The sequence below is a fragment of the Ranitomeya variabilis genome, chromosome 8, assembly GCF_051348905.1.
Source record: "Ranitomeya variabilis isolate aRanVar5 chromosome 8, aRanVar5.hap1, whole genome shotgun sequence".
NCBI classification, from domain to species: Eukaryota; Metazoa; Chordata; class Amphibia; order Anura; family Dendrobatidae; genus Ranitomeya; species Ranitomeya variabilis.
Genome location: NC_135239.1, coordinates 28,165,908 through 28,287,803, shown reverse-complemented (window position 1 = coordinate 28,287,803; position 121,896 = coordinate 28,165,908). Strand labels below are relative to the sequence as shown.

The 121,896-nt window shown below is 43.3% G+C and overlaps 3 protein-coding genes across 4 annotated transcripts; all 3 read left to right on the top strand.

The window, feature by feature from the left end:
- Positions 1-9,857: 9,857 nt before the first annotated feature.
- Positions 9,858-73,585, top strand: DDAH1 (dimethylarginine dimethylaminohydrolase 1). 2 transcript variants are annotated; one of them, XM_077276317.1, is made up of 6 exons: positions 9,858-11,014; positions 61,240-61,339; positions 62,288-62,361; positions 63,032-63,151; positions 66,800-66,943; positions 68,516-73,585. In XM_077276317.1, the coding sequence occupies exons 1-6, from the start codon at positions 10,613-10,615 to the stop codon at positions 68,630-68,632; spliced, it is 957 nt and encodes a 318-aa protein (XP_077132432.1). In that variant the 5' UTR covers positions 9,858-10,612; the 3' UTR covers positions 68,633-73,585. The 2 variants fall into 2 exon arrangements, with proteins under 2 accessions (XP_077132432.1, XP_077132433.1); XM_077276318.1 differs by lacking the exon at positions 9,858-11,014 and adding an exon at positions 14,162-14,647.
- Positions 73,586-80,006: 6,421 nt separating this feature from the next.
- On the top strand, positions 80,007-84,114 carry BCL10 (BCL10 immune signaling adaptor). Its single transcript, XM_077278423.1, has 3 exons — positions 80,007-80,260; positions 81,788-82,076; positions 83,503-84,114. Exons 1-3 carry the CDS (start codon positions 80,213-80,215, stop codon positions 83,850-83,852), a joined length of 687 nt encoding a protein of 228 aa, XP_077134538.1. The 5' UTR covers positions 80,007-80,212; the 3' UTR covers positions 83,853-84,114.
- A 2,932-nt stretch (positions 84,115-87,046) lies between these two features.
- Positions 87,047-90,432, top strand: C8H1orf52 (chromosome 8 C1orf52 homolog). Its single transcript, XM_077278335.1, has 3 exons — positions 87,047-87,417; positions 88,579-88,786; positions 89,885-90,432. The coding sequence occupies exons 1-3, from the start codon at positions 87,169-87,171 to the stop codon at positions 89,929-89,931; spliced, it is 504 nt and encodes a 167-aa protein (XP_077134450.1). The 5' UTR covers positions 87,047-87,168; the 3' UTR covers positions 89,932-90,432.
- The last annotated feature ends 31,464 nt before the right edge of the window (positions 90,433-121,896 follow it).

Below are 121,896 nucleotides of genomic sequence, written 5' to 3'. Positions count from 1 at the left end.
AACAAGGCGAAGAGGAAGACCAGCAACCCCATGGCTTGGTACTATCAAGATAACGGCATAGAAGACCCTGGTGGACCTATATAGGTTTGCACAAGATTCATCTTCCTACAGATCATTCATCCATCAAGTTACCATGGTGCCTGATGAAGATGAAGGCTGTTAAAAAAGAAAAATGTTTGTGAGGCCATCTAACTCTCCTCAACAGACGATGGAAGAGTTCAGGTGTTGGAATTTCCTTCTTTTGGTGAAGAATCTGACTGCAGCTGTGTCATTGAGAATACAGGAGCACTGGACCAAGCATTCTTGGTTCTGGCAAAGATAGAATAGATTGTACAGTCCGGCCAACAGCTTGACATCCCTTTCCCCATGGAGCAAGCGTGTGGGGGACTTGGGAAAAAGAGATGTCGGCCAAACAAGCATACGGCCAACAGTTTTTAATGTTGCACGGACAACCTTGGCCTTGAACACCATTCATTGTCATTACCCATGTAGAAACAAGCTATCACGGGAACAGAGAGGGGCCAGAAGATCACAGTGTCTGGTCACACAAAATCCTGTACTGATTTAAGCAGGCTTCACCATCCTATTAAACAGTGAAGGTTTTTCCCTTGCTCTGTCATGTCAGTGGTTAATCAGTTCAGTGGGTCTCCTGGAATTGTCCATCCTGAATTGCCTCAGCTGTTCTGTGTTAGCCACTCCCCTCTGGTATATATGCTCTGGGAATTGCCAGTGATAGTTCTACTTCCTGGTTAGGTGTTGGAGGAGATAGTCAGTGTTTGGAGTAGGCGGTTGGGGAGTTATTCAGGATATTTCTGCTTGGAGTTGGTTTGCATGCATATCCTCATCCTCTCCTATTTGGTTTCTCCTACCTATCCATCCTCTGTGTTCTACTCTGTTGTTTTGTGAGTATATTTGTATAATTCTAGTTTTCACTCATCCCTGTCTGTCTACCCTTGTCTGTCTGTTTAGCGTAATATTATAGGCTTCAGCCTTACACCTCACTGGGTGGGGGAGGGAACAAATAAGGTTTATGATAGGAGCATAGCAAGGTACTTGACCCCAGAATCTCCACCTTCCAGGGTAATCTGGGCGACAAGGACAGACTAGGATGCCACATAGTTCGAGGGATCAGGTAGACGCCCACTGTCCCTAGTCACTACATGGCACAAACCCGTTCTCGTGTATGGACATTCTCATTCTTCATTTCTTCTTGCATGCGATTGCATGGGAATACACAACAGGGCGCTCCACAGTCACAGATGTCACAATCTTTTCTTGATATATTGAGGTTCTCTGCTGTATTTTTAGAAGCATCTGGTTAATAATGCAGGAATACTTGGCTGCAGCGTATTTGCTTTTTTGCTCCTTTGCTGGCAGCGCAGTGCTAGTCCAGATCCGAGCGGATACAGACTCAACCGCTGCAGCCTTTTTATTTATTTAGGTTTTTTTTCCGGAAAGTACTTATATTAATCCTATTAAACCGCTGACTCGGATTGCTACATTATGCAATCTCTGCTGTACTTGATGGAGATGTGTTGCTCTACGACGGGGGTGGATGAGATTGTGGATTGCAGCCTGGGATCTGTAGTACAGGGATGTTTGTAGGATTTTTGGTATCTCCCAAGGATAGACGTGCTAAAGTACAAACAGCTCCCTCTAGTGGCAGTGCCAGACTGCCATAGTGTTATCATATCACCCTAAGTCTAGGCAAGGAAATTTGGAAATTTTACAGAAAATCAGAACTGATATAAAAAAAATTAAAGAGGTTTTCCAGGTTTACGATACTGATGATCTGACATTATGATACGTCCTTACTATCAGGTGTGATGTCTGACACCCAACATCCCCAGGATCGGGTGTTTTTGGCTTCAGTAAATGGAGCCAAACAGCCCAGCTGCATTCACTGTGTGGTGACCAGGGGTGGACATATCATTGATGCAAACTGTGCAGCTGCCATATGAGCCCAAGGCATAAGGTGGGCCGTTTCCACCTCTAAAACAGGTGGAACTGTGCATTATGATAAGCTATTGGCCTACAAAGGGCCCATATATTGTTCTTGCACAGGGGCTTCATCTGTCTATGTTAGCCAGTGGCAGTGTCCATTCCTGGGTATCAACTATTCCTTTCAATAAGAGCTGAACTGCAGTACCCAGAAGTGGCCACTACTCCGTGATAGCGCTGTGCTGTTCAGCTCCATTCACTGTTTACATCAGACACCATCAGAGCTGATAACAGCTGACCAGTTGGAGGGTCGGGTGTCAGCCCCCCATATATTTAAGTTCCATTAAAAACAAACAAATTCATGAAACACATGCAAAATTCTGACACATTTTCGCCAGAAACGCGTCAGAATTTTAAATATTTTCCATGGTTTCGTTTATTTTTAATGGAACTTAAATAAAAAAAGGACTTACGGTATATTTTTTATACTTACCGGATGGATGTGTTGAAATCCCATTTACTCCATCCTTCAGATTGCAGCTGTAAATGCGACAGCAGGAAGATATTTTAGGACATTAGAATGAATGGATCATTTAATTTCCGTTTTTGTGATCCATGACTACTGGACATAGGGACAGAGGTTAAGCCTGCGAAGGTGGAAGTTTCTTTTGTAACGCTCTGTTATTGGCTAGCTATGATGGTATAACTGACCGTACTTTACCGGCTAGGTCAGAAGTCTTCTCCATTGTTACGATGCAAGTGACCGAAATGTTCTCTGTGTTTATTAGCAGACGCTGATGGCAGCTGTGAGGCTGCAGGTATTTCGTGGCGCCCGCTGTGTTTGCCTATTGTTGTGCACGCTCTTGTTGGATGAGCTCACTTCTTCTGAAGGTATGTGCCGTTGGGGATATATAGTTTACTTTGGATGGAAGTCATTGGTTTGTTGAGCACCTGCAATCCTGACAGATATTTGCACCAGGACCTATTCCTCTATGTAGTCAAATGGTTTTAATCCAGCAGGCATGGTATATTAAAGACCAATGGTTAATCTCCACCTTAAGGTGCATTCAGATGGCCGTATAGATTGGTCCGAGATCTGCCCGCAATGCTCGGACTGGCCGTGGCTCTCCCGACCAAAGCGTGGCAGCCGCACAGAAATATAGCAAGCTGTCACTCTCAAGTCAGGATCTCCGTGGCCAGTCCGAGGATTGCGGATTGGATTAATACGGTCGTCTGAATCCGCCCTTACAGAAAGTCTTCGCCCATTCCTTCCGGTAACGACCTCGATCCGCCACCACTTTTGGGCAGGGTTCATATAAACGCCTCTATTCAGCCCAGGAGCCACCGGAAATCTAGGATAATTGGCACCAATGTGAGATGTGAAATAATGCAAAAAGAGTGATGTGTTTGCTACCAACACCCTTATATTTAAATCGTTCTCCACCTTTAAAAACTTTTTAATGACTTAAATTAATGTATTTTGGGGCTGACAATCATTTTTGCAATCGGGTTGTATTAAAACTGCTGCGCCGTTTGCCTTTTATAGCCTTTGTGTTGTATCATCTCTTACTGGCTGCAGAATGAGCTATCTGAGAACCTGTCAGTGAGTTCTGTCTGATGGGAGGTTCATACCTCTAATCTGTCCTGTACTCCTCTCAGCTGATTTATTACCACGTCACACTTTAATGTGCCGGGAAACTAAGAGCCTGTAAACGCCAAACGGTGCAAATGTTTTAATGAAAGCCCAATTGTAAAACTAATTTTTAGGACCAAATACATGAATTTAAGTTAAATAAAAAAAGTGTCCCCAAAGGTAGACACCTCTTTTATCTCCATTTTTAGACAATTCCTATTTGATAGGTTGATCATAAAGTGCACCTGCCCTGCCTGCGGGCACAATCCGTGATCAGCTATTGGCAAACCTGGCAGCAAGTGATTAGTTTCTCTGCAGCGCCTCCACAGGAGACTACAAGTATGACGCTTTGTCCTTTCATATTTATGGGTTGTTCCACTGGTGGACACCGACAGAAGAGGGCCCCTTGTGGAAGAACAGTGTATGGGCACTTTGCAATCCAATAATTTATCAAAAAGTAAAATTCCACCTGCTTAGGAGAAAGATGTGGGCCCCTTTGCTCTTAGGCCCCTGTGCGGCTTCACTGGTTACACCAATGCTACGTTAGGCCCTGGGGCTGCTCAGAAAACCAGTTTACAAATACTGTGTTAGGAAATTCTGCGTTAATAAAGAGGTTTCCGAGGGCAATACCCTCATTAATTAGCTGAAACAGAGAACGCCTACAGTTCATACATGATGCTGGAGGACCCAGTGTAATACTTCACTTCACCTGTGGTGGTGCTGCAGGGAAACTGAGCAGTAATGGGTCACTCAATCAATAGGATGTTCTTTTAACAAATATGGATGGTCCAAAGAAGGAGAACCCCTTTCAGCTTCGAGGTTCGGAATTTCGAGACAGAACATATATATATATATACAGGGTGGTCCAAAAGTAGGTGGACAGTATGTGTAATAGGGTTATGAAGGGGGAGATTTATCAAACATGGTGTATTGTGAAACTGACTCAGTTGCCCTTAGCAACCAATCAGATTCCACTTTTCATTCTTCACAGACTCTTTGGAAAATGAAAGGTGGAATCTGATTGGTTGCTAAGGGCAACTGAGTCAGTTTCACTTTACACCATGTTATAACCCTATTACGCACACTGTCCACCTACTTTTGGACCAAATGGCTTGAGAATGGTACTCTGACATTGCTGATGTCTTGACATTTTGGAGACACCGAGAAACCTCCTCTTCACTTTAATATTTCAGAAAGATTGATAGAAAAGCAATGACGTAAACACATTCTTCACATTCCCGAAGTCAAAAAAATAGAAGTTTACAGCCGTGACACACAGAACATCACAAGGGGCGAGCGAGAGGAGTCATTGTGTTTAGGGGAACTGTCAACCGGGGCGAGATGAGAAATGAGATGGATGGCGACCCACGAGAATGCAGCCGGGCCGGACCAGGCAGAACTGCAATCATTAAAAGGGATTTTCTCAAAAATGTCATACTGACGACGCTACCTAAGGATACTGGAGGCGGTGCGCTTCACTTACAAGCGATGACCCGCAGGATCGGTGATCAGTGTCCACTCCCTGGTGGTCCCAACGATCATGATTATTATATATATCCATGTGACCGCTGCAGCCAGTCACCGGCTTGTTTAGGGCTGACCGCTCTCATCAGCTCTGTTGGGGCTGAATGTTCGCAGTTTACAGAGCAATACAGGGCAACTCTATAAACCATTTAGTGGGTGCCGCCCAAAAATACAGCGTATAAAGCTGTTTCTGTACACCATCGGCAGTGCTTGGGGGGGGGGGAGCATAAATAGTAGTTAACAACCCCTTTAAAAAATGCAGTTTGCATCATCCTTCTTTTGTTTGTTCCTCATGGTGCTTCTGCTACTATGTTCTGGCCCTGAGCAGAATCAGTCTCCTTCTCCCTCTGGCAGTCCTTTTTTACTTTCCCTGCTGAAGGACTCTTATATTACAGAGTCTGTGTTCCTTACCTGACAAACAAGAAAGAAAGCTATTTCTATTGGCTGCTATGCAGGAAATATAGGATCTCTATGTAAAAACCTGGCATGTGTGACCACCATCGTCACCTGATCAGGTGGACGTGCTTATCCTTATTCACTGTGAACACCAGATGGCGCCATACTTTAAAAGTAAATGTCTTAACTCTTCACTGGATTGTTGTTGTTTTTTTAGTAGCATGTAAAAGGCAAATATTGTTGATTTATGGATTATACAAGAACATGATAACTAATGATGGCACAACTTTTTCCCCTTAATTCATTGTACTCAATGACACTATGATATGGTGTCACAGACTTCTGCAGTCCCAACCTTGCAGCCCCCTCACTGTTGTGCCCTTTGCTTGTGCCTACTTTGCCTTTATGGTGATGACATCTATTGCTCCTTAACTCATTGTGCACTGGAATGATACTAATGCCTCCCTCACTGCCTGGAGCAAACTACCTTCTGCAATCTTGTCCCCTGAGCGATGATGAAAAATGGCCGCTGTGTGAGATTTTTGCATTCCTCGCACAAGAACGCTTCCATGCTACAGATGCCGTCTTCTCCTTTCGGCGGTGCGGTTTTGGGGGTTTTTTTCGGGTCAGACCTGCACTGAGAATATCTGTGGAAATTTTTTTTTTTTTTTTTTTTATTATTATTTTGTACCGCTTCACCCCGTAGAGTTATTAAAATAACGTCTGCCCGTTCCCAAACAGTGGAAACTATGTCTGCCGCTCCATGTTCATTTGTCAGACACGAGATTAATGACTTTCCGCCGCTGCAGAATGGAATGTCTAAGGAAAACCATTTGGAATGGAATGGAAGAAAAAATAAAAGATTACCCAGAGACTATTCCAAATTTCCGAACTAAATGTGGCTGTTATTAGACGGAGCTAATGGGCGCATAACTCACCCACCACCTAGGACTGGACGTTATGTAAGAAAAAAAAAAAGGTGGATTCATCATTTATTCATTTTCCCACCTGGACATTTTTTCCTTTCTAGTCCTGAGACGTGTTGTGTATCTTGAGGAATGTGCACTCACTTTCGTTTACTTGTCCAGGCAAAAAAAAAAAAAAGAGTGGAAGAAAAAGAAGAAAAAAAAGGAAAAGAAAAAAACAAGACAGAGAAATGGGACAGGAATGTTCTGTATAGTGGCATATCTTAAAGGAACAGACACTTAGAAAAGTAACTTTAAGCAGGGGCGTAACTTAAAGCTCAGATACCAGGCATTTTTTTGGGTGACTTATCTCCAAAAAAGGATCGGGCATGTTGAAATCCATCTACCCAATCCTTGTCTTCCCTAACATCTGCCTGCGGGGATCAATCTTCATGACTAGTCCTATTTACCTCGCCCCCCCCCGGCCCCCATTTTGAACTATGGCCCCCGATTCATTATTACATCTGCCACCTGTTTCTAGTCTTTTTTTTTTTTTTTCATTTGTAACCCGTTTTTGATTTTCACCAAATAGATTTTTTTTTCTAATTTGTACTTTTCCTTAAGTCTATTTTATATTCGCCTTTTTTATATGTATTTAATTTTTTATGTTTGTCCTTGTGGGCGTCGTTTTTGTTGTTGTTTGTTCTCCAGTTGTTTATGGCGGATTCATCAATTGCATCTATTTAAAAAGTTGCTAAATTTTAGAGCAAATGTTTTCCTGTCCCCAATGATTATTGTTTTTCATACAGCGGAAATGTTGGTACAAACATTAGATGAACGTGTAACATTTTATCAGAACACTTTTTGCTATAAAAAAAGGCTCAAGACAGGTAAAAGTAAAAAAAAACAAAACACTTTTTTAATTTTGCCCAAATTTGTGTAACCCGTGCGCCATTTTGAAGGATTTGGAGAGAAATAACAAATACAAGACAAAAAAAAAGATATCAATGGATCATTGGATTTCATTGACTTTCTGCTCAGCCATTACAGGGGATCCCGACAATCCCTTTAAGAGAGCAGACGACTTTGCAGCGGGAAGATCAGTTTTCTCTCTTGTGACCAGTGTAGTGTTGCAGTGACGTTTCGAGTCATCAGGGATTCCCTGCTTCTGACTTATAGAGGGGCACTCAAGCCGAAGACCCCCTCATCCATATGTATTAGTAGGGCAAATAAAATCGGTTAAAATGATGAAATAGAAAATTAAAGGGAATGTCTAAGATTAAAAATGGGGTCAGTTTTTTTTGCATCTGTGATAGAAATATATATATATAAAAAAATGTATGTGATCATAACCGCCCCATGAGGGGGGAGGGGAAATGGAGGAAATTGGCGCCAGTAAAATTGCAGAGTCATCTGAATATCACACATAAGCACTGATAGCTTCCTAAATGATGGTGGCCTCCTCCGTCCATGGCCTTAGGCTGCTGCCTTGCCTGCCTCACCATGGAATTGCCCCAGCTCTGCAGGTTTACGGTAAGCTGAGTCAGATCTACAAGGGATAAAAGCAAAGTAGAAAATTTCTTGCATTTTCCCTTTTAGCAGCGGCCGGAAGCCTTTCGTCCTCTTGCCTTTGATTTTATCATTTTTCTTCTTCCCACACAGGCTGCACTGGAGACCACCATGAAGCTTAAAGACCCCCAATGCCACATGGAGATAGCAGCAACTGACGAGCCAATGACAGCAAACGACACAGGTTAGAAATGTAAAATTCCTTTAATCCAGAATTAATAAATGGCGCTATAATAATAATAAATAATAATAGTCTGGGCCTGATGGATCCCCCCGATCAGATGATTGAGGGCTGCCATGCTGGTTTGTAAACAGCGCCATGCTCTTCATAGTGGCTGTATTTGGTATTGCAGCTCAGTCCCATTCACTTACATAAAGTAAGCTGAAATAATAATCACTGAACAGACCGGTGCAAACCTCCCCACCGGATGAAGGGTATCCGAAGGCTAGGCCATCAGTTTGCTAACTCGGCTTTCTTCTATAACAGTGCCACACCTGTCCATAGTTTGTATTGCAACTCAGCTTCATGAAAGTGAATGGGTGTCTTGGCAAGTTAGGTGACTCCCAATATGGCTGCCTGTCTAAGGGCTTTAACCCAGCTTTCCTATACATCGTGCAATGATATGGAAGTAGAGGACACTTCACTCCATACTTAGTCGTTTAGAACTCTAGGAAAGATTGGTGACAAACTTTGTGCTGCCTGTTACTGGTTGTCACTCAGCTTTCCCCCCCAAAAAAAGTTTTAAAAAATCCATGTATTTTGTGCTAAAAATATTTTTTGCAGTAGGGTTTTATTACAAATTTGGCTTCTGAAGTATGAGTTAACTGAGAATCCTTCAGTGAGCTGGCTATGACAAAGAGTTTGTTACTTTTTTATCTTTCTTTTTTCCAACTCCTCTTGCCTTGTGGTTTATCGGTCAGCCATCAGCTGAGATTAGTGTTTTCGGTCAGATTTTTAGTTGGCTCACTCTGCCAGTAATGAGCAGGGGAAAAAAAATGAGCCTTAAAAGTCAAACGGTGCAACATTTTTAAAGAAACCCAATTGAAAAAATATTTTTGGGGTTTTTTTTTGCCGAAAATACACGCGTTTAAGTCAGAGCGAACATTACACGATTTAATGTGTAATATCATCATCAGGACATTGATCTCTTCATATAGCACCAGCATATTCCACAGCGCTGTACAGAGATTGTCACCAATCACACCAGTTCCTGTCCCCAATGAGACTCACAATTTATTTTTTCCTGTATTTTTTTACACTTCCTAAGAAACCAGGAAACTTCTTGTTATAGTTTCGAACTGCAGAAAGAGCGCAACAAAAACTCAGAAAGAAAATATAATGTATAAACTCCATCCAGATATTGTCAGATTCGAACTGAAGACTGCAAGTCACCAGTGCTAATCAATGGGCCGCCATGGTGAATTAGGGCCTCATTTTTTTTTTCTGATTATGAGACTTGACCAATGGAACTAGAGGACGAAAGTCTCGCACCAATTCCTATACTGTATACACATACAGCGATCTGGAAGGCAGAAACAGTAATAAACCATCTCTGCCTTCTCTAAGAGGAGTCTGGCTGTGTCTGACAGCCGGCTTCCTGCTCCTGCAGCGGCACGATCTCGTGCAGCCACTCTATTATGCGGACCACCCAGATGTTAGTTTTCCTGGTCCTTTATTGATACTGATGGATCAATACGGACGGTATAACGGTACGGACCCGTTATATTCACTCTGCCTCTATTGTACTTTTTTTTTAGATGTCATACAGATGAGAAAAGAAAACCGGACACACGGCTGGCAATACGGACGACGCACGGATGACATTCGTCTGCTTTTCCCGGATGATTTTTCATACCTTATGAGTAGGAGAAGGTACAATTTTTTTATTTTTTTTTCCATATGAGAAAAATGGATTTTCACGTCCAATTTTTGCACGTTCGAAAAAAACAGACGGATAATTCTGACCAGAGTTTGATCGGAGCGTGATCCGACTGTCATCCGTTTCTCCATTCTATCAGTCCCTGAAAATCGCACCGCCCTTTGCTGTCATCCGATACTTTCCTGGCACTATTGACTTACATGGCTGAGTGCGATCCGACCCTCGGATCAAAATCGTACACGTCTCCCCGATTTCCACGGATCGTGAAAAATCACAGCCATGTGAATGGCTCCATAGCTTATCACGGGTCCGAGTGCTGAAAAAAACTTGTACATGAAAATCGGACGTGTGAATGAGCCCCGAGGATTCTAAAAAACGACACAAAAAAAAAATCAGTGTTCACCTACCATAAAAAAAAAACCTGACCAAATTCTTGAACCAGGGTGAGATTATATAGAACCTTTCTTAGAATATTCGCACACGTTTCTGGGCATTTCTTACGTAAACCCTTCCAGCTATATTCCAGGGCGCAGACACATGTGAAAGCAAACAGCTGATCTCTCACGTTGAGCACCACGACCTTTGCTTCCCTCCTGAGTCACAGCAGAGCTATACAGTAACTTCTGAATGGTGGGAATTCAACACCAATGTATTGAAAGGGAAAAACCTCGCCAATCAGGAGGCTCCGTGTTGTGTCAATCAAAGGGACGGCCGGGAATCCAATCAGGGCCGCCCTTACATCTCCACATTGGGATGCGGCTTGCATGCTGCTTTCTGTGGCTGACATGCTGCCTGCAGCCCTACCATCTCCTGTCCACACTACTCTGAGGTTTATCTCTAGGCTCCGATATACCCAAAAGGCATCCATGGCTGCGCTGAACGCTCCCAGCTTTGGAAGATGCACGCACGTCATCACGCGGGCCATCCCTGATTCTTTGTGCCAGGAAGCTTTGCGGATAGATGGCGATTGCACGGTTGACCTGACCAAGGCTAGGCTCCATCACGAGCTTTATATTGGGGTCCTGAGGAACCGACTAGGTCTGAACGTGGTGGAGCTCCCTACGGATGAAAGTCTTCCTGACGCCCCGTTTGTGGAGGACACGGCGATTGTGTGCGAAGGAACAGCCCTGATCACCAGACCTGGAGCGCCGAGCAGAAGGAAGGAGGTACCGTACCCCAAAAGTGTCCATACTGAGAACTTACGGGGGGGTAGTGCTGCCATTTCATCCAGCGATCATACAAGCGTAATAGGTAAAATGTACTGTATGTCTATGACGGATGTGAGCGCGTTCTCCGTACAGCGCCACGGAGTGTGTTGGTGCTATACCATCACAAAGTATAAAGGAGCATGTCATGATAGACAATAGATGTTTTTTTTTATTATTTACTGTATATATATATATATATATATATATATATATATATATATAAATTCACAAGCTTAGAATGAAGTTGCTGCCTATAGAAGTGTATGGGAGCCATGTTACAACACAACCTGTAATACACTAGTGCAAATGAAGCCATTACATGTGTATGTGTATGTGTGTGTGTGTGTGTGTGTATATGTGTATATATATATATATATATATATATATATATATATATATATATATATATATATAACTAAAATACCAAACTCCAGTAGTTTCAGCCATTAAAAATAAATTATATATATATATATATATATATATATATATATATATATATATATATATATATATATATATATATATATTCACAAGCTTAGAATGAAGTTGCTGCCTATAGAAGTGTATGAGAGCCATGTTCAAACAAAGCCTGTAATACACTTGTGTAGATGAGGCTATTACAGGCCATTGTAACATTTCTTCCATACACTTCTATAGGCAGCAGCATCATTCTAAGCTTGTGAATTAAGTATATATTTTTTTATGAATTTTATTCTTTTTTTAGGAGTTTGTTATTTTAGTAATATATATTGGTCTCATCTACGCTAGTGTGTTACAGCTTGTGTTGTAACGAGGCTCCCATGCACTTCTATGGGCAGCAACGTCTGTAAGCATGTGACAGATTTATTATTACTATATTTTTGTTATTGGCTGATATCGATATTTTAGTGCAGCTAGTCCTCCCATGTCTATGAGAAGTAGTACAGCATAGGGGACATCTCCTGTTGTAGCCGCGGGTTGCGTTTATATGGATGGGAAGTTGAAGACGATCATTATATGGAGGTCATATTCGTTCTCTAAAATACTGTTGTTCCCTGTTATCAGCCACTTAATTCTGGAGAGAGGCAGAAAGGAGCTCCCCTCCGTTGGGTGAATGGGGGTCTCCCCTCCAGCTAAGATATGGAGGTACGAAGTGGAGCCCCCCCCACTCTATTACCCACTCAGCTTCCAGTAAAGGGATTTCTTGCCCTAAGTACATATATTATCCATTCCCCACCATTTTCTAGATCTCTGCTTGCTGTCACTGAATGATTTTTTTTTTTTTTTTTTTTAACTTTTATTGTTTTTGCATTCCGATTTTAAATACCTGGACACTTCTAGTCAAACTTGAGGACTTTCTGAAAGTTAGGAACATTTTAGGTCACTGAACTGCTACATTATAGCTGCACATTGTCGCCAAGTATCAGGACAGACGAGAGATTAGTCCTGTGTGTGTATTTAGCGCATCCATGAGATTGTCTAGAGGGAGACAACTGTAGCAAACCCTCAGCTGTGAGAGGTATTGGGTTTGATTTTCGGCATCGGATTAGAGAATAAGGGGCACTTCTATTCACTGAAAGCGGCGAGCTTGAAAATGGTGAATATTAATAGTCCAAGGATGTTAGAAAGTTTCCTTTTAACTCTTGGAGAATGGGCATAGCCCAACAATAATGGAACCTCCGAGCTCCGGTATTTAACCCTCTAAATTCCACAATGGGCGCTATTCACTACATACCAATGTACCCCACCCCCATTCCGTATAGATCTTGTCATAGGGGATACCTAGTATGGGAAGACAGTCCAGGCTAGATTGAAGGACCACAAGCCTGTCTGACCATCTTCTTAAAGGGATTGTCCATCATTGGACAACCCCCTTATTACTGGGTCTAGGGTGGTGAAAAACAATTTTAAAAACAAAACTCCTGGACTAGTGTTGCTCCTCTATATACTCAATGCAGTATCATATCACTTTTTAATCCCTTTCACCTCTTTGGGTCATCTAAAAACGTCAATTTATACGTCTATGGGAGCCATATTACAAAACTATACGACTTGGACCAGTAGTGGACAACCCCTTTAAACAGCTCCCTTCATGCTATAAATATATAAATATATTCCAAAACATTATAGCTGCAACATAGAAATAAAAGCAAAAAAGTAATGATGAGAAAACCTACAAAAACACGATTTTTTTTTTTTATAAGAAAAACTAATTAATAACTAGAAGTCACTAAATATACAATAACGCACGTGCATCCAATATCCTTACAACAGTAAGGACCCGTAAATACATTTTATTTATGATCAGTTTATGCTGTAAATGTTAGAATATGATAAAATAGCAAACACAAATAATTTGCATTCGTTACAAAAACAAACAAACATAGTAAAGTCCCAAAATATGAAATTTTATGCAAACACTCTGTATGATTATAAGGCCAGGGTCAAACGACCATTTTCTCTCTATCGGAGCGTGATCAGATTTTTCCAGAGGAAAAAAAAAATTCTCCACCTTCTGTCATATTGGACTGCACTTGGATGTCATCTGAGCGCAATCCGATATTTTTTTTTAAAGGGACCATAGACATGAATGGGTGAGTTTCATCCAATTCTCGGAGGCAAATTGTTCAAGTGGTCCGAAGAAAAATTGGACACGGGCACGATCCCATTGAATAACATAGGGACGAGCGCTATACGTCAAAAGCATGGATAGCACTCGTCTGATTTAAGCTCTAACTGTAATAATCTGTACAAAAAAAGTCAAGCATTATATAGAATTATTATCATTTTTGTATCCTGTAAATAAAAATAAAACTGGAGCAGAATTGTTTGTTTCAGCATTTTTGCCGAAATAAAAATTTATATAAAATTATTATTAATATAAACTAATGTAAATAGATCACAATTGTCGTCTACAAAAGTGACAGCAAAAAAACAACAAACAAACTGTGCAGAATGGAAACTGAGAAGGAAAGTAGGAAGCCTGAAGGGGTTAAGAATAGTAGTACGGATTGATGGCGATATTTGCAGTTAGGGGCAGGGTGTCCGCTATGGGATTTCCTGGATGATGCTACAACCTGCTGCCGGGGAACATCCGCTCATCAGAATGAATGAAGCCGCCGCGCTCGGCTCAGCACCAGGCAGGGATGCAGCTGTCATCCAATCAGCTGGCAGCGATAAGTGACCAATGGCAACCGGCATTACATCTCTGTTCTAGGGACCGCTTTACATTTGGGCTTTGCCTCTCGCTAGGGCTCTGTTTACACCGTGGGGCGCTGATCCCGGGCACGGTCCATTCAGTATTGTATCGCCATGTCTGTGCACCCTTTGTCAGGCTTAGGTAAATGCACACACGCCATAGTGCGAGGCATCCCAGACTCCTTCAGCCAGCAGGCTCTCCGGATGACACAAAGTGGAGAGGTGGACACCGCCAGGGCGAGGAGGGAGCTGGAGCTGTATACCAGGGTCTTAAAGGACAAGCTGGGGCTGCAGGTGGTCCAGTTAGAGGCTGAAAACACAATGCCGGACGCCCCCTTTGTGGAAGACATTGCTGTAGTGCTCAATGAAACCGCCCTGGTGACCAGACCTGGGGCCCCCAGCCGGAGGAAAGAGGTAAATGACCTACGACCTGGCGCTGTTAACCCTTTATTGCATGCCCAGAGAAGCGTAGAGCCTATATATATATATATTTATTATTATTATTTAACTTATATATTATTATATATGTAATTTGTACTTGCTTTTTTTTTATTATTTCTTATTATTATTATTTTTTTTTTAAGATTGCAATCTGCGTACAAGGTGTGGCTCCTGTGTGCCAGTCTTCTAGGGCCAGGCTGTGCCCACCAGCACCATCTGCTCGCTGCAAGCTGCTGATTAGGAATTTCAGGCTCTTATCAGCAGATTTAGCAAATGCAATTTACCCGACAGACAACAAAGGATTAAACATTTTTTTGTTACTATTTCCACGAATTCTCTAATTGTATGAAAGGCCGTAATCCGTGTTGGCCTCTGAGCTGTGCCAGGGCGAGATAACCGGAGGCACGATTACCACTGGTGAGATCTATGGAGAGATGGGTACAGAGGTCACAAACCGCAGAAGATACAACATTATCATACAGACACTTTGTATCTTCTGGGGATTGTCATCCAGCGTTCATTAACTATAAAGGCTGAATTACCGTAATGGCTGAGCGGCTGCCAGACGCCGGCTGGGGTCAGTAATGGGATATACACACAGACTGGAGGATAAATCCACATGGAATACAGTAATCAATAATATGGAGGAGACGCAGCAGCGATAGAGCGCACTGCCTACAGACTGCTCACCGCCCCATAGTGCCACAGCCCGCCAGGGAGTGTCCTGGCATGTTACACGCTGATTGTGGTGCAGTCGCTGTGTAATAATGAAGTTATCAATGATATAGAAGAATCCAAATACTGAATATTTCTATTTAATATTCTAATATATGAGAAATAAACCAAGCAAGACTAGGGTCAGACGACGGATATTCTCATCCGAGAGAATCGGGATCCGATTTTTTTTTTCGAATTAGGAGAAGATAAAAATTCTCCATTCTGCCATCTGAGTGCAGTCCACTTTTTTTTTTCTACCGACTCATTGACTTGCATGGTCGAATATCAGGTCAAACTCGTGCACACTGCGATTTATTTTTATTTTATCTCGGACAGATTCTGAAAAATATATCTTACATGTGCACGGCCTCATAGAATAACATTGCTTCGAGTGTGATCCTGCGTTTTGTCGTATTACACTCGGATTGAAAATACGGTCACGGGCATGAGCCCTAAAGAAAGAAAAATGGCAGCACAGCACAACTCTAAAAAATTACAGGTGCAAACCTCCAGGCTTTAACCCAAAAACAGCAAGTTCAAAAACAGCAGAACTCAAAGATGACTAACTAAAAATATCTATTTGTCCAATATGTGTCCATATAGATTAATGATATCAGAGGTTCGCAGGCGCTGACAGGTAGCAGCGGTACTAGCACTGGGCAGGCGCTGACAGGTAGCAGCGGTACTAGCACTGGGCAGGCGCTGACAGGTAGCAGCGGTACTAGCACTGGGCAGGCGCTGACAGGTAGCAGCGGTACTAGCACTGGGCAGGCGCTGACAGGTAGCAGCGGTACTAGCACTGGGCAGGCGCTGACAGGTAGCAGCGGTACTAGCACTGGGCAGGCGCTGACAGGTAGCAGCGGTACTAGCACTGGGCAGGCGCTGACAGGTAGCTGCGGTACTAGCACTGGGCAGGCGCTGACATGTAGCTGCGGTACTAGCACTGGGCAGGCGCTGACAGGTAGCTGCGGTACTAGCACTGGGCAGGCGCTGACAGGTAGCTGCGGTACTAGCACTGGGCAGGCGCTGACATGTAGCTGCGGTACTAGCACTGGGCAGGCGCTGACATGTAGCTGCGGTACTAGCACTGGGCAGGCGCTGACAGGTAGCTGCGGTACTAGCACTGGGCAGGCGCTGACAGGTAGCAGCGGTACTAGCACTGGGCAGGCGCTGACAGGTAGCTGCGGTACTAGCACTGGGCAGGCGCTGACATGTAGCTGCGGTACTAGCACTGGGCAGGCGCTGACAGGTAGCAGCGGTACTAGCACTGGGCAGGCGCTGACAGGTAGCAGCGGTACTAGCACTGGGCAGGCGCTGACAGGTAGCAGCGGTACTAGCACTGGGCAGGCGCTGACAGGTAGCAGCGGTACTAGCACTGGGCGATCTTCTCTCTGCACCACACCCCGCTCCAGCTTTGTTGCAGTGTTCATGAGTTACACAAAGCTTGGAAGGACTGTCTGTCGCTACATAATGGCTGGGGAAGGGGCAGCCAGCCGGAAAATGAGTCTCTAAGTGGCGGGGAGGGAAGTGGAGTTGGAAGCCTTCCTGAGAAAAACAAAATAATGGCATGAAAAATCCCATTCTAATAAATAGCGGGGAGATTGCAGGAGATGCCATCGATTTCAGAGTGATGTGCAGATCCTTCTTACGAAATCTTGTATTTTAACGATGTGTTTTTAGTTTAGAACTTGCCCAGAACTTTAATAGATCTTTCTTTTTGGTAAATGATGGAAAGTTTTTGCTGCTAAATAAAAAGATATAATTTTCTCATAATACAAAAATAGAAACAGCGTGACCTAGTAAATATCCCCACAAAAATACAGTATTCTCCACTCACAATGACAGTCACTGGGACTTAGTTGTTTTTTTTATTAAACAGCCAATACTTCTTTCTGATGAATCACTGGCCTGGGGACAGACTTGGTGACATGTTTTTGCATTTAGTGGGGTCTCGGCACATGGACCCCTAGATATGCTATCTTTTTCTCAAGGAGGGATCAACTGTAATAATTCCCGTTGGATTGAATTCTATATAGTCTAAGAAAAAAAAACAAACGAAGCAATAAAAAAAATCCCCTTTGTAGATTGTGATGATTTTAGAAGAAACTTCCATGCGATTCCTTTAGAGCAGACATGGGCAAAGTGTGGCCATTTGGCTGTTCTGATTCAGCCCGCGGCCTGGATATCCAAAGAGCTGGATACAGTGGTGTCCCACACAACATGGCGGCCCCCAGCCCGGCTTCTCACTTTCACCAGCATCTGCATCCTATGGAGTCTGCATCCTTGGGATTCCGATACCAGTGGAAACCATGATTGATCAGGGAGTCATCATCTCCCTCTCACATCACTGAGCCTGTGTGTCTGAGAGCGCAGCAGGAGCGATGACGACACTACATTGCACCACCTGTTCCTCCGTACACAGCGAAGACTGGAGCAGAAAGGAAACGGGGATAGTTGAGTAGATTTAGTTGTTTGCTTTTTTTATTGACCATACACTGTGGGAACATCATTATGTGCAAGGGGCTTTGTGGGGATATTACACTATGTAGTGGGCTGTGTGGAAATGTCATGCTGTGTGGGGACGTTATACTGCGTGGGGGGCTGTGTGAGCAGTCTCTTCTTACCTCAGCACTCTTGTTATCTCCAGTATTAGATCAGATAAAATGGTGGTCAGCAGAGTGAGCAGCCTCTTCTCACCTTAGCAGCTCAGGTATCTTTAGCATTAGATTAGATACATGGTGTGGACAGCAGTGTGAGCAGCCTCTTCTTACCTCAGCACCCCTGGTATCTCCAGTATTAGATCAGATAAAATGGTGAACAGCAGTGTGAGCAGTCTCTTCTTACCTCAGCACTCCTTGTTTCTCTACTATCAGATCAGACAGATAGGGTGGAAAGCAGTGTGAGCAGCCTCTTCTTCTTACCTCAGCACTCATGGTATCTCCACTATTAGATCCGATAGACAGAGGGAGAGCAGTGTGAGCAGCCTCTTCTTACCTCAGCACCCCTGATATCTCCAGTATTAGGTCAGATAGATAGTGTGGACAGGAATGTGAGCAGCCTCTTCTTACCTCAGCACTCCTGGTATTTCCAGTATTAGGTCAGATAGACAGGGTGGACAGCAGTGTGAGCAGCCTCTTCTTACCTCAGCACCCTGGCATCTCCAGTATTAGATCATATAGACATGGTGGACAGCAGTGTGAGCAGCCTCTTCTTACCTCAGCACCCTGGCATCTCCAGTATTAGATCATATAGACATGGTGGACAGCAGTGTGAGCAGCCTCTTCTTATCTCGGCACCCTGGCATCTCCAGTATTAGATCATATAGACATGGTGGACAGCAGTGTGAGCAGCCTCTTCTTACCTCAGCACCCTGGCATCTCCAGTATTAGATCATATAGACATGGTGGACAGCAGTGTGAGCAGCCTCTTCTTACCTCAGCACCCCTGATATCTCCAGTATTAGGTCAGATAGATAGTGTGGACAGGAATGTGAGCAGCCTCTTCTTACCTCAGCACTCCTGGTATTTCCAGTATTAGGTCAGATAGACATGGTGGACAGCAGTGTGAGCAGCCTCTTCTTACCTCAGCACCCTGGCATCTCCAGTATTAGATCATATAGACAGGGTGGACAGCAGTGTGAGCAGCCTCTTCTTACCTCAGCACCCTGGCATCTCCAGTATTAGATCATATAGACATGGTGGACAGCAGTGTGAGCAGCCTCTTCTTACCTCAGCACCCCTGATATCTCCAGTATTAGGTCAGATAGATAGTGTGGACAGGAATGTGAGCAGCCTCTTCTTACCTCAGCACTCCTGGTATTTCCAGTATTAGGTCAGATAGACATGGTGGACAGCAGTGTGAGCAGCCTCTTCTTACCTCAGCACCCTGGCATCTCCAGTATTACATCAGATAGACATGGTGGACAGCAGTGTGAGCAGCCTCTTCTTACCTCAGCACCCTGGCATCTCCAGTATTAGATCATATAGACAGGGTGGACAGCAGTGTGAGCAGCCTCTTCTTACCTCAGCACTCCTGATATCTCCAGTATTAGATCAGGATATCTACCTGGGGTACATCTTCCCGCTCATAGACTCTTGTCCTACTTAACATTCTTGTCAGTGTAGCAAGGCAGTAACCTTTTTAATGTACTGCAGTGATTACCTCCCTGGAAAAAACTATTGTAATTTGCTAACTAAAGGTTTTTAGGAATTTATTTATGATGGTATTTCCTTTTTCTTATTTTTTCTGAGGCCTTTCACATAAATCACTTGGCATCAGGAAGTATAAATGGTTTAATTCTTGACATCTGCGGTTGTTTTCTAGAATGTTCTGTTACGGTAAGCCTATATGGCGTTGTGTCATGGACTATTTACTGTACATTATGGGCCACACATTGCTGACAATCCAGTCTGCGGATAAATATTATTAGGCAGCAGATTTTCATTGTAGTCTAATCTTTAGTCACATTCTCTTTTTTATTTGTTTTTTTTGCAGCTCAGTGAATTTACAGTAAATATTGGTACACAAGACAGACGTGTTATCCATACAGTCAATTTCTAGGCAGTAGATATTGGTGGAAATAAAAGTTGAGCTTCGGGTTAGCGAAAAATGTGGGGGGGGGGTTTCGGTAGAGATGACCATGATCTTCACATTCAATATCTAAGTCTCATATAGGACTTGTGGGAAGCCGAGAAAAGGGTAGCAGTCTGGTGGGGTCCTCACGTTGTAAAACTGCTTTTACCATTCTTGCCTTCTGACCTCATGACTGTGCAGAGTCACCATTTTGTACACAAGGAAGGAAAAAGTTTGATGATCTTTCCATATATATGAGGGTCCACCAAATGGTTCCTCATATCTCCTCTTCCCAGGCCCCTGTGAGCGTTGTTGAAGGCAGGTCAGGTCACAGAACAATAATGCCCAACCTCACTAAATGTGGTTCTTCCATCTAATAAAGTGGTGGCATATCTCCAGTGCTCAGCTTCCCACCTGTAAAGAGAATTTAGGTGGCCATTTTCGTCCTTTTTCTTGTATATCCTCACAAGTACTTGAATGAAACTGGGTTGTAGTACATCGAACCTGTGCATGAAAAATGCAGAGTGCCACCTCCAGGACCTCAGCTGATGGCCAGATTAGAAGGCTGTGGTACTCTAAGCACTATATTCTATCTTTCAGTCGCATGGGTCCTAGAGGTTAAGATGGCAATACACACTCAATAGCTGTCAGCTAAACCCTTTTCCTCCCGACATCTCCATATAGATGTGAGCTTGGTTCGGCCAAATGTTCATGTCTTCTTAATGGTGAACAAAAGTAAGCCAGTGGCAAACAAATCTGGTGACAGCTTGTACCTATAATTCAACATGCCGAAACATGTTTTTCCCTCAATATAAGTCAAAAGAAAGTTTGTCCAACATCAGGTGGTCAACTGCGCCCCTCCGATGCTGGCAGGTTTAGCCAACCTTAAACTGCATTTAGGTCTTTGTGCACATGACCGTATTTTCGGACCGCGTGCGATCCAACAAAACATTGGATGGAACTCTGACCAATGTTATTTTATGGGGATGGACAGAGACCTGGTCCAAGGAAAAAAATTGCAACATACCTGATTTTGATCCAATAATTGGCTCGCACTCGGCCATGCAAATCAATAAGTCTGTGGATTTTCACGGAATGACAAAATGGAGAAGATGGAGACATTTTTATTATCCTCATAAGAGAAAATCAGATCACACTTTTAACCCGAGTGTGATTAGCATACTCGGACCGATTTTCTCGGATGAGAGAATATCCGGTGGTGTGACCCTAGCCCTAAGAACACTCATTTCATGATAATCTTTCAGTGTAAACCGGCTACCAATCTTTCTATAAATGGGCCAAACGCATGTTCATCCAGGGAAAATATCGTCATTCTCAGCGGTGCATCGTTCTGTATAAACAGGACTCTCACTGCCGAGAACCATGCGGCCTATGTGTACTGAGCGATCTAGTATAGAACCATGATTGATCGCTCAGTGTGTTTTGTTTACCGTTGTCCATCTGGCTAGTAAACAACCACCGATTAGTAAAAGTTTACCGGTCGTTTAGTGCCGCCGGTCGGTCTGTTTTAAGGTACCATTATTCTATTATGTATGACCACCAACGTTCCCCAAAGGATGAAAGATTAGTGGACAGGCCCCTAATTTAGTGGGAAACGTCTTTTTGATGCTTGCAAATCCACAAAAAATTGCTTTCCAAAATTCGGTGGGAAGTCTTCTTGGAAGATTGTAGATGGGTTGGTCAGGTTTCCAGAATAGACCATGCATCATGTATGTGGGTGATATTATCAGCTCCAGCTGCTGACACTAGGTTGGACGAATCTACCCAGAGATAACCGGTTAGCGAGTCGACAGTGCGTCCGATATAGCAGCTGGACTTCACGGTATTTCTGCAATGTGGGTGGATGAATTAATGTCTTCGAGCTCAAGGATTTCCATATTGGCAATCTTCTGCCTATTGGCCACTCGAGCATCATCTATAATCATGAGCAATTATGCAGATTCCCAGCTCTGTGTCCCTCATATAGATAATTGTAGACTTCACCTTTAATTTTGGAGGAGAGATGGCAGATAATGTATTAGCCTGGCAGCTGAAGCTTTCGGCTCTCCCACCTGGAAGATCCCGTGACCGGAGAGATTCTATACATTCTTTTGACAGGAAGATGCAGAAGAAAATGAGACATTTTGGTGACCTGGTGGCATACTGTGAAAATAACAGAATATTGTGAAATGGAAGAGGAAGCAATTAAACTTCACATTTATGGAGAGCAGTTTCTGAGCAGCGGGCGGCCAGTGACGGTGGGATTTTTTTCTTTTTTTTTTTTTTGGCCAATGTTCAATCAGTTGTCATTATGCATACCCACAGATGCACTTCAATTATCTACTGCGTGGTGTGCACAATTATGTATATGTGTGTACAGGGATCTAGAAGAGCTCTCACATTTAAGTGCTCAAACAAATCAGATGAACGTCGTCCAAATCTGAAGATTTTGGTGGGACTGGCCAACCATCCAATATATATGGAGGTGTTCTTATTCTCCCTGATGGTAGATGTCAACAGACATCAGGATTGGGCATGTTCGATTTCAACATGCCCAATCCTTAGTTCTCATGAGACCACTGCAGCCAATCACCGGTCAATACATACCACCATATGGTGCTCACACGCCAGGCATCATACCACCATATGGTGCCCACACCCAAGTACATACCAACATATGGTGCTCACACACCAGGTACATACGACCATATGGTGCTCACACCCAAGTAAATACCACCATATGGTGCTCACACACCAGGCATCATACCATCTTATGGTGCTCACACGCCAGGTACATACAACCATATGGTGCTTACACACCAGGTACATACCACCATATGGTGCTCACACGCCAGGCATCATACCACCATATGGTGCCCACACCCAAGTACATACCAACATATGGTGCTCACACACCAGGTACATACGACCATATGGTGCTCACACCCAAGTAAATACCACCATATGGTGCTCACACACCAGGCATCATACCATCTTATGGTGCTCACACGCCAGGTACATACAACCATATGGTGCTCACACACCAGGTACATTCCATCATATGGTGCTCACACACCAGGTACATTCCATCATATGGTGCTCACACACCAGGTATATTCCACCATATGGTGCTCACACACCAGGTACATACCACCATATGGTGCTCACACCCAAGTACATTCCACCATATGGTGCTCACACACCAGGTACATTCCACCATATGGTGCTCACACACCAGGTACATTCCACCATATGGTGCTCACACACCAGGTACATTCCACCATATGGTGCTCACACACCAGGTACATTCCACCATATGGTGCTCACACACCAGGTACATTCCACCATATGGTGCTCACACACCAGGTACATTCCACCATATGGTGCTCACACACCAGGTACATTCCACCATATGGTGCTTACACACCAGGTACATACCACCATATGGTGCTCACACACCAGGTACATTCCACCATATGGTGCTCACACACCAGGCATCATACGACCATATGGTGCTCACACACCAGGCATCATACCACCATATGGTGCTCACACGCCAGGTACATACAACCATATGGTGCCCACACCCAAGTACGTACTACCATATGGTGCTCACACCCAAGTACATACTACCATATGGTGCTCACACCCAAGTACATACCCCCATATGGTGCTCACACGCCAGGCATCATACCCCCATATGGTGCTCACACGCCAGGCATCATACCCCCATATGGTGCTCACACGCCAGGCATCATACCCCCATATGGTGCTCACACGCTAGGTACGTACCATCATATAGTGCTCACATAACAGTACATTATTAACAGTGCCTTACAAAATGTAATTGACACTGCTATAATTCATATTCTGTTTTGTGGTGGTCACAATCCTCCGGAACACTTATTCGACCACAAGGATCACACATCCCTAAAGTCGACCCTCAATGCATATTTGTGGCTAGTCAGTATGGTCAACTGACCATACACAGGGGATTGTAACTGAATAATCCCATCCGTCTCAGACTTTTAATAAAGTTGTCAAATGGCAAAAGTTTTCAATAACTTTGACTTTTTTTCCTCTTGTCCTGATTGTGCTAAATATGGCACTTTTAATAATTATTTTTTGGGGAACACGCATCAGGAATTGACATCCTGGAGAGATGTAGATAAGCCGCCCCGAGTAATATCATCACATCTATGGGCTCGCCGGCTCGCGTGCCGATATTTTAATCTCTGCAGGGTGTGTGGTGCCAGTAACTGGAGCTACATATAATTTAACGGTGGCTCATGATATTTTACACGTCATTGCCCATAGTTAGGGGTTAAGTGTCAGCGGCGTTGACATGTAATATGGGGAGCAGCAGGTGGTCAGAGGTGCACACAACATATCTGGAAACAAAGCCGTCTTGTGAGTGGGACATTGGGGGCATTGTTCTGTCGCTCGGTTTTAGCATTCCATTGTCGGTCCTATAACAAACTGTTGGTTCTGTGATACTAAAAGTTAAGAACAATTCATCACTTTCTGTCCAGCGGCCAACGAAAATGTCTACGTTGGGCACGTGCCACAAAATTGGAGTTAGTTCATTTTATCCTCCTGCAGCCTCTGCCCGGGGCATTGGATCTCATTCTACGTCATCGACCTCAGTGTTGTGGCATCTCTCTATGCCAGTTTCCCTGGGTGACCTATTTGCCTCTAATACAAGGTATGCCCAATATTCACGGCTGGATCCTTACGACCAATGTAATCCACAATCAACGAAGTCCAACCAAATACTGAAACGTTTTCCATCTGATTTTATCCTGTAATTTGACAGTAATTAGTTATCCATGGTTGGACACCACACAACATTACTAGACGATATGCACAATGTTCCTCAGCAATGCCCATCGGACCACTCTGTGGTATTGGGGTATGTGCATGCAGCGCCCCAGAGTCCTGGTCGTTGCAGTACCGTTGCTCCACCACTAAGGGGGGCTATGGTACGTCTGATGGCACTGAAGGAGTTCATCTGACCAGGTATCACAGTCACCAATACATTTCACAGTCTGGCCTCCAGGGGGAGCTAAGGGTTCTATTTATTAGGCCACTCCTCACAATCTGGTAAAACTGGGGGTTAGGCAGGAAGTTAGGAGAGAAAGCTGACTGGGTTGGAACCAGGCAACACCTTGTGGCAGAGTGTGTTGTAGGGGAAGATTCAGAGGGGTCCCTGTCAGGGGTGGGATCCTGACAGAGGCCTAGCAACCAGAGAGAATGTTACGGGACCGCGCCTGTACGAGATAGCGGCGGTGCCCTAAGAAAGGACAAGAAGCGAGGTTTATTGTGCTGAGTGAGAAACGAGATCAACGCAACAAGGGGAATACCAGTAGGAGTCGTGCTGTAAGACGAGGCAACATCCTATTGAGGCGCATAACCGGTGGCCGGAACGCCGAGGAAGTATAGAGCTCCAAGCCAAACTTCAAACCTACGGCAGGACAGTCAGTTATAGGCGGGCTGTCTCACCCAATTGACCTAGGAAGACACAGGGGGGGGTAACAACAGGAGTGGGGCGACGCTAGAGTCCCGGAAGAGCTCCGAGCCTCCCCGTCATACGGGTGCGTCCTAACCATAAGATCTGGGGGACGTGGAAGAACATCAGAATCGAGTTGTGAGGGAACACGAGAAACAGACACAACAGTTGTGAGGACTATCCCGTGGTGCTCAGCAGGGAAGGACTACAACACACAAGCGCTAGCAGGTAGGCACAGATTTCCACCTGCAAAGAGAACTCTGGAGGTGCCATCGGACCGGCCGGACTTGCGCAGCCCGGTTAACCGTATTCCGGATTGAGGATCCTGAAGCCTTCAGTAAAGAGGTAAAGAGACTGCAACCTGGTGTCCTCGTTATTTACTGCAACCTGCACCGCACCACTACAACATCATCACCATCTCGCTCACCTATCATTGTACGCCCCTCAGCAGGGTCACGGACCGGGTCTAGCCACCGTGACAACCCCAGAACAGAGACTCAGAGGCCCGGTACCGGGTACCCCTCGGCCCTGCGGCAGTGGGGGCGCTGCATGCACTTGATGGTTTTGTTTTTTTTTTGGAGGTGGTCAAAAACTATGAGTTTTCTAATGAAAACCCGTTCCAGAAACGCTCCTCCTTTGGGAAGTATTTCGAGGAGCTTTTAACTTCTTGAAGAGTTGTTTGGAAATAATTTTTTTTCCCGTTAAGCGTTTCTTCCAGTATTTTGATTGGACTTAAGTTTTAAGTGTATTCCATCAGGAGATGCTTCAAAGGAGTGACATGCACTTTCTTTATCCCCACCAGACTGAAGATGTGAACAGCAAGGTTTATGGTACAGTAGAAATGAAGAGACACAGCCTATAAAGCATTTTTTGGTGTTTTTTTCCCCTCTTCTTTTGGACTGGACACACTCCAGAAAACTCCACTTCCACATACCCTGAGAGTCTTTTGGCATGGTCTTCCCATTACTATTTAGAATGCATTTCTTTAGCCCTGGATGGACTGAGACCTCATGGATCTCCATAGTTGATGGGCACCTTTCATGTGAAGCCACGACTACCCCCATGAACACCATCTTCCCTCTATAAGGGATTATTGGCATGTTCTTCAGATAGACAACCAGGATATGATCAACAAAGTGTGAGGATCATATGGACATCTTGACTTTTTGTTACTTAGGAACTTGAAAGAACTTGATGGTCACACCAATGGAAGAAGGATGATGCCAGCAACTAATATTCTCTTGGCTTTTTGTTTACTACTTATTGACCTCAAGAAGTTGGATTGGCTTGGCAGTGGTGCACTTTGGCAAATATTGTGATGATTTTACTATAACGCATCTTCTACTTTGACACCTCAGTCGTCTCCTGCTCCTATTTTGCCTACAGCTCCTTTGAGCAACTTTACTGTTCACCTTTGATAGGCAAAATATGAAACGCTAGTAAAATTGATATTTTAGAAGGCAAAAATGCCAACCTCTTAGATGGGCTCAGGTAGGGAGATGTGCAACTGTAGCATTATACAGAAGGTCACATTGCTTGATACGAAATTCAGATGTTGGAAAATGAAGGTTTACTCTGAGCTCTCAGTTCCCGCTACGTCCGGTACAGACAGAACGTCTACTGATTATTCTGATAAAACGGCTATAAGCGCTGGAGCTGGATCTCTGTTATGTAACTGTTCTAAGCCGATGAGGGTCAGGGTTGGAAAAACCAAATCCATGCACAGCTGAGGAGAACGTCAGCTTGGATCTACAATGAGATATGAATGTTAGGACTATGGGTTCTAGAATGTTTTGGGGAGACACTTCTTAATTTGGACAACTGTAAGGATATTGTCAATGTGACTATGTGGGTTTTGTGATGTCTTCCAGAGAATTTTTGTCTTGGCAGAATGGAGACATTGCTGGTCAATTCATCCCATACCTGGTGCTGTCGGTGGCTTGGGTACATTAGTCTCTAGCAGTGCAAGGTTTTAGAAGATCTACTTTTTTTTTTTCAAGAAATGCCACCATTTTTGTCTCTAGATGGCAAACAGTGCAAAAATTTTAGTGAAACCCAATTGCAAAATTTATTTTTAGCCCCAAATACATGCATTTATGCAAAAAAAAAAGCTCCAAAAGGTGGATAGCCCCTTTGTCAATTGGGCAAGATTTTAATACCAGACACAGGGTCAGTGGCATGTTCTCCTTTCGTGGACAATCTCTTGTGGATCCTCCTGTAATTTTGCATGCCGTTTTAGTAAAGATACCCTACATAGAGAGCCGTAACATGGAGCCCATACAACGCTGCAGGCCCTATATGAATAGCTGTCGATTAATTTTAGGAGCATTTAGTTGCCGCAATTCCTTCCTAGAATTCCTACTTTTGGGCAGAGTTTGTGTAGTCTGTGATCATAGAGGTAAAGGGGTTGTCTGACCATGCTACAAACTGCACAGGCGCCGTACATGAAAAATACCAGATTGATGTATACTCACCTGCTGGATCCAGTGCAGGCTGCACTGGATGAGAAGCCATGGTCTCACTGTTCTTCTATTGCTAGGTTGCGAACGCTTGTGATTGGCTGCAGCGGTCATTGCATTAGCAGAGATGCGTTGTTCTAGTAAGCTGACCACTGCAGTCAATCACGATCGAATACAGATCTATTACTTGCCTTGTGTCAGGACTGAGAATTTGGTGTGTGGATTCACGATTTTTGCAATTTCCAGTGTTTCTCCCAGAATCTCTAGAAACCGTTCACAGTCGCCACCCGGTGGAATCTCCACAAACTGCGCTTAGAATGTTGCACTTTGTCAACATTTTTTGGATTTTCTGTATGTTCCAGGTCCTGCTCGTAGGTGACAGGTCATGATGTGTCTGCACCGAATCAGAGAAACATTCTTACAGGCGCTCGTCGGCTTTAGAGTTTTCTGCAGGTAATTGGCCATTGTTGCCAAGCTATGTATAATTAGCGACATAATTTTCTTTCTTTGAGTTGTTGACCGTTGCCGGACGACTTTCTGCATTCATGTCATTCGTGGCTTGGAATGTAGGATTTCAGGTTCCTCGGAGTCGTCCTGCAGACTTCAGATGCTGCTGATGGCTGAATTTTGAGTTTTAAAAATGTAATTGTTATATTCTGATCAGTCAGAAGCCTATTTTAATGGAGTTGAACAATATTAAAAAAAACATGGCTGCTTCCCTGCAAAAATACCTCCACACGTGTCCATGGGTTACGTCTGATATTGCAGCGCATCTCTGTTGCAGTGAATGTGGCTGAGCTGCAATACCACATGCAACCTGTGCACAGAAGTGGCGCTATTTTTGCATAAAATCAGACCTTTTTTAAGCACATGATATATTATTTAAAGCGATCATCAACCCTTAAACATAAATATGACATTTAATTTTGCCATACCTCCTCCCCTCCGTCCTGCTGCCATTGCCTGTTTCTGTCCGTCTGGCAGCCTGTTTTTCTCTTCTTCGAAATGGGAGCACTTTGGAAAAGTCTGAACCATGCACCCGCTCCGTTTCCATTGGTGTGAGATGGACCGGCACATATGATGGCGGAGCTCTGTTCATCTTATAGCAGGGAAGATGCAGGAGTATGGGCCACCGATCTGATAGATGGAGGCAGGGGCAACAGGACGGAGGGAACCAGGGACGCACATGGGACCTGCACAGTCACGCTCAGGATCAGGAGTGGTAGTAGGTTGCTTTAAACATGGTTTTCTTGTCTTATTAAATGTACAAAATTGGAATGTTCTTGTAAAAAGTAGCCAATTTGCAATTTACTTCTCTCCCTTCTCAAAAATGGAGGGATTTTTCATGTTTTAGACAGCGCAGCACTTACAAGCTCTGAGGAATAAAACTTACAACGTCCTCCGATGCTGCAGATGTAATGCTGCCAAGGAGTACAATTGGGATCAGCGTCTTAACCATGCTGTGCCCCCCCCCCCTTCCCGACAAGCCGAAATCTGGGAGGCAGGGGAGCTGTGCACTCCTGATAGAAGACGAGTCAACGACGCAGCGAGACACAACGAGAAGCAGAGACACAGAAATAAACTCCTTGTACCCCATTTCCATTAATGGAGAAGAGGGTCACCACTAGAACTTCCTTAGAGGAGGTTGCCCAACTTTTATAGAGACCTGACCAAGATATCTGGCTACTTATGCAATAAATTGGAAACATTTACCATTGTGGCCTATAGAAAAGTGGGTGACCACCCCTGTGGCATCTATAACGTGGTCACATTGGTGTTCACTCAGCTTCCCTCCTTGAAATGGCCAAGATGCAGAAGACCCGACAAGCTCATTTGGTAGGGTGTTTTTGAGAATGGGGCGACCTCACAAGTGAATGGGGTCGCATTCCAATATGCAAGTTACCGCAAGCAACTCGCAAAGATCGACACTGACTCCAACATTTTGCGTCCTGGTTGCGCTGACTTACACCACTCAGTTGTGCTATGATGCAATAAAGCAGCCATCGTCGCCGTGTAGACACAGCCTTAACTGGTTTCTAACTGGTCTCAATGGGAACATACTAATGGACTAGAATTAGATGTTCAGAACATGCTGTAATTACGGTGAAATTGTACATAGCTTTGCCAGTACTGCAAGTCCCAGTCTATTGGCGGGGATGCTTGAAATACCACAGGTCATCCAGCCCTGACTATCTTATATGTTTGAGAAGATTTTTTTTTTTTCTGAACTCCGGTTTAAACCAAATTTTCTTTTGAAAATAGTCCAAGATCAGCGACTCCAGGTATTTTTGGCTTTTTATTTATTTTTTGCTTACTGGAAACAAATCCCTGCAGCAGCATAACCTGCACTTGTGAACTAATTGGCTATGGAAGACAAGCAAAGGTCTTTTCCCGTCTTTCTCTTTTCAAGGCTCAGTCACACCGACCAAATCCAAAATAAATACAGGGAGGACAAATTACCATTCATTCCCCCGCCACCCCTTCTTTTCACCCACTCCCCCTTCTTCCAAATCCAAAATTGCCTCTATTGGAGCTGAGTGTAAGGGTTGTTTTCTGCTCCTCGCCGGTAGTCAGGACCTTGTTTTATAAGCCGAATTCCTTGGCCGGGTATGAGGACCCCGCACTGTTTTTTAGTGCAGGATTAGGCCTCCATGCTGCTCCCGGGTAGACCGCGGCTCTGATATGTACATTCCGGTTGTCTTCGAGGCTTCGTCTAAAGCCCTTTCATGGCCTCATGTTTGTGAATCACTGGCGGATGATTGAGCACAACGTGTGGGCTGGAGATAGCAATCGTTACAGGTGGGATCGGGATGGTGTTTCAGGGGGGACTCAGTTTACAATGTGCCCTTTTGTATGGGTGAATTCTTTTCATAGTAACACATAGCTCATTTGTTCAGGTAACACTAGATTTCATCCATGCCGCACTACTTAAAGTGGTGCTTTTGTTGAAGTGTGGAGATATCTAGTAGACCTATTTTGCTTAATATAAGTCTATTAAATGCTGCGCCATCAAGATCCCTGACCCCGAATACATTCCCTTCCATTACCCCTTTAGAAGCCTGAACTTATGTCGTAAGACCTAAAGAGCAGAAGGGACCTCCCGTCATGCTCTCGTTAAATGGCTCGTAGAGGAATAGGAAAAGCTAGCTGCCTTCTTCCACAAACTGCATCACATATGTTCATGGGTTGCATCCATACTTCGCAACTATCTCAGAATGTCCTCGAAGTTCTCAGAAAAAAAGGAAGCCTTACTGAACTCCTGGAAGAGTTGTTATATCTTCTGTGCATTGACTTCTAGAAGGTTTCTTGAGTGAATCTTTGAGATGCTGTCTTGAGTCATAGCTCCGGCATCCAAACACCTATTCACGGGGAAAGTTATGGGATGTAGAGTGACGTCCAAAAGTTAATGTTTCCTCTTCATCAGTGGGTACAATTTAAAAGTACTTGTGAAAAGAAGCAACTTTATAATTCACTTCTTTCTTAAATCCTAATTTTCAAGAGTGGATGGACTGTTACTGGCCACAATGTAGTCTTAGTGGCCAGTTACTTTGGCTTGAGTGGCCGGTTACTTTGGCTGGAGTGGCCAGTGACCCTGGCTGGAGTGGCCGGTGACTTTGGCTGGAGTGGCCGGTGACCATGGCTGGAGTGGCTGGTGACTTTATGCTTTAGAGCCTGCAAGTGCCCCTCTAAAGCTGTCTGGATCACTGAATTTAGTGTCCTTGAGCTTTTCCCATGCTGTGGATGCAGATGCCTCTGGGCGCACAGCGCAGACCAGTGGTGTAACCACGCCACAGTGTCAACCTTCTTCAGGAGTGCACTGCCCCCTTGAAACTAGGAAGCTGGGAGGCTGAGGAACCGTGTGCTCTTTAAGAAACAAAATGAGAAACCCTTTAAGGGTCCCAGCTGATCTTCGAATCTACCCATGTTTCCACATACTAACTAAAGATGCACATTGGTACAGGTTCTGAAGAACACTCGCTGTTTGAGTCCGCCATTTGTTTGATGATACCTGGATGACCTCAATGTTGGCAAGTCTGGCAACCTATAGTTCCTCAAACTTCATAAACTGGTAATGGTGATTTAAAATGTAACCAAATTTTATTTTCCCCAAAATTTGTAGAGTTAGTTAATGTTATAAAATATCTTATTAGGAAATAGTAACTTTTTTTTTTTTTTTAAACCGTATAATGATAGAAGAGAGGGATAGGAGGGAGGTGCAGCTGCAGTTTCTTTCTTTTGTTCCTCTTTAAAAGTTTGCACAATATGCCTGCTCTTTTCTACTCCGTTGTTTTTTCTCATTTGCAGTATATGCAGAACATTCTGTTCTGTGAGTTTCTATCTTAGATCCAGTTTCTGGATTACCAGTACCACAGCCGAAGTATTTGAGCACCAGGAATGTACCGCACTGCCCAGATAACATAGAAACGATCGCTTCTTTCCCTTGCTCTGCAGCCATTCTATAAAATCAAATACAGATCTAGCCCACAGCATTCTTCTCGTATGATTAATCTAAACACAACTATCTCGACCCCCGGAGGAGATTATCTATATTATCTATATAAACCAAATATTTGCACGATTCAGAGATAATGTCGGGCTTTTTAACCCAGAAATGAGACACTTGGGTGATAGCAGCAGAAGAGTTTATTAAAGCCACCCACCCTTTTTCCATTTGTGTCTGACTCAGTCAACATATACAGAGATAAAATGTATATAAGGAGAAGGGTTTTTTCCATTATATATTTTTTTTCCGTTTTTTTTTATAGGATGTTCAAGCTGTATGAAGAATTTTTGCTCCGTTGTGACCTTCTCTTATCGTGAGTTGAAATGCGTAGGTGGTTGAAGTGTGGGTACACATTATACATCAATTTCCACCCTAAATACAACAATCTTTACTCCCAGAAAAAAATATTTCTATAGAATTGAGAGTTTTCTATGAAAAAAATACGTATTTTCGATAAAAAAAAAAAAGGACACTTTCTTCCAGAAACAGCGCCACTCCTGTTTAAGGGTTGTCCCCTGATATAGCAGCTTGGGGAAACTTACATCTATTAACCAGAGAAAAGAGAAGATAGTAACAGCAAATTTCACTCCGGAGGAACCAACATTGCCAAATATTAGGCAGATTGTACATTGATTTTTAATTAGAACGGTGTAATACTTAATTTCCCCTGTGGGGGCACTGTAGGGAAATTCAATACTTGCTGTCAGGTTACAGATGATTGCGATTGCTGGAGTACCTTACGATGAACTTATTTTTAGGACCCTTATTTTGTCAGGATTAAGAAAATAATTCACAACAATTTCAATCTTAGCTTCTGCAAGATATTAATAAAAAACATATGGCGTTTCCTCCAAAGAAGAGAATATTTTTTTGAGGTCATGAAATTTTCATTAAGCAGGTCCAGGGGTATGATACGAAACGTATTTCAAGTTTGAGAGAAGTTTTCTGGAAGCGGTATTATGTAATGCTCTTCCATGTTTTTGCAGAGTTAGCTAAAAATACTTTGTTTTTCTGCCACATAATACATTTTTCTCTACCAAGAAGCTGTTGAATTCTGTCCCTGCTGATAAGTCACTCGGTATTTCTCTGTCGTAGAACAACGTGTTCTCGCTAAGCCCCCTCCTGACTGATCACTTGGCAAAGTTAGAACTTATTCTTGCCAATTCTACAGTTCTCGAAAATGATTTGAATAAAAGAAAAAAATTCAAACTCAACATTTTGTTTTAATATATATATATATATTCCAATCTGTTCCAACCAACGAAACCTTTTGGTTCAATCCAAAATTCACTATTTTTGTATTTGTTAATTTTTTGTCAAATTATTCTTTTACCAGATTACCAGTCTAGGTGGGGTATCGTGGCAGCACCATGGTGTTTTATTTTCTTATGCCAGATGTGACATCAAAAAAGTAATAAATCATTGCTACGGTAGTCTACACCAATGGTTTCCAAATGTTCCTATTCCAAGAACCCTCTAAAAGTAATTGCCACATAGGCAGACACTATGCTATCTATTAAAACAAAGTGTGAATACCCTATAAAGATTAGGCATATACCCCCGGAGGACCTGAGATCTACGCAAGTTTTTCTCAAGCTCCGCTTGGCTTGGGTTTGATGACCTCATTCTAGAACCAATAATGATGAGCTCTTAGGTGGACATTTTTGGGCAAAGTGTTTATTGAACTGTTGGTTTCTTGGTGAACTTCTTGGAGGCGGTTTTTAGTTGGGACCATATTGAAAAGGAATCTGTTTGCATAAATGCCAACATAAAGGAGAATAGTCAAATTGGTCTTCTGATAAATCGTAGTCGTGTGAGAAGATTTCATTGGTGAGGTCTATGATTTTGGACATCACTGATATTGAAACAGAAGGACATTTTTTTTATATCATTCCGATCTCTTTTGGTTTTACTTGTAGATTTTTTCTTTTTTGTTCCTGAAAATCTGATGTAACAATGAAAGGTCTGTATCAATCAGTCATGGAGCCTAGACTTATGAAAAATTGGTAGCACCTGAAGACTAAGGTGACCTAGAACTCCTTTACACAATGGAACTGCCACAATCCCTCCTCCAAGAAGTCTACTCGAGTCACCGGTTATAAGGTGAAGGTTATGTAGTTGCTATCATTTCAAGTATGACTCCTGTAAAGACATCTATAACTGTGGGACTGGCTAACTATAAAATGTGTCACCTGGCCCTTCCCTGACATCAGATTTTGGGGAAAGAAGAATGGGATGTGTTGGATTTCAGCTTGTCCATTCTTTGTTCTCACTGGGGATGAACCTATAATAGAAGGGTCTATCCTCTTGATCATCTGAGCTTACACATTTATTGTGGAGCCAGGAGAAATAACGAACAGCCAAAGACACTTTTGACCGACACTTATATTATGTGTTTGATTAAAATAACCTATTTTAAAGACCTTATCCAGAGAAGAATACAAGATAAACATCATGATACTACCATTTTGTTACCTAGACCACAGTCTAACCTAAGGATGTATACCGATGACATACCAACAGATTATTTTCACTGGCATCCTCCTTTAAAAAGAATCTGTCACTTGTCATAAATATGTAGTTTGTTTACCTGGTGTAAATGCTGCTGTTCTCCTGAATCTGGCACTGTTCTTCTTTTGTTCCTGCACCTCTCCTTTCCTAAGATATGGCCCGCTCTTCCTTTCATGAACATCTCACATTATAGCCAAGCGGGCCGTGGGTGTTATACTCAACTCTTCTGTGGGTGTATTATTAAAGACTTACACCCACTTGGCAAAAAAGATATAGATATAGATATAGATATAGATAGATAGATAGATAGATAGATAGATAGATAGATAGATAGATAGAGATATATATATATATAGATATATATAGATATATATATATATATATATATATATATAGGGGAGGGACCATATCTAAGGAACGGAAAGGTGCAGAAACAAATGAAAAACACTGAAAGAACAAGAGAACAGCGGCATTTACACCAGATGGCAAGTGATCATTTCACTACACTTCAACATTCATGTATAAAAAGGACATTACAAGACCAGACCAAGAGGACCAAATCCATTTATCATAGATGTAGCACCTCTATTCCCATAGAGGAATGAAAAATTACAACTTCTTTGGGCATCATTTTGTGGACTCAAGAAAATTTGTCATCCTCATAGTACAAGTTTTTTGTAGGATTTAACTTTTTTTAATTGTGTTGAATAAGACCAGTCATGGTAGCGCTGAGTTGGTGAAGTAGGAGGTGATGTCTAAGAATGTACCGATAATATTCCCGTAACTTTCCATAGAGTTCCTCATTGGACGGAGATGATGATGACCTCCCAGTTTGCTTCAACCTTTCCACCCACATTGTTGATATGAATAGTTCTAAGGAAAAGAAAAATTTTCTGTTTGACTTTGTGAGAGAATAAGGATCCGTATTCTCCCCAGGCTCTCTATGGCCGGCGTATATTTAATTTCCAGATGTTGAACTGTTGTTTTTTCGGAAGCCTTGTTAGACTGCCAACAGAGTAGATTACTGAAGGATTTTCCAAACCCAGCTGATTATCACAACACACAGGAATCTGAAGTTTCAAAGCCATTTTCTGGCGGCGGATCATTGTAACAGCTGCACGAAATCTGTGCAGAGAAGCCTTTTCCGATGAGCAGCGTCTGCCCTTATACGGTAAAATAGTGAGAGCATTCTTCTCATCCCCGTGTCATTGGGACACTCGAGCCATCTAGACTCACACATAGAAAGCCGCTACATTGTTGGTGGCTCTTCAAGCCAGTTGCGTTGTGGGTTGTTCGTAGGGTTCCCCTGGACGTTCCCTAATAGTACATCCTCCCTCCACCCATCCATCATAACGTTTGGGTGTTTGCATTTGTTTAATATGCAAATTGCCTCTTCAGAGAAAAAGAGGACATAAACTCTGTAGCGTCACCTGTTGGAAGTAGCGATCCTACAAGTCACAATCAACTCTTTAACGAGTCTTGCAAGATGACTTAGGATAAGAACCAAATCAGTATCTCAATTCGCAGACACGGTGTTTCGGGCTGTTGGCCCTCATCAGTGCGAAGCATGAGAACTAATTTGGCTAGGTGAGAGGCTCTGGACTGGGACTGCATTTGTTTAAAGATTTCTTGCGGTGTTAAACAAACTTGTGGTGGGAAGATTACATAATTCCGCTAGGTGCCCAAAACAGAAATGCATCATGCAGGAATGATTATAGTCATAGATGTGTTATATTTAGAGGAATTTCTCCTTTTTAGTGGTTTATGATTAATTTTGATTTCTAGGAAACTTTCCTTAAGGCAATACAAAAAAAGACTTAAAAGACTTATCTTATCATGACAGCTCCTTCTGAAAAGGAAGCCAGCTCATAGAGTTCGGCCAGGCTTCTGAAACCACCCGTTGATATCAATAGGGGACGTTGTATCCCGCTTCAATTTCCACTGCAATTTACATAAAAAAATGTTTATCAGCATAAGTCATTGATTCTGAGCAGCTCCTCGGTCTGTCTAATAGACCAGTGCTTCTCAAATTGTCAGGCTGGCCTCAAAAGTGAGGAGTCCTCTGGTTCTTGGTGAAGCTCGGCTGGGGGGTGACAGATTTCATAGAAGTGATTATAAGATGCACAATCATTTCTATGGCTGCATTAATATCTAGTTGAACAACATAACTTAGGGCTAATTTTAATGTTACACTGATAAGCAATAGGATAACAATGTTTTGAACTTTGACTTTCAGGCTCCATAACTTATATCATAAATAGTTGGAAGTCAAATTTATGTACGAGATAGCCAAGATGATTTTCTATAAAATGAGGGTAGTCTCACTTTAGAAGCCATCGTGGATGGTGAGATACAGAGCCTGAAAATCAAAAGTTCAAAACATTATTACCCTTTTGCTCTTCAGTGTATACTGGGATCAGGAGACAAAAAAAATGAAAATGGATAAATATTTAAAATTTGAAGATTATTATTTGTTTATATAGCACCATTAATTCCATGGTGCTGTACATGAGAAATGGGTTATATACAGAGTTATAGATATCGTTTACAGTAAACAAATTTACAATGACAGACTGGTACAGAGGGGAGAGGACCCTGTCCTTGCGGACTTACATTCTATGGGATAATGGAGAAAAGACAGAAGGTCGGGGGTGCGGCAGCTCGGGTGGTGGTGAGGCGGCAGCTCGGGTGGTGGTGAGGCGGCAGAATGGTTATTGCAGGCTGTAGGCTTTCTTGAAGAGATGGGTTTTCAGGTTCTATCTGAAGGATCCGAGGGTGGTGGATAATCGGACGTGTTGAGGCGTGGAATTCCAGAGGATGGGGGATATTCGGGAGAAATCTTGGAGGCGGTTGTGTGAGGAACGAATAAGTGTGGAGGAGAGTAGGAAGATGGACATTCACTACAGATAGTGAGGTCCAGACGTCATCTGTGTCCGGTGAGGCATGATATTGGTCTTCCTGATGAGGCTCAGATATCAACTTGCTCTTTCTGGTGAGGAACAGGCATCATCTTGGTCTTTTTTTGTGAGACCCAAGCATCATCTTGGTCTTTCTGGTGAGGAACATGCATCATCTTGGCCTTTCTGGTGAGGAACATGCATCATCTTGGCCTTTCTGGTGAGGAACATGCATCATCTTGGTCTTTCTGGTGAGGAACATGCATCATCTTGGCCTTTCTGGTGAAGTCCAGGCATCATCTTGGTCTGTCTTGTGAAGTACACCTCTACCTACCTCAGTCTACCTGGCAAGACGCAAGTAGAAAATGTTTGTAATAGTAAGCTCTGAAATAGAAAAAACCTGTTAATCAGATCACTTGGAACTCATGTCATTACTGGGGCCCTAGGCACAGGGTGACCTTAATCTTAGTCAATTCTGAAGCAGTGAAAATGCCCCAGTTACCAGAATATATTGCCCTTTATAAATATTTTAATGCAGTTTTATTGCCCCCTACACATTACATAAGTCTGCTGACCTTGCTAATTTTGGCAGGACCAGGCAACTATCTGAGTATAGGGACCTCCTCTGCCCCGGCAGATGTCAGAGGAGAAATGGATCAGACAGTTAGAATTTCAACACTCAACCATTTTTGTTTCTATTTGTCCCCATTGATTATGTGAAGTCTAAAGGAAAGGTATTGAAGGACAAAGAGGAGTAATACAGCTTTGGAAATAAAAAATATATATATATTTTGCATTACTGTGTCAGGAGATGTTGATGCTGTACGTGATTGTGAATTGTAGCTTGTCAAGAGGTTTCCAAGTAATGAATATTTTGGATGTGTATTGTTAGGCTGGGGTCACTCTGCATTATGGCAGTCCGTTAGATGGACTGCGTTACACCGCGGTGTAACGCAGTCCGTTAACGCTGTCATTAACCCCTATTATCAGGCGCATCACCAACACATGCCATAATCGGCATGCGCTAGCGATGTGCCATCATTCAGTGACGGAGCCTCGGACGCAGGCTGCAGCGTCTGAGGCTCCGTCACCGCTAGCCCAGATGAATCATCTGGGCTAGTGGTATAGCATAATGCGATGGCGTGCATGCTATAGCGTTAACGCAGCCCATCAACGCTATGCGTTGAACGGGCTGCTTTAACACAATATGAACCTGGCCTAAGACATTGGAGCTATTGTAAAATTTGTAAAAAAGTAAGAGTGGGCCCATCTGAAGTGTATACAGGCATTTTGTAGTGTCACATATACAGTTCCTTAAGAACTACCAAGAAAGTGAATTGGCTATTGAGGGTTCTGAGATATCCTCTGTCCAGGCCTTGATGACTATTTTGTATACGTAGAATCCAGATCACTGGTATATATGGCACTTGGTCCTTCTGGCCTTGGTAAATATCAAGGGTTTATATTGCTATTGGGCAAATCGGGGAAATAGGACTGAAGCTGATTGCAGCCAGCCGGTATGTGGTCGTCTAAACCAACCTGTTGTGTAAAACGTTTCTGCCACAAGATTTAGCTCTATCTGGGTTGACCACAATCTTGGACCACGTAAGGTTTTTTTTTTTCCCAGGGGTTAAATTCCATTTTGATTATTGATATTATTGTTGCCTATGGTCGTGTCTGCTTTTACAATTCAGACCATCCATCTGGTTTGGACCTCACATTTCTGCATTCTTCCTCTTCCAAATGTTTCCATTCTCTCAGTCCTGTGGCCTCAGTGGTCCCAGTCCATGTGAGGCCTTTTTAGCGGAGAGCTATTTATGTTGCAGAATGAGCTATGTACCCTTCTCTCTAGTTTTTCTCAAAACGCTAGACATCTTTTACTGCATAGCAAGCAAAGGACATGGTTTAGGCATTACGGAATGGAAAAGCGATTAGAAAGAAGGGGAAGACTCAACATGGAAGATGGTGATAGCATCGTGTAACGTATTCTGCATTCCCCAGAGAGTCTGGTAATGTTCTCATACGTTCTGTCTGCTTTTGCTATCAACCTCGTAATATTTGAACCATTGCAAAGAAATATGTTTGAGACCGATTCGGCTGTCAGACAGGTGGACTTTTGTCTTTTTTCCTGAATAGTCACTGGAAAGGAATGAAGAGGGAATGTTTGTGTGTACCAATGATGACCTCTGGGGACGCAAACACACGTGGAAAGATCATCTTCAATATCTTTGTGTTTTCTGTTGGAAAGACTATGGAAGATACCAAAATGGTGATGTAATGCACAACTAAACTTTATTTGTGCCATACCGGTGGGGCTACAGGAGGTGTCCAGATCACCATTCTTGGTCATCACTCTCCAGAACAGTGTGCCCCCACTCCAGTCCTCAAGAGCCACCAACAGATCCATCACTTGTGCAATACTAAGGAGATTCTGAAAACATGATCTGTTGGTGGCTCTTGAGGACTGGAGTTGGGGAATGCTGTTCTAAAAGATAATGGCAATGCATTGAAAAAGAAAGAAAGGAAAAAGACCTGAACTGTATGTAGTCAAATTTTATCATAGGACTTGTGTGCTGTGACATTTCCCGGTTGGGCATTATGTGGCACAAGTCTTTCTAGGGTGCCTCATCATGGTCCTCATCCTCATAATGTTCCTCTCAGTTTAGCTGCCAGATAACTCTGGTGGAGGCTGCACTCCAGGCGCTAAAATTTAACTTCCTCAATCCTTTTTCATCCAGCAAACATTGCACAGTCCCCATACACATAAAATAATGTGACGATCCCACCAAAATCATCAGGTTTGTCCAACACCCCAATAATTTAATGTGTATCGCTGACCTTAACTGCTGTTGTACCACAGTCTATCAACCTGTATGCAAGACATTAACTCCCCATGCATATCCCAAAAACTACCTTTTATAAGTCTCTTGTATCGTATACCAATGAGCACGGTTCGGTCTGATGGCCGTCGCTGGTCTATGGACTGCGTCTATGGACTGCGTATCTTCTGTCGGCAAAATCGGCATCCTCCTGCCTTGATTGATGTGGATGATGCGTCCTACGTCATCACTGTGAATCTGGATGGCGATTCTGCAAATGGAGGGGGTACAGACCACAAACCAGCAATGCTCATTGGACCAGATCGTGGCAGATTTATAAAGGGTATTTTTTGGAACGTGCAGGGGGAGTTAGTGGCTTGTATTCAGGTTGATGGACTGCAATAATAGACCAATTAAAGGTGTTGGCTTTACTTTATATTGGGAAAACTTGGTGCCTCGATAGGAATCATACAATAAGTAAGTGTTCCCCAAGTTTGGTCCTCAAGACCCACCAACGGATCATGTTTTCAGGATTTCCTTAGTATTGCCCAGGTGAGAATTCCATCATCTACACAGGCAACAATTTCATCACCTGGGCAATACTAAGGAAATCCTGAAAACATGACCTGTTGGTGGCTCTTGAGTACTGGAGTTGGGGAACACTGCAATAGGGCATCTATTGGCTATAAAAGAAGTGTATTTCCAGCATTTATTTGTATAGGATCTAGTTGGAGTACGCTACGGCATCTGAGATAATCGAGACGTATGCCATCCATAGAGCGGACCAACACTATGATGAGTGGCAGCCAAAACACCATCCGACACTTGTGGTCCAGGAGACCATTCCTGAATCAGATAAGCCTTTACAACAATTTTTCTTCTTCTGTCTTTGAGAACTCAACCATTGACGTTGTTTTTACCTTATGAAGAAACGTGTGTGAAAAGTATTGCAGCCATTTTTCTTGTTATATCTGTACCATTTACTTTTTCTTCAACTCTCGCTAAATTCATGACATTTAATTTATATATCCAGAATCTGGCATCAAGAATCTTTTCTACGTCACATTTTGTGTTCCCCTGACTCACCATTATTGCTCCACTTTTTTGGAGTAATTTGCTCTTTTTTTATTTTCTTTAGTATGTACGCCTCATTCTCTATACACTTTGTGCCACTTTTTAAGTTGTTGTTTTCTTGTTTTTTTTTTTAAATCAACAGCTTTGCCTATTCGATAAATTCACGAAATGTGACTTTTTTTTTATCAAATGATGCATTTTTTTTTTTTTGTGGGACCATTTCAATTCAGTCCCCCCCCCCCCCCCTTCCCCGGGGTAAGTTTTCTGGATGAGTTTTTTGGGGGACTTTTGCTGCTGAAAAAGACACAAAAAGAGGTAAAGACAAAAGAAAAAAGCATTGTTTATTTTGTGCCAAATTACTGAACCACATGCGTCATGTTGAAAAATTTGGCAAAAAAAATGTCAGCGCCTAGCAAAAGACAGGAAAAAAAAAAAAAAAAAAAAGTGATCAATAAATCGCAAATGATGAATTGGCTCCTTTGGAATCCTCTAATTACAAAAAAAGAAATTCTAGAATTCGTGAATCCACTGTATTGTTACTCCTGATATTCTATTGTGTCGCAATGTAGCAGAATTAGTTAAAACCTGAATGTACGTTTTTCCTTGATTGTTCGGAAAGCTGCGTTCCATTATACGATGATACTGCATGAGGACATCTGGACGAATGTTCCAGCATAAACCCATACTGCAATAGATGGGGAGTTGAAGTCTGAGCGTCTGTCCAGTTCAGACACAAGCATTTATGTATAATACTGGGTTGCCCTGAGAAAGCACGTCTGAGCTCTCGGGGTTAGTCTTCTGCTGCTGGACTTTTGATTTCAGACGCAAATGATCGTCATCAGATGTTACTAAGGGAGAACCTGGAGTCTTGCATCATGCAGTAATGAGAAGAGATTGTTGGGAAGTCTCATTATTATTTTGGCAGATGAAACGAGACAGGACCAGACAGGAGTATATGTGGAGTCGCAGTGGTGGTGAGGACGGTGGGCTGTGATTAATCTTCATGATTTCTGTAATGTTTCACAGTAATATGGGAAGTAATTCGCAATGACTAAGGGCTAATGAGGCTGCCAAGTCTGTTTTCTAGCAAATTGTTTTCACAAATCTCCTAGGCAAAGACAGGTTGTCGTAGGTCTGCACCAAAGCCGCCACTTCGAGGGCAGAGGTATGACAGAATAATTGTCCTACTAATCATGGAGGATAGTTCTCGAAATAAAGACACGTGAGTATATATCATGAAGGGAATAAGGAGGTCCTGGTTGGTCCCGTCTTCTTTGTTTTTGGGGTGGAGAAACTTTGCAGGACTTATTTCTACATAGGAAAATGTAGCATTACATGGTGCTCAAGTGTATGGTTAAGCCGGGCTTTCAAGACCAGAAGTAATTGTTCTGCATGTCTTATGGAGACAACCACTTTTAGGACTTGCAGTCTGAAATGTATGGGAGGACATGAGACTTTTAGTACAAATTTACATTGACAACGATTGAAATACAGCATGTGGTTCATGACTGCGACAAGTGGACTACGACCACCTTCTATCAGTTGACATGCCCTAAAAGTACAGCTACACAAGTTTACACAGATGGAATAACCCCCATTAAAAAGGCTTTAAATTTTTACCCAATAAAGCTGGACATACACATTAGATGGCTGTGGGGCAAAATCCTTCTCTCTCTTGTCGGGAGAGAGTCAGGATTTGGGGGGAGGAAGGATAGTTGTGTTCTAAAGGGGATAGAGTAGACCGAGAGTGTGAGAAAATAGGGGTCAATGAGGACTTAGGGGGGGCTGGGACATGCAAGGAACAAAGAAGGTGAGAAGGAGTAATAAATGTGCTAATAATATTAAATGTCTACTGGCAAATGCAAGAAATTCTACAAACAAAATAAATGAACTGGAGACTCTTATGTCAGCCACAGAATACGATGTGGTGGGCATTATGGAAACCTGGCTGGACGAAAGCCATGACTGGGTGACAAACGTAGAGCGTTACACTACATTTAGAAAGGACAGGAAAGACAGAAAAGGTGGAGAGGTGTGTATCTTCCTTAAATACAAGTCAGCATGTGTAAATGTACATGGGGATGGCAATAATGGAAAGCTGCTAATTGGAGTCTGATACACACCTCCTAATATAACTGAACAGGTAGAGGATGAAATGCTGCAGTCAATTAAAAAGGCAGCAAATAATAGGGTCCTTATTGTGAGGGATTTTAACTATCCAGACAAATGGGACATAGAAGCTTCTGGTTGTGCTAAATCTACAAGTTCTTATCCACAGCTCAGGACAATTACCTCTCTCAGCTGGTAGATGAACCAACCAGGGGAGGTAATCTGCTGGATCTGGTCCTGTCGAATTGATCAGATACACTTTCAGATCTACAGGTCATGGACCATTTGGATGCAGTGACCATAATATGGTAAGTTTTAATGTAATTTTCAATCAAACATTCAAAAGGGGAAAAGCAAAAACCTGGAACTTTAGGAAAGTTGATTTAAACCAATTAAGGGAAGAGCTTAGTCTTGTAGATTCGGACAACAGCATGGTAACTGGGCATACCAACCATAAATGGGGTGTGTTTAAGGAAATATTACTATAATCCTGTAGAAAACGTATATACCCACTGGTAATAAAATGTAAAGGAATAAAAATAAACCATTATGGATAAATAAGACAATACAAAGTTTAATAAGACAAAAACAAAGGGCACTCAAATTCTTGAAGGCCAAGAATACAAAAATGGCATTTCAGGAGTATAAAGATGTAAATAAGAAATGTAAAAAAGAAATCAAGATAGCTAAGTTATAGACAGACAAAACAAATCGCCAGCAACATTAAAATCCCCAAAAATGTAATAAATGCATCAATGCCAAAAAAAAAGATGGTATCGGAAACTTTTAAAAGACTATAATAACAAGATAATTATAGAGGACAAAGAAAAGTCTGCGATAGTAAACGGGCACTTTTCATCCGTGTTCACCAATAAATTGACTGTTCCAGGGATCATTCAACAAGGCAAAAATCAAAGTTCACAACCTGATATAAATAAAAAGACTATGAATGACCCAATGTATGAGAGGCACTTCAATATGAACTATTCAACCTACAAGTGATAAACAGGAGCAAAGCGCCAATGTAGAATATTCAATATCTATTAGTTACATGTTTAAAATAAATACTATAAAAACAGAAGACGGCAAACAGAGGCAGATGTCACAGAGAATACATCACAAATAATTAGGAATATTCATCTAAGGCTACTTTCACACTAGCGTTAACTGCAATATGTCGCAAATGCGTCGTTTTGCCGAAAATACGCATCCAGCAAAAGTTCTTGCTGGATACGTTTTTTCGTCATAGACTAACATTAGCGACGCATTTGCGACGCATTGCCAAACGTCGCGTCCGTTTTGCGACGCTTGGGCGTGTGGTAGCGGACCGTCGGGAGAAAAAAACGTTACATGTAACGTTTTTTGCTCACGACGGTCCGCTTTTTCCGACCGCGCATGCGCGGCCGGAACTCCGCCCCCACCTCCCCGCACTTCCCCGCACCTCACAATGGGGCAGCGGATGCGTTGGAAAAATACATCCGCTGCCCCCGTTGTGCGGCGGAGACCACGCTAGCGTCGGGAACGTCGACCCGACGCACAGCGACGGGTCTTTCCCGACGCTAGTGTGAAAGTAGCCTAAGTGGTGTAGAATAATGTGAATACATGCCTAGTATTGAGCCCCTATTACAGAGACATAATTGTCCAAATGTGACAGGATGAGGAATGCATTGAAATGCATATACAAAAAAAGTCTAATGCTACAATTACAATGGTCTTTGTGATAAAGGGTTATGCAGATCCTAAATATACCACTGCATACAAACCTAAAATGGTTGTGCCAGAGTGCAAGGTGCAACACTTTAACAGTGGACATGGACCTACTGATAAAGAGTTTATCAATTAATAGGTATGGCAAGAGATCAATACGTATAATAACAGTGTGATGGTAAGTAAAAGGCTAGTTACCTATATAACAGTGGACATGGTCCTACTCAGACATATTAGCTCTTAGTATACGTGTATGTTGCAGGGGCTTAAGCAAATTAAAAGTGACACTGTTCAAACAAATAAACCCCACAAAAATTGGCTAACAAATACCTGCAAAGGAAAAATAGGCAAGGCACATATAAGGCATGTATGAATATGGGTATATCAACCTGTATGGACCTTGAAGGAAATACCCCCGATGCGCGTTTTATGTGGTGCTTCTTCCAAGAGGTAATGTAAGGGACATGGCTTTACATTACCTCTAACTATATGGAGGAGGACACATGGCTAGTCACTCTTGATGTCGAGTCGTTGTACACATCGATTCAACATCAAGATGGCATTGAGGTGGTGGAAACTTGACCCACAATTTCTTTATTTTAGAAAGAAACATTTTATTTCCAACTACAAGGCACTGTGATGGGTGCGGCGTTTGCTCAATCTCAACCAAACGTATTTTTGGGTCTTTGGGAAAGAGAATTTCCTTACAAATTCTCTTCCCCGTCATTGGGAAAGCGCTACTATGGACTCGTTTCTTAGATAATGTGTTCATGATTTGGAAGGTCTCTGAGAAAGAATTGAAATCCTTTGTACAGAGTCTCTCGGAGAATCAGCACAACATCAAACTGACTTGTTCTTATAGTTAAACTACACTACTCTAATTTTTTATTTTTAAATATGTAACTAATAAAGATTGAACATTCTACATTGGCGACTTTGCTCCCATTTATCACTTGTAGGTTGCATACCTGATATAACTACGGTAGTTTGACACCATAAGTACGCCTGCGTTTGAGCAAATTAAACAGTGACAATTCCCTTGGCCAAGATGACATTCATCCACAGATACTGAGGGAGTTGAGCTCAGTAATTGACAGACTGCTGTATCTCATATTTTTAAGAAGGTTGATGCAGGCAACTACCATCCGGTAAGTCTGATGACATCAGTAATGTGAAGAGTTTTTGAGGGCATTATAAGAGATGACCTGCAGAGAATAATATAATAACTGACAACCAGCATGGGTTCACGAAGAATAAGTCATGTCTGACCAACATGTAAGTGCAAATCTAGATGTTGGCAATGCAGCTGATATGATTTATTGTTTTATTTTATAGCAGCATTAATTCCGTAGTGTTTGGAACTGTGATGTCATCTACGGGTAACCACCTCAAAACGCGTTTCATCCCTGCTGGGACTCATCAGGGGATAAGGTAGCCAACGTGGAAGACTTAAACAAATTCCGCGGCAAATAGAGCCTCTGGTTGCGTGAATGTCCTCAGTCAGGGTCCATTTTAAACAGGACAAGTTCCAAACTACTGAGGGACCTAACTGTAGCACATGAGGATGCACAACCCTCTAAGGCTACGTTCACATTTGCGTTGTTGGGCGCAGCGTCGTCGACGCATACCGACGCATGCGTCATGCGCCCCTATCTTTAACATGGGGGGCGCATGGACATGCGCCGGTATGCATTGTCATGCGTTGTATGACGCATGCGTTTTTTGGCGCACCAAACAGGGCGCGGACGACGCTACAGGTTGCAGTTTTGATGCGTCACATTTCCGAAGAAAAACGCATGCAACGCACCTGCGTCGTAATAGCACCAAAAAAACACATTAGTGTCTATGAAAAACGCATAGGGCGCAGTTGCCTGCGTTGAGCCGCGTTTTTTGACGCATGCGCCTTTTGACTAAATGTATTTTTTGGGGGGCGTTTTGGATCTTCAATTGTATAGGACAACGCATGCGTCAAAAAACGCTGTGTTGTGTATGCGTTTGACATGCGTTGTGCGTTGCGTCGACGACGCTGCGCCCAACAACGCAAATGTGAACTTAGCCTAAGATGGCTCAATATGTACATTGGACGTCTGTCTAACGTTATATTTGCAAGCAAAAAAAACGTATCTGGTCAAGCAAAAAAAAAACGTCGACCTTTACAGATGACGGTGTCAATGGCTTTTGTTTTATACCGGAGCCGTTCTTTGTAATCCTCTTTTTGCCTTTACACACTTTTTGATCCTCCTTGCAGCAAACTGTATTCTTCTTAGTATAATATTTCACCGTCCAACATAAACACCTTGTCAGTCGTTTGTGAAAAGGCCGGCTTGTCTAGGAATGCCCTAATTGATCAATAATCCCGTCGAAAGCATGCAGCAATGACTTTATCCAAATAATCAACCTGTTGGATAAATCAGACGTTATTCTTTATTGCACAGAATGAGCATTATCCCGGGAGGAGATGTGTCGCTTACACAGTCTGCTGTAGTTTATGGAAAATTGTGCATCTTTCATTTTTTTCCCCCCTTTTTTTTGCGCAGTTGTCACTTTGCCAATTCTTTTGCAAAACAGCTGGAGGAACACTGAATGTTTTGTTTGCAAGGACACGATCCTGCCAAGATTTCCACTCGGCAGGAGAAATGTTAAACTTCATTCAGAGCGTCCTGGGCTTTTCTTCCTTCGCAGGGTCCTCGGATCAGACCTCATCACTCTTCTGCACAAACCATTCTTTTCCACTACATTATTTTAGGATTTGGTCATCCAGGAAATTAAGGCCTTGTCCATGTTTGGTCCTTATATCCTGTTGCTTCGTTGTTGTTTTTTTTTTCTCTTCCCTCTTGTTGCCATGTAAAGGCATCTGAAGAAATTTGCGTAAGTCATCTTGTTCTGCACGAAAGGGGCCTGGGGAGTAAGATTAAATGAGGGTCTGCTGAGACCATGCATGTTTTATGAGTCAGTGACTTTTTAATGTTACAAAAAACATATGTGCTGGAGAATAGATGGCCGTTATGACATGCAAATTCTTTTAGTTTTAGAGCTAAAGAAAGCATGTTGAATTTGCAGACTAAGAGCGCATTCACTAAACTGTATGGTTCTGGCAAGGTCTGTGTATTTCTTTCCAAAAACAGTTGTATTTTGGCTGGGGAATTCTAGGAGCTGTCTGGGCCCCTGGATGATCTTGGTCATGGTACCGTTGCCACGTGTCCGAGTCACGATACAACTTGTGCCTAGTGGTGCGGGAAAAATAAGAGTCACGTGTCGGTGACCCGTCGTTCCTAACATCCTTTCCCAGGCTTTTTTTTTTTCACCCTGATTTGAAAACTCACAAAACAAAGGAAATGTTTGAAGGTTTCAATGTTTCAAGAACCAACCGGCAGCACTAGACGACCGCCGATCAGCAGCTCATTCACACAGGTCAATGTGCTGCCGAGAATATTTTAAGCAGAACAAAAGATCATTTCACCTGACGGACAAGAGTTTTGCTCGTTCGTCAATGAATGACTCAATGACAAACATTTAAATGGACCCTAAAGATGGCCACACTTTTTTACTCAACGGCTGTTCCCCTTGAGTCACCACGTATACATTGACGATTAGTTACAGATCTGTTCTCAATGGTGGAAAGCAAGCCGCTGTCAGACACCTTTCTCCTCTGAGACTGGAACGATTAGGCATGTTGAAATCCAACAGCCTGATCCTTCACCTCCCCCCCGAAAGTGGGAAACCCTCACACTTATGGCTTTGGCAAACGTTAATGTGTAAAGTATCTTTTAGACAGACCAAGAATCGATCAACGTGATGGCGATAGCCTAGTGAACGAGCAAAGCAAGATGATCAGATCGGTTGTGGTGTAAAAAACCCTCAATCGGCAGCACGGTGAATGTGCTGCCGATAACATGATGCTGTATGAGAACAGACCAAGCATATTAAGAATCAGTCTGCTCCCATCACTTATCGTCGGCCTATGTGAACAAGCCAGTAAGCCATATGTGTGACCTAAAGTTAAGAAATACGTACAGTGTGTACACTCTCGCATAGAGTTGTACACCCATGTGTCCTCGCCAATGTCCCTGAGATCGCCATCCATGGGGGGGAAATGCCTGGCTGATGGGGCATTCCTGGTCTCACGAAGGACATTCCTTAGCGTTTGTCCCAAACTGGTGACCTCATGCATCATTCACTGAAGCGGTGACATAATGTAAAGAATGTCAAGCAGCCGGACAAACCCAGCTAATTATCTAATTAGTCACCTTGCTGCAAGCTATAAATGCTTAAACTTTACCCTGTCTGCAAGTGGCCAGCCTGTTTCTTGCCCCAGGGAGGGTCTGCTCTTGTTTTTGACAATAAATTTACACTAAATGCATTTTTTTCAGTTGCATAACCCTCACAACCAAACTCTGCACCTTGCTCCTACTATTATGTGGAATTCCATTTAACAAAAACAATGTCCAAGCTAAAGGCGGATTTACACCGAGTCATCTGCGGCACCAAACGAGCGCCGATCGGTTACATATTTGTAAATTGGTAGGCGTTTAATAGTCTGATTAATACGTGTGAACCGTGCTTACAATGTGCACAAAGCAATTGGTAATACATAATTTAGTGTTTATAAGCTGCCATTGTTCTCAGCAGCACATTTTGTTTACACAGGACGATGTTCTTCCCAGAATGATGATCTTTTGTGCAAACCAAAGGATCATTTCACCCAACGAACAAGCATTTTGCTCATTCTTTGAGTAATTAGCAGCCTATTTATGTCACGGGGAGACTAGGTGGGTGAGAGCTAATAACCCGGGCCCCTGCAATTTCCCTCAGACTAGGGAAATGCTGACTGACCCTCTACCTGGAGTTTACACTGATGGTGTGCATGTTCAGGCCTCGAACCTCACCCTGCCTCCTGTTACAACCCTAAGCTGAAAACCTCCGCCCTCCACCCAGTGAATGTAATACACCAATACCCACAGTTAGCACAGACAAGGATAAAGGAAAATATACACCACGCCGCAGTCACTCGGGAATACACTATAAATGTGCAGGGCAAAATAAACACAAATATAGGAAGGAGTAAATAAGACAAAGGAAAATACACCACCAGCAACGATTCTCCAACAACCAGCTCTCCACTCCAGACCGAGATAACAACGCAAGACAGAAGCTATAATCAGCGACGCCCAATGATCCGGAGAACTATTTAAAGGCCATGGGCATGGCCCAGCTTCCAATCCGAGGATCAGGTAAATTAACCCTGGAACAGCTGGACAAAACCTAGCCGACGCCAATGAGCAAATAGTGGTCAAAAGCGGAATTACCGCTGTCTGTCGAACGACCTGGTCTGAACAGCGTCCGACAGGACAATTTACCAGGCACAATTATCTGGAAAGGAGTGTGCCTTGGATAATTGTGCACCTCCAATCAAGTTTACTGTCCAAGCGGACCCCCAAATATTTGTAACTCTCGACCTGCTCTATTTCCTGACCAACTATAGTGACAGGGGAACCTTCCATCTTTCTCCTGCTATAGTTCACCACCTTAGTTTTCTTTGTTTAGTTGTAAAAAGTTAGCTAATACATCCGACTACCACGGATTCATTCAAGAACTTTTGAAGATGGCAAAAATCTGATTTATACTGAAACTCTGCTGTATACATCGTGAATAGAAATGGCGAAAGCATCCTCCCCTGAGGGGCACCTACACTGCTCTGCCCCCATCTGTACAAACTGTGGCCTGTCTGCCAAGTAATCGGTTATCCAGTTTCTCATCCCCTCATATCAGTCATCTTTTTGCATAGTAACAGTGTCTGTAAGGTATTGAAGGCACTGGTGAAGTCAAAGAACATTGCACGTATATTGGTTCCATCATTATCCAAAAATGAATGCAGTTCGTGTAACAGAGACATAACTGTATCGTCTACCCCCAATCTATTCCAGTAAGCAAACTGTAGGGGGTCAGCAAAAGACCTCCCCCTAGGACTCAAATAAGCAAGCACTAATCTTTCCAAGGACTTCATAGCATGTGATGTTAAGGCTAGAGGGCGATAGTCGTTTAGAGATGCAGGAAAAGTAGTCTTGGATCCGGCACCAGGCAGGAAGTCTTCCATAACACCGGTACCCTCTCTGATTGTAGGCTTCAGTTAACTAGACACTTCTAGTACACAAGAGCTGAACCACCGTAGATACAGAAAACACCAGAAAGTCTTAGAGCTTTGGGAATCATTTGAATAAGCACTTTACAAGATACGTGGTGTTAATTACCTTGATATAGTGCACTTATTTTCCCCCTTACACAATTTGGTCAAGTTTTGGTTCATAGCTGCTATTGCGTATTTTGCACATTGTTATGGAACTATTGTATGGATTTTTCACAGATATAATGTTGTAATATTTAGTGTGTTTCTATTACAACACGTTTTTTATGATTATTGCACTTTCTAATTTTTGGCACTTTATTACGCACACAGCGTGAATAGAATAAAATAAAAATATAAGGAATTTTTTATATATATTTTTTTCTATCGGGGTATTACTTTGTACATGGGCGTTTTTAATCCTGTTCCTGCGGTGGTTTCATGTATATGTTTATACACTTTTTATATTATAATTTTTATATATACTTTTTAATATACTGTTGCCATTTCTAGAAATAAAGGCTTATTCAAATGATTCCCAAAGCTCTAAGACTTTCTGGTGTTTTCTGTATCTACGGTGGTTCAGCTCTTGGGTCTCCCTAATCACAGTGGTTTCCACTGTTGTTTTTACAGTACACCCTGATCACCGGTTACTTGTTATCTTGAGTAAATATATATACATATATCAGTGGTACAATTTAAGGGATCAAACAAGGGTATACTGTATTTAATTTACTTCTAGTACACAGCTGATGCACACACTTTACGGACACTAGGACTGAGTCTGTCTGGCCCTGCTGCTTTACCTATGTCTAGTTTCCTAAACTGTCTCCCCACATCATTTTGGGAGACGTTCATCCCCCAATATCAATGTTGCATATCGATCCCCAGCTCCGTCACCTCTCCCCGTTGGCACTGCACCTGTATTGCTGAATCTGTTGAAAAACTAATTCATTAACCTCGTCCAGTCCTCCTCCGACCTCATCGTAAACCCAGTTAGTAATTTCATTCCCAACCACACCTCTCTTGAGTTATTTGACAGTTTATTTTCTAGCTTAAAGGGAACCTATCACCCCGTTTTTTTCGGTATGAGATAAAAATACTGTTAAATACGGCCTGAGCTGTGCATTACAATAGTGTAGTTTGTGGACCCCGATTCCCCACCTATGCTGCCGAAATACGTTACCAAAGTAGTCATTTTCGCCTGTCAATCAGGCTGGTCAGGTCGGATGGGCGTGGCTTCTTCCCCCAGATATTGCGTAGTTTTCCGTTGGTGGCGTAGTGGTGTGCGCATGTCCAACGTCCCCAATCCTGCACGGGGGGGTGAAAATAGCAGCGATGTCCGTTATTCCATTGGTGGTCGGTGGGGGCGGCCATCTTCCTTTGGCCGCGCGTGCGCAGAAGCGGCGCTCTGCTGGCCGCGGCTTCAGGAAAATGGCCGCGGGATGCCGCGCGTGCGCAGATGGAGATCGCGGCGGCCATTTTCCTGAAGCCGCGGCCAGCAGAGCGCCGCTTCTGCGCACGCGCGGCCAAAGGAAGATGGCCGCGCCCACCGACCACCAATGGAATAACGGACATCGCTGCTATTTTCACCCCCCCGTGCAGGATTGGGGACCTTGGACATGCGCACACCACTACGCCACCAACGGAAAACTACGCAATATCTGGGGGAAGAAGCCACGCCCATCCGACCTGACCAGCCTGATTGACAGGCGAAAATGACTACTTTGGTAACGTATTTCGGCAGCATAGGTGGGGAATCGGGGTCCACAAACTACACTATTGTAATGCACAGCTCAGGCCCTATTTAACAGTATTTTTATCTCATACCGAAAAAAACGGGGTGATAGGTTCCCTTTAATTCTGAAATCCTTATTGAGAAGACCAGTACCATTAAAGACGTGATCATCGGGGTCCAGTTGGAGATTTTACTTTGGAACCAGCAAAGTTACACCACTACTTGGGCCGGTGGTGGCCATGATGATGACCCAGTAATATCTATACATCTGTCTCTATGTGGACAACCGTGAAGATTGCCGGCACCCAAAAAAAAAAACACCTATTTTTTTTTTTCCGTTGAACCCTTCTGAAACTGTTTTCTTCTCTTCCGAGCAGCTCATCTTCTATGGCTCGTTTGCTTATTGACTTGCACTTTTTCAACTGACCGTACAATTACTGCCATCCAAGGTCATGGGTTTCTTGGCCTTTTCCTGAATCTGGCCTTGGTCATCACCCTAATTTTCCCAGCCAGTAAAATTCTGATATTGTCCTTCCGACGTTGCTATGGCTTTTCGGCATTGTACCAAGTAGACCAAGGGTCTTGGCCATTGTGTAAGAACAATGCCCGTCTCCAGTTTCTGCCTTCGGTTGTTTTGTTAAATTCTATCACTTTTTTCTTCCCCAACTTATAAATGGTGGCGTCTAGTTTAATTTTACCTCTTTTCATAGGCTTTTTTTCTTTTTTAAAGCACAAACAACGCAGCTGGAAAGGAGCCCCAATGGTGAAATCTAGCCCAGGAATTCCGAGTGATTGATACCGACTTTATCTCCAAGTGGCTTTATTTGCAATTTAATGACATATCTCGTATTCAGGAGTAATAATGGCCAAGGTTGAAGCTTCTGTTTTCCCCCCACTTTCCCATACACTGGAATGACGAGAATGTGACAGCCGAGCTTTCAACGAGGCTCATGAATTTTAAATACTTTTCAACTAGAAAATAGGACACATGGCGTGTGGTCAGGGGTGGACGGGGAGCTGGCAGGCACTCGGGGTAATTTGGGATGTAGTTGGTGCCTAAAAAGATAATGAATTCTTGGCTTGACCAGGTGCATACTTTGCCCAACGAGCATGTCCAGACGGAGCGGAGAATGTTTCTTTGCCCAATATTTAACAATTGGTCATTTTGTAAAAAGTAGAGGAAAAGTATTCAGCAATGCACTTTCTCAGCGTGCTTGTACAGATCCCCATTTCATGTCATCATCCTTATCAGACAGAATCTGCACTGGTATTTCTAAGCCGAAGTCTCGGTGCCAGTAAAACTGTTACATAACTTTTTCCCTTTTTTTTTTTTTTTTTTTGACCGACCTGAATAAATCCTTGTGTTTTCATAACAATTGTCGTCTTGACCACATTGGACTGATTCATTGAAGGTAATGAGGTCCATACATTTTTCTCTTAACTTGTCTTACTGTTTTAAAGAAGGCAAGTCACAAAAGAAAAAATATAACATTTTTATTGAACTTCCACCGAGGTTTAAGAACTTAGAACTCCTGAGCCCTAATGAAAAATTCTGCAACTAGGTCTCCTCCAATGTACCATGTGCCATTTGATTTGTAATTCTGATCCTCGATATCTTTTGGGGTTTGCAGAAATTTTTGCACCCAAATGTGCAACATTTACCATAGTTTTCCATTCATATCCACTCGTCCTTTGCGTCTATAGTTGCCAACAGTTTTTCAATTTGCTGGGACTGTCCCATAGTTTTGGAAAAGATCCCAGAAAATTCAAGCATATCCCAGGCAGAAAAAAGGTAAACTCATTCCTAAATGGGCGGGATTTAAAGCATTATTTTCATCTTTACAAAGTGGATATTTACGGAGAGTGCTTGTAAGAACAAATGCTTTAGCAATTTGCTGCTTATTAAAATTTGCTTTAGTACTTAAGATATTAACATTTTTCTTTTGTTGACAGTTCGTTGCCTAGGAGACCGACCACCGCTGCTGTTCAACCTATTAGCTGGTTGAGGTTAGGAGGCAATAACGCTCTCCAGTGATCTTGACCAGCTTCACGTTCAATAGAAAAGAGCTTGTAAGCACTGTGCATGTTCTGGTATCTAACAATGGTGGTCGGTTTCCAAGGCAGTGAGTTGTAAACAAAAGAAAAATATTAATATCTCAAGAACGGCTGAAAATTTTAATAAGCAGTGAATAGCAATATTGCTTGCATTTACAAGCACTGTCTGACAATATCAATTTATGAAGATGAAAATAACCCTTTAAGTCCCGCCCATTTCGTAGAGAGTTGAAGATGGGAATAACCCTTTAAAGGAAACTGTCAACATTTTTTTTATTATTATTATTATTTGGAAGGAGTAGGACATGCGCTTCTTTCCTGATTAAAAATGTTGCCATTTTTTTTGTAGAGATCCAATGTGCCAGTCATGAGAAATCTAACACGGAGAAAATAAGCAAATCTGTCTCAAAGTGCACTGGGGGTGTGTCCAAAGATCTGGACTTCTTTGTGCATTGACACACCTCCCTTGCACTTTCAGCCTGATTTGCATGCTGCTTTCACGTTACTAGGAGCTTCAGAGCTGAAATCTTCTAGTATCAGTGTGCGTACAGAGCTGGAGATCGCGCTGGTGATTATTTTCCTGCAATGTTTTGCACTAAGCCTTCTATAATGTTTGGCGCTAGACCTCCTATGATGATTACAGATGTACTTGTTTTCAAAAACAATTGGCAGAATTGTGAACGCAGCTCTGGATTTTAAAGCGATGCAAACTTTTTTTTTTTCAAAATATCGAAACATTTTTTCATACTACAACGTATAATTTTATTCCTTTTGTATTACAAGGTGATGACCCCGGCATGTTTCTCCTCTTCTTCGTGCAATGCAGAAGGGTTGTCATAACAAGTTTTTATTTCTAGTCCTAGGGGTCAGTGATTAGGAATTAACGATTTGGGGCACAGACTTTTAGGAATGGCCCATTGTGATCTATGTGTTGCACTAAACAATGGGGTGTTTGAGTTAGACACAGAAGCGAAGCTGAGTACGGCGCTGAGTGACAGGTCATGTTATCATTTCAACCAAGGTTATGTCTACTGTATGGAAAATATTTGCCCGGGGTTAGAGCTTCTGATGTAATAACCTAAAGCCGTGTTGACTGATGCTTCGTAATTGTAACAGTTGTACGGGCGCAGTTTACTCATGTGTGTGCTTATACCTGAAGTACCATGTCCTCCGCTCACCCCTTACGTTTAGACAAGCGGCAGACCGTGCGTGCAATCCTCTCGCCTAATGACAGCCTAATACCAATGTGGGATAGAGGCTCCCGTCCGAGCTGTCATCGGGTCATGCTTTTTGTGCATAATCATCCACCATGAGACGAATGAAATGACAGATCTGTGGCAACCATAATTCCCAGCGTCAATCCCTCAAGGTCCGACCAGGCTCGGATGACACTCATCTTACGCCTTAAGAAGTAGTCATTATTATTATTATTATTATTATTATTATTATTAAATATTTCAACAGATTTCATTTTTTTAATGGGTTTACAATAAATATATCATTTAATTCTTCATGCCTGTATTTTCTTACTAAAAGTACAACTCCGGTCGTCGCCTCGTTTTACACTGGGGTCGTCCTTGTAGGATCCCAATAATGATAGGATTTACAAATTATAGGTTAAGAAAGTTCAAATACCTTAATTTTATACATTTATTTGGGTCCCTTAATGCATCACTTCCCCCTTACTCGGGGGCGGAGTTTAGGTCTTTTTGTTGAGGAAGGACAACTTTCAGGCTCACGTCTTTCCAATATTGTACCGAAAAAAAGCTATTTTTTAAGACAGAGAACATTTGTCCCATTTATTGCCTGCCCAATTTAGCACCTATATCTGTTTCCTCAATTTATTCTAGAAGGTACCGCTACCCCCATCAGAGATCTAATTGCGTAGAGAAACTTTAAGACAATGTGGCCTACTACGAAAAGAAAAATGGCTCTCCATCAAGGGAAGGTAAACTGTCTCTATAGTCCCACTTATAAGAGAATTCCAAAAAAACAGAGCTGTCTGCAGATGGGTCTCTTGTTCAGCTGGTAACCTGAGTCATGTTTTAAGGGGGTTACAATTTACCATATGTGATTGCTAGGGGTCCGACGCCAATTATAAGAAGAGGGGTTGGTCAAGTGTCCCCACTTTGATCAGAGTAAATATTGTGCAAGTGTTTTACTTGGCGCCATCAGTCCCAGTGGCAGTAGGTTGACTAAAAAAGGGTCAGACATAGACTTACAGGCACCTTGTTGGGTTGCCATTGCCACCTTGTTGGGTTGCCATGGCCACCTTGTTGGGTTGCCATGGCCACCTTGTTGGGTTGCCATTTCCACCTTGTTGGGTTACCATTGCCACCTTGTTGGGTTACCATTGCCACCTTGTCGGGTTGCCATTGACACCTTGTCGGGTTGCCATTGACACCTTGTTGGGTTGCCATGTGCTTTTTGTTCCCCACTTCCTTACTGTATCACTTCTCCGCTATGCTTGTCACGTCGGGTTTATATCCAAGCTTCACATGAAGGCGAGTCTTCCAGTCTGGTGGCCTGACCCGTTGGATACACGTGTAGCAGGCTTCATGTGCGACAGACTGGATTTTACTGCGGTGTTGGACAACAGGAAATTCTTAGAAATGTCATTAACACACATTTATTGCTTCTTTCCCAGAAATAGAGGAGCTCTGGCAGATACTCTGTGCCTCTCATCTACCTTCATAGACATTTTATAACTCAGGAATGCGTCTGCTTCTAAACTTCAGGATGTTTCTATATTACTCATATTATTTTTCGGCGCCGCAATGTGAAATAAGCTTCATACCAGTCCAGATTAATCAGAATAAAGTTGCAGCTTGCCCAATATGCAAGAATACAGGCTGGACTAATATTTTGCGAGAATGGAGCCTGGAACTCAGAGAATAGCAAATTAACTACCGGAGAAAAAGGAGTAAAGTAAAACCTCTAAAGTTGAGATAAGTATTGGCCAAAAGTTTGTTGTGTAGACGGTTATTTCTCCAGACTTCCCCATAGACATGAACACTCGGCCAATCATTCCTGTGTTTTCAATGGGCAGAGAGGAGAAAGACGCTGCCAGACTCTTGCCAAAGTCGTTGGGTTCATTTGACTTTCATCTAACATGTATTTTAGGGTCAAGTCAGATGTCTGTTGAAGCCAAAGGGCAACACCTCTGAGGAGCCATCCAGGCCGACCCTAATTCTACCCAAAAGTGTGGTACTGCACCTAGGAACAGGCAATGCCAAATAACAGGATCATACCCTGCCTTCATAATGGATATTTAACACCACTAACTTTGCCACTGCCAACATGTGCCAACTGGTAGACTCCTTCCCCCCCAAAAAAACACGGGGACCTCCAGGATTCCCAAGAGAGTTGGAAAATCTCACAGATTCCACTGTTGATCTCCAAGAAAGCAACATTTCCCCAACTTTTCGCAATGTCCAGACACTGAGCCCCGCCATACTGACTGAGGCCCAGTCACAGTTGTGGGTCTGTCGGGAAGGGAGTGTCAATGCAATTTTGAAAGTGTTACCCTCACCAGTGATTGGCTGCAGTGGTCACAATCATGTGATGAAAACATTATCATTACAGGACAATTCACAAAAAACAGCGGGGCGACTGTATAGCGACAGAGGATTTACCAGATGTGTCTATAACTTATTCTGTTTCCAGTTTTAGAAAATCTTAACACTCCCTTAAAAATTAAGACAAGTCTTCAGTGAGCTCTGAAGCCCCCCCTACAGGAACTGTATAATAAGTATTTCTCCGGTCTTGGAAAACTCCTGTCCCTTGACTACAGTGATAGGCTGCAGAATATAACAGATACGGGGAGCAGTGGTAGGAAATCTGCATTGGGAAGGGGGACGGAGTACAGTTTTGTTTTTTTGTTTTTTGAACAAACTACAGCTGGAAGACCAGGGTTTTCTGAAACTAGAAAACCCATTTAAATGCTATCGGGGGATTTGAATCTCTGTATCAGGAAGATGGATCTTTAAAAAGAGAAAGATACATTAAGAAACTCATCAGTCCAGACTTATGTAGACAGAAGGATCCTACTTAACTGAGGCTACATGTCTGGCCCCTTCATTTCGGAGGTATGCCAAAAATGATAGACATGCAATGTGCAGGTAAACCCTATAAAGCTTAGAGTTGTGGCCGTTCCCAGGTAAGGTAACCTGTCAAATATTCTATTTTAGCGCTTGAAGCTGCCTCCGTACTTGATGCCTGTTTTGCTTTTCAGTTCTGTGAAATCTGCAGATTTTTGGTGATGTAACGCGCCATTGTTAAATTCGCTTTAGCCTAGATTCTTTTGTAAATTTTTCTCAGAAATCCCACGAGGTCTCAGGTTTTTTGTCAAATGTCAACCTCGTATTTATGTCAACTTTTGATAGGTGCAGGGGAGATATATGGCCGTGTTTACAGCGCCGCATATTTCACTGCACAGGTTGACATAAGCCACCTCCAGCCCCGGGCGCTTGGAGTAGACGCTACGGGGAAATTCATGTTCCTCCAGAAGACTTGGATGGCCGCTGCATTAATTGTCAGTATGAATAAACAAGCATGGACGTCATTCGATGGCTCCATACCGGTATTAATTGTACAGGTATGAGGAACTGAGCGACTGCCGGCTCCGGGCTCCAGAGTTCAGACACGTTGTATAACGGCAATTAAAAGTCCTCAAATATATTGTTATTAATCCTATTATTACCAAATATTCCATCAGCAAAAGGAAATGTCGTCTTCTCCGAATATTACATCAGGAAAATGCATAAAAATTCTTTTAAAATTTAATGTGATCTGCAGAACGTTACAGTTTCTAGCTTTTGGGGAAGCTTTGCCGTTTCCCCTTTTGAGACTGTGGGCTGAGATATTAAGGCTCACATGTCAGACAATGCATTCTGGGAAAAAGTATGCAAATGAGCTGTCCATCGGACACAAGGAAAATGGTCATTCTAATCTCACCTACTGAAGGTAATGAACCTTAAAAAGAGGACCGACCACCAGGATAAAAGTTGGCAGTTGTTGCACTTAATTTAATTTCTGCTGCTCCCTCGAGTATGTTATGATTTTTATTTTGTTTTTTTTTTATTCGCCATATGGTTCCAGAGATATGGGCTTTTTTTTATTTTGTGCAGATTTTTGTGGTCTTTACAAAGGGTGCGTGGCTCACATGGCTCCCTGTGGGCGTTTCTCATAGTATCCTCTGGGGCGTGGCTCACATGGCTCCTTGTGGGCGTGACTCATAGTATCTTCTGGTTCGTGGCTCACATGGCTCCTTGTGGGCGTGACTCATAAAATCCTCTGGGGCGTGGCTCACATGGCTCCCTGTGGGCGTTTCTCATAGTATCCTCTGGGGCGTGGCTCACATGGCTCCTTGTGGGCGTGACTCATAGTATCTTCTGGTTTGTGGCTCACATGGCTCCTTGTGGGCGTGACTCATAAAATCCTCTGGGGCGTGGCTCACATGGCTCCCTGTGGGCGTTTCTCATAGTATCCTCTTGGTCAGAGCACAGTCTAGCAGGTGGAGTGTGATGCCCTTGAAGCCATGTGATGGGAGGACGGCAGATGATTTTCTGGCTTGGTATTTATGATTGTAAGGCTCATTAAAGAGTCGAACACTGATGTGCAGTATAGCCAACTCTCTTGATTTACTGAAAGAAGGTAAAGAAAATGTAACAGTGCATATAATGAGAGAAGACTAACACCTCCCGAGGGGCAGATCACACTGTTTTAGGGGGGATACTATTAATACTAATGACAGATGCGGATGTTTTTGCAGGTGGAGGCTGTGAAGAAAGCGCTGCTGGACCTGCAGATGAACGTGGTGGAGATGACCGATGAAAGCGCCACTTTAGATGGTGGAGATGTGCTGTTTACAGGTAATGTGGCCCCTTACATTGAAGCTCCTGGACTGAATGCAAAATCTGGGACCCAGACCCTAATGAACAGGTACCATTTATAATACTGGTGTCTTCTGGGTACTCGGGCATCGGGGGACAGGTACAACTGCTGCCTATGCACCCACTATTGTTATGCTACTCTTCTATTCCAATGTCCAAAAATTATCACCTGCCACTGGATAGCTGTGTGGGACCCCACTAATTGTTAAAAAGGGAGGTTTAATATTCCTGTGTTCAGCCCTAACAACAAGACCTCAGTCAGCAGGAGCTGCCAGTGAAGCAGCTGGTCACGGGTTCAGCGCTCAGTTATCTTCATCAGTGCAATAGACAATGAATGGAGCAGCTGGGTGCAAGCACTCTTCCAGGTTCCAAAAATTATTACTTGTCACTGGATAGCTGGGTGAGACTCCCCTAATCGCTAAACAGGGGGTTTATTAATCCTCTGTTCAGCCCTGACCACAGTCAGGATGAGGAGCTAGACACAAGTCCAATAGACAATGAATGGAGAAGCTGGGTGCAAGTAGGACTGGCTGCTCCATCTCCTCCTGATGTCGTCATGTGGCCAGAGGAGAACCAGCAGAGAATGGGGAACAAAAGTGCCCCATTTAAGTGATTGGTGGGGGTCACACACCAATTTAACAATTCAGAGAATTTTTGCCCACTGAAATATCCCTTTTAAATCGTCAAATCGAATGAAAGCTTTTTTTTTTTTATTATTTGTTTCTCGCCTCAAGCCCAGGAAACTTTCTTTGGAGGAATTAGTGTTACGGATCCCAGTCTCTGGACTAAATAATATTTATTGTCCGACACAGAGAACTTTATTATCAGCGGCACAAAAATAAAAAATTAATAAAATGACGAGCGGCAACCCCCTGAGTGTACACTAGGTGGCAGTGCTGAGTAACAAGATTTTCTTTTTTTTCTCAGGACGAGAATTCTTTGTGGGTTTATCCAAAAGAACCAATCAGCGGGGAGCGGAGATTCTGGCCGACACGTTTAAGGTAAGAATAAGCGGCGTGCGAACGTCAGACTTTATTTTATATATTATAAAGTGTTGGAACAAACTGCACTATTATCACTGATAAACTTCTAACAATTGTTACATGTCTCTGACCAGTACAGCAAGTCCCATGAAATAAACTGGTTATATTAAAGAGGTTATCCATTTTTGGGGGATATATATATTTTTTTACCTTAAATCCATGTATTTGGGGCTAAAAATAATGTTTGCAATTTGTTTTGTTTAAAAATGTTGCACTATTTGACTTTTACATACTTTTTGTTCCCTTGCACATTCCACTTTGATGTGGTTTGTGGTCATAAATGGGCTGAGAAGAACTGAGAAAAAGACAAATAAGAGCTACAAATTCTCTGTTCAAACCATCAGAACGGACTCACTGATGGATTCTCAGTTTACTCATTCTGCAGCAGAAGATTGTACAAGGCACTCGGTGACAAATTTGCAATGAAACCTAATTGCAAAAGTTATCCTAAGGCTCAAATATGTGCATTTGAGTAAAAAAAAAATGTCCCTAAAAGAGGACAACCCCTTTTATTGGGCATACATTTTTTTTAACATAACGGTAGCTTTTTTATTTTTTGCAAGAATTTTGTGCAAATCGAAGCATAAAAACATAACGTTAATATCCCCGGTCGTCTTCTGTCCTGCAGGACTACGCAGTGTCCACGGTCCCCGTGTGTGACAGCTTGCATCTGAAGAGTTTCTGCAGCATGGCCGGACCAAACCTGATCGTTATCGGCTCCAGCGAGGAGGCGCAGAAAGCTCTGAAGGTATGGACTGAGTAATTAATTAATTAATTTCGGATGAAACAATGTAGCTTATTTTCCCTCTATTGCCTGATTCCAGATCTGCCGCCTATTCGAGGGATGATCAGATATTTTCTTAGCAATTCATTGTTGATAATTTGTAAAGCGCTGCGGAATATGTTGGCGCTATATAAATAAAATTATTATTATTATATTATTGATAATTACTGAGGAGCCACAATGGGCCCCATCACCACCAGGTTCCAATAGAGCGGCTTTTACTTCTTTGACGGGTTCAGCATTTTGTAGAACCTGGATCTTCCCTTCTGTATAAATTATCACCTTGACACTGGATAGGTCATAATTGTAAGATAGGTGTGGGTGCAATCGCTTGGACCCCCCCACCGATCGCCAGAGAGGCGTTTAAAGAAGTACCTGGTGGTCGCGCATGCGCCCAGCCGATCCAGTCATGCTCTCAAAGCCATGTTCTTATAGGTAGAGGAGAACTTTGAAAGAAAAAAAGACCTTTGGGTTCTGATGATCAATGAGGGTCCCACACTCAAAATGATTCGGTGATCATTTATGCAGAGGTAATATCCCTAAAAGGGAACCAGTCAGTAAGATCAACCCCTACAAACCGCATATATGGGCATGCAGGTCTTTGAACTAAAGATCCATTGACACCTTTACATCTTCTATCTGTCGCTGCATTCCTGAAAAAAATAAGAATTTTATTCCACATCCAAATGAATCATTAAGTGCTCTGGGTGTGACAGAGCACTTTCCAAGCCAGTGTCGTCTAAGTTATTTTCCCTCCCAGCATCAGCCTCTTTAGCTATTTGTGTGATGTCAGCATCAATCGCTGATTTATTGGGAATGCAGCACCACATTGATATATAGATCCATTGGCACATTTATATTTTTAATCTGTTGCTGCATTCCTGAGAAATTAGTGTTTGAACTCATATGCAAATTAGGCATTAAGTTCTCTGGGCATGACCAAGCACTTCCAAAGCCCCGTCAAGCACCAGCCTCTTTAGCTTGATTGATATCTCACCGTTTGTGTGATATCAAGCATCAGGCCAGGACATCAGACAGTGAGCTATCACTCAAGCTAAAAAACCTGGTGCTGGGGGGGTAAACAATTAGAGGAGGCAGTGACTTGGGGAGTGCGCTGCCACTCCCATGGCACTTAATGCCTAAGCTGCATATGAATTAAAGCATTGATTTCTTGGGAATGCAGCCACAAATAGAAGCGTTAAATGTGTCAATGGATTTACATTTCAAAGTCCTGCCCAACTGTACTTTTTTTTTCGTTTTTTTTTTTTTTTTTTTGGGGGGGGGGGGTTGATCATTCTAACATATTTATTTTAAGGGGTATGCCTTCTGCATGTCCCCTTGCATGTTCCCTCTGCTGTTTGTGTGTTGCGAAGCATCAGGTAAGGAAATAAGGCAGTCAGCTATCAATCAAGCTAAAGAGGCTGGGGTAGGGTGGAGAACAAACAGGTGAGGCAGTGGCTTGGGGAGCGCTCGGTCACGCCAAGAGCACTTTATGCCTCATTTGGTTGTGGATTACAATGCTGATTTCTTGAGAATGCAGCAACAAATAGAAGACATAAAGGTGTCCAATTTTTTTTTATTTTTTTTTTCATTTCAAAGACCTGCATGCATTGCCCATGTCTACTGTTTGGGGTGATTTTGTTGACATATTCCTTTTTAATTAAGCTGCTCCTGTTATTTTCCACAAAGCAAATAAAGAGTCCTATTGCTAAATATTCTAGTGCCAATCAGTGCATACGTTATGCACCCCATACCGTGCTGAGAACGGGGTGCTGCTTGGCACAAGTCATTACCATTACTGCTATCTATTCACATTGCACCACTGTAGGAGTAGAACGAGCCTGCGGCTAATACAGATCTGTATAGGAAAGTATTCAGTGCTTCCGGTGCCAGACCCCTGATCACTGTGCAGCTCTCCGAGCATCGCACAAGCATCCTCTGGTATAATTGTATGTGGGATCCCACAATGGTGCAGAGCCCAAACCACCAGATAAAACATATGGCGTCATTATACTCCTGTGAAGCCAAAGGAAGCATTAGCTCAGGGTCAGGTTTCCGAAACTTTCACCTTATTGTGGGTAAGATGCAGAATAGATCTGAAAACACTGAACAAGTACACAAAAAATGGCTGAGACGGAATCCAACTTTATATTTTTGGTTTTGCCCTTAAGGGTCTTCCTTCCAGCACCCACCACCCATCACTCCTGAGTATGAAGACAGTGACATAGTTTATGGAGATCATAGTCTGGCGAATACCAGATCCTCCATAAAAATACCGACCATTAATCTGTCTTTTTCCCAACTCCTCTGTGTTGATTTATGACCACATCAAAGTTGAGCTGAACTTTGATGTGGTCATATATCCGCTGAGAAGAGCTCAGAAAGAGACAGATAAAAGAAGTTCAAATTCCCCTTAAGAACTAGCTCACTGACAGATTCCCAGTTGACTCATTTAAATGATTTTTTCTTTCCTGATGTCCATCAATACTTTAAAGTCCTATCCTGGCGTGTTTTAGGTCTTATGCACAAGTCAAAGAATAGCATTATAGATTGAGAGTAATAAGCCGACACCTAGGGGGCATTGTTATTTACTAATTGCATTTATTTAGGACTAAAGATAATTTTTGGAATTGTGTTTCATTATGAATTTTTGCTTTTTATACTCTTTGATTCCCTGCATATTGCGGAATGAGTTATCCGAGGATCCATTAGTGAACTTGTTCTGAGCAGAGCTATTTTTTTTATTGGTGGTTTATGATCATATCAAAGTTCAGCTTAAATGTCATGTGGTCATTAATCAGCACAAATGAGTTCAGAAACAGATAAATACAAACGATCCATCAGAACGAGCTCGCTAATAGATTCTCAGTTAACTCATTTTAGCAGCCTGCAATGTGCAGGGAAACTAAGATTCTGTAAAAGCCAAACGGTACAACATTTTTTAATGAGAACCAATTGCAAAAATAAATTGTAATCCATAATAAATGCATTTACATAAATTGCTTTTTAAAGTGATTTTTATAATGATTAGTGGGGGTCCGACCTGCTCTGGGACCCCTTTATCTCAGAAGTCGGAGCGCCATGATCTAATAGTGATGGCATATCTTAGTCATATACTTTAGAAGATAGAAAAACTGAGGATAGAACAACGTCATCTCTCGTGTCTGGAGACATCAGACGACCTGTTAGATCAGCCCTGTTGGCTGTCCGTGGTCCGCTGCAGGTCTGCACAGTGTCCTGGATGACGGCTACATTATACAGGTGATGGAAGTTCGGGGGGTCTGCACTTTCCTCCACCAGAGCGAGTATGATCCGCCAGTCACACGTCTTCACTATGCAGAACATTAACCAGGAAGATTTCCCTCTATAGGGACACGATGCAAATCGGGAAGAAATAATGACGACTCTCTTCTCTGAAGTCAGGGGCCTCCATTCTCTGGCTCCTGCAAAACTACAACTCCTGTCCTGCTGGGAGTAGTAGTTTTGGAGCCACTTAGTTGATTTATAGCCATATAATAGATCCACTGCCCAATGCCTTACACCCAATATATAAGGCCGGAAACCCATATGAATAGACGCTAAGGATTCTGATGTCTTTCTGCTGTTCTGCAGACCATGCAGCAGATGAGTGACCACCGCTATGATAAGCTGACCGTCCCCGATGATGCGGCCGCCAATTGCGTTTATTTGAACATCCCGGGAAAAGGTCACGTACTCCTGCACCGAGCACCCGAGGAGTTCCCAGAGAGCGTAAAAGTAAGTTTTCAGAGCATACGAGCGCCATATTACAGGTCCGTGATATGGCGTATAGGCATAAAGCCTGAATATAACCCCATTATAGGAATAAAGCCCCAGTCAGTTCTGCTACAGTTGTATCCAGTCTAGACAATCCTCCATCAGCGAAACAACTCCAGATTGATACATTGTTGCTGTACTGATACATTGTAAACAAACGATCAGGACAGGATTGTGCCATTGATGGGGTTTTCGCTCACACAGCATTGTGTAGACTGAAGCAAATCCTCAGCTGTGGGGATATCAGGTCTGTATTCCAGAAAGGGATCGACCAAGGCTGTGGCCAAGGATCGCAGCAGATCGATGGCTGACGGATTTGTTGCACTTCTCACAATGCGATGACATTTACTACAATGCAGCACGGTGAGACGGTGATCTTTGGCCGCTCACCGCGTAACATAGGCAAAGTCTGTGTGTAGCCTAAGGCGAAATGCATCAAAACACCAGCTAAAGTTCCCCTTCCCAAAAAAGACATATCTTGTGCTAGATTGCAAGATTTCGACACTTTGAAATTCAATAGACCGTTGTAAAATGCATCATTAAAGAGGATGCCGCTCATAAAATGCACTGGATTATTAGTGCTGTGCACCAGGATTTTGGCACAAAATATTGCTATAAAGTGAAACAACCAAAAAGTGAAATAAACAGGAGAAAAAGCAAAAATTTTCATGCAAAATGCACCAATACATCAGAAAATATGAGCCACTGTGATAAATTTGGGGCAGCATCTGTCTGTTACCTCTCGTTTAAAACTGATCTGTCACCAGATTTCACAATAAAGATGGCAAGATTATTAAAATGGATCTTTTTGGCCTGATGAAGCTGGTGTACTGCCTGTGAAAATCCATGCATAATCATTTGTGAAAATTTCCCTGCCTAATATTAAGGTTTAGATGGAATCCTAAAATGCTCATTTTAATATCAGGAATGGTTAGACCTATATTGTGAGCATACAAGTGAGCCTGCTCCATACAACAAAATCTTAAGGCGACTACTCAAGGACCCCGTCGCCGCCATGTTTGTACTCCCCATAAAGTAAAGCCACCGGCTGGGCTTCATAGGAAGTCATCATTTCTTGTACATACTGCAATATTGTACCATTCCCTGCCTGCCAGGAGCTGTAGTATTGCTGTATATAGAACAAGGAATCACAGGTTCAAGTCCCCAAAAGGGGATAAAAAAATAAGTGAAACGAAAAAAAGGCTTTTAAAAAATAGTCAAAAAGAAAATTGTAAGTTTGATTCCTCAATCTCCACCCTAAAGTCAACAATAATAAAAAAATAACTTTATATTTTGCTACCAAATATATAGTTCAGTCTCTTAGTAGAAAGAGAGGAAAAAAAAGGAAAGCACAAAAAAATGAAAATTGGGGTTGATAAATCTCATCCAATGTTCCGTTTCAATGACAGCAAGCAAAGATCTTGGAATTGTCAGGATTTGATACTCATAGTATACTAGAAAGTTCTCCTTATACCAGGATGACAGTTATATTATTTTTTTTTGTGGATAATTTTTGGACCTTTTTTTCCCCAGGTGTTTGAGAAGCTGAAGGAACACATGCTGATTCCCGTGGCCAATTCCGAGTTGTCCAAAGTGGACGGATGCCTGACCTGCTGCTCACTACTGATCAACAAGTCGCCCGCCCTCTGAGAGACGGACGGACTCAGCCCCGTGTACCCGGCAATAAGTGCACACTGCGGCCACTTCTGACAATCCGCCACTGAGCTAATACCACGAGGCATCCGGTTCTAGCACCGAGGGCTAAAGTCGCTCACAGATAGTGAAGTAATTGCATTAAATCACAATATTCATCCTATAAACGCCTTAAATTCTCACACAGAGCCTGATCCATCGCCGGGATGACATCATTTATGAATATTCTAATTTGCTAAGATTTATATACAATTTGGGGACAAAGGGGTTCAATTTACAGAATAAATGTTTTTGTTTTTTTTGCATAATTGGGCACAAAATTGGTGCAAGCTCGCTCCTTTCCAGTGACACCTGTACATTTCCCGTCACAGCCACACAATGCCAATGTACTTGCATCCTCCATATTTCCATATTGTCCAATTGTCATGAAAAAAATAGACCTTTTTTTTACTTAAATGCAAAAAATTTGGTGCTAAAAATTATTTTTACAATTAGTTGTTCTTAATAATTGGCTTGTACAGGCTCTTCTCTTCGCAGCACATGCAACTTTGATGTGGTCTGTGCTCATAAATCAGCAGAAGAGCTCAGAAAAGGTTTCAAACTCTCCCGTGATTTAATCTGAATGAGTTCACTGACAGATTTTCAGTTAGCTCATTCTGCAGACAGTGACAGAGGCTATAAAAAGGCAAAGTGTGCAAAAAAAAGTATTGAAACACAAAAGCAAAAATAATGTTTAGCCCCAAAATACATGCGATCTCCATAATCGGGGAGGGGATTGGGGCCGATGTTGCACATGTAAGGCAGCAGATATCTGCATATGTGCATGTGTGACGTCACTAGCCCCGCTCACCACCGGATGTGGAAGTAAGTGGAGCCAAACAATCCCTTTAATGTCCCCTCAATGGAAAAAAAAAAACCTTAAACAATCTTGTTAACCCAATTTTCATTGGTTTTTTTTTGTGCACTTAAAGGGGTTGACCAGGAGTAGAAAAAAAGGGTCTGTTCTTTTGTGGGAAAGCGCCACTCTTGTTTAAAGGTTGCGTTTGGTATTACAGCTCTTCATTCTAATTAATAGGACTAAGCTGCAGTACCAGACTTAGCCCATGGAGAAGAGTGGCGCTGTTACTTGGGGGGAAAAAAAGCAATCCTGATGGTAAGAATGGAAAGCTCTTATATATAAAGAACAATTGTAATAACATAAGGGTACAAGGAGTTACCCCCAACACAATGGGGGGCAGCTAATCTGGACCCCAGAGAATTCGATATACCGGTAATAGCAGGGATACCAAATGACTCAAAGCTTACATATAGCTCAGAAATGGCCACCGCCCTTGTGCCTGAGCGCTTGGTGACATTACAGTGTATGATATATAGGTAAAAGGTTTTGGTTTTTTTCTAGTCTTCTTGAATACATGTTGACATTTTATCAAGTGTGTTTTCCGACATTTATAATTTTAGGAAAATTGTAGATTATTGTTTTAATAATTGTGGTGCACATGTGAAAATCTGACACCGTGTGATCGAAAATAAAAATCTATTATCAGAAGAAGAGGCCTGGGAAAGTTTCTTAAATTGCACTTTTGTATGGTTAGAGGGTGTCACTTTTTTTTTTTTTTTTGCCACTGTCGAAATTCGTCAGGAAATCAGGCCGTGTGTATGTATATATTGTATAATTTTTAGTTTAAGAAAAAAAAAAAGTGATAATTTTTGGACTTATTCGCTCATGTATTTGGACACTTGGGCTTCAAGACATAAGCTCATCTCGATTAATTACGGCATAGACACAGGATTATTGGAAGTCCCATACAGGGGAATGGAGAAAGCCACGCAGGCGCGGTCACCTCTCCATTCCCAGCTGTACGAATATGGCAGATGACATGGCGAACACCCCTTTAAGGTGGATGCGTCCCCTGTCCTGACATGTCTGTTTTTGTACATATTTGCTTCCCTTATCAAAATAAGTATTCAGGAGCTACTTTTAGAACTCTGAATTGCACAGTTCCTCTGTTATTCCTCCTGGAAATGTATGGACAAATTGACAACTGCATGGCGTTACCTTTCAGCTCATCAGCAGGCTGATACAAATACCCCATAGGGGTGGAGCCGCATATTCATCCCTGTAATGAGCGGCACCACGTGACCGCTCACACAGGACAAGCTGAGAGGAAGCATCGCAGGAGCTGGGTGAGTATTTTAATGCAAGCGGGCGGGCGCACAGGGGGTGGGAGGCGGGAGGTGACCACAAACTTTATTTTAAACACACAAAAAAACAAAAAAACCTTGATTTGTCATTCCTTCTCTCCAGCAAACGCTGCTGGGGAGAATGAATGGCGGCTTCAGCACCACGCAGGGGGGAGAGCGCTTAACTCTAGCGCTGTCTCCTGCACGGTCCGTGTGGTCCTCAGTCGGCACACGGCTGCCGCATGTGTGCCACACTGATGTGCCACGTAAGCACACGGACACGGATAACTCCGGTACCGATTTTTCCGGTACCGGAATTATCTGGACGTGTGAGACTGGCCTTACTGACTCACAGACCACATCAAAGTTGAGCTGAGCAGAAAAGAGACAGATAGAAGAGTTACAAAGTTGATGCCAGGATGAATTCTTAGATAATTCTGTTCTGCAGCAAGTAATGAACAAGGAAATAAAGAGTCTGTAAAAGCCATGCAGTGCCAAAGTCATGCATTTCAGTAAAAAAAAGTAAGTAAAAAAAAATTGCCCCAGTTCATAAACTTTAATACTTTGTAAACAGCCGTGATCAGAGTGGATGAAGAATCTCAGCTGCTCCACCATCAACAGTATGGAGCCCCCTCCATGTGAACAGGGTGTATATAATAAAGTACAATAGACGGGCAGAATAATGGAAACTACAATCAGACAAATTATTCATCGATGACTTTAAACAACCCCTTTAAAAAAAAAAAAAAAAAAGTTCTCCAACTTTTTTTTTTTAAAATGGCTGCCGACATTAGAATCCAAGAAAAGAAACCCCAATAAACCTTTCTTTCCCACACAGACCCAGCGCCATTAATGCTATGTTCACACACTTTTTTTGATGCATTCAAAAACTATGTACAAAATTCTGGCATCTAAAAAAAAAAATGTTGAAACGTTGCACATAAATTATTTTGCTACTTTTCTTGACCAGCTCCTCACATATTATTTTATTTTTATTTAAAAAAAAAAAAGAAAAGTGGACTGTTTTGGATGTTTGTTTTCTCAAGGTTTTGAAGTGTTTGAAGTGTTTTAGAAGCGTTAAGACTTTTTGCAGCCCTTTATCTAATTTAAGTCATGTTTTATTAGGACTGATAAAAAAAAATAGAAGTGATGTGATGCAGCTAATCGGTGGTTTCGGTGGTCACGTGCTGCACTGCTGGCATCTTGGCAATGATGCGGCATGTTGCCAATGATTGGCAGCAGCAGCCACGTCCTGGAGGCTTGCAAACAAAGACTGGAAAGAAGATGTGACTATTGTGGGGTGTTTTGTTTCTTATTATTTTGAAAGCTTTGATCAGCCTTTTGAAATGAGAGCCACTGATTTGGCTCCTGAGCCCTTGGAAAGTTTCCATTGGCCACTCATTTCCCAGTGTTACATGCGGCCATTAAAAAGAAGGCTTTCCTGTGTATAATAGTACATGATCAGCCCAGATGTGGCGGAGAGGAAGCCACCACTTTGTTAGCACCTTGCCACCATGGAGGTTGGACGCCCCTTTAATAAGGTTTGTTCTCCTCTATGGTGTTGTGCCCTTCCTTCTGTATATGGTATTATATCGCCACTTTCCTCATTTAGGTGTCTAATGTGCGATCTGGACGTTTTCCGCTGTGAATAACATAAAATCAGGAACTCGATACACATGCAATAGAAGTATTAACCCATTGTGATAAAGGTGGATGACTACACCGAGTGTGACCAGCGGGCAGGTTGTCTGTCTGGTCTGTTCAGTTGACAGCTGGCTCTCCGCAGTTAGGCAGCGGGGAGCCATCTGTCATTCAGCATGACATCTGCAAATATGCTCAGTCATCAGCGCAAGAAAGAAGGAGCTGCTCTGTCCACGTGACGTCACCGGAAGCCACAGGAGCAGTTCGTGACCACTTTGAGCCGGTAGAGATGAATTCCAGACAGAACAGGCAGGTAGTTAGCAATTACCTGTCTGTAAAATCTTAGTGCCATCGCAAAAAAAGTAAAATCCCATACAACCAATTTAACCTGTGATGCTTTATTTCACCTGTCGTTGTGCTGCGGTGGAATTTTAAATGGTGTCTGTCAGCAGAAAATGACCATTCAAACCAAGCACAAATGCTCGGTGCACCCTAGGTGTGACCAAGCCAATTGGGGCACTTTCCCACCTACAAGCTTTCCATCTATCTCCACTCTCTAACAAAGCCAAAGCTGTCAATCAAGGAACAGGGGGGTGGAGATAGATGGAAAACAAGCTCGTGTGTAGGTGCACTGAACCGTTTGTCCATTTCGAGCCCTGTGCTTGGTTTGCACAGTCATTTTCTGCTGACAGATTCCCTTACACACTTGTTTCTCGCTGTATGTAGACCGCTTATTACCAGGTGACTCTTCTAGTAAAAAACAGACCCATGCAGAGAAGCCATGTCCGCTGATGACGTGCTGCACATGATGCCTCCGTTTGCGATAGTCTTGTATCCGGCCTCGGAGTCTCCGTACATTGGTCACATGTAATGTTCCTGCGTCTTTGCTGCACTCGCTAATGTCAGTGATCCTGGATCTGTCCGTGTGCACAGAGTCCCACTATTCCCGTCTGTGCACTATTCGGTCACCGTCTTGGCACCAGTGAAGTGTTTTCTGTCCTGTGTGTAGTCGTGAGGATCATGTATGACCCGGATTACTGTGACGTTATGGATTTATTCTGAATTGTCGTATGTTTTATGTTTGGATCTTCCTGTTGATTAATAAAAGTTTCCCTGAATTTATTGTAATGAGCGAGTGTGTGGTACTGTTCTGTGTGCTGCAGATGTCACTTCATTAATGTCCGCACTGTCACCGCGCTGCCTGTGCTCTTAGAGACGAGCGGATCTTTGGAAATGTTGAATTTGCTGAATTTTCCCAGGAAATTCAATTTGTTGCAAGTCGATAATCCACAAATCAGAAGTCCTGCAAAGCCTCCAATGTATGTGTGTAACACTCTGAGGTCTCCTAGAACTGTATCCAACCGCTTTCAAGTGTTTAATGCAAATCCAGCCTCAGTTTGAGGTTGTTTTAACACTTCTATCGGACTATGGGTAAACGGTAGTCACCAATAGCCTGTTCTTCACATGCTGATTGTCACTGCTGTGCTGTCACACACTAGTTTGTTCAGTCTTTTATGGCTTTCTCTCCCTATCTCAATAGCTAAGTTGTAGTCCTCTCATTAATACATTAATAATCACTACAAAGCGGCTGCTGCATTCCCTGCCTCGGCTTTTATACGGGCTATGATACTCCCTTGTGATTGTCTGCACTATATGATGCGATGTAATAGTGGCAAGGCTTTTTGGGGAGGCTGCACCCGAGGTCCTGTGATTTTTTGCTGGCTGATGCAATCAGAATGGAAGAAAAAGTTGTAAAGGACGGAACTCAGACAGACCCTATTAGAATCAATGGGACCCCTCTGCTTCTGTTTGCAAAACTGATGTAAAAAGCAACCAGAAGGCCCGAATGGACGTGTGAACGGAGCCTTAGATCCCCTGCCTTAGGCCGGGATCACACATACGCGAGATACGGCCGAGTCTCGCAGGTGAAATCCCTCCTCTGGCGCCGGCACTGCGGAACGGAGCGTGCAGCCGCACAGCAATACATGGAGCCGCACGCTCCGCTCCCAAGTGCCGGCGCCAGAGGAGGGATTTCACCTGCGAGACTCGGCCGTATCTCACGTATGTGTGATCCCGGCCTTATTCTGTAAACAGTCCTAGATTTGTCATGTCAGTCTGTACTAGACCCGGACCCCTGTCTTCTGAACCGGCGCCTCTCCTCCACTCCAAGTGCTGTGTTCCTCCATTGTTTAAGTAATGTGAGCACTGCAGGCAATCAGTGGCTGCTGATGGGTTGCAGCTTTCACAGTTCCGTTCTATTAGATCCTATTCTCTGTGTCTCCTTAAAAACCCATCTTTGTGTCACATTACATCAAGTATAAATCTAGACTGGATCCCATGTGCGGAGTCAAGCACTAGAACGCTCCACTACATGTCTGGTGGGTCATGCATTGGTTAAATGGATTTATCACCCTATAATCGGCCACAAAACTCAAACCACCTACCAAATATTGTATCCCCCCACTCCCCTTTTCCAACTCGGACCCAACAAGGCACAGACTAGACTTCTGAAGGTATAAATGAAGCAATAGAGGGCGCCCCCTTACTTGGGTGAAGCATGCTTATCAAAGGCTTGTATCTGGTCTAAAAGTTGCACTTTATATGGCAAAATCAAAGATTTATATAGCGCCATTAATTCCACAGCACTTTACAGACATCAGCATTACTGTCCCCGATGAGGCTCACATTCTACATTCCCTATCAGGATGTCTTTGGAGAGTGGGAGGAAACCGGAGAACCAGGAGGAAACCCACGCAAACACGGGGAGAACATACAAACTCCTGACACATCACGTTATAAGACAGGAATAACTGTACGAGTCCTGTAAGTTCCTCCATGGATCGGACTTATTGTTCTTGCACTTCCAACAGATGCTCCATTGGATTGAGATCTGGAGAATTGGGAGACAAGTCATCACCTTGAGCTCTTTGACATGTTCCCTATTCTTGGACATCTTTTCGCAGTGTTGCAGGGGTCATTATCCTGATAAAGCGGACACTGCCATTAGGGAATAGCACTGCTGTGAAAGGGGGAACTTGGTCTGTACATTGTTTTGGTACGTTTTACATCCACCTAAGTCCCGGCAATCAGCAGAATGTTGCTCAGAGCCTCCGTCAGCTTTTGTTCTTCCCATAGGGTATATCTGTGCCATCTTTTCCCCATGTAAGGGACACACACGCACCCGGCTATCTTCTTTCATTGTTCCATGGTCCTAATACAATACTAATGTGTGTAAGCACTTTTAATCAACATTGGCACAGTGACCAGATTGCAGCTACCCAGCCCCATACACCACAAGCCGCGATGTTCTGCCTCTTCTGACACCTTGCTATCATAGTCAGCATCAACCCTTGCATTATTCCAACAGAAATCCATATTTCACCCTGTGATATTACAGGACGGAGGGGTTAATTACCTTTGGCTTGATTTCGAACCATGGCAACTTGGAAGATCTGGAAGAAGATGGATCTTCTGCAATCCTGGATAGGTCCACCAGGGTCTTCTCCACTATTATCTTGATAATACATAGTCATCCAGGTTGTAATGTATACAGTACAGACCAAAAGTTTAGACACCTTCTCATTTAAAGATTTTTCTGTATTTTCATGACTATGAAAATTGTAAATTCACACTGAAGGCATCAAAACTATGAATTAACACATGTGTAATTATATACTTAACAAAAAAGTGTGAAACAACTGAAAATATGTCTTATATTCTAGGTTCTTCAAAGTAGCCACCTTTTGCTTTGATGACTGCTTTGCACACTCTTGGCATTCTCTTGATGAGCTTCAAGAGGTAGTCACCGGAAATGGTTTTCACTTCACAGGTGTGCCCTGTCAGGTTTAATTAGTGGGATTTCTTGCCTTATAAATGGGGTTGAGACCATCAGTTGTGTTGTGCAGAAGTCTGGTGGATACACAGCTGATAGTCCTACTGAATAGACTGTTAGCTGCTTTTTTCTTGCCATAATACAAATTCTATGTAAAGAAAAATGAGTGGCCATCATTACTTTAAGAAATGAAGGTCAGTCAGTCTGAAAAATTGGGAAAACTTTGAAAGTGTCCTTAAGTGCCGTTGCAAAAACCATCAAGCGCTACAAAGAAACTGGCTCACATGAGGACCGCCCCAGGAAAGGAAGACCAAGAGTCACCTCTGCTTCTGAGGAAAAGTTTATCCGAGTCACCAGCCTCAGAAATCGCAGGTTAACAGCAGCTCAGATTAGAGACCAGGTCAATGCCACACAGAGTTCTAGCAGCAGACACATCTCTACAACAACTGTTAGGGCCCCTTTCCACTTGTGAGATAAACGTCCGTGTCTCGCATGTGAAAACCAAGTTCTGGCGCCGGCACTCCAGAGCGGAGCGTGCGGCCGCATAGGAACACATGGAGCTGCACGCTCCGCTCCAAAGTGCCGGCGCCAGAGCTTGGTTTTCACATGCGAGACACGGACGTTTAACTCGCAAGTGAAAAGGAGCCCTTAAGAGGAGACTTTGTGCAGCAGGCCTTCATGGTAAAATAACTGCTAGGAAACCACTGCTAAGGACAGGCAACAAGCAGAAGAGACTTGTTTGGGCTAAAGAACACAAGGAATGGACATTAGACCAGTGGAAATCTGTGCTTTGGTCTGATGAGTCCTAATTTGAGATCTTTGGTTCCAACCACCGTGTCTTTGAGCGATGCAGAAAAGGTGAACGGATGGACTCTACATGCCTGGTTCCCACCGTGAAGCATGGAGGAGGAGGTGTGATGGTGTGGGGGTGCTTTGTTGGTGACACTGTTGGGGATTTATTCAAAACTGAAGGCATACTGAACCAGCATGGCTACCACAGCATCTTGCAGCGACATGCTATTCCATCCGGTTTGCGTTTAGTTGGACCATCATTTATTTTTCAAAAGGACAATGACCTCAAACACACCTCCAGGCTGTGTAAGGGCTATTTGACCAAGAAGGAGAGTGATGGGGTGCTACGCCAGATGACCTGGCCTCCACAGTCACCAGACCTGAACCCAATCGAGATGGTTTGGGGTGAGCTGGACCGCAGAGTGAAGGCAAAAGGGCCAACAAGTGCTAAGCATCTCTGGGAACTCCTTCAAGATTGTTGGAAGACCATTCACGGTGACTACCTCTTGAAGCTCATCAAGAGAATGCCAAGAGTGAGCAAAGCAGTCATCAAAGCAAAAGGTGGCTACTTTGAAGAACCTAGAATATAAGACATAATTTCAGTAGTTTCACACTTTTTTGTTGAGTATATAATTCCACATGATTTAGTTCATAGTTTTGATGCCTTCAGTGTGAATGTACAATTTTCATAGTCATGAAAATACAGAAAAATCTTTAAATGAGGTGTGTCCAAACTTTTGGTCTGTACTGTATATCTCTCAACATGTCTAATAATCCGCTTTTAATAGGGCAATTAAGGTATATAAGGGTATGCATACATAAATGTTTGCTGAAATTTCAATTGGACACAAGTTTGCAATTTGAGAAACTGTACAAAGAGCAATTCCCACTATACCTTTTCATTGTGGATGCACAAATACCACCCAGGCAGACAAATATAGTTACAGAAAGTGTAAAATATGTTAAAAAAAAGTAAAGTTTCTGTGTCTGATCTGTAACAATATGTGGATGCATCATAAGCCACAAAATGCTCAATAGATGAAAAGTTGGACTTGTGAGACCTCTACTGGACACCTATGAGAATACACCTGGGTGATTAACACTAGGTATTTATGGTATTGAATTTTTGCAGGCACATCTACATTGCACCAGTGAGTATCATCTATTATTTATACAGCAAAAATACTATTTCCTGTAGCTCGCAGCCTAATTTCCCTATTTTGGGTATACACATGCCTATTGATACAGGTAAAGCTTGTGTGCAAATTCTCACTGGGGCCCCCAAGGATTTACTATCCTGCTTTAGGGCACATAAGTTTTGAGCTCTGGCTTTAATTGTAAACCAGTCGTGTTTATTTTGGGATAATGCTGGAAACTGAATAACTTCGAGTCACAAGTAAGATAATTGCTTGAACTAACAAAAAAAAACTGGGCAAATAAAGACAAATAGGTTTTCTAGGACTGCAAAATTCCTTAGAAAATTCCCAGATGGTCACCATTATCTTTTATTTCAATTTTATGAGCCTAAAATTTCTAAACGCCCCTGCACTGTAAAAGATGGCACATGAGCATGGACTTAGAGAGTCATCATATGTCCAAAGGATAACTTGCTAATCTCTAGGGGTCCCACCGCTGCGTCCCCAACTTATCCGGCTTTACTGTAATCTAAGTTCTTGTTACTTTACTTTGCAAATGTGAAGCCCCTACCACCTGTAACAGAGCAGGATTGCTCCCAGACCTTTCTCTACTTTTGCATACACATCATGCAAGTTGCTGTAATTGGGATTCAAATTGCAAGGAAAAAAAAAATTGTATAATCAAAAATTAAAGTTGGAATTTTCTCACCTTTTGGAGAGGCTAACTGAATTATAACAAAATAAATAAAATGCCCCAAACTACATCCATCCAAAAGAACGAAGAAGGGAACATATTTAAGGCTGAGTTTGTAACATTTTTCATAAAGATATAAATAAATAAGAAAAATGTAAATAAACATTGAATATTACTCAAAGAAAATCAGCTGCAGGATACAGCACGATCCATGTGAATGGGGATATCTTAGGTTATATTCACACGTTGCTTTTTTTTCTGCAGGCAGTAAAGAAGCTGCTTACAAAAAGCAAGATTTTCTGCATTTTTTTCTGCAAATTTGCTGTGTTTTGTTGTCTCTTGTGCATGCTGAAAATGTTTAGTGGCCCCCAAAAAATCATGATGCAACTTCCTTAGGTTTTCGGATCAAAAATGCAGCCAAATCTGATACCTGCTTTTTTTTTTTTACTGCATTTTTGCACTTACTCATTGCTTTCTATGGGTGAAAAAAATGTTGAAAGAAGTGACATGCTGCAGATTTAAAAAAACGCAGCAGTTTTCCAAATCAGTCAGAAAAAAAAAAGTAATGTGTGTGCATGAGATTTCTAAAATCACATAGCTTTTGCTGATACTGTAAAACGCAGCTTAAAATTTGCATTAAAAAAATGCAGCAAAAATGCAACGTGTGAACATAGCCTTAAAGAATTGCAATGGATTCTGACTATGAAAAGTAAATCCGCAGCAAAATCTATGGCTGAAAAACCTTCCAATAACAATGTCATCAGAAAGCAGAGTTCACGGCAAGAGCTGATTGGCTCCGGACAGTAACAGACACCGGAAACAGCACTGGACCTGGAGAGGGGGAGAAAAGCACAAGTTTTTTTTTTGTTTGTTTAACTGCAGCCAAAGGGCAGGGGTTTCCAAAATGAGAAAATCCCTTTAACCGACTCGAACTTTACATGGCTTTTGAGCCTCTTTCCGGGGGGCTGTGATGACACCTGTTGTTCAGGCCCCAAGCACTATGAGCTTTGGCAAAATGCAGCAACCAGTCAGTTAAGTGAATGAGGAATTCAGGAAATGAAAGTCAGCGAGCAATGAGGAAGCACTGGAGAAAATACTATCAACAATCTCGCTGGCAGGAAGGAGTAACATGTCGCAGAAACTCGTACCCCTGTAACAGGAAACACTGCAGGTTTCTAGATTAAAATCTGCAAACGAAACCGGGCGAGTCTGTGCAAGCGAGGAAAAAAAGGGTCCGGCGTATGTGATCGCACCTTCACTACGTCACAAGCTGGGGGTGGTGGCCTTTAGGTGCACCCAAGATGACTCCCCAACTGAACGAAGACATAATGGCAGATATAAAGAAAGAAGTAAGTAGTAACGAGGAGCAATCGTGGGTCAATGGCCAGATTGGATCTGATGTGGTTGATGCTGGTCTAAGACAAGGGATTTGGGGCAGCACAGGAGGAGCAGGAAGTTGTAGACAGTCACATCTCGTTAGGGTCTTATATTTCTGCCAAGTTTTCCATATATCTGATGAGATCCTCATCCTGGTGTGTGAATATGTCCTGAATGGAGAACTACCATCTTGTAAAGTACCGTAATGGGGGTATATTGGTAGGAAAGGCTTGATGAGTGGCGGAGACCCCGCACATCCTGAGACTAAAGGGCTATAGTGCTAGTGTTGCTTTGCGTCACTCTCTCATTTTTCCTTGCACAGAGGAGCCCATGGCCACCCACGGTGCAGGGAACTGCAGCGCCATCCAGTTCACCAATATGCAGCTCCCTGCACAGCTGCTACAGTGCCCACAGTAAAGGGGTGAAATAACACACTGGTGATACATCGCCTTCATTCTCAGGATTGGTGGGGTCAGGTCCCCTTATATCACACTCTCCAATCATAAAGAGATGGTATAAAATAGCAAAATGCAATGCGTTTATCAGTTGACAAACCCCTTTAAAGAAGATCTGTCACTTGCCATAAATATGTAATTTTATTACCTGGTATAATTGCCGCGATTTTCATGAATCCGACGATGTTTTACTTTTGTTCCTGCGCCTCTCCGTTCCTGAGATATGGCCTCCTTTTTCATGAACTTTAATCTAGTCTTTTTTTTGGCCAATTGGGCGTGGTCCGCAATAAGACGCCCACTTGTCTAACAAGACTAGATTTATATACCGAGCAGGAGGGGCTGTATCTGCAACAGAGAGGGATAGGAACAAAAGAAAAACATCGCCGGATTCAGGAGAACAGCGGCAATTACACCAGATGAAATAATGACATATTTTTGATAGGTCCTATCTACCCTGGGCATTTACCTTCACACTCTATAGCTCACTCTTATGATCTGGATAAGAACTTCTATATTTGGGTAATAATCAGCTTTTTCCTAAAAATTTGACGTGACAGCTATGATGGGAAGTTTATGTTGTCAGTGGCTCTGATTCATAGAGGGAAGTCCAAAAGCACTGGGCATATGGATAACGGTTGTGCAAAGGATAGAACCCCTTTAAAGGGATCATTTCAGCATCTTTTTGCATACAGAAATATTGGCAAGGCTTGCTGGAACCTTGCTCATGCGCTGTTGCGGTACATTCTCATTTTGGAGGAAACAAGGATCAGGCTGTTGGGTTTCTACATGCCCAATCCTTTGATCTCAGTGACAGAAAAGCTGACGCCAGAAGTCTCTGGCACCAGCTTATTCCTCTCGCCCTACTGAGAACACGTGCACCTTTGGCCAAGCCGAGTATGCATGTATATAGGGTGTTGGAAAAAAATAACTGTTGACCAAATAAGAATTCATCCCAGAACTATCTAAAGTGTATGGTCGCCCTTAGAGAGTATATAAGTTCTACCGTAACAAATTGCTTGTAATTTTATTGTTTGCCTCTTGCAGGCCATTGAACATTTACGACCGTATTTATGCGAAAAGCTGATTGCAGAAAGACACTTCGACTACCTACGATCGAAAATGATCCTGAACAAAGACGATGCCGAAGAAATTATGTGCCAAACAACAAGCCGGAAAAAAGCTGGAGAAATGTTGGATCGTCTGGCCAAGAACCCAAAGGGACTTGATGAATTGATCGAATCCATCAGACAACAGAGAACACAGGACTTTCTTATAGAGAAGATAACTGATGAGGTTCTACGGGTGAAAAACTCGTGGATCGATTCCTACAAAGGTAATTCTGTCCCAGCGCAATCGACGTTTAAGCATCTCCACAGCTAAAAAAAAAAACATTCTGATCCGGCGCCAAGTGCTCTCGTCTCGTCTGCTGCCAGCTGAACTTAGAAGAATCGGTTTAGTGTGATGTCCGTTGACTGCATCCTCATTGCAGATATTATGTTTTATTGATTAGATTATTAGCCTAGAAAATCCCTTTTCTAATGGCAAACCCACTGGTAATCAGCTAAGTAACTCGGTTTGTGAGTGTAGGACCCTATTCTATAACATGAGACATATGGAGTATACAACTGCAGGCTTATACTGTGGAGGGACTATCTTGGGTAGACAGCAGATGGTGCAATATTAACTGTTATAGTTTATGCACTTGTAGTTCCTCCCTAGGCTGTATTTTATGACCGCTCAGTACAGTTCCTTCCACGTTAAGATGATGCAGCTAATGGTTGAAATTCGGCAATGAAGTCATGTGATTTAGAGGATTATTCCAATCTACAAAAATTACCATCTACTCACGTGATCATTTTTATGTTGTTGTAGGTTCCATTGTTGCGTAGTCGCCCTGCCGTTTCATTTACTAGGGGTGATGATGATGCCCAGTGCAGCCAACGTCATAGACAGTACTTGGCATATAGAATCAGAGAACAAGGGCTCATTTATGTCCCGGCGTTCTCGCAAATCGTGGGGATAGGACCTGCACTGATCCAATTACCTATCCATTTACGTAGACTAACATTCCTTTAAGGTATTTGTCCTGGACCCACAAAAGGCTAGAAAAGCTCTGAAAAACAAAACAATGTACAAATGACAATATTTTGCTCTAAATGTTAAAGTAACATTTGACTGAAGCATTTTTTTAACTCCATGTCCGGGCTAAACTTCTGACGTTTTGGTTATTCTTATCTCGTATAGTGATGGGACCCCTTTATATTCAGGATTAGTGAGGATCCCAAAGGTTGGACCCCTATCAATCATAAAGTAACGGCATATCCTACCGATTTATTATTATTATTATTATTATTATTATTAACAGCCTTCGGCTCGATCTCAAGCCATGGCCACTTGATAGATGAACGGTCTGTAGGAAAATCGATCTTGTGTAAGCCTAGATAGGCCCACCAGGGTCTTCTCCGCCGTTATCTTGATAGTATCAAGCCATCGGGTCACTGCTCTTCGTCTTCGCCTTGTTTTGTCTATTCTTCCAACCATAATTTCCTTCTCCAGTGATCGCTCTCTTTGTATGTTGAGTCCAAAGTAGGCGAGTCGTAGCTTGGTGATCCTTGCTTCAAATGACATGTCTGGCTTGCTTTGTTCCAAAATGTATTTACTTGTTGGTGTATCAGTATCTTAACGATACGCCACCATTTTGCAAGATAGGATTTGAAGCCCTCATCAGTATCTGCGCTTCTAATTTTTTTATTTTGTAGGTTGCTTCCTGGACACGTCGCTGACAACGTGCAATGGATTAAGTACCACTGATGAAAAACTGGTGTCACCACAAATGGAATCCACGGTTCTTTTTCACCCGGAAGGAGAGCCCAGCCTCCCGAATTATTTTAGCACCTCTCTAACACTGAGAAGTCAATCTACTCTAGAGATGAAATCCAAGAACAGCAGACAGAGCTCTAACTTCTCCAACAAGTTCCCCAAACCTGGAGAACTGGGAGCTCCGCCACTTCCAACCGTTCCTCCAGCGGAGCCTGAGGAGTTGTGTGCATGCTCTGCCATGGATAACCAGTTTCTGTCTCTGAGGTCCAGTTCTCCTTTTCATTCATGATTCCACAAATAAATACTCTGCCCTCTCATATGTTATCGCGTTGCATTGGATTTGTGTTTTGCAGATATCTGGCCACCGAAGGCACAATTTTCTGAAATTTGAAGGACAAATACATCAAGGACATATTCATATTTTGTAATAAAGTAGATTATCGGATTGAGTATAATCTGTGATTGAATAGGATTAGTTTGCCAAAAGGGTGATCAAGGGGGATACTTATCGGTCTTACTACATGAGCTGTACATAAAAAAAACTGAAAGAATTTCATTTGTGTGTTTGATACAGTTTATCCGTTTTTGATCTTTATACCTGCTTTTCCCATCATCCATTTTTCTCTTAGGAGGAAAAAAATTGAATGTTTTTTAAAATTCTAGAAACTGAAAAGCAGAAAGCACACATTTACAACATCAATATAATCCGTCTGTATTCTTTGCTAATCCGTTCACATGAAAGAGCAAATTTTTTTATTTGCAAATTGGGTCAAAATCAGACAATTCTGCAGAAAAAAAAACAAATCGAGACAATTTTCACCAGATCCAAAAATAATTTCTAGTGAAACCTCGAGATTGGTTTTCGCCTGTCTGAACTTCTCCACACACAATCCAGAACTCTGTAATTCTGTAACTTTTCTTCCTTCAGCAGTAAACTATTTCAGTGCAGATACAGCACTCCAATAAATGAGGAACGATTGTCCTGAGCACGGTGATGGCATCTGCTAAGTCTTTTTCCCATTTCCCTATACAGTTGGCTGGCAGCTGCTTATCTCCATCACTACATAGAAATGACATGCCCCTTTAACTGGCAATTATTTTATGTTTATGGTCAAAAACTGCCCAAAATGGGAAAAATCACAGAGCACCGGGTCATTGATTTTCATTAACTGAGAAACTTTCATCTTTACATTTAAAAAAAAACAAGAATCCGACATGTTGCATTTTAACAGCTAATATTTATGTTCGGTGGGGAAATTTTGCTGGCAGCGTCTCTTTGATAGAGAACATAGGAGCGCTCATCCAAGACCTGGGGGAGTCATAGTGGTCACAAATAATCGTTCGCCCGACAGCTGCCTAAGGCTATGTTCACACGTTGCATTTAATTTTGTTTGTTTTTTTGCTGCTTTTTTAATGCAAATTGAATCTGTTTTTCATATTTCATGCACACACATTGTTCTTTTTTTCCTGACTGAATTGGAAAACTGCTACGTTTTTTCAAACTGCAGCATGTCACTTCTTTCTGCATTTTTTTCACCCATAGAAAGCAATGAGTAAGCGCAAAAATGCTGCACAAAATGCAGGTATCAGGTTTTGGGGTATGTGCACACATTGCGGATTTCCTGCGGTTCCGCAGCATTTTTTTTCTGAGCAGAAATGCTGCAGATCTGCAAGTGATTTACAGTACAATGTAAATCAATGGGAAAAAAAATAGCTGTGCTAATGGTGCGGAAAAATCTGCACGGAAAATGCAGCAGATTCAAAAAAGGAACATGTCAATCAATTTTTTGCGGATCTGCAAAGTTTCTGCACCCATTTCATAATAGAAATGCGCAGGGGTAAAAAACGTATGAAATGTGCAGAGAATCCGCAGCAAATCCGCAAAAAAAGGGCCAAAAAAAGCGCAGATGTTGACCTGCGTTTTCTACTAAGAAATGCAGAATCCGCACGAAAAATTTCACAGTCTAATCCACGACGTGTGCACATAGCATTGCTGTATTTTTGGTGCAGAAAACTCAGGAAGTTGCAACATGGTTTGTTTGGTTTTTTTTGGGGGGGTAGACTTTATCAGCATGAAAAAGAGACAGATGTACCTGAAAAAAATGCAGCAAAAAGAGCAGAAAAATCTGTTTTTTGTAAGAAACTTCTACTGCCAAGAGAGCAGGTTTTGTCCAAAGCGCTACCGTCTATTGAACGCAGGTGAATCCGCATGTGTTCACTGAACCGTGCGGATTCACCGAGGGATGGGGAGGACGTGAACAAACACATTTCCTGTGGATACAGTTTGGCAAAAAAATACCCAGGAACCTTTCTTGCTTTTTCCGGGGGCTTCTCACTGTAGTGCAGCATACTGTTGGGCCATAGCATCTCTGTTGATCAGTGAGGGTCGGAATGCCCAGACTCTGCTCCCTATGTTCAGGTCAGTGCAGATGTAGTAATAATGTTCATATTCGTGTACAGAGTGATGGCAGACGGCGTAAAACACGACAACCACTATTCAGAGAATTATGCCCCCAAGAGCTGTCGCTTCACCTCCCTTGCAGACAGCGGGGGGCGACAATGTGCAGACAGGAGACCCCCGAGTTATAAATCCATTCAGAGTAGAAAAAACTAATTAGCAAAATGTAATTTATAAGATTAGTGGAGTCCGGCTGATCCTGTTCGATCGTGTCTGCAGTTTCCTGGGTCACATTTCTTCAACTTTTCAGTGTGATGCTGGAGGATGTGTGCACCATTATGGGGGCACTCTCTGGTTAGCACCATTATGGGGGCACTGACTGGCACCATTATGGGGGCACTTTCTGGTTAGCACCATTATGGGGGCACTCTCTGGCTGGCACCATTATGGGGGCACTCTCTGGTTAGCACTATTATGGGGGCACTCTCTGGTTAGCACCATTATGGGGGCACTCTCTCACTGGCACCATTATGGGGGCACTCTCTGGTTAACACCATTATGGGGGCACTCTCTGGTTAACACCATTATGGGGGCACTCTCTCGCTGGCACCATTATGGGGGCACTCTCTGGTTAACACCATTATGGGGGCACTCTCTCGCTGGCACCATTATGGGGGCACTCTCTGGTTAACACCATTATGGGGGCACTCTCTCGCTGGCACCATTATGGGGGCACTCTCTGGCTGGCACCATTATGGGGGCACTCTCTGGCACCTTTATGGGGGCACTTTCTGGTTAGCACAATTATGGGGGCACTCTCTGGCTGGCACCATTATGGGGGCACTCTCTGGTTAGCACTATTATGGGGGCACTCTCTGGTTAGCACCATTATGGGGGCACTCTCTCACTGGCACCATTATGGGGGCACTCTCTGGCTGGCACCATTATGGGGGCACTCTCTGGTTAGCACCATTATGGGGGCACTCTCTGGTTAGCACCATTATGGGGGCACTCTCTGGCACATTATGGGGGCACTCTCTGGCTGGCACCATTATGGGGGCACTCTCTGACAGTGTGTGCAGATAATCCTGGTATCTGTGCTCAGTGCCTCTCTCCTCTTTTCTCTCCCCTCAGCCGCCATCTGCCACCACACAGCACATCTTATTCTCCGTCCTCCCCCGGAAGTGACAGGATTAGAGGCTGCACCATGGCGGCTCCGGAAGAGGAGAAGGATCCCCTCAGTTATTTCGCCGCTTATGGCAGCTCCAGCTCGGACAGCAGCGAGGACGAAGCCGAGGAGGAGAAGGCGAAGACGGCGGTGAAGAGGCCGCTCTGCTCCAAGAAGCTGCCGGGCCCGGACGAGCTGTTCCAGACCGTCACCCGCCCGTCCTTCCTCAGCGCCCCCAGCACCGCCGCCATCAACTGGGAGAAGCGCCTGGTGCGGCCCCCGGAGGAGGTAATAAGCGGGAGAGGTGGCAGGGGGCGCTGCGGAGACAGTGAGTGTGGGAACAGCAGGGGGCGCTGCGGAGACAGTGAGTGTGGGAACAGCAGGGGGCGCTGCGGAGACAGTGAGTGTGGGAACAGCAGGGGGCGCTGCGGAGACAGTGAGTGTGGGAACAGCAGGGGGCGCTGCGGAGACAGTGAGTGTGGGAACAGCAGGGGGCGCTGCGGAGACAGTGAGTGTGGGAACAGCAGGGGGCGCTGCGGGGACAGTGAGTGTGGGAACAGCAGGGGGCGCTGCGGAGACAGTGAGTGTGGGAACAGCAGGGGGCGCTGCGGAGACAGTGAGTGTGGGAACAGCAGGGGGCGCTGCGGAGACAGTGAGTGTGGGAACAGCAGGGGGCGCTGCGGAGACAGTGAGTGTGGGAACAGCAGGGGGCGCTGCGGAGACAGTGAGTGTGGGAACAGCAGGGGGCGCTGCGGAGACAGTGAGTGTGGGAACAGCAGGGGGCGCTGCGGAGACAGTGAGTGTGGGAACAGCAGGGGGCGCTGCGGGGACAGTGAGTGTGGGAACAGCAGGGGGCGCTGCGGAGACAGTGAGTGTGGGAACAGCAGGGGGCGCTGCGGAGACAGTGAGTGTGGGAACAGCAGGGGGCGCTGCGGGGACAGTGAGTGTGGGAACAGCAGGGGGCGCTGCGGAGACAGTGAGTGTGGGAACAGCAGGGGGCGCTGCGGAGACAGTGAGTGTGGGAACAGCAGGGGGCGCTGCGGAGACAGTGAGTGTGGGAACAGCAGGGGGCGCTGCGGAGACAGTGAGTGTGGGAACAGCAGGGGGCGCTGCGGAGACAGTGAGTGTGGGAACAGCAGGGGGCGCTGCGGAGACAGTGAGTGTGGGAACAGCAGGGGGCGCTGCGGAGACAGTGAGTGTGGGAACAGCAGGGGGCGCTGCGGAGACAGTGAGTGTGGGAACAGCAGGGGGCGCTGCTAGGAGCAGATTCTCTTCCCAGTAAATAGTTTGGGAGAATCCATATTTGTGACCTGGGCGCTCAGGTTATACCTGTGTGACTGTGGGGACCCCACCTCAACAGCACAAGAGCCCCCCACTGTATATGGTCAGGAGGCCCCCAGGTCGCGCTGACGCAGGTAATAACCGATCTCCTGTTTTGCTCTTGATCAGCCTCCTCGAGAATTTAAAGTGTGGAAGAACAATGCGGTGCCGCCCCCTGAATCCTACAAGGTGGAGGAGAAGAAGGGTCCCCCGCCAGAGCTCGACATGGCGATAAAATGGTCCAGCATGTACGAGGACAACGGCGATGACGCCCCGCAGCAAGTGAGCAAGGCCAAGTTCCTGCCGGATGAAGAAGCCGAGGCCGCGCCAGTGTCTGGTGAGCGACCGCACGGGGATTTCACCATGTGACTGCCGCATGCGGACCGGATCCCAGTGGCCCCCCACCACCCGATCACGGCTTCTGTTGGGCCAGGCGGGGGCTGAGGAATGCCCCATTGGTTGCCGTTTTCGTCCTCCCAGTCGGGGGCTCAGCTCCATGGGAGAACGTGATGTCCCCTATATCCTTAGAGGAGTAATGTAGGATGTGAACCTGTCACGGTTTCATCACTTGTTTTTAATCCCCCAAGAGCACTAAAAATATAAAGAGGCAAAAGTAAAAAAAAAAACAACAAAAAAACAAAGAAATCAAAATCGCCCCTTTCTCCCTGTTATAATAAAAAAAAAGAAGTCATATTGTCATATCTATTACAGTCCGATCTATCAGATTAAATAATGAATAAAACCCACAAAATAAACGCCATAAAGAGAAGAAAAACGTCAGAACTGCAATATTTCAGGTCACTGCACCTCCCTAAAATAAACCGATCAATATGTCGTACGTACCACAGTACCATAAAACTTACATTAGTCGTTCTGACCTGGAAAATCATGTTACCAGGCCATTTTTCCTGCACAATGAACACCGTAAAACCATGGTAGCATTGCATTTTTATTATCATTTTTATTATTATTAATAATAATATATATATTTTTTTTTTTTACTGCAATTGGAATTTTTCTTATTTTTTAGTACAAATATGTTTAAAATGATCTGTGTCATTAAAAAATACCACTTGTCCTACAAAAAAAAATGATGCCCTCGTACTGCTATGTGCAGAGAAAAATAAAGTTGTGGCTCATAGAAAAAAGGCCGGAAAAAAAATAAAAGCGTGTAAAATGAAAATTAACTGCTGAGGGAAAGGGTTATCAGACAATTGCGTTATCGCCTATCCATAGAGTAGGGGATGACTGATCACGGGGGTCCGACTACTGGAAATGGATGAGAATCTGCTGAGCCCCAGTCCCCCGGGTGCCCTAACGGTCTGTCCCCAGAGATCAGTACGTTGTCCCCTGCCCTACGGAGAGCAGATAATTTCCCCTGTAACTGGGGCTGTTATGCACAATGAGTACATATAATGTGAATATCTCGTTGCAGGGGATGAGCAGGATGAGCCGTCTTCTGCTAAGAAACGCAAAGCGTGACCCTCACGGACCAGAGCGCCGGGATCGAAGGCGGCCTGAAGAAGGGAGCCCCTCCTGTCATCCTTCCGCCATCGCTGAGTGTGTAGACCGGTGCTCTCCAGCCTGTGGCCAGACTACAACTCCCAGCATGCTCTAACCGTCTTGGAGCTGCCGCCTTGCCGCAGGCTGGATCGGCCGGTGTAGATCGTCCACGTGTCAGTATTTGCTCGTGTTCAGCACAATGTCTCGGCTGCAGTATTTAGGACTTGGGGTTTGGTGTCAGGTGCTAGTCTTGGTGAATGTACTGGGCCGTAGGGTCCGTCGCTGCTGCCGCTCAGCGACACATTCATGTTTTTAGATTTTGGACCAGCGATAATAATGCAGTTTGGTTCTGCCACTTGTCTGCATTGTGTAGAAACCTTTTATAAAGGACGCGCTTCACAGTAAGTTATTGTAAGATTTCCGCTGAAATCTAGGAGGCAATGTGTAAATAGGACTGCGATTAAATCTACGTTTCATAGATCGGGCGTCTTCTCTCTTCTCTGTGTGTACATCCAACTCCGCCTAATTACCTGTAAGGGGAAAGGAACAACATAGCTACTGCCATGGCGGCCCCACTTGTGCCGTGGCAGGCCCCACTTGTGCCGTGGCAGCCCCCCCACTTGTGCCGTGGCAGCCCCCCCACTTGTGCCGTGGCAGCCCCACCACTTGTGCCGTGACAGCCCCCCCACTTGTGCCGTGACAGCCCCCCCACTTGTGCCGTGACAGCCCCCCCACTTGTGCCGTGACAGCCCCCCCACTTGTGTCACGAATGTCCTTTATTAGCCATTCAAACCTTTAAAAGGGTGGGTAGTGGGGGGTATTAAAAAAACAAAACAAAAAAACAACTTTGTTTGCCCTTATACACATCTAGTCTCTTTTTGGGGGATGTTGGCATACAAATTTTAAGTTACCTGTAGCCACCCCTGGGGGGGGGAACTAACTGGCTGCTGTTTTTGTGGAAATTTAAAGGGGTTGTCTGGCCTGAGGGTACAAGTCTGTAGACACTTTATGGGAATCCTCACAGTGCTGACTAGTATACGATATGCGGTCATGTGTCAGCTAGGTATGCGCTGCCTCAATGCAAGTGTATTGATCGAGGCTGGAAAAGTCTAGTCGGAATGTGGCCAGAACTATGCAAATCACATACTGCTGTCACATGATAGCCCGCTCCTGACACCGGAGATCGTCTAGTCTGCAGTCATATAAAGTGACTGCAGACCTTTACTACAAGGCTGGACAACTTCTTTAAGGGGTTTTCTCGGTTTGGTAAACCCCGTCCTCCGGCTGCAGTTTGTTTAAAAAAAAAAAAAAAACTTCCTTACTCCTCCCCACCCCTGGTCCAACCAGGCAGATTAAGGACGCTATTAACCTGCACATTAACCCCATATCTGCAGGTAGGTTAATAGCGTTTTTTCACTTGACGTGTTGGTGGCCACTGGCAGGTGTATACTCTCGACAGTGGCCCGTCTGGATACATTCCTAGGCGTCAGCCACTATGGGGACCCAAAATAAATGTATGGTGTATAAACCCCCCCCCCTACCCCGGCAGTTTTACATTTATAGAAATTAAATGCATATCAGGCAGAGGGAATGGAATATACTTTAGACTTTTATCTGGTAATGGGGGGGCCTATGGTATTGTTAAAATATGTGCTAGGAAAAGGTCCTCCAAAACCTAATTTTAAAGATGCTGGCACTTTTCACATAGAACCGTAATGTTCCATCTGTCCTCCAGGTGGCAGTATTTAGTTCCTTAGCGCTAATGCACATAACCGCCGTCCCTGTGGCTCCTTCCATCATCTTGGCCAGAGACGGCCTAATTCCGGCTGTTCATTACGTATCCCTCGTGCTACTTTAATTTCTGCACCCCACGACACTGTAATCCAAACCCCACAAAATATTGCGTAGCTAGCCTTACATACTGATTGGAATCTGGTCAGTAGGCCAACGCTTAGAGGGAACTTGTTGGCATGTTTTTACATATGGAAGTAGAGAAGCTGTTGTCCTCTCATCAAAAATGATCCGATATGCCAATCAGTCAAAATGTAGAGCAAAAGTCATAGGCAAATCAGGCTTGAAGTGCACTGAGGGCGTGCCAATGCACTTGGAAATGGAAATACAATCCCATTGACACGCCCCCTGTGCATTTCCAGTCTAATTTGCATATTGCTTCTTACACCGAATTTTTCTTGGGATCATAAATCACACTAGATGGACTAAACACAAGCAAAACATAAAGAAAAAGGCCACGACCATCCACTCGCACTAGCCAGCGACTTCCTCTTCTATTAAAGAAGCCACGACAAGCGAAGAGCAAAAATAGAAGTGTGTGAGCAGGAACAGTCCCTCGGGTCTTCGTAGAGCAGCTGACATCCCCTAGTCCCAAAGCTCTTGCTTTTATACCGTTTCAGGTGGTCAGATGGATATTATCAACCAATGACGTACCTGTTACTGGGCAAATACAAGGTCCATCCACAGGAACTGCAACTTCATAGGCCAAGCAGCTCACCCAATCCTTGCTTGTTACCTCCCCAACATTAATCTGCCCAACAACCTGCATTTTTTTGGCGGGAAAACTTTGTGATAAAATCTGAGAGGATATATTAAAAAAAAATGACATAGACAATGGTTATAATCATGACACATCCTTAACTGACTCATCAAATATCTATTAGAAAGGGTATTTTTATCATGGGGGGTAGGGAAACTACCACTACTTCCATATGTAAAAATGTGGTGACAGGTTCAAAATGGCCGTCTTGGTGATCAGATGTCTTGTGATCAATGCTTGTGCATAGGAATGTTTCTAAACAGACCTAGTACATCAAACCTTCAAATGGATGGACTTAAAGACCCGAAGACCAAATTGGGTCAGTTCCATTCCAGAAGTGATGGGCACACCGGCTCTTTTTGACGACGTCGATCACATATTTGTGGTAAAATTACCTCAGAACAATTCGGTCAAAACCCAGAGTTTCGGCTGCATCAGCATCTGAATGCCAACATTATTTCGCATTGCCGCAAGTGTTTCTCATCGGGGAGCCGGCCGCCATCGTTTGCAGAAGAACCGGATCGGTCACGAATGACCCATCACTACCAGTAAGAACAGAATAAACTGGTGGTCAAACTGGGCGGAGGGAGATTAGGAGAACACAACCTGGTATGATAAATCGTGACATTTTTCAGCTGTCCGAATTTGACGTAGACTTCACGGACCCATCCTGTCCGGTTCATGCTGGTGATGGTGTAATGAATGGTTTGGGCGCACAAGAGCACTTAATGTCTTTCCCAGTAGCAGAATAATGGACCTACTGGTTTTTGTAGCCATTTGGCAAGACGGGCTAATGCTGTCGACTCCCTCCACTTACCGCCAGCACGACACAAATGTCTTCTTTTGCGCCTTGTAATTGAATCCATGCATCGGCCTTCTTCAGGACGCGGGACTCTGATGTAATGTAAGGCTGAGATTACGTGCAAAGTGCCGCAACAACATGAGGATCCAATCAAGTCATTACTAGTAAGTTAATTTCTACGTCTCCATCCCGGATCTTCATTAGACCTAATTCGATGAATGGACAAACAAGCTTTCCTCTTGTTAGAGCCGTAGATTAGATTCTGCTCATTACCCTTCATGAAAATGAGCAACTCGTCGTCTTCACTTTGCGTTACTTATGCAATGGTTCTTATTGAAGGAAGTGGATGACGTCAGCTGCGCACACAGCAACTAGGGCTAATGTACGGCCTGTGGTCCTACAAAACGTATCAGTATGAGTACAAGGGTGACTATATACATCAGACGGCCGTCTCTCCCAAAGGGGGCCGTTACTTCTGTACAGGAGCCCATGGGGCGGTTACTGCTCTACAGGGGCAAAAAGAGGACGTCACTGCTGTATAGGGGAATGTTACTACTCTACTGCGGCACAAACAGGGCCGCTACTGCTCTACAGAGGCACAAAGAGGGCTGTCATTGCTGTACAGGGGCATAAAGGGGAATGTTACTGGTCTACAGGGGCAAAACGAGGGTCATTACTGCTGTATAGGGGCACAAAGGGGGCCGTTACTGCTGTACATGGGGGCGTTACTCCTCTACAGGGACACTAAGGGGGCCGTTATTGCTGTACAGGAGCAAACAGGGCTGTTACTGCTCTACAGGGGCACAAAAGTGGCAGTTACTGCTCTACAGAGGCACAAAGAGGGATGTCACTGCTGTACAGGGGCATAAAGGGGAATGTTACTGGTCTATGGGGGCCATTACTGCTGTATAGGGACACAAAGGGGGCCGTTACTGCTGTACAGGGGGGCGTTACTCCTCTACAGGGACATAAAGGGGCCGTTACTGCTGTGCAGCAGCACACGGGTTGCTACTGCTCTACAGGGGCACAAAAGGGGCGGTTACTGTTCTACAAGGGCACAAAGAGGGACGTCACTGCTGTACAGGGGCATAAAGGGGAACGTTATTGCGCTACAGCGGCACAAAAGAGGCCATTACTGCTGTACAGGGGCACAAAGGAGGCCATTATTGCTGTACAGGGGCACACAGGAGGCCATTACTGCTGTACAGAGGCACAAAGGAGGGCGTTACTGCTGTAGAGGGGCACAAAGGGGGCCGTTACTGCTGTGCAGGGGCACATAGGAGGCCGTTACTACTCTGCATAGGAACAAAGCAGGCTACTACTGGTGTATTGGGGCACAAAAAGAGATGTCACTGCTGTATTGGGGCACAAAGAGAAGCGTTACTAGGGAACAAAAAGGGGACGTCACTGCTGTTTTGAGGCTCAAAGTGGGAACATTACTGCTCTACAGCAGCACAAAGGGGGCCGTTACTGCTGTACAGGGGCACAAAGGGGATGCTACTAGTGTATTAGGGCACAGAGGGGGATGTTACTGCTGCAATAGGGAACAAAAAGGGATGTCACTGCTGTATTGGGGTACAAAGAGGGACAATACTTCTGTATTGGATCACAAAGAGAAACGCTGCTGGAATGGGGAACAAAGGGGGACGTCATTGCTCTTTTGAGGCTCACAGGGGGACCTTACTGTTGTATTGGAGCACAAAGGGGGACGTCACTGCTGTATTATGGAACAAAAGGGGATGTCACTCCTGTATTGGGGCATAAAGGGGACATTACTGCTGTATTGAGCAAAGGGGAGCGCTACTAAGGGGCAAAACCAGCTAAGTTCTGCGCTTTCTGTTCTGTAGAGCACAAGTACTGTAGTTTTAACTCTGTGGCCTACAGAATGGTAGGGTGATGTACTGGACGAGACGGGCAGCAAAGTGACACGAGTAACGTGATGTCCTGTGCGTGCGTCGGAGCGATAAAATCAACGCATTGGCCCACCCATGCCTTGTCACTGTCTGCCTACTCCCACCCCCCGAAGTGATCGATATGTCTTATGTACCCCAAAATTGTACCTCTAAAAACTACATCTATAACTACAAAGGGCAAGACAACATACAGTTTAATCGACAGAAAAGTAAAAAAGAGTTACGCGTCACCGATACTACGTTTAGGTTTTTTTTCAAACCACTAAGTATTTAAAGAAAACCTAGATAAATTTGATATAGCCACAATAGTACGGACCTGAACAATTTACTTAAAAAAAAAAAACAATAGCAGAATAATTTTTCTTTAACCAGTTAAACCCCATGTAGAATTTTGGAAGAACGGTAGATAAAAAAACGAAAGTGCAAATAGGGGTTAACATCAGACATAATATATTCCTATAACAGAACATCCAGTGCTCCTTTTTTGCCGAGATATTTGGTCTCTATGACTAACAGGCCATGAAGTATGTCGAAGCTATTTTTATCCAAATTGACCCAAAATTTAAAAAAAAAAAACATTTTCTTGCTCCATGGTTTTATTTTTGCTGGAATGTAAAAGACTATGCAGGAGAAAGCTGAGCCCCAGTGGAAAGTTTAGTCGGTAGATTTTCTCGATGTCAGCAGGAAAGTGCGGTTCAGCGGAGGTTTATGTACTCGGAATGAGACGGACGCTCGGCATTTAGCCCTTTATTGCTTTTTACTGTGCGGTTATGTTGAAAACTATTAAAATTCCACATTGAAAACATAAAGAGAGTCTATGCAGAGAGCCGCGACTGCGAAGTCTGGGGCAGAATGACACTAATGACTACTTTGTGTTGACAGGTTCAGATAACAAAAAATAGCATTCATAATGTATAAAGACATAGCTGCCGACGGTTCACGACGTCCATTGTTCTCTTTTGGATTTTTCACATTTTCCCAGGAATGTTTGATGCGCGGTACAACGCTATAGAGAACTGTCAGTATTCTTCATAGGTTGTAAGAGGTTAGATTTGGTGTTATTGCGATGGTAAAGGAGCTTCTCCTGCGCGGCTCACATGTCACCCCGAGCCTGGGGCTATGATAAAGTTGAGGTGTTGACATACAGCTTCTAAGCAAATACTTCAGGATTGTTCACTTGTCCATTAGGATCGCTGCAGAATATGGAAGATGTCTGGTAAACAACATGTGGTGCTCCTTGGTTAAAGAGGACATGTCACTTACTGTACCATACATATTTTACCCGATGTAAAGGCCGCGGTTGTCCTGAATATGGTGCTGTTTTTCTTTTCTTCCTGCGCCTCTCCGTTCCTGAGATATGGCTTCTATTTGCCGTAAGTACATCTACTCTTGTTAGTCAAGTGGGCGTGGTCATCAAGCCTTCTGCATGGGTGTCTTCTTGAGGACCACACCCAGTTGTCATACTAGATTTATATACAGGCAAGAGCAGCCACATCTAAGGAATAGCTGTGTTCTTCGTCTTCTGTTCCTACTCTGCCACCTGAGTATAATTTGTGTTTGGAACTTTCTCTGCTACTCTGCTGTTACTACTCTGCTACATAATGCTCAACTCTGCTACTCCATTGTAAGGCTCTACTATATCTAGCACTACTACCCTGTCATTTTGATCTCTCTTGCGGTGCTACCTAAAATCTTCAACTCTGCTACATTGAACTTTGTTGTTGAAACAGTTCTACCGCATTGGTTCTTCACCGGTGAGCTAACTCTGTTACATCGTTTTCCAGCTCTGCCACATTGAACTCCGTTGTTGCCTAAGTTCTAAAACACCAGTCCCCCACCACTCACTGAGTCAACTCTGCTTCCTCGCTGTGCCAACACTCCTACATCGAACTCTGTTGCTGACTCGGCTCTGTTGCTGACTCGGCTCTGCTACTCTAATTCCTATTTTCTGCTTCATCATTATCGCAGCTCTGCCACATTGAACCCTGTTGCTGACTTAGCTCTGCTGTAATGATTCTCCATGGCTGAGTCTTCTCTCTTTCAGCAGTTGCCGTGATTCCTATTCTGCTACTCCAGTTGCCTTTGTTCTTGTTTGGCCATTTGATAGTCCTCCTTTCCATGTTAGATGAAACAACCAAGAGAGTTTTTAGGCTATGTAATTAGCAGTACATCTGATCGATGCAGTGTCTTAAAGGACGTCTCCACTTTGAACCTTCCCTTTTGTTAGATTGGTCCCTTGACAATAAGCAGATCAGATCCACCTGGGGACACCAAAAATCAGGTGTCATTTGTGAGAAAATCTGGCAGTAAGGCCTCATTCAGACGTCCGATTTTTGCGTATTAGTGCTATCTGTGGTTTTCTTGGATATCACTCGTACTTGTAATCTATGGGGCTGTAATAATTATAGGGGATAACTCAGGAGACTCTTTGCGTGGAACAAGACAACTACAGGACACAGTTTTATAAGTGGTAAAGTCTATATTATCACACGGTGATTCAAACAGGTGCAGAGAGAAACTCAAGTCCACAACACCTGGTGTAAATATTAAATGCAGCTCAGCAGTCTATAGGAAACTTCAGAGGAAAATGCAATCATGCAGAAAGTCTATGAGGCACAGTTATTCTTGAGGATACTTGACACGAATAAGTCCTTGTCTTAGTCCAAACACAGATAGATATGCTTATAAGGCAGTTCAAATAATAAGGGAGGCCTGGGTAATAGTCTCAGGTTTTTGCAATGCAGAAACAGCTACATGTCCAGAAAATGCAGATGAAAGCAAACACGAGCAGCAGATGAGGGAGGGGGCGGCACGGTGGCGCAGTGGCCAGCACTGCAGCCTTGCAGCGCTGGAGTCCTGGGTTCAAACCCCACCAAGGACAACATCTGCAAAGAGTTTGTATGTTCTCTCCGTGTTTGCGTGGGTTTCCTCCGGGCACTCCGGTTTCCTCCCACATTCCAAAGACATACTGATAGGGAATTTAGATTGTGAGCCCCATCAGGGACAGTGATGATAATGTGTGCAAAATGTAAAGCGCTGCGGAATATGTTAGTGCTATATAAAAATAAAGATTATTATTATTATTATTACTGGAAACTGGTGTATGCAGCAGGAACTCAGAGCAGAGTAGCAGGATCACCACACAGGTTCACAGGAGCAGGTATATAGCCAGGGAGGTCAGGAGCTGGATGCAAGGCAGAATACTCTAGCACAGACTGAAGGCTGGGGTGGAGTTTTATAGCAGGAAGACACTGCACATGAGACCAAAGACGCCATCTTGGACAAGGGCAGTAATGCACAAAAGGTAATAAAAAATGTTCAGAGTCCTGACAGGGGCTATTTACATGTTTGTGATTTTTTTCGAGGACTGACTGGTCTGCAGAAAATCACGGACACGTGCGATTTTGATCCGAGGTTCGGATGAAAATTGGCAATGCATGTCTGAGTCTGTGAAAAAATTGGACCCTGCTCGGAAGCTATTCAAGTGCAGTCCGATTTTCACGGTCACATAGGAGAAGATGGAAAAACTTTTTTTTCACTACAAGTATGAGAAAAAAACAGATGACACTCGGACCATGCTCTAATCAAACTGTGAATGAGATTTTAGTTTTCAGTTTCCCTGCAGCACCTCTACAGGGAAATTTAGGCATTGCATAGTTCTCCTTTAAATCAATAGGTTGTAATACAGAACAGGACAAGACAATCTGTGCAAGTGAAGCCCTTTGCAACCTCTTTCCACTCAATAGTTACTCTTTTGATTCAAGTCTATGTAAAATGCCTTGGATTTGAAGAACCAAATATGTTGGATTTTTCTTATTTCGGTAGAAGTCTATCCATGGCCACAAAACTCGAAAAAATAGAAAATAATCTGAAATATTTTGGAGGTCTGAAGAGCAATGTCTGAAGTTTGCAGGGGTCATGTGCACTACTATAGCATTTATTAAAAAAAAACAACTTTTGAGGTGTATGGCCCACACAAAAATGGTTAGGTTTTCCTAAAGAGTTTAGGCCTTGAATAGTTTTTGGTTCAATATTTCCATGTTTTCTATTCGGATGACGGATCACCTGGCTTCACTGCAGAAGTGGCATCACTATGGATGACATGACTACAAGTGGCATAATGTTACATATCTGTCTCGGATATCCCCGGATTCTGCTCCCTTCTCCTGGGTCCACTGCCTTCTGTTGTGCTTCACAGCTAGTTTTGCAGGCTGCCCAGCGTGGATCAATGACTTTATCCCCCTAGACCTAATTAAGGCACAATGACACACACACCTGGGTCTTGAGATTGAGACTCTAGTGTTCCTTGTTTTGTATGGTCCATTATCTGTACTACTGTGTTTGAGCTCACGTCCGTCCCTACTGGGTTCTTCTTCATCTATCTGTCTTCTCCTGAGATTCCAGTTAGTCCTAGTCCCCACAATGCCACATGTCCTTTGAAAGCTGCACCAACGCCTGGGGTCCGAGGGCCCACCTAGACCAGAGTCTTATCAGATCCACCTCACCTGGTAAGCCCGTACACATAATTGAAACTCGTGGTCCCTAAGGCAAAATCTCCAACAGGGCGCCCAACTCTAACAGGTATTCTTATGTATCTAACAGTACTGGTCTTCTCTTCCTATGGGCCAAAAGGACCTTTTACTCCCACACCCCAGGCTCTACGGTCCTGATTTGACTGAGACTTCTGCACTCACTGTAGTTATGCCCCTGATAACTATCATGGTATCGCAATGTGTTGACCCCACGGAGAACGAGTTAGGTTTCTGCAGTAAGGTCTACCTGGTCTACTGCTGCCTGGCTTGAAGCTTTGGAAGTCGTGTCTAAAGAAAGATACCTGTAAGTCCTAGCTTTAAAAAGAAAAAAGTTAGATCCCTAGATCCTTGGCCATAGTACCTTGTTTGAATGTCACACCGTCTGTCGGACTCCCACCAGTTTTTAAACCAAAATCTGCCAACAAGTAGAAAGGAAAATGTAAAACAAAGTCCAACAGGTACTCATCTGTAGAGCAAGAATTGGGCTCCTCAGCCATGTTTGGACAGGTTATCTTGATTCTTATCTTTCTTGTCTCAAGTAGTGTGAAGGTACCTTAACCACCATGGATGGTTGAATACTGGTGTAATCCATGTATAGTGTGATCAGTTCATGTTGGTTAGGCATAGTGTCCTATGTCTGTGCGATTTCCGGCATGTACAAACTCACTTCCTTGACCCAAAATGACCATAAAAATTCTTTCCAAGCTCCTGTTTATGCTGAATATAGTAATGTTTGCCTCTTCTACATGTAAGCACTTGTCTTAAAGTTTTGATCCTTCCATAAACTTTTGAGATCTTCAGTAACTTTTCTTTGTATTGTACCATAAAAAATGCGCTCACCGAAGCGCTGTCGTCAAATAATATCCTTAAACACGGCGTGCGCTCACCATTCTCCACTTCCACCCTAGCATAATGGAAATGCATGACAATACCAGGAGAGTGTTTGTGTGGGCTCCTACTTATCATGTCCGCATCTAAACGACTATGTCTCATGTTTTTGTTACCCATGCCTCGACCGCTCCTATTTTATTTGTTCTGCAAATACAGCAGGAAGATTTCCCACAGTCTTCCATTGAGACAAAATAATTCCTTTCTGCTACTTTGGCACTGAAGCAGAAAAAGTGTATTTCTCACAAATCTCACGGGAGATAAGGAATGTGCATTTTGTTGGCATGATATTTTAAACAACAGCTGCGGAGGTTTTAATGTTTTTTTTTTTACTGTTCCTATAAGTACATACCGTAACAATATATTTATTCTCCGTTTGGCCATAAATTAGGGATTTTTATTGATTGGGAGATGAAGATCTAATGAAGTTAAAATTACTTTGAAGTCAAAAACTTGGAAAATGTTGGTTTGGTTAGAATTAACAAAATGTACCATTATCCAAAGAATATTGTGTTTATCGGGGGGTTTAGAGGAAGCAGTCACAAAACCGGTCACAGAGGAGACCTATGGGACTATAAAAGAAGATGCTAGTATTTTAAACCGCCAATACAGATTGTCCATTGGGTTCAGAAACTTCAAGATATACCTGTTTCTCAAGTCAACGACTTTTGGGGGACCAAGATTGGGATGAGTCAGGAACTGACACCACCCTTTTCCCTATAGCCGGCGCTAGTAATGTCATTGTGTAAGGTATTGTGATGGGATGTTGATTAGTCTGGGCCATTCAGATGAGCAATCAACAAAAATTATCAGTAAAGTAACAGTTTTATTTTGGAATTTCCTTTCCTTACATCTGTAACTTCTAAAGATTGTAAAGTTGTCACCTTAGCTGTTGGGTCATCTGATTACACCTAATTATTAAACTAGAAGGCCATGCCTTGCGGCAATAATTTTGGTGCACCCGTACCCAGTTGAGTCTGATGGCCCGGAGCAAGATGTGGACCAGGGCCTCCATCCTGATATATTTTTTAATGTAAAAAAAAGCTATATAAAATCTACTCACTTTAAAATGTAATCGTACATATTGTTTATTCAGCTGCTATACAACTCTATAAGTCTCCATGGTAACAGACTACAAATAAACCCTTTGTAGTCGCATTTTGTCAAATGTAGGTTACAAAGAATAGGTGACAAAATGAATGGTGGCAAAATTACTCAAATTAAAAACTACTCCCATTTTTACTTCAGCTGCTATAAAGCTTAAAGTAATGAAGGTAGGGAGAGGGAAAGAGTTAAACTTCCAGCACTGTAGAAAAAAATGTTCAGTTAAAAATCACATTTATGGTGAAGCTTAATTCAATATTCTATGAAGAAGGACTTACTGTAGTCTGAAACGTGTAAGGATCAAATGCATTCTATTTTTCTTCTGCTTTTCAAATTATTTTAATTAAGTGGGCTTGTGATTTTTTAACTGAACATTTTTTTCTATGGTACTGGAAGTTACCCCTTTTCCTCTTCCTTACCTTCACTACTTTGTTGACTTCTTGACATTGCTGGCCTGGAGGATTCAGTGTTCTGATCCTTCAGATATTATGGCGTTGCTTACAGTGCAGTGGTAAGCTTAATTGTTTCCTTTTTTACTTTGCTATAAAGCTCAATTGGTCTCCATGTTAACAGACTACAAACAAAACCTATGTTACCTGGTGTTATTGTACCGTCATTTTATCTTGATTATTTATCAATCGTAGTTAACATAGGTACATCAACTACTCAGTAAACTAACTTTGCCCTGTTCCCTCCTTCCAAATATTACTCTGAATCTGCACCCTACTATTCATCTGTCTGACCCTACTATTTATCTGTCTGAACACCCTCCATGCTCATGATAACTGCACTTGATACTTGACTATTGCACTTAAACACACGGGCTGATGAGCGGATCATGCAGCTTTATATGAAAATCCCTATTTATTATAATTGCCAGACCTGAAATAAGAAGCACTTTTCACCTATTGTGTCCCCCCATTTCCTTGTAGATTGTAAGCTTGCGAGCAGGGACCTCACCCCTAATGTCACTGTTTAAATTGTCTTAACTTGTATTGAATTTATTGTTTGTACATGTCCCCGCTTAATTGTAAAGTGCTGCGGAATATGTTGGCACTATATAAATAAAAATTATTATTATTATTATAGGTGACAGTCCTATAAAAGGAAATATAATGGCATTTGTGATCTGTTATTGTGGAGACTCACTGGCCTGCACAGGAGTTATAAACACACACTTGTGGTCCATCATCAGTGCATGAATGGACCACAAGCAGCAAAACTACGACCAGTATATGAATACAGAACCATAACCATCATCAGGAGATGAATGCAGCACCAGAAACACCATCAATACATGAATCTAGAACCAACATCAGTAAATGAATACAGCACCAGAAACACCATCAATATATGAATCTAGAACCAACATCACTACATGAATACAGTACCAGAAACACCATCAATGCATGAATCTAGAACCACCATCAGTACATGAATACAGCACCAGAAACACCATCAATACATGAATCTAGAACCACCATCAGTACATGAATACAGTACCAGAAACACCATCAATACATGAATCTAAAACCACCATCAGTAAATGAATACAGCACCAGAAACACCATCAATACATGAATCTAGAACCATCATCAGTACATGAATACAGCACCAGAAACACCATCAATACATGAATCTAGAACCACCATCAGTACATGAATACAGCACCAGAAATACCATCAATACATGAATCTAGAACCACCATCAGTACATGAATACAGCACCAGAAACACTATCAATATATGAATCTAGAACCACCATCAGTACATGAATACAGTACCAGAAACACCAGCAATACATGAATCTAAAACCACCATCAGTAAATGAATACAGCACCAGAAACACCATCAATATATGAATCTAGAACCACCATCAGTACATGAATACAGCACCAGAAACACAATCAATACATGAATCTAGAACCACCATCAGTAAATGAATACAGCATCAGAAACACCATCAATACATGAATCTAGAACCATCATCAGTACATGAATACAGCACCAGAAGCACATCAATACATTAATCTAGAACCACCATCAGTACATGAATACAGCACCAGAAACACCATCAATATATGAATCTAGAACCACCATCAGTACATGAATACAGTACCAGAAACACCATCAATACATGAATCTAGAACCACCATCAGTACATGAATACAGCACCAGAAACACCATCAATACATGAATCTAGAACCACCATCAGTACATGAATACAGCACCAGAAACACCATCAATACATGAATCTAGAACCATCATCAGTACATGAATACAGCACCAGAAACACCATCAATACATGAATCTAGAACCACCATCAGTACATGAATATAGCACCAGAAACACCATCAATATATGAATCTAGAACCACCATCAGTACATGAATACAGTACCAGAAACACCATCAATACAGGAATCTAGAACCACCATCAGTACATGAATACAGCACCAGAAACACCATCAATACATGAATCTAGAACCACCATCAGTACATGAATACAGCACCAGAAACACCATCAATACATTAATCTAGAACCATCATCAGTACATGAATACAGCACCAGAAACACCATCAATACATGAATCTAGAACCACCATCAGTACATGAATACAGCACCAGAAACACCATCAATACATGAATCTAGAACCATCATCAGTACATGAATCCAGCACCAGAAACACCATCAGTACATGAATCCAGAACCACCATCAGTACATGAATACAGCACTAGAAACATCATCAGTACATTAATGCATCACCAGAACCATCATCCAAAGTCTATATGGAAAAAAAACATATACCAAGCTAATGCATGTCAGCTTAGTGGATGCCTGTTGACATGCGCGAGCACTATGGATATATTCGGCACATACACGGGAACTTTTCCCAGGATATATGCCAAACATAATTAACAAACATGACATGAACAAAGCCTAATCGGAAATGCGAGGAGACCTAGGGCTTCTCATGGAAAACCACACAAACATAGGAAAAGCTAGAAAACTTCATACAGATGTTACCCTGGTCAGGTTCAAACCAAGAACCACGCTGCCTCATTTTGACAATCCTTACATGCCAGTCTGCGTGTCGTCTGTTTTGTATTAAGCCACAAGACGGGCACTGGTGCCAACCAGAGGCTGAGCGTCTCTTGTGTATCCTCATCTGCCCTGTGCTAACAATAGGTGTATGAGATGCTATAAGACAGAAAAATGTTCTTTTGTTGCGACACCTCCACATTTTTTCCAAGTTGTTAACTGATTCCACATGTTTGCTGTATAAACGCCAGACATAGCGCTCGCTCAGATGTTCTCTCGTTTACGGATAAGTGTAAAGTTGCTCGAGTGAAAGTCCTGTCAGAATTTGCCATGAGAAGAGACAGACTTATGTCTTTTCTGTCTGCTGCCATGAGCCCCTGTTTCATATCATGTCTCTTCTGTTTCCAGATTATATACTGTATTCACGTTCCCAGCCTAAATAATGAAACATTTGTATTGCTGAATACAAAATTACTGAATAATGCAATAAAGGCGATGGAACAGAAGATATCTATGTGTGTTAGCTGTTTGCCCCACTATCATTTGGGAAAATGATGGGGCATGTTGAATTTTAACATGCCTGTTCCATTGTTCTCAAGGTGTATACACCGCCAGAGATGTCTGGCAGTGACTTAGGCCTCATGCAGGTGTCCATTTTACACATACATGTTTGGTCCATTTTTTTTTTTATAGATACTATATAAACCTATCACAGTTTTTGTGGCCGTTCACATGTCCATGTTTTCTTTTACATCATATACCTCACCCTCAAAAAAAAACCAAACAAACAGAGACATGTCTATTTTTGAACCGAGTCATGGCTCAAACACAACAATGCAAATCAATGTGAAAGAATTGGCTAGCACATCCAATTTTTATATCTGTAAAGGATCCATTTTTTTACTGCTTAATGGGTGGGAGTAGTTTGGAGATTCTTTTAAGCCACACTGATTTAAAAAATGGACACGTGTATCAAAAATGGATGAAAATCAGCATTAGACACTTCGTTTTCAGTCTCCGTCGCAAATGCCATCATTTGTATAAATTAAATAATAACAATCTCCTGCAGCAACAACAATCTCCTATTCAGCACAGCTTCTCTAAGGAGCTAGGAAGCAGAGCTTTCACTGGCAAGGCAGAGAGGGTCTAGCCAGGTTTTACAGGGAGAGGTAATGACCAGATCAGAAGCAGCTGAAAATGGAGCTGCAAGTTTCTGACCAGCATAGAAAGGGCCATTAACCTCTTCAGCACCAAAGGAAACCAAATCCATTTAATATAGGACACAAGCACACAGGCTAAATGGAAGATCTGTGATTCACAATACGTAGTGATCTTTTAACCCCGGAGGATGTGACACACTCTTGAATAATGGAATCCATCACGCTACATGATAAATCAATGGATTGCCAGGGGTATTAGTTGCACAACAGATCCAGTAGAGAATTGCACCAAAAAGAGCCCTAAAGTAGTCATTGCACTTTGTATCTTCAGGAGTGCACTTCACCTACTTCCTGGAGGACGATGGGCTCCTGATGATTGACACTTCAGATTAGCGACATGGCTGTACCCGAAACAGAGGCAGCTCTGTTTCTGTAGACTTGGAGGAGAGCACTGACACTGAAACAGGCCAGCTGTAGAGCAGCGCTTGCAAGCTCTAAGGCAAAGAGTTTGAAAGCGCTCACTCCTTGCTTAGGAAAGCAGCCACCAGGTAACCAGCTGTAAACCTATAAAATTATAAATCTTTTAGACCTAAATTGCAACATTTCTTACTTTTATGGCGTGCAATTCAAGAGCATGAAGAGGTAGAACATGTGGATAGGACACCATGCACTGAGTAATGGGAACCTCTGCAAGACTTTGCTCGCTGGATGAATTGTGTTGTGAGCAAGCAAAAAGTAATGAAAGCATAACAAAGAGCAATGAGGGGAAAACAAACAGCAGACCCTCCTTTTTGGGTGGCAAAACCATCATAAAGAAGGGGCCTGGTTTGATTATTATAAGGAGACCCCCGCTTTCTGGGTATGTTGCTGTCTGCAACACAACAGACATTCATAACAGGACTAGATGGTGGCCCGATTCTAACGCATCGGGTATTCTAGAATATGTATGTAGTTTATTTATGAAGTTTTCAGAATAATGCAATTTATACACAGGATTCGGCTGGCCGGGGGCGACCAATAAGCGAAGCGTGGTTCAAATTCCGTGCCAATTCGCAGCTGGACTGCGCCTGTCGCTGATTGTTCGCGGCCGGCCGGGCGTGACCAATCAGTGAAGCCAGGGCCGGCTCCAGGTTTTTGAGGGCCCCGGACGAAAGAGTCTCAGTGGACCCCCCTCTTTAACACATACCACGATTCATGATGCACAGATACAGCAGAGAGAAAAACCACAGCCAAGTAGCATATACCACAGCCCAGGTAGCATATAACACAGCCCACGTAGCATATAGCACAGCCACGTAGCATATTGCACAGGCGACGTAGTATATAGCACAGGCCACGTAGTATATAACACAGCCCACGTAGCATATAGCACAGCCCACATAGCATATAGCACAGCCACGTAGCATATAGCACAGCCACGTAGCATATAGCACAGCCACATAGTATATAGCACAGCCACATAGTATATAGCACAGCCCACGTAGTATATAGCACAGCCCACGTAGTATATAGCACAGCCCATGCAGTATATAGCACAGCCCACGCAGTGTATAACACAGCCCACGAAGTATATAGCACAGCCCACACAGTGTATAACAGCCCATGTAGTATATAGCACAGCCCACGTAGTATATAACACAGCCCATGCAGTGTATAACAGCCCACGTAGTATATAGCACAGCCCACACAGTGTATAACACAGCCCACGCAGTATATAACACAGCCACGTAGTATATAGCACAGCCCACTGAGTATATAACACAGCCACGTAGTATATAGCACAGCTCATGTAGTATATAGCACAGCTCACGCAGTATATAACACAGCCACGTAGTATATTGCCCAGCCACGTAATATATTGCACAACTACATAGTATATAGCACAGCTCACGTAGTATATAGCACAGCTCACGTAGTATATAGCACAGCTCATGCAGTATATAACACAGCCACGTAGTATATTGCCCAGCCACGTAATATATTGCACAGTCCATGTAGTATATAGCACAGAGACACAGTATATAACACAGTTCACGCAGTATATAACACAGCCCACGTAGTATATAGCACAGCGATGTCGTATATAGCACAGCCCACGCAGTATATAACAGCCCACGTAGTATATAACACAGCCCACGCAGTATATAACACAGCCCGCGTAGTATATAGCAATGTGGGCACCATATCCCTGTTAAAAAAAGAATTAAAATAAAAAATAGTTATATACTCACCTTCCGTCGGCCCCCGGATCCAGGCGAGGTGTTTAGCGATGCTCCTCACGACGCTCCGGTCCCAAGAAGGCATTGCGGTCTCGTGAGATGATGACGTAGCGGTCTCGCGAGACCGCTACGTCATCATCTCGCGAGACCGCAATGCATGGCCCGGTGCGTCGTGAGGAGCGGGAAAGGCGCTAGAAGGTGAGTATATAATGATTTTTTAATTTTTTAAATTATTTTTAACATTAGATCTTTTATTATTGATGCTGCATAGGCAGAATCAATAGTAAAAAGTTGGTCACACAGGGTTAATAGCAGCGTTAACGGACTGCATTACACCGTGGCATAACGCGGTGTAACGCAGCCATTAAGCCTGTGTGAGCACTGACTGGAGGGGAGTATGGAGGGGGCACTGACAGAGAGTAGGAAGGGGCGAATTCACGGCTGCACTGTGCCCGTCGCTGATTGCGACGCGGGATTTCCGTGACAGACAGACAAACAGACGGAGGTGCCCCTTAGATGATTATTTATATATAGATTGTCATTTGATAAGCACAGGACTCCGAAAACTCCGAAAACTCCGAAACATGGCGCTACACATGTACCAGCACAGCCTCGTGCCCCATCTGTATTTTGCATTATACAAGGCCGGACTTTTGTTTTTACATTTTTCACATTCCCATATTATCTATGATTAACCTATCATTGCCTGACTCTTGCCATAAAAATACCAGTGTAGTCCCTCCAGGCAATGTAGATTGATCAACGTAAGGAATTTGTGTAAAAACTCTCTTATCTGATAAAGATCTGCATGTCATAGATTAACGCCTATACGGGAGAGCCCGCAGGCGCTCGCTTTATTGCATCTCGCACATGTCTTCAAAACATGGGTATTTTCTTCAGTCTTGAATGTTTCAAACCAATAGAAATGGTAAAGATCGAAATCCCCACTAATAGAATAGACCTGGGGAGAATGTGGGCGAGCACGTGCCTCGGATGGTGGGGTAGAAGAGCCAGCGACAACAGCAGCGACAGATGATAGGAAAGTCTTAGGTATAAGGGAAATATCTCTAGAGTCTGTGTTTTTGAAAATACTTTTTTTTAGCATTAGCTCTCATAGCTACAATTACACAGAAGCAGCGATCGATAGAAATTAGCATTAACTTGTGCAATAGAAGCACGTGCATCAATGTCTTTTTAGGTTCGTCAGTCCTAAATTTCCAATGTTTTGTAGATCGATTGATACTTCATAGATATTATATGAATAGATGTTGGATGGATGGATATCAAGTTCTGTGGTAGGACCGAAAGGTCGCCCCATGGGCTAACAAAGGCCAAACTTTTTGCTTATTAATGGAATGCTGCCTCTTCTTATTTTTATACATTTAACGGGTTATGGGATTGTTAGTCCCAGAGGTTTGCACGGCGAGTTTTTTACATTTTTTGCATTTTTTTCTATTTTGTGCTGCTTCATTTTTCTGTAAGAGAGGTAAGAAAGAAAGTAAGGGGAGGAAGGGAGTGAGGGAAGGTAGGAAGGAAGGGAGGGAGGGAAGGAAGGAAGGAAGGAAGGAAGGAAGGAAGGAAGGAAGGAAGGAAGGAAGGAAGGAAGGAAGGAAGGAAGAGAGGTAAGAAAGGAAGTAAGGGGAGGAAGGGAGTGAGGGAAGGAAGGGGAGGAAGGGAGTGAGGGAAGGAAGGAAGGAAAGGGAGGAAGAGAGGTAAGAAAGGAAGAAAGGGGAGGAAGGGAGTGAGGGAAGGAAGGAAGGGGAGGAACAGAGTGAGGGAAGGTAGGATGGAAGGAAGGAAGGGAAGGAAAGGAAGGAAGGGAAGGAAGGATGGAAAGGGAGGAAGAAAGGTAAGAAAGGAAGTAAGGGGAGGAAGGGAGTGAGGGAAGGAAGGAAGGAAGGGGAGCAAGGGAGTGAGGGAAGGAAGGAAGGAAAGGGAGGAAGAGAGGGAAGAAAGGGGAGGAAGGGAGTGAGGGAAGGAAGGAAGGGGAGGAACGGAGTGAGGGAAGGAAGGAAAGGGAGGAAGAGAGGTAAGAAAGGAAGTAAGGGGAGGAAGGGAGTGAGGGAAGGAAGGAAGGAAGGAAGGAAGGGGAGGAAGGGAGTGAGGGAAGGAAGGAAGGAAGGAAGGAAGGAAGGAAGGAAGAAAAGGGAGGAAGAGAGGTAAGAAACGAAGTGAAGGGAGTGAGGAAAGGAAGGAAGGGGAGGAAGGGAGTGAGGAAAGGAAGGAAGGAAAGGGAGGAAGAGAGGTAGAAAGAAAGTAAGGGGAGGAAGGGAGTGAGGGAAGGAAGGAAGGAAGGAAGGAAGGGGAGGAAGGGAGTGAGGGAAGGAAGGAAGGAAGGAAGGAAGGAAGGAAGGAAGAAAAGGGAGGAAGAGAGGTAAGAAACGAAGTGAAGGGAGTGAGGAAAGGAAGGAAGGGGAGGAAGGGAGTGAGGGAAGGAAGGAAGGGGAGGAACAGAGTGAGGGAAGGAAGGAAAGGGAGGAAGAGAGGGAAGAAAGGGGAGGAAGGGAGTGAGGGAAGGAAGGAAGGGGAGGAACGGAGTGAGGGAAGGAAGGAAAGGGAGGAAGAGAGGTAAGAAAGGAAGTAAGGGGAGGAAGGGAGTGAGGGAAGGAAGGAAGGAAGGAAGGAAGGGGAGGAAGGGAGTGAGGGAAGGAAGGAAGGAAGGAAGGAAGGAAGGAAGGAAGGAAGGAAGGAAGGAAGGAAGGAAGGAAGGAAGAAAAGGGAGGAAGAGAGGTAAGAAACGAAGTGAAGGGAGTGAGGAAAGGAAGGAAGGAAAGGGAGGAAGAGAGGTAGAAAGAAAGTAAGGGGAGGGAGGGAGTCAAGGAAGGAAGGAAGGGAAGTACGGTAGGGAATGAGGGAAGGAAGGGGAGGGAGTGAAGGAAGGTAGGTAAAGAAGGAAGGAAAGAGGGAAGGAATTCTCTAAGTATGTAAAAAAATGGAAGTAGCACAGCAATGTAAAAAATTAGAAATAAAGTAGACTTTTAATAGCCCATAGTGCCAACGTTTTCGGTCCATATGTGGATCTCTCTCATGGGCTATTAAAACCTCCTTTATTTCTAATTTTTTGCATTGGTGTGCTGCCTTCAGTCTTTGACAAGATAGATAGATACAGGTGCTTCTCACAAAATTAGAATATCATCAAAAAGTTAATTAATTTCAGTTCTTCAATGCAAAAAGTTAAACTCATATATTATATACTGTAGGGTCATTACACACAGAGTGATCTATTTCAAGTGTTTATTTCTGTTAATGTTGATGAATATGGCTTACAGCCAATGAAAACTCAAAAGTCAGTATCTCAGTAAATTAGAATAATTAACAAAAAACACCTGTAAAGGCTTCCTAAGCATTTAAAAAGGTCCCTTAGTCTGTTTGAGTAGGCTCCACAATCATGGGGAAGACTGCTGACTTGACAGATGTCCAGAAGGCAGTCACTGACACACTCCACAAGGAGGGTAAGCCACAAAAGGTCATTGCTAAAGAAGCCGACTGTTCACAGAGTGCTGTATCCAAGCATATTAATGGAAAGTGGAGTGGAAAGAAAATGTGTGGTAGAAAAAGGTGCACAAGCAACCGGGATAACCGCAGCCTGGAAAGGATTGTTTTGGGGAGATTCACAAGGAGTGGACTGCTGCTGCAGTCATTGCTTCAAGAGCCACCACACACAGACGTGTCCAGGACATGGGCTACAAGTGTCACATTCCTTGTGTCAGCCACTCATGACCAATAGACAAAGCCAGAAGCATCTTACCTGGGCCAAGGAGAAAAAGAACTGGACTGTTGTCAGTGGTCCAAGGTGTTGTTTTCAGATGAACGTAAATTTTGCATTTCATTTGGAAATCAAGGTCCCAGAGTCTGGAGGAAGAGTGGAGAGGCCACAATCCAAGCTGCTGGAGGTCTAGTGTGAAGTCTCCACAATCAGTGATGGTTTGGGGAGCCATGCCATCTGCTGGTGTAGGTCCACTGTGTTATATCAAGACAAAAGTCAGCGCAGCCTTCTACCAGGAAATGTTAGAGCACTTCATGCTTATATCTGCCAACAAGCTTTGTGGAGGTGGAAATGCCATTCTCCAGCAGGACTTGGCACCTGTCCACACTGCCAAAAGAACCAATACCTGGTGTACAAACAACAGTATCACTGGGCTTGATTGGCAGCAAACTCGCCTGACCTTAACCCCATAGAGAATATATGGAGTATTGTCAAGAGGAAGATGAAATACACCAGACCCAACAATGCAGACGAGCTGAAGGCTGCTATTAAAGCAACCTGGGCTTCCATAACCCCTCAGCAGTGCCACAGACTGATCACCTCCATGCCACACCGCATTGATGCAGTAATTGATGCAAAAGGAGCCCCGACCAAGTATTGAGTGCATTTGCTGAACATACATTTCAGTAGGTGAACATTTTGGATTTTAAAATTATTTTTCAAGTTGGTGTTATAAAGTATTCTAATTTACTGAGATAATGACTATGGGGTTTTCATTGGCTGTAAGCCATAAATAAACACTTGAAATAGATCACTCTGTGTGTAATGGCTCTATATAATATACGAGTTTCACTTTTTTATTGAAGAACTGAAATAAATTAACTTTTTGATGATATCCTAATTCTGTAAGAAGCACCTGTAGATCTGCTCTCCTTAGGTTTTCTTTCCTGTGACACCAAGCCTCCCTATTCAGAAGGCTAGAAAGGGGCATAGATGGGATCCACAAGAGCTGCTTGACCGTGCGCTTCTCCCTATTTTCATGCAAAATGATTTTCTAACGTTGCATGTTTAGTTGTATGTGGGGTTTAATATGAGCGCACTGACTAGTGTAGTGTCCATATCTGTGTGTTGTTACTTCTCTTAAGGAGAATGTCTATGAGAATTGGAAAAGACGCTTTTTGGGGATCCCCCATGTGTCCCCGCGGGTCGCGGCTATTGATAATAGCAATGCATGGTCCATATTAAGCTTAGCTGTAGGACAGTCTCCTTCGCAGGCGCCTCACAGGAGTAGTGTCTTCTCGCGCATCCTTCAGGATGGGCCCTACAGCTATACTCGTACACTGACGCCAATCAAACGAGATTTTGATAATAGTGGCCTTAGCATCGGCTGTGGCTGCAGGGGACGTACAGTCTCCGGTTCCCAATTGTCTGGGCTTTTAAAGGCAGTGAGATCAAAGAGTTCACCTGTAAGCGAGACAGCGAGTAATAGAGCGTCTGCAAAACCGCGCACAATTAATAAAATACAGACAGGTGTCTAAATTAAGTAATATCTATATTGATTTGTATAGATTGTTTTGTCCTGTAAGTTCTCCTTATTAACATCATCAATGATCCCTTTAAATGACAGCATTAATAGGGACTAGTTCAGTTTTACCGACCGTAGACATTTATGAAATAACCATGTGATATGGCATAAATGTCTAAGAGATGTAAGTCCCACCTTTGGAATCTGCACCTATTTCCATACAGGGGGTCCTCACAGTGCCATGGGGGCTCAGGGGATCGCCTGGGCTGCTGACTTCACATTGACAGCGCTGCAGCCAATCAGTGAGCTCAGCAGCTCTAGCGGAGCGTCCCCGTGTAGTTCAGAGCCGCTGAGCTCACTAATTGACTACTGCCCTGCCAAAGTCACGCCAGCACCGCAGCCAATGCCAGACACGGGGATCAGTGGTAGAGACTCGTCGATGGACCTGGGGATGGTGTAGAGTGCCTTTTTTTTATAGCAAAGTGCAGCCAAGGGGAGAAATTTAATTGAAAGGAAACAACCCCTGTAACTACTGTATCATGAAAAGTTCTGCAATATTTTCAGAATCTCTGTTTGCCATTATCAACAATAAATTACAACAATCTAATCTGACCAGATCTGATTAGATCGACAATGGAAAAGAACTCCTTTAAAGGGAATCTTTCAGCAGGTTTTTAGCCAACAAATTATTTATATGCACATGTCGCTCTTTAGAAGACAAGTTCATTTGTACCTTTAGCTAGCCATTCTGTTCCTCTGTTACTGAGAAATCGTCATTTGGATCAATATGAAAATGAGACTGAAGTGCTTTGAGCATGGGGAAGCACTTCCCAAACCTCTGTCTCTCCAGCACTATTCCCCACCAAGCTCCACCTAGTGATTCTTTGCTTCATGATTTCAAACAAAGGAACTATCAGTCCTTCAAGTAGAAGGTGGCACTGGGCGGAGTACAGAGCCAGAGAGGAAGAGGCTTCTGAAGTGCTTCCACATGGCCAAAGCACTTCAGCTTCGTTTGCATATTGATTCAAACAGCGATTTCTCTATAATGGAGGAACCGGAGTGTCTAGCTGAAGTCATGGATGAACTTGTCTTTGCAAGAACTACATGTACGTATAAACAGTTTAAGGTGTAAAATAATGCTTAACCTATCCACAGGATGGATGATACATGTATGCTCACTGGGGGTCCTATCAATGGGGACCCTATTATTCAAGAATGGGTGTCCCAAATTCTATATGAATGGAGTTGTACTGCTTGCGCATGACCAGTGCCCCTTTTGCTTCTAAGGGACTGACCCTTTGTTTGGGGATTAATGGGGTTTCTGCTACTGGATCCCCAAAGATTAAATGTTTATTATGTATCCTGTTTCCCTAATGGGAAAACTCTGTTAATTGCCTCTTAATGGAGAGGGTTGGAGGCCACTCACACGGTGCCATTGTATCCATTAGGTTAAAGGATTTGTCCATAATGGCAACCCTGGCCATATGCTTTTTCAGTACCCCTGGAGCAACTAAGTAGGAGAATCTCCTGCCATGGCAGACCCGGCAATCCAGATATTATAGTCATTTGATGTACTACCACAATTCGGTTATGGTTATGGGTTCGGGACTCATGATGATCATAGGATCATCAAACAGCTTGCCCTTTAATTACTTTATTTTTAGAGTTCTTTCTCCATCATTCATTTTCTGCAATTACATTTTAGATATTTATTAACAGGTAGAGCCGGAGGTCTGGATAGCGCACCTACAAATCGCTACAAGCGCCTATATATGCATTAAATGGAGATTATAAATGGGGCTGTATTACCGTAGATTAAAGGACTAAAGCGCAATCCCCCATGGCAAGCCCACTTTTATCCTTGAGAATCACGTAAGGATGGGGTAAAACTCATATTTTACTCTCCATTTTAATCCTAAATAATGTAAATGTGAGCTCTAAGATCTTTATTAAGATTGAAGATTTTCGGCTTTTCATCTTGTGTTATTTCAGCTTGTCCTGGGTTCGGCTGAATCAGTTCTCCTGGCTCAGAGTCAAAACCGTTTAATTGACAAGTGGGATTCAGATCAAAGTTGGTGCGCTAAATTATCTTCATATTTTATCCTGTTTGAAGACAGTCGGTTTGATGTGGATCCTGGAAGAGAATGTGAAATATTCACTTGGAACTGAAAAAATCAAAATTCCTAAAACAGTAAATTTAACTTTTTTTCTTCCCCCTTCCCCCCCCCCCCCAAAAAAAAAAAGCGTATAAACAAGTAAACATGGCTCACGATCAGGAGAATGAAAATATGTTCATTACAAACATTTTTAGAAGAGTCATGGACATTGTGTCCTGGCTAAATATTCACTTGTTCTAGCTCCTGTAGTACCCCATTCTACTAAGACAATAAAAGTAAAAGGGTCCGAGGTCTAGATCTAAATATATTTAAGGGGTCTGCAGTTGATATTAGTTTAGAGAGTCCAATCAGATTAGTATTCATTTACATGGTTTATCCTGGGGTCTAGATTCATTTAGGTGGTCTGGTTTTGGGTCCATATATATTTAGGGGGTTTGTGTTCATTTAGGGGTCTGGTCTGGGTTAGGTATCTATACAGGGGGTCCGGTCACATGTCTGTATTATGTTAGAAGGCCTGTTCAGAGCTCTATATTTGCTTATGGGGCTAGTCAAGGATCTGAATTTTTTAAGGGGTCTGGTCTGTGTTTATTGAGAAGGCCTGGTTCAGGGGTCTGTATTTAATTCATCTGGTCTGGGTTTCTATTTTTTTTAAGGGGTCTGGCTTGAAGTCTGTATTAGGTGAAAAAGTTGGATCAGAATTCTGCTTTTATTTAGGGGCTTTAAAGGGATCCTAAATCAGAGCCTGATTGCGCTATTGCAGCCAGATATGTATTTCTCTAAAATGCTGCAACTTTTCAGAAAAGACCTACTTTGAAAAGCTGACCATGGGCTATAGGGAAAGGCCTGACTAGCCCAATGCTCAGTCAGGGGCCCTTCACTGCCAGTGTCCATTTCTGGTTATAATGATTCCTGTTTTGCATTAGTCTGATGTGCCAGCGCTGATAAATCAAGCACTAAAACCACATGCAAGTCATCCTTGGAGGCGCATTAGGGTCATGTTGATGGTTTAGAGTATATTGACACCCCCCCAATGCACTTCTAGGTTAATTTGCATGTGGCTTCAAAGCTTGATTTTCCAGCTGATTACTATCAGACAGGTTTCACTTTTATTGCTGTACTAGGACTTTAGACTGCCATGCCACTAGTTTGATTAGTAAAATCATTTTGACAGGTTCCGATTTAAGAGATTATCCACTACTTTTTCATTGATGATGACCTATCCTTAGGATAGGTCATCAATGTCTGATCGGTCGGGGTCCGACACCCGGCACCCCCCGCCGATCAGCTGTTATCTGTGTTAGCGACGACCAGAAATACTCACTTGCCAAGCAGCTCCATCTTCTGACAGTGGCCGGGGCCAGGTCCTACCCATCCGCCTCCAATTGAATAGGCGGATGTACCCGGCCGAGGCCTCTATCAGTAGACGGAGCAGCTCGGCAAGAGAGTAGTTCCAGCTGGAGGCTGCCGACGACACAGATAACAGGTGATCGGCGGGGGTGCCGGGTGTCGGACCCCGACCGGTCAGACATTGATGACCTATCCTGGCCACTGTATATTATGAGACCCTCTAGAACCCAGAGCAGTAGGTTAAACGTGACCCGACTGTATTATCATCTCTGCTCCACTATATCCAAATAAACCCAAATACCATCATGTATGAGAAGTCCAATTCCAGACACCAAGACCCCGCGTCAGGCTCCAAACTTTATCTTGTTGTAGTATTATCCATGACCCGACCATCTGAGGACAAGCGCAGATCAATAACACTGTGAAGTGGCCCCGGGGGCTCAGCGGCCACCACCCATTAGACTATATAATTACATTCGTCTGCAATTACACAAAAGATCAGTGAGACAAATGAGAATGAGTCAGAGGGCGCTCGTCCCCCCATCCCAATGTATGATCTGATGACAGAGGGCTCATTAATGTCTGTGACAGGGTAATAGGAAACCAAACCTAAGCATCTACCATCACGTAAGCAGCAGATCAAGGCGATCTGTTGCTCCCTGTTATCTGCTGTTTTAATATGCGGAGAGTCTAGCTGCAGTGTTCTGGAGGAGCGTCACCTCCCAATTTCACATTATACGCATTATTAAAGTGGGCTAAACTGACCGGTAATGTGAATGGCGGCAGCCTGACAGCAGTGACGTAAGGGTGGGTGGCTAGTATCCTGGGGGCTATGGCAAGGCAAATTTTGCCCCCTCTAACCCAGTAATAATGCTCCAAAATGCCCCATAAAGCAAATAATTCCCTCAAGTTCTCCAATTGGAAAGTATTAATGCCCCCTTAAAACGATTATGCCCATTCAGTACCCCCCTTCAATAGTAATAATGCCAGCCCCTGGCAATAAAAATAGTTTGTACTCAAATAATCCAAGTGAATGAGTCCTCTTCTACGCTGCAGACCAGATCAGCACTGGTGGCGCTGTCCAGTGACGTTATTGCACCTCCTGTGCCGTAACGCTGACGTCTGGTAGACCTACAGCAGCCCGCGGTCTACAGAACAGAGGGTGGGGGGGGCAGAAAGCCTACGGTTCATTGCTATACATTGCTATACCGCAGGATCCAAATGTATCGGTTCCTTGTTGATGCTGATACTGTTCAAAGTGGCGGAACCCGGCCAAAAGTCCAAGACGACCAAATTATAGGTTCGCTTGAGATCCGACAAAACATCGGATTGCATCCAGACCAATGCTATGGGGGCCGTGCACATGTCCAATTTTTTCCTTGGATAGAGCTAGTCCAGGTGAAAAAAAAACTCGCAGCATGCGCGCACTCAATCATGCAAGTCAATGAGTGTGTTGAAAACATCGGACTGCACTCGGATGACATCTGAGTGCAGTCCAATTTCAACAAACTAACACAATGTTGAAGATATGTTGAAGATGGAGACATTTTTTCTCCATCTTCTCCTGAGCCAGGAGAATCGGATCACACAGTGATTACACTCTACTTTCATCAGAGTACGATTAGAATGTGATTTGCATAATTGACCAAAATGAAGGAATATATGGTTGTCTTCACCTAGCCTAATACTGATGGACTATTGTTAGGAGAATTTATCAATGTTTGAACAATGGGGGATTAATTCCGGGACACCCCATCAGTAAGATAAACATCCCCTTTTCTGTGGACTCCTGCACAGTACTGTACATATGGTTGTATCTTTGTTTAATACTGCAGATTACAACAGCAGCAGTGAATGGGACTCACCTGCAGTACCAGGCACAGTCACTACTACACGTATGGCGCTGTGCCTGAAACACAATAAAAGGGACATCACACAGAATGGAGCACAGACGATCCTCAGGGGTGGCATCAATATTTCAGTTACAGAAAACCCAATGAAAGTGGAACTGCAGTTACAGAAAACTTTTCATATGATATAGAAACATGTTAGAAGTTTTTATCAATTGGGGACCGGTTGCAAACCCACCACTGATCATTAAAATGAAAGGGCATTTGAGTGCTGATCTCTGAAGACTGAGGGCAACATGTGGACCCCCACAGATCAGAACTTTTATTTTGCAGGACCCTGGTCTAGCAGCCAGGTCAGTATTTTGTGGCCACAGGAAGGGAGCCTTGTACCCACCACCATCACTTCTGATTAGTATGCCCAGCACAATGTCAAGCATGCGAGAAGCCAGCGCTGGACCTATAGATTAAAAGAGGGGCCGGGGATTCCAGCAAATTGGAGGCAATATGCAGGGCTTCTATACAGCAGCCAAAAATAATGGCGAGGCCACTGGGCAGGGTCCAGTGAATCTATTTGCTCATCTCTAGTTTCCATGGCACAGTTAAAAGTTTTGTAAAAGTGATATTAAACTTTATGCTCACGGTACATGTTCAGCTGAGTTAGATGTCTATGTGTATGGCGGCATCTGGTCAGAGACAATATACAGTAGGTAAGGTCAGCTTGCTTCTTAAAGCTGATAGTTTGCCACAAATGTAACCAGTCCAGACAATCATTGGTAAATCTACAAGTCCCGGACTTCCTACACGGATACATTGAAGACAACCATCAGTACATGCAGAAGTTTGATGTATTAGTTTATATATGGCAGATTTATCTAGAAAAGGATATGCTGTATCAAACTTTTAGATATAAGAGTTGCTGGGATTTTACTGCCTCATCTAGATGTAATCTAATAAGTATCAATTTACTGACAGCAAACAGAGAACGTAAAAGTAGTAGGAGCTTCATTACATCAACTAACACAAAACTTTACAAAAACAAAACTTTACAAAAACTTGTTTCCCATCTACGCCTGAGCCATTATCATCCGTAATGTCATATATGAACGACTGGCGCACATCTTGTTCCCAGGGCTTCGTTCCACTAGATGCCGTCTCTTGGGTGGACATGAATGTTCTGATGGAAACTTTCTTCGGAAATATTTGTTCCCATGAGAAAAGTAAATATTCAACATAATTCTGTCGCCAGACCGTTTAACAACAAACTTTCTTATCATAATTGGAATTTAATACTCCAGGGACACTTCTCTTTAAAAAAAAAAAAAAGTCATGGTAACCGACTAACAGGACATATTCTCTATGACATTCAGGTTACAGATCAGTCATTAAGGATTATTTCCCTTGAAATGTAAAAGAAATAAAGAGTTGTTGACTTCATGCACAGCTTTTTCTTATACAGAACTCTTGATGAAACGCTGCTGTCTAATGCTACGACCACCAGCGATCAGCTGTAATCTGTGGAAGAAATCAGCAGCGAGTATTCAACTCCCAGACAGTGCCCCCAGAGGGGAAATAAAGCATTACACTGTCCCCATTAAAATTAATAGGCCACCTGTGAAAGTCATGGCTGTCATGGGTCCTCCAGATGTCGAAACACCGTTTGCAACCAGCCTCCTGTATTGACCCGTTCACTAACCGAGCATTTAATCTTTTTTTTTTTTCAGACTATCTATAAAGAAGACGTATCTGCTAAGTGCAACAACCATAATTGGTGCAGGATTTGCAGTTACCCATTGATACTGGAGCATGTGCGGCCCAAAATGTCTCTTTTGGCCAAAACTATCAAAGACTCGTTATAAGGCTGCGTTCACACGTTCAGTATGTGATCAGTATAATACATCAGTATTTGTAAATCAACTTAAGTCCTAAAAATTAAAGGGGGCACTTCAAATAACTATACAACCAAATCCCATCTAGTTCATTCCAGGGACAAAGAAGAGATCCCACAAAGTATATATATATAAAATCAATATTTTTATTAAGTCACATGTGACAATATATAAAAACCACAATAAAAAGCAAAATACCGCTTAGAGGACGCCAGGTATATATAAAGAAAAATTCCCCACTCAAGGTATTCACATATAAAGAAAGAAAGAAAAGTATAATAAAAACACGTCACCACTTCTGCATTTATCACCCACTCCTGGGTTACAAATACTGATGTAAAATACTGACCAAATGCTGATCGTGTGAACGTGGCCTAACTGAGGACTTTGTTGGAAATTCAGCATTGAGGCCCGCAAGCTTAAAGTTACTCTACTGACAACTAACATAATCTCAAAGACTTTATCCAACTTTTCTATAGTTCTGAATGGCAAATTCTACGTAGTTATGTATGAATTAGTGCTGCGTACAATGTGCCGTTCAGGACCCTGTTACCACGTGATACTCCGGTGGGCCTAGGCTGTGGCGTTATAAAGGGTTAAATGAGCCTCCACAATAGGACGGCTCAGGTTCTATACATGTTTCCATGCTGAGCAAACATTCACGGTGAACATGAGACCTATGTGCGTGTACAGCACGTACAACCGCGTGAAATACCAATTATAGAGAGAAATAAAGGGCCTCTGAGAGCGCGGCCCTCCTCTACTAAAATCCGACATTCCTGAGGATCCATCTGCTTGTTGGGAACTTTCTGTCCTCCAAGACTTAGAATAGCAGATGGTAAAGGCCAAACCACATCCTTCTCACAGCGCGAGATAATGCCGGACGCAAATCCGAGTGCTTCAATGTATTACTCACTGTTAGACTATAGGAAACTGATGCGCCTTGTAATTGTGCTACCATCCTGCTGACTTTTGGCTAGTAGCAAATATAGGAGGAGGCACAAATTATCTGCCCTCTAAGGCTATGTTCACATCACATTTCTCCTACCTTCAGGTCTTAAGTTCAAACCCCGGTAAAATGAGATTCAGACATATGCGCTGACGAGGCCATTGACTATAACGATGCAGACGGAGTCACAGTGTGCTCATTTTCGGCCTATTGGAAGCGGAATGCAAGACATAGTCAACTGCGTCTTGGTGCCTGCTGGAACCAGGTTTATATGGCCGAAAATGATGTCCAACGGAGCATACTGTGACTTCGTCTGCATCGTTATAGTCAATGGCTGTGTCAGCACATACGTCT

What these genes read in the sequence shown, in the direction of transcription:
- DDAH1 (XM_077276317.1), top strand. Translation starts at nt 10,613, where the DNA reads ATGCTGCTTTCTGTGGCTGACATGCTGCCTGCAGCCCTACCATCTCCT. An exon ending in TTCTGGCCGACACGTTTAAG is followed by an intron (nt 62,362 to 63,031) that starts GTAAGAATAAGC and finishes TCTGTCCTGCAG; the next exon opens with GACTACGCAGTGTCCACGGT. An exon ending in AGTTCCCAGAGAGCGTAAAA is followed by an intron (nt 66,944 to 68,515) that starts GTAAGTTTTCAG and finishes TTTTTTCCCCAG; the next exon opens with GTGTTTGAGAAGCTGAAGGA.
- C8H1orf52 (XM_077278335.1), top strand. Translation starts at nt 87,169, where the DNA reads ATGGCGGCTCCGGAAGAGGAGAAGGATCCCCTCAGTTATTTCGCCGCT. An exon ending in TGGTGCGGCCCCCGGAGGAG is followed by an intron (nt 87,418 to 88,578) that starts GTAATAAGCGGG and finishes GCTCTTGATCAG; the next exon opens with CCTCCTCGAGAATTTAAAGT. An exon ending in CGAGGCCGCGCCAGTGTCTG is followed by an intron (nt 88,787 to 89,884) that starts GTGAGCGACCGC and finishes ATCTCGTTGCAG; the next exon opens with GGGATGAGCAGGATGAGCCG.
- BCL10 (XM_077278423.1), top strand. Translation starts at nt 80,213, where the DNA reads ATGACTCCCCAACTGAACGAAGACATAATGGCAGATATAAAGAAAGAA. An exon ending in TGGCAGATATAAAGAAAGAA is followed by an intron (nt 80,261 to 81,787) that starts GTAAGTAGTAAC and finishes TGCCTCTTGCAG; the next exon opens with GCCATTGAACATTTACGACC. An exon ending in GTGGATCGATTCCTACAAAG is followed by an intron (nt 82,077 to 83,502) that starts GTAATTCTGTCC and finishes TTTATTTTGTAG; the next exon opens with GTTGCTTCCTGGACACGTCG.